Genomic DNA, 144,179 nt, shown 5'->3' with positions numbered 1-144,179 from the left:
GAGGTACAACAGAATGGCATTAAATGTACTGATCCCAAGGATATTGCCAATATCCTGGCAGATCAATTTAGTGCCAGCTTCACCCCCTTTCATCCCCTAAAGAGCCCATCTCAATAACAAAAGATTGCCAAATTCTGGTAATCACGGCCACACAGGTACAAACTGCACTCTCCAAAGCTAAGAATACAGCATCCATGGGACTAGATGACATCCTGGGCTGTGTACTACATGAACTACAAAATGAACTGGCACCTCACCTAAGTGTCATGTTTAATCATAGCCTCACCTCAGGCTTCATGCCCACTGAGTGGTGCACAGCTACAGTTATCCCACTCCACAAGGGGGGATCCACCTTGGATCCCGGGAACTACCGTCCCATCAGTCTGATGAGCCTGATCTGCAAGGACATGAAATGCATTATCATGGAAATTATAAACAAATACATTGGCAACCTTCAAACACTGTACCCCACCCAATTTGGGTTCGTGAAGGGCCGATTTTATCTTCTGTACCTGATTGACTTCTTCGAATCAGTCTCCAGAGCTGTGGACGAGGTTAAGGTGGTCCATACAGCCTATCTGGACCTCGCCAAGGCCTTTGACACCATCCCTCACTCTGGAATCATAGATAAACTTACTAGGCTGGGCATAAATCCCTACGTCACTCGATGGGTTGCCAACTGGATTACTGACAGAACCCAGAATGTAAAAGTAGCCAACTCCAAATCCAGCTCCAGAAAAGTGACAAGTGGAGTACCTCAAGATTCAGTCTGGGACCGCTCTTGTTTGGCATCTACTTCTCTGAAGTACAGGCCAACACTAAGGGACTCTGGCTAACAAAGTTAGCAGATGACTGCAAACTGGGAGCCATTATTGAATCCCCAAATGATGTGGATATTCTACAAAAGGACCTTACAGAAACAGATGTTTGGTGCCAGAGCCATGGGCTCAAGCTTAATGCCAAGAAATGTATAGTTATCCCCTTTGGGAAAAACCATGTACCCATGAATTACCACATAGGTGGCAGTACACTAAACACTGAAAGTGTAATGAGAGATTTAGGGACACAGGTGGACAGTGGTCTCACCGTCGATAACCACATCACCACAACAGTCAGGAAATCCTTCAATGTAGCACACCTCATCACTAAGGGCTTTTCATCCAGAAAAAAGGAGGTCGTTGTCCCACTGTACTCATCCCTCATTAGATCCATTATAGAGTACAAAGCCCCATTTGGTATGTACCTCACAAGACATCTGCAACAGCTGAAAAGGCCGCAGAAATACCTCACTAAAAGAATCACAGGCCTAAAGCAGATGCCCTATGCTGACCATCTAAAAAAAATCCAGTTCTACTCAGAGACGATCTCCGCTTAACATACAAGGCCATATCAAACCCTGAGCTGCTGGACATGCTCCACTTAAAGAAATCCCAATCCCTCAGAGCCACACGCACCAGGGATCTAAACCTTGTCATCACAATGAACAAAACATGCTGGAGGGACAGGTTCCTGACCCAGAGACTCCCCATACTCTGGAATACACTGCCCATACATGTCAAGCCTCCTTGACCCTCTTCAAAAGGAACCTTGACGATTGGATGGGAGATAGGAAATTCACCCTGGGGATCACGTCAGTCACCCTGCTAGACAGGGGTCCAGGGAAGTAAATATTGTGGGAAGAAATATCCGGGGAATTGTTCGGCTAGGTTTGTATAGGCCCTAGGGCCAATAGCCTAGTATCAACCTATGAACCTATGGCTAGTTTGAACTGGTTTGTAACAGGTCTACTTTTGATTGGATTGTTCTTGGTTTCTTAATTCTATATATCACTGTGTGTTTTAGCCAGTGTTAGCCATTGTGACCTCTCTGTTGTGGGAGCACTTTCTGGTCACATCTTTAAGCAAAATAATCTTGCCTGAGTATCTCTACACCAGATAAATGAATCTCTTGCTGCTTCTTGCTGTGGTTTTCCTAACCATCCCTCCCTTTTTTCTGTTAAAAAGCCAGTGTCTCTATTTCCACCCCTTATGGTAATCTGTCTGATAAAGCCTCCTGCCTTTTCACTGCTATTGTCAGTTGTGTAAGCTATTTAAATACTTCTTCCCTCCCATTTTTTTCCATATGTCCAAATACTGAGTGCCCACCCACCAAATCAGTATTTCTCTTGAGAAACCTCACTTATTATGAATTCTTTCTGGTGCACTTTAAACTGTTTGGCATTGCTGTAGACTTGAAGTCTCTTATTTCATCTTACCATTGGTTTACCTTGGCTTAAATTGCCTTATTAGCAGTAACTAGTTAGCTGTTTAAATTACTGGGATTGCAATCCATATAGTACATTTTTAGTGTGTTTTTACATTAAGAGAACTCAGTTTAATCACCTAGTGCCAGTAGGTGGTAGCTTGGTCTATCTGAGTTGGGAAACAAATGGGAAGGGCTCTGAGTGCAGTTGTTTATTGCTGAGCTCATTACTACAGAGTGTAGCAAAGCTTGGCAACCTCACCTGTGAATCCAATCTGTTTTTACTGCATCCTGAGCCATCCAGGTTGAGATAAGGAACTTCAGTATATTTATTTGTACATTCACTTACTGATTTAAAGGATTGCTGCTGATTTGTAGCATTTTCAAAGCATTTAAGTGACTGTTTTTCTAAAAAACAGGTGACCTTGCAGAACGGTGATCTTTCCAGGGACATAGCTGTTTGGTGCTTGCTTGCACTTTTGCTGGGCTTTTGTATTAAGAATTTCCAGAGTCATCCATATTATGGCAGAAAGTGTTTACTTGGTTGCTCTGATTTGGGAAGCACTCCAGTAAGCTCAAAGTGTAGTTGTTTATTGGCCAGAATGCATAGGAGTTAGTTTTCAGCTTATTTTTCCTTTGGCTATAAAGTAGGTGTCGACTCTGTGCTCATTCCCACAGCACTGGGCAATGCTTGACAACCTCATCTGTGAATCCAATGTGTTTTTACTGCATCCAGAGCCATGCAGACTGAGATAAGCAACTTTACAGTATTTTTGCACTTGCTAATTTAATGGATCATTACTGTTTTATGGTATTTTCAAATGACTGTATCTGAAAATTCACTCCTCTTGTCTGTTTGTTGGTTTACTGTTCTGGCTTGATATAAATCTCCTTGCAGAATGATGATCTAGCCAGGGATACAGTTTTTTGGTGTTTGTATGCATTTGAGATTTACTTTTGCTGTGCTTTTATGTTAAGAATTTCCAGGGTCATCCATGTTGTGGCAGAAGGTGTTTGCCTGGTTTCTCTGAATTGGAAGCACTCAATGGAGCTCAAAATGTCGTTGTTTATTGACCAGACAGCATGGGAGTTTGTTTTCAGGTTTTTCTTTGGCTGTAAAGTAGGTGCATTTGCATACAGCTGCTCTCTGTGCAGTGGGGATTATCAGTGCCCTGTAGAGTAACAAATGCTTAGACTGTAAAATATACCTAAAGCTAGTACTTAGGACTTTAACATGTAACACAGTAAGCTTTTGTGCAGAGCTAAACTTAGGGCAGCTAGTTAGTGCACTGAACAGCACTAATACCAGATTATAGCACTACCTAACAGATGGGCCTTAATCCCAGACACCACACAGGTGATCCCCTGTAAAACCAAGTCTTTAAACCATAATAGACCAACCCTAATACAGGTCATGATAAATATGGATGTGCATTTTCTTAATGTTTTTGAGGTCATCTTGATAGATATGGGCTTCCTGAGACAATGCAGCAATTGTTTTATGTACGCTGAAGACCTTTTAATCTTTAAAGTAACTAACATAGTATGCAAGAGATGTACATGCATAACTTCCTTGGAAGTTAAAATCTCACTTACTAACAAGGTTGTCAAGAACACAAACTCTACGTCCTACATATAATAGTGCTCACCACACACATAGAACCTTCTTACACTGAAGCACTTAAAATAAGCCTTCCTAAACCTAAAAGACCTCCTAAGACATTTAATGGCAACACCTATCTTCAGAAGTCACTAAAGCACATACAAATAACAACACCTACCACCACACATAAGCTTATATACAATGGTCCACAAAGAGCAAATCCCATAAGGCAAACAAACACTTTACCTAATACTTCTGTCATAGGGAATTCTATTGTATGACATACAGATGTACCTCTCAAAAGGTTGGACAAGGAGAAGATAACTGTTAGTTGCCTATCTGGAGTTAGGATCCGTAATATCACATATCTGTCATAGTCTATGTGGGTTTAAATGACCTGAAATGTACCTCACTGAACTATATGAAAAGAGACATTAGGGATCTCTCTGAATATGTGTAGCAGGCAGGTATGAGCCCTGCATTGAGCAGCATTCTGCCTTCACCTAGGGTGATGGCATAGTCCATCCATTCACAACCCCTTTTTCCTATTTTTGCACATGGGGTTGAGGTGTCACTTTAACAGTGACAATCATCTAGAGCCAAGGTTTACACCACCAGGTGGGTAGCCCTGCCACGGTAGTTCTTCCACAACACACACTAATACCTATGGCCAATCCACCTACTGCATGTCTTTGGTATGTGGGAGGAAACCAGAGCACCTGGAGGAAACCCATGCAAACACAGGGAGGACATGCAGACTCTGCACAGAAGGCATCCCAGCTGAGAATTGAACTGGGGAACCTCTTGCTGTGAGGCAATACTATCTGCTATGCCTGCACTGATGATTGCACAGTATGAACAGAAAGTGATTGATTTTAACAATTGGCTTAGTTTCTGGTGTCATTCCAGAGGAATCCAATATCTATCAGCATGGGAGGGCATGGTTAACAATCCTCATCGCTTTGCCAAGAATGGTCTGCACTTGCCTCTCCAGGTCTTTCAAATATTGGCTAAACTCCACTCCCTTAGAGCCTTTTTTAGGTAATGTCAAATGACAAAACTACCAACATAGCAAAAAAAAAAATTAAAGCAACCTTAAGGTGGTACTGCTCAGTGCTAGGAGTATAAACAAGAAACGCTACAACCTTCAAGCTCTCCTCACTCTGGAGAATGTAGACATTTGTGCTGTTACTGAGACTTGGTTTAAAGCCACAGAAAGTACTCAGGAAGTGTGCAAGGTTATAGTGCCTTCCACATATTTAGACCAACAGCAACACATACAGGGGCTAAACGTGGAGGTATCTTGATTTACATTAGCAACAAATACAACTTATTGTTAGTTAAACAGGATGATGCCCTAGAATTCATCCATGTATAGGTCTCCACAGACAAGATTCTGTACCATGTCCTAGCCAGCTATAGGTCAATCACTATAACCAACAAAACTTACAATTTGGAGCTTGACCTACTGGAGGCACTCAGCATTCAACCAAGCACCCTCTTCAGAACTTTAACTACCCCTCTATAGACTGGGAGATGGAATGTTTCCTGGACTTTGTCAAATACTCCAACCAGGGACTCAAACATACTTGACCTGGTACTCATCAACATGACAGAGCATTGCACTCCCCTACCCCATGTCACATTCTCATTGGTGAGGTCAGATCACAAAGCTGTCTCCCCCAAAATAAAAATCATCCTTGAAAACACAACTAATCTGGTAACAGTTAGGAACTATTCTAAAGCTAATTACATCCTGTTAATGACAGTTTGTCAAACGTCAAGGCTCTCGCAAACCCCAATAACTCTGCTGCCTATGCAGAATTTTTCACAGAAACCTTGTGCAAACATGTAAATTGCTGCACTGAGGCTGCCATACCTTCCAGAAGTAAACCCAGATCTAACACAAAATACAAACCCCATTAGTGGCATCCTGACCTTAATAGGGTATATAACAAAAAAAAAAAGTCCTGGCTAAAATCAGAAACAGCAACTCTAACAGAGATAAGAGCTCCTAATTCAACTAAATAAACTAAGAGGTCTAATAATGTCCAGTAAGGCTAGTTATGAGGTCAACATAACCTCTCAGGCTAAGGGCAATCACAAAACCATCTTCAGCTATGTCAGGAACCTTAAAGGTAACACACAGCAGTGTGCAGAACTGGTGCTAAATGGCACAGCCTTCACTGACCACAGTGACATACCAAATGTTCTAGCTGACAAATTTAGCTATAACTTCAACCCCCACTACCCTATATGAAATCCCTTCTAGCACATCCCCCCAATATCAACAGACAGCAGGTCCTGGCAGCGCTTGCTAGGGTCAAAAACACTGCTTCAGTGGCCCTGAACAATATCTCTGGTTACCTCCTAAATAGCCTCAAACATGACCTAGCAGGACCACTACAGCCTCAATATGGGTTACGTACCAAGTGAATGGAGGACCACAATGGTCATCCCTGTCAATAAGGGTAGACAATCAACCAGCTCTGAGAACTACAGACCCATCTGTCTGATAAGTCTAACATGAAAATCCATGGAATGAATTATCATGGAAATGATCACCAAGGATATTGGCAGCCTACAGACACTGGACCTGTCCCAGTTTGGCTTTGTCTACTCAGCCTGGTAAATTTATTCAGGAGGGTTGCTAAGACTATGGATGAGGGAAAAATGATGTACCCATCTACCTCAACCTGGCCAAGGTGTTCAGTGTAATCCCCCACTCAAGGACTGTGGACAAATTCTCAGAACTAGGCATAAATCCCTCCATAACTTGCTAGATGGCTGGCTAGCTCACAGATAGGATCTAAGAACTCAGGACTGGTGAGACTAATTCCACCAGGAGACCAGTCACCAGCAGAGTACCCCAGGTATCTGTGTTGGGCCTGCACCTGTTTGACATCTACTTCTCAGAAGTCAAGGCTAATGTTCACAGGTGACTGCAAATTGGGAGCTATTATAGATTCCCCCATGACACAAACATCCTACAAGAGGGTCTGACACAAACAAATGAATGGTGCCAGAGCCACAGTTTCAAACTCAACATGAAGAAATATATTATAGTGCCCTTTGGGAAGTTGCCCACCAAAGCTAATTACTCCATTGATAAACACCCTTAAGATCTGACCAGTAGTTAGGGATTTAGAAACACATGTTGATAGAATTTCACCTTTGACCAACATACAGCCAAGATAGTAAGAAAATCAATCTATGTCTCCCAGCTCATAAGCAAGAGTATAGCAAGAGTATAGCATGAACTGTATCTTACTGAAGAGTATAGCATGAACTGTATCTTACTGAAATTGGTACACCTTGTTTGCTGTAGCATAGACTAGATCCAGGCCTGCTGAATCTAGCTTTGTTTATATGCTTGTTGTTTGTTTGCTTGTTATTTCCCTGGAACGCTAATTCCACCTAATACGCGCTTCTCAGCTTCTGTGGATCACTAGTGATATCTGCATTGCTTACTGTACTTATTTCCTTGTTTCACTTGAAAGAAAGTTACTGTTTGTCATTTTTGCATTTAGTTACTTGTAACACATTGCACTCAAGTTACCTGGCACTTGCTCACTAAAGCAATTATATAAGCCAGCACTAAAAATTAAAAGCACTACACCCTCACTCCCCAATGGCCCTTGTTTTCAATTATTAAGGAATTCCCAATATTATTCTAGCATGTCCAAAGGTCAGTTGTCAATCTCCTCTCCGGTCCAGCTGGTGAATCTGGGAATCTTGAGGCAATGTTATAACTGCCTCATGTACACAGACAACCCTCTCCTCCTCCCACATAACACAAATACTTGCGAGAGATGCAGCTATTTAGCCAAACTGGAGGCTGAGCTCTCTCAACTCAGGACTGGCAAGACCAGACAGGAGGAGAAGGCAACTACACTCATCACAAAACCAGCCTCACATAATGCTACCACACCACTGAATCAAACACATGGACACACAAAGACATACTCGGAGGCTCTGAGTAAAAATTTATCTAAACAGCAGAGGCCTCCAAAGCAGACACCCAAACAACTGCTACCTCAAGACACCCCACAAGCAACACATAAACCACAAAATCAGTGTGCAAAGCAGTCACAGCCCTTAAGGCCAAATACAACACCAAACATACTTGTCATAGGTGACTCCATAGTCAGACACACTGACGTCCCACTCACCAGGCTGAACAAGGAGAGGGTCACAGTAAGCTGCCTATCGGGCGCTAGAATCCGCCACATAACACAAGCACTCGGGTCACTCCACGGCAAGTACAAATATGACACAGTCATTGTCCATGCTGGTGTGAACAACCTGAGACGTACCTCCCTGGACTACATGAAAAGAGACATAGAGGAACTCTCTGATTATGTAGCCCAGGCAGGTATGACTCTGACCCTAAGCAGTATCCTTCCTTCACCAAGAATGATGCCACAATATAGAGACAAGATGATCAGCTTTAACAATTGGCTTAATGTCTGGTGTCATTCAAAGGGGATCCAGTGTCTGTCTGCCTGGGATGACATGCTTGACAAGCCATGCTGCTTCGCAAGGGACGGCTTGCACCTGTCACCCCTGGGATTCCGGATATTGGCTAAGGCTCTTGCCACCCCCATAGTGCCTTTTTTAGGCAAGGCTGAAATTCTAAACCTACCACCCTAGAAAACAAAAATGGGAAGAAACTGAGGGTAATGCTGCTCAATGCCAGAAGTCTAAATCTCAAAATGCACGCACTCGAGGCCCTTCTCAGCATGGAGAACATCGATGTCTGTGCTGTAACTGAAACCTGGTTCAAGGCTCCTGAGAGCACCCCGGCACTATTAGGTTGTACCTCATATCATGAGGCCCCAAAACCCGGACCACACCACAAAAGGAGGGGGTGTATCCATATTCATAAAGGATACCCACACCTCCAGGTTGGTGGCAACGCACGAAGCTTCGGAAAACATCCAGGTGCAACTAACCATAAGCAAAACTGCTCTACAAATTGTAGCATGCTACAGGCCACCCTCTCAAACTCAGGAACCCCACACAGCCTTCCTGAAGACACTGGAGGGTATAAATGTATCTCCAAACACCATCATATTGGGTGACTTCAACTACACGAATATAGACTGGGAACATTACTCAAGCCCTAACTTTCTAGCCCAATGGTTCCTGGAGTTCATAAATTCAAATGCCATGGAACAGCTAGTCACTGTTCCCACAAGAGGAGAAAATATACTAGATCTCATTATCACAAACATGGGGACAAAATGCTCCACACCGGAAGTATATCCCTCATTGGTGAGATCTGATCATAAACTAATCTCACTGGAAATCCACATCCCGCCCCATCCCAAACAAAAAAGACCACAGTGAAGAACTTCTCTAAAGCAAACTTCACACTACTCAGGACTGGTGTGGTATCCTTCAAGGCCCCTGAGCCAGTGGAAACCACAACCCAAGCTGCGGAAGCCCTTACAAATGCCTTCTATGAACACCTCCAGGACTGCATGGATCAGGCAATCCCAAATAAAACCAAGACTCTTTCCACAAAGGGCAAACGTCCAGTCTGGTGGACCCCAGCCATTAACAAACTTTACAATAAGAGGAGAAAGCTATTACATGATAGAACAAAATCCATAAAAGGGAAGTCACCCTGATCATTATTAGTAAAAAATACGAGCACTCATAAAATCAACTAAGGCCAATTTTGAGAGAAAAATTGCCATGGATTCAAAGGACAATCATAAGGCCTTTTTCAGCTATGTTAGGAACCTGGGTGGAAACTCCCAGATATGCTCAGAATTAGTCCAAAATGATACAAAAATCACTGAACCCACAGACATTGCCAACATACTGGCAGACAGGTTCAGTGCAAACTTCACCCCCCTCTCCCCCCCTAAAGGAGAGTTAACTATCCCAGCGGAGTGTAGCCTCCCAGACATCTCAAATGCACAGGTGAAAGCTGCTCTCTCTAAAGCTAAAAACACAGCATCAATGGGACCGGATGGTGTCCCCAGCTGTGTGCTACATGAGCTAAATGAGGAATTAAACCCGCACATAAGGCAGCTGTTTAATCTCAGCCTTACCACAGGATACATGCCCAAGGAGTGGCGTACAGCAACTGTGGTCCCACTCCACAAAGGCGGTGCCTCTACGGACCCTGGTAATTACCGCCCCATAAGCTTAACAAGTCTAGTCTGCAAAGCTATGGAGAGGATCATAATGGAGCTCATAAACAAAGATATAGGGGACTTGCAGACATTGGACCCGACCCAGTTTGGCTTCGTCAAGGGCATATCATGCCTTTTGAACTTGGTCGACTTCTTCGAAACAGTCACCAAGGCCATTGATGAGGGAAAGGCAGTCCATACAGCCTACCTTGACCTTGCAAAGGCTTTCAACACAATACCCCACTCGGGTATTGTAGAAAAACTTACCAGCTTAAATGTAAACCCATATGTCACAAGATGGGTTGCAAACTGGCTTAAGGACAGAGCCCACAGGGTTAGAGTTGCTGGCGCTATGTCAGACTCCAAGCCGGTCACAAGTGGTGTCCCACAGGGCTCGGTCCTTGGGCCCTATTGTTTGGCATCTACTTCTCAGAAGTACAGGCCAACATGGGAGGACTTTGGCTGACAAAGTTTGCAGACGACTGCAAACTGGGCCATAGTGGAAACTGCATCGGACACGGATATCCTTTAGAAGGGACTCACGGAAACAGATAGCTGGTGCCAGAGCCATGGCCTGAAGTTAAACGCCAACAAATGTATAGTCATACCCTTCGGGAAAAACAAGGTAACCCCAAGCTACCATATAGGTGGCAATCCACTAAGCACAGAAGAGGTTATCAGGGACCTGGGGACCCAGGTTGACAGTGGCCTTTCTTTGACACTCATGTTGCTAAAGTGGTTAGAAAGACCTTCTACATTGCCCACCTGATCATGAAGGGATTCACATCCAGATCTAGTGAGGTCATTGTTACCCTGTACTCTTCACTTATCAGACCAATGATAGAGTACAATGCCCCATTCGGGATGTATCTCACCCGACATCTGCAGCAATTGGAGAGACCCCAAAAGTTCCTCACCAAAAGGATAAAGGGACTCCAAAATCTGTCATATGCTGCCAGATTGAAGAAACTCCAGCTCTATTCAGTCGCATACCGTCTGCTCAGAGGTGACATGTGCCTGACATACAAGGCCATGTCCAACCCGAATTAATGGACATGCTCCACCTCAAAAATCCAAATCCACCAAAACCACTAGAGCAAGCAACTTAAACCTTAGCATGGATATAAATAGGACGTGCTGGAGGGATAGATTTATCACTCAGAGACTCCCTATGCTGTGGAATAAAATCCCAGTCCATGTGAGGCAGAGCACCACGCTGGCTCTGTTCAAGAGAAATCTTGACCTGTGGATGGGAGATCGTAGGTTTACCCCGGGAATCATCTCTGTGTCACTGCTGGACAGAGGCACAACAAACTAATGGGTACAGTATTTTTTCATATAAGGGGTGGTGTAAGCCCCCCCAAAAATTTTCGGCTAGGCTTATAAATGCCTTAGGGCAGATAGCCTAGTATAAACCTATGAACCTATGAACCTAAGGATGTTATAGTGCCATTCTACTCAGCCCTTATCAGATCCATCATCGAATACAATGCCCCCTTTGGCATATACCTAACCAGGGTCATTTAACAGCTGGATTGCCCTCAACAGTTTTGCACCCTGAAAATCTGGAGTATGAGTTCACTGTCCTACACAGATCACTTTAAGACTATATCTCTTTACTCAGTCTCCTACAGGTAATTGACAGGTGATCTTTGGATCCAGTTCTGATGGACCTTTTACACATTTGCAAAACAAACAGCACCAAGAACACTAGATCCAAGGACCTGAACTTTGCCTGAAACATAAATAAAACATGCTGGAGTGGTTGATATGTGTCTCAAAGGATCCCAACACTATGGAATTCATGTGAAGCAGAGTTCATCCCTAATTCTTTTCAAGCAAAACCTTGATCATGGGATGGGAAATTGTAAATTCACCATCAGTCTGACCTGCATGTCTCTGATAGACAGAGGCCAAGAGTTAAGTTAACTGATCCCAAACTATCATACCCCTCATATATCCCTTAGCTACCTCCTTACTAACTTACCTCTGTCAGATAGGCATCCAATGTACTCAAGGATAAAACTGGGACCCTGGTGGTCGATAGTCTATAGTACAAACCTATGAACATTCTGGGGAACACCAGCCTACGTGCTTTTTTGTGCTTTCATATAATTAATAGTCTTTTCCTTCCAGTTTCTTTAGTACACTAGAAAAGCTCAAGTTTTCTCTGTGTGCTCTGTCTTCCAACTACCATTTTTTGAAACTTCTCATCTTAAGAAGCCTCATATTCAGCCAGTGTTTTCTTCATTTCAGTCTATGATTTTTGCAATTTTATCAGTTCATCTGAATAACTATTTGAAGTGTCTTCTAATTTCTCAGCCATTTCTTATTTGAATTCATATATTCCATCAATGTTTCATTCATTTTAACCATGCCTGAGTATATCTGGTTTATGTTTTCCTCTAAATTCAAGCTGAAGCTTGAACTGCTTTTTCTGAACAGCTGCAGAATCCCTCCCAGCCAATGTTTTCTCTTCAGCCTTTCTGGTTGATTTTCTTTCAGTTTATCCAAATGTATTATTTATTGTTATCAAGGCAGTATACTTACTAACCTGTAATTGAATTTTACCCAGAATAACCGTTTCACTGCTACTCTTCCTTCTCAGTTTCTGTTTTCACACTTGGAGAGCTGAAATTAAGTATGCAGTGATCAAGTCCTTTGGACATTTTTTAACTAATGTTGCATGGCTGAGCCTCCCAGTCAGCAAGTAGTCCCAGGTCCCTTTGTGGTGGATCCAGCCCTGGATGTTCCAGAAAAAGGGTAGTCTCTGAGACTCATACCTGTCCCTCCAGCATAACTTGTTTATGTTGCAGATGGGATTTAGGCCCCTTGATTTGATGTGTTTGATGCCATTTGTTTTGCTTATATGCAGCAGATCCATTAAGGTTGGAACAGTAGATTCTTTGTAAGCCAGGTATAGGCCACCTCCTAGCAGCTTGTTGCAGACCAAGTATAAGGATAATGATTTGAGGTAGTCCACATAGGACTTATGTATTATGATTGTGAATAGCCTCTGTGGATGGCCCAGTTGTTGCATATGTCTAGTCAGGTACATTGCAAATGGGGCATTGTACTCAAAGACTGGTCTAATAAGGGCTGAGTACAATAGAACAATAACATTTTTGGACATACATGCCATACCCTTGCTTATAAAGTGCTCACCCTAGAATGATTTCCTTTGTACACTAGACATATGATGCTCAAAGGCCAAGTCACTGTCTACGTGCATTCTCAAATCCCTGACCACTGGGATGGCTGTTTTATATAAAGATACTGTTATGTACTTCTTGGCAATGAGTTTCAGACTGTAACTTTGGCACCTCTTATTATGTGTCAGGCCTGCCTGGAGGGTATTTGTGTCATGGGGGGATTCAATGACTGCACCTAGTTTGCAATCATCTGTGAACTTGGTCACCCAGAGGTCTTTTACATTAGCCTTGATTTCAGAGAAGTAGAGGCCAAATAGGAGCAACCCTAGCACTGAGCTCTGAGGTACTCTGTTAGTAACTGGCATTTTTGTGGAGGTAGGATCTCCTATTGCAACTTCTTTGTCCTGTCTATGAGCCACTTAGCTATCTGTTTTGAGTCCATATACCCTCCCTGTGTTTGAGTGGGTTCCTTTCTAAGGTGCTGCAGTGCTTTGAAAACAAACCTTATGAGGAAAGTTCTTGATGAAGAATACTTACTAGTATGGGAGTCCTTTGCTTTGCAGAAGCATGGTAACAAATTGCAAGTTATGTATCTCATGTCATCCTTATGGAATTCCTGGAAAAAGTAACATGTTTTTTTCCATCTCAGCTTTTAAAGTTCACTGCCTCATACCCTCTTAGACTTGGTGACTATCTAACCATGCAAGTAAGGCATGATCAGGAAATAAAGTGCATTCATTCCCTCAGACTGAATATCTAACCATGCAAGTAAGTCATGATCAGGGAAAAAGTATGTATATTCTCTGAGACTTGGTCTGACATTTCCATTCAAGACTGTAGCTGCATTAAGCATGAGGTTCATACATGCACACATTTGAACAAACCAAGTAAATGCTATTTTTCTAAGACTACATCACACCACCCTAATCAAAACCACATATCAATTCACAAAGGAAAGTTTTCTTTATTTCAGGAACTGGGACTTATTGAGTAGGCAACTGTCAGTCTCTTTTGCCTGATATCTTGTTACAGAGCAACATGATTGTCATTCTAAATATTTCTTTCAATATTATAATACATCTGTCGTCTACATTCTGCATGGGTACAATATTTTTCAATATTTCAGAGACTGTCTCTGATAAACTGACAAAACCACTATCATCCAGGATAGCTACCGATACTGAGGATCCTGGCATAACAGTGACACTCTCACAGGTCTGGACTTAAATAGGAGTGGTGTGCTTCAGAGTAAAGCTGAAGAAAAGTATTTTTAAAAATTAAAATTAAACCTGTGCTTTGGAAACACATTGGCAAGACTGGTCTTTGTTTTTAACAGGAAACTGCCAAGAAAAGCTAAAGATGGATAATGGTCAACATATGACACAGAAGTGACAAATTAGCTGCTGTCATAATGTGCTGTTAGATGTTTCCACCCTTTCAGGGATTAGGAATGTTTCTATGATGTTAACTCACATGCAAGATGTTCTCTGCAACTAATTACATGACATTTCATTCAGAAATTCATTATACTTAGTGATATTCTTGAATCACCTAGTCAAAGTTCAGCAAGGCAACCTTATTTTGTTCCTAAGAAAAGTAACTATAAAAAAAGAGTAGACAGGCATACATTTAGAAGGCAAGGTCCCTCCCCCATGCTTATTAAGCTGTTACAAACATGGAATCAGTTTGAGCATGGCATACTCGTCCTGCTCATTATCTTTAAAATGGAATGAAGGAACTGAAGATGAGGAAAACCAAGAAAATAAAATATGGCTACCTAAGCATCAGTTGGTTCATCAAGTGTACACATCACCCTGACCCGGATCTACTTGCTTTTCCCTTAGTCCATTTTGCAAATGCTTCAGGCAGGGGAAATTAAAAATACTGCCACTGTAGTATATTGTACCTGTCAGAAAATGTGAAACTCATTCAGCTAAGGACTTAAGGTACTAACAAAGTCAAACTTTCTTTACAGAATGCAGGTTCCCAATCTGTTTTGACCACTAAACATGGATAAACCTTTGGTTTACAAATTATTTCATGTAAAACTTCTTTTGGAATAATTAAAATAAGTGCTAGTGCCTATTGTTTTAGGCATAATTGTGAAAATATTTAATTTATAATAAAGACAAGGTGCTCTAAAATAATGCTAAATTACATTTAGTTATCACTTAGGACAATGTTACGAGACATTATGTTCCCATTATCACTTAGGACAATGTCACGAGACATTATGTTCCCATTATCACTTAGGACAAAGTCACGAGACATTATGTTCCCATTATGACTTAGGACAATGTCACGAGACATTATGTTCCCATTTACTAATTAACTGATTAACTTAAATATTAACAAAACCTATGAGCAAACCTCACTGAATAAATAAACACATGCCATTTCATGGGTCATTGTTTGCTTGCTTCATTTAAAACTAGCTCACATTACATAGTTGCCTTTTTATAAGCAAATAAGTAACAGGGCTAACAAAATTACATCAAAGTTCCCTAATCTAACCTATCAAAATTAGGAAGTTTGTATAATTAGTGTGTACATTTTGAAAAGTGTAAAAAGCTAAATGAAATCAAGAATCTAAAATAAAAAAAAAACTCAACTTTAAAACATCATAAAAACAAGGACACTTGGACATGCTTTGGAAATACTGACTTATGTACTACCTCAGTTGCATTGCACAGTTCTGAAGATAATCTGTGACCTGCATTCTTAGAAATTGTAAACAGAGTAAATAACTGTAAATACTGTTCACACCTTAATACTTGCTTAGATTAGTCAATGATAGTCGAACTATATATCTATATTATGGTAAAAATCTTGCTCTGTACTAATCATTGTTAATCAAGCTGTATGTAATCAATCTATATCTACATAATTCTTTACATTCAGTTCTAGCTATTGTGTTTTAAATAAGCTCCCGGATTGTGACTGAAAAGGATCAGTCGACCAGCTCACCTACCTTGTAAACAAATGGTAAATAAAATAAATACTTTAAGAAAGATGTTACAGGGAGAGTGCATTAAAAACTTTGAAAGAAAGATGCAGGTTTAAATATCCAGTCAAAAAGCTAGTCCCTGAAACTTTATAAACTAACCTAATCTATTGTCAAAATATGTTTGCATCCAGAGCTTGTCACCAGTGCATTTGTCTCCGTCTCAACCACCTGTCATAAAAGGACCTACTATGTAAAAGAAAAAGCTTGACTTTGTAGATGTGAGATCACTGTATCTCAAGGAAGAATGATTATTCTGATACTCCACACTCAAACTTAGCTGACATCATCCACTTCTGCAAGTTGCACCCCTTTGCTTACAACAGTCGGAGCTGGCTAGGTACTACAGATGATCATTAATATTCCTAGGGATACGACTTTACAGTGATGTAGCTGAGAGAGCTTAAATATGTGCACCAGTGAAAGAAGGATGAAAGAAAATAAAAGGATTGTATTCCAGTGTTGTTCTTTAAAAACTTGAAAAAAATCACTTTCCACATGAAACAATTGAGGTGCTAGTGTAAGCCTGCAACCAAGAGTTGCCTTTTTTAGACAAGGTTCAAAGGACAAAACCACCACCGTAACAGATACAAGCATGCAACATTTGAAGGTAATGCTACTCAGTGCTAGAAGTCTAAACCTCAAAATGCAATCTCTCGGGGCACTCCTAAAAATGGAGAACATCAATATCTGTGCAATAACTGAGACCTGGTTCAAGCCTCCAGAGAGCACCCCTGCAATACCAGGCTACAACTCTTACCACACTTTTCGGCCACCAAACCAAGACCGAAACACTAAAGGTGGAGGAGTGTCCATATTCACCAAGGATATTCACACCTTCAGTTGCCCAACACAATGCATCTGAAATTCTTCAGGTGCAACTAACACTAGGTAAGACTACAATCCAAATTGTAGCTTGCTACATATCCCTCACCATGCCCCAAGATTCTCACTACACCTTTCTAAACATACTGGAAAATATTAAGATACAACCAAACACCCTAATACTGGGTGATTTCAACTACCCTGCCATTAGCTGGGAAAACTACTTGGGTACCAACACCTTTTCCCAATGGTTCTTGGAATTCATAAATTCCAATGCCCCGGATCAACTAATGCATTGTGCCACCAGGGGCTCCAATATCCTAGACCTGGTCATTAACAACAGGGGAGATAGATGCTCCACACCAGTGGTCATCCCCTCATTGGTCAAGTCTGACCATAAGCTTGTCACCCTTGACATCCACATCCCACCCCTCCCCCCAGTAAGGAAACCTCTGTAAAAAACTTCTCCAAAGCCAACTTCATGCTACTCAAGTCAGAAGTGACAAACTTCATGACACCCATGCAGAAGGGAGCTGAAAGTTCAACTGCTAAATCCTACACTAAGGCATTGTACGAGCACATCCACTCATGCATGAATCGTGCCATCCCAAATAGAACCAATAAGCTCTCCTCAAAGGAAGCCAATCTGGTGGTCCCCTGCCATAAACAAACTATAATATAGAAGGAAGAAACTGTTGCAGAAAAGAGGAGAATCCCAGGATGCAAATAACTCCCTCACCAGCCTCAGTAAGAAACTGAGATCCCTCATAAAATCCTCCAAAGCAAGTTATGAAAATAAAATTGCTAAAGATTCCAAAGACAACCACAAGGCATTCTATAGTTATGTCAAGAATCTAAATGGCAAAGCTCAGATCTGCTCTGAGCTACAACAGAATGGCATTAAATATACTGATCCCAAGGATATTGCCAATATCCTGGCAGATCGATTTAGTGCCAACTTCAACCCCCTCTCACCCCCTAAAGGGCTCATCTCAATACCAAAAGATTGCCAAATTCCAGTAATCACAGTCACACAGGTAAAAACTGCACTCTCCAAATTTAAGAATATAGCATCCTTGGGATCAGATGACATCCTGGGCTGTGTACAACATGAACTACAAAATGAACTGGCACCTCACCTAAGTGTCATGTTTAATCATAGCCTCACCTCAGGCTTTGTGCCCACTGAGTGGCGCACAGCTACAGTTATCCCACTCCACAAAGGGGGATCCACCTTGGATCCCAGGAACTAACGTCCCATCAGTCTGTCGAGCCTGATCTGCAAAGGCATGGAATGCATTATTATGGAACTTATAAACTAAGACATTGGCAACCTTCAAACACTGAACTCCACCCAGTTTGGGTTCGTGAAAGGTCGATCTTGTCTCCTGAACCTGATTGACTTCTTTGAATCAGTCTCCAGAATTGTGGACGAGGGTAAGGAGATCCACACAGCCTATCAGGACCTCACCAAGGCCTTTGACACCATCCCCCACTCTGGAATCATAGATAAACTTACTAAGCTGGGCATAAATCCCTACGTCACTTGATGGGTTGCCAACTGGCTTACTGACAGAACCCAGACTGTAAAAGTAACCGACTCCAAATCCAGCTCCAGAAAAGTGACAAGCGGAGTACCTCAAGATTCAGTCTGGGACCGCTCTTGTTTGGCATCTACTTCTCTGAAGAACAGGCCAACACTAAGGGACTCTGGCTAACAAAGTTCGCAGATGACTGCAAACTTGGAGGCATTATTGAATCCCCAAATTATGTGGATATTCTACAAAAGGGCCTTACAGAAATGGATGCTTGGTGTCAGAGCCATGGGCTCAAGCTTAATGCCAAGAAATGTATAGTTATCCCCTTTGGGATAAAACATGTACCCATGAATTACCACATAGGTGGCAGTACACTAAACACCGAAAGTGTGATGAGATACTTAGGGACACAGGTAGACAGTGGTCTCACCTTCGATAACCACATTGCCACAACAGTCAGGAATTCCTTCTATGTGGCACACCTCATCACTAAGGGCTTTTCATCCAGAAAAAAAGGAGGTCATTGTCCCACTGTACTCATCCCTCATTAGACCCATTATAGAGTACAACGGCCCATTTGGTATGTACCTCACAAGACATCTGCAACAGCTGGAAAGGCCACAGAAATACCTCACTAAAAGAATCACAGGCCTAAAGCAGATGCCCTATGCTGACCATCTAAAAAAACTCCAGCTATACTCTGTGACATATCGACTACTCAGAGGTGATCACTGCTTAACATACAAGGCCATGTCAAACCCTGAGCTGTTGGACATGCTCTACTTAAAGAAATCCCAATCCCTCAGAGCCACATGCTCCAGGGATCTAAACCTTGTCATCACAATGAACAAAACATGCTGGAGGGATAGGTTCCTGACCCAGAGACTCTCCATACTCTGGAATAGACAGCCCATACATGTCAAGCAAAGTGCCTCCTTGGCCTTCTTCAAAAGGAACCTTGACAATTGGATGGGAGATGGGAAATTCACCTCGAGGATCACATCAGTCGCCCAGCTAGACAGGGGTCCAGAGAAGTCAATATTGTGGGAAGAAATATCCAGGGAATTGTTATGGCTAGGCTAATAGCCTAGTACCAACCTATGAACCTATGAAGCAATTAAACATTGAAGATTGGAACACTAAACATAACCCCACCATTTCATCCCACCTCCCTCTCAGCCTCTCAGTTTCCTAGCTCTGTCACAGGCACCTTCATTTTGCCCTGCAAAGGTTCATTATCATTCAGGATGCTGTGATCTAGTGTAGTACCATAACAAGAAACAAATAAGTGATCAAAACTGTGTTAGCACTATTGTATGCTAAGGTGAGAAACAGCAGAATATTATTTACAGAAAAAAAATTGGAACTCAGACTGTGCTTTTTGTATTGATGCCAGGGCAACATATACTAAGGAGACAGTGTAAATTACAAGGCAGAGGTCTACACAACTAGGTAGGTTTAAGCTGTATATTCTCAGAGGAGTAAATTCTTATACAGATCCTCTGTATTTCATGATAGGTGATTTTTTGGAAACAGATCATTGGTGTTTCAGACAATTTATGACTGATCTGCATATATCCAAGCAGATTCCTGTGATCCACAATATTAAATAATGGCAGCAAAGTGATGAAAGCAATTTTGTCAGCCAGTCACAACACTGCTGACTTAGTCTACATATTAGCTTATAATTTATTAGTCAGAAATAGAGAACATGTTTCAGATTCATATCAAGATGCATTATGCAATTAAATTTACTTAATTACAAATGAATCACATTGAGTGTCACACTTGGATAAAACTAGTCTTCACTTGTGCTACTACGTGGGAAGGAACAAGCTACTTCAGTAGAAGAGATGCTTTCAAACAATATTGTCTGCAGAAAGCTTCAATACATTTCTGTATAAGTAAAGAATAAGAAAAGCATTTTCAATATGTAGTTCCATTTGAGTGCACAAATATAGGGGAAGAAAAGGACTGAAATATTTATTTTATTTATTTATCCTTTATTGACCAGGTTAGTACCAGTAAACTAGAAGCCACTTTTCAGGTGAGACCCAAAGTGGTATTTATACTACTAGGGGAAATTTGGCCAAGGTATCAGATAACTTCCTCTACTCGTCATTGTTGCAAGTGGGACTCATTTTGCAGGAGTACTTCCTGTTTTTATTCCACACAGAGGCAGCCTGGAGAAACAGGGAGGCAGATGGAGAGAGAAGGTGATAATGAGGTGGTGAGAAAAATGGAGGAAAATGCAAATACTGAGACCAGAAAATGGGTGCAGGACTATGAGGAGATGTTTCAAAGAAATCTGATGGAGATGAGTTAGTAAACGATGGATGTATAATTGCAACCTTCTAGTCAGAAGGGTTGTGGAATGCTTTACTTAAAGAAATGGTGATGTAGAGTGATCCAGAAAAGGAAGGAGATGTTTCCTAGGGGGACATTATGGAGAAAATACAAAAGGAAGAAGCAGAAACAATCCTGAAGAATTGTGGTGAAAACGAAAAGAAAACATATGCAAAGAAAGTAAAAGAAGGCAAAAGGGTAGCAGAAACAAAGGTAGAAGAAAATGAAAAATGGAAGACTTGGTAAGGACTCAAATTAAAGAAGACAAAGAAACGGACTGGTATGATGTATGAGACAATTTAATAGCTCCTTTGGGTGTAAAAGCACATGAGGTAAGACCATTTATTCTTATTAACAAAGAGACATTTTGTGACATTATATATGAGACTTTTCTTGGAGACTATAAAACCATTTAATGGGGAAACAAAAAAGAAAATTCATGTACTATTTCAACCAGAACTGGAAAGAAAGACTTTGAAAGGAGACTTTATGTAAAGAAGTTCGGGCCATTGCAAACGTTTATGGCAAAAAGGGTTTATGGATTGGTGGATATTGTGTTAAAAATAGAAAGAGAAAAAAATTATACCAAGCATGATAAATGTGGAGGTGAATAGGGGTATCATAAAATACTGGAGACAACCAAAAACATGTTTTTTTTGTGTGTGTGGAAAAGAAGGGAATTTGATAAGTAACTATGACAAAAGATAATTTTATATTTGTGAGGAAACAGGACATGATGTAAAAAATGAGAACTGAAATGTTATCAATGTAATAAAATCCGACATTTATGGATGGATTGCAATAATGAAGAATAAGGAAAAAGAAAAAGAAAGAGACTGATAAACGGGTACAAGCCAGAAACAGAAAACGTAAAGGGAGAACTACAAAAGAAAAAAGAAAGGACATGGATGAAAAAGAATGCACACACAGTGATTGGGGTTTGTATAATGATTATGGTGTTTAACTCATGTATACTAAGTACAGTGTTTGATTCTCACCTTTGGAAGGGAACTTGGCTGGGATTAGAATGGCTTAAGCTAGCCTAGTAATTAGCTATCAACTTTCATGAAACCATGAATCTAAGGAAATGATCATTTTTAGAGTGTTTTCTGTAAATGTGAAAGTATTAAGAATATAATAAGAAGAATAGGGATTTGGAGATGTAACTATATTAGAAGACATAAGATTTTAACAAATGAGGAAAGATTACAAATAGAGAAACTATGGGAAGGAAAGGTTACCTGGAATATAAGAAAATGGGAAGATTAACCATTGCAGATTTAAAATAGAAAGTCCACTAAATTATAACATTATATGCTTATACTAATTGAATGATAAGTATGAATATTAAAATAACAGGAGACTTTAATTGTGATTTAAGAGGCAAGCATAAAAAGAACAGAAATGAGATAAGAAAAATGTTAGAAGTTCTAAGATGTGGTAAGTTAAAACTATGGGACAAAACTTTGCAGACTTATAAAAGGGGTGTCTGTAAAACTGAAATAGATTATTTTATAGTACCAGAAGGTTTAGTTATAGGAGAAGGGGAGGTAGTTGAAATGGGATTTTTTGAGCATCTTGCAATATGGCTAGTGGAAACTAGACAAAAGAATAAAAAGGATAAATACAAAAGCATGGAATGAAAAAGGAAAGAGATCAGTAATAAAGTTATGGAAAGATCACATTACTGTGAGAGTTTTTTTATAAAAATTGGACCGAACAGTAGATGAAATTTAAGGAAAAATATAAAAGATGTTTTTTTACAGTGACAATATGATGTGAGAAATCACCATTCCTGACTTCCTGAGTCCTGTCTGTGAGCCAGCTGGCAATCCAGTGAGTTATATAGGGGTTTCTGTCCAGTTTGTCGAGTTTGTCAGCTATACCTGAGTGAAGCATTTTATTGAGCACCTTAGCTAGATCCAGGAAGGTGGTATGCACCATTTTACACTCATCCATTGCCTTGGTAACCTTCTCAAAGAAGTGCCTCAGGTTATTAGGCATGACCTTCCCTTGACAAATTCAAACTGGGTTGAGTCCAATGTCTGAAGTGTGCCTATGTCTTTGTTGACCATTTCCATGATAATTCATTCCACGGCTTTGCATATTAGACAAGTCCAACTAATAGGTCTGTAGTTTCTCGGGTTAGTTGATGGTCCTCTCTTGTGAAGTAGGATAACTGAGGCTATAGTTGTAAAGTGAATCAAGTGATTTTGATGGGGCATGTTTTGGTGGGATCCCAAGATATTGTCGGTGCCCACTGAGGCTGTGTTTTTGGCTTTAATGAGTGCCATCAGGACTTGCTCTGTGTTAATAGTTGGGAGAGTATATTAGTAGGTGTTTCATGGGGGGAGGCAGGAGGGACTGGGGATGAAATCTGAGCTGAACTTGTCAACCAGCAAATTTGCTATGTTGCTCTACTCAGTAAATGTGGCACCACTGACCACCAGTTTTGCAAACTAATGTGTGTGTGCTGCCTTTGAGGTTTTGGACATGGCTTGTAGAAGGACTTGTGGTTGTCTTAGGACTGTGAGGTGATCATGACCTTGTAATTGGGCTTTTTGGACTGAACTGGAAACCTGCTATCATTATATGGGTTGCTCTTCCTGATTTTAGTCATGCTTTTTTCCTTTTGCTTCATATCCTATTAATGTTAGGATTCCACCAGTGTGGCTTGTTATTAGAGTTTGTTTTGGGCTTACTTCTAGTAGGTACTGTAGCCTTTATACAGTCATTCACATGGTTGTACAGGGTCTCTATGAACAAATCCACATAGGTTGCTGTGAATCCAGGGATGAGAGGGGCATTGAATATTGGGAAACTATCGCTTGATAGGATGTACTTTGCTTTGAAATAGTATAGGGTTTGCTGGGATCATACCACTCAACTGTTCAGATTTCCGCAGAATGTCCAGATTTTTGCCTCATATTTTTGGTGTGTTTCTCATAAAATTGTGTTTTTCTGGCAAATCATTGACAAGTCCTTGAGGACTGAAGTCAGAAAATGACTGACATTTGAGTTTTAGACTTCATACCCTTCAGGAATTCCATGCTAATGCAAATACTGTTGTGCTATCAACTTTCTAAGTTTGTAAGAGTAATATTTAAAAAAAGTGTCCTTATTTTTGGGCCTTTGTCCCCCCATTATTTATGGCTTTGTCCATATTTCTTGCTCTAAGAAGCTGAGAGGTCTGGCTGGGATTACTGAGTTGATTTTTATTTCAAAGGAGACAGCTTTGTGGTACAACCTCACCAAGGAGGACATGACACGGGGGGGGGGGGGCTTTGCAGCACTCTCCCATATTGATGAGTACCAGACCCAGTATATTTCAACCTCTGGTGGCTGTGCACATTATCTGATCAAGGATATTTGTGTAAGTGAAGTCCAGGAATTGTTGTGCCTGCAAGTATGAGCACCACTTAGAGTCCTGAACAAAAGACCCTGAGTTGATGTATCTCATCTTAATATAGCAGACTTGCTAGAGATAATTCTCTCTACTTATACACCTGAATATAGATAATGTAGATGGCATAATTTATGCTTAAATTACTATTCATGCACCATTCTTTGAAATTCTTTTCTTTTGTACTACAGACAATTATCAGGAATACCAACATCAAGTATCGCTTGTATCAAGAATCTAACTTTGACATTGCATCAATCCTAAAAACCTCTTTAATGCATACTTCTTTTTTAGTTTCAACATTTTCAGAAGTTGTCTGATTTTCTCTTCATCAGTGTTTGGTCCCTCTGATATGAAAAAATATTCCACACATTTTATACCTGCCATTTGCTGTTATTAACTTGAAATCATTCTGTCTTAATCTACTTAAAACCTGTAGCAGTTTTGTTGTGTTGTTCTTATTTATATATCTGACCCTATACTAATGGACATTGAATTATCTTTGCTACATTTTCCAGGCCTTGAATTATGAGTAAACCTCTTTGGAGCACCTCTATTGCTGATGAGATCAAATATGGAAGTCTAAAGTACTCAAGCCTTGCTAAAACGATCACTGATTCAGACGTAACAAGTAGGTCAAGTTCTGTTGTAATCACTACATTTAGAGCTTATGCATCAATATAAATGCAAATGTTACCTTACTTTACAAGAGCAACCACAGTATCCAGTCATTTATTTGTAATTATTTACTTAATAATGACACATCGGTTCTTTATTTAGTTGAATTCCTGTTCAGTTCTACTCTTGAAAACTACTAGCTGCAGCATACATCACTGGCACAGCATCATGATTTAGATGTATGGCATAGTCTCCTGGAAGACGTACAGTAAGGCAGTTAGCACAGAGGATTATGGCTTTGAGCTGTTAACAAGCTGCTGCCTGTACTCAGAGGTACAGTGTTTGATTCCTTTCCTCTCTTTTTGCCTACTGTGTGACTGAGCAAATTACTAGGCCAGATAGTGCTCCTGGCTTACTCCTGAAAACAGACAATTGTGCCCAGTGGGCTTACCTAGTTTATACTTTTTTTAATATGAAAGTCCTAAGACTGTAAATAAATAACCAGAATCATGAAGAATATTGTTGCTGTCACTAATATCAGAAGTTTTTTTAATGAGGACACTGGACATTGAAATAGGCATACTAAAAGAAAACAAAGCACCTAGTAAAGTACAATGGCACTATACTGAATAGTCATAGGAAATGGCAGTAACAGAGACCAATAGAAGTAGGAGGTGGTAGTAACAGAGACCACAATGATATGACCCTGCCATATCCAGCTCTGCATGGGAGGCACTCCATGTGGTATGTGCACATTGGGCAGGACATGCCACACAAGACAAGATAGCTTTTGTATCAGGGTGAAGCATGGGAATGCAGATTATGGCAGGGGCATGGTGTGCAATACAGGGTTTAGCATGCTTATGGGCTAGGCTTATAAATGCCCTCGGGCACAAGAAGGGGTGTCATAATAACATGAATATTGCTGCAGCTTGTATAAGAAAGAAGGAATTGTCACATTAGTACATGGAACAGGTAAGTAGCTAGTATGTGGGGTTTGTAGACAGCATACAATCTTATGGGGCATCTACAGACAAATATGCATGCATACTGACTAACTTGTGTAGTTCACAAGTATACAGGTACATGGATCCATAAGAAAGACAACTGCTGGGACTTCCAGTATGGCACCTTACTGAGGAACAGCATGGTACTTTACCTCCACTAGCCCTGCGTGAAAGTTTTAAATTTACCAAAATGCTTCCAAATCAGTAGTTATGTATAAAAGAAAGTGAATGGTTAACTTCAAGTGGATGTTGAAAAATAAGAAAAATATTGCCAGAAAATTGTCAAGAAGGGGAAAAAAGCAGCAATGTGTAACACACTAGCTCGGGACAGTTGCACTGGAATGTCTGACACTGATCAGCCTTGAAAGAGCTTAAAAGATATGGATACCTTAGGTGACAACATAGAGAATCTTTACACTGAGATAGTGAAAATAGGAAACACTGTCGTGGGCTACATAGAAAATAATGACATGAAGATGGAAGAGATGGAATTAGCTTTAAATCAGTGCTCAGGTGCCATTTAACCTTACAATCAGAGGAGAAGGAACGACAGGAGACGGCAGCTGATTTAGCAGTGGGAAGAATTTGAATTGAAGCTGCAGGAACTGGAAGACAGGGGAAACATGAGGATCTCTACTTTGTGAGTATACTGGGGGGGTCAGAAGGGACTGTTTGCTTGCAGTTTCTGAAGGAGATGCTATTTCAATGGATACACATTCCTAAGATGACATTTTGTTAGACAGGGAACACTGGATGTTCACCCTTTTACGAGCATCACGGTGATTCTCCAGGTTGATTGTAATCAAAGTATGGTAGGAAGGAAAAATTTTAAGAGTTGGTACCCGAAGTGCATTTGTAGATCATGACTTTTCTCTAGGCACAAGGCTGAGATGGAGTCTTTTCACCCCATTTATCAAGCTGTTATGCACTAAAAGTTTAAGATGGCCTATCCAGTAATATTAAGATCATTTCCCCACAAGGGGTGAAATCATTCGTGGATCCAGAAATGGTGACGGAAGAACTGGAAAAGTACAGGCAGTTTTTGGAAGAGAAAAATACAGTGGGATTGCATCTCACAAGGAATCAATCCTTATCAGGGAAGAGCAAAGTTTCAGCAGACAATATGACCCGGAAAACCATTCCAAGTCATTAGGAGAAGGCTAGAAAAATGACACAGATGAGCCAAGCAGCTAACAAAAAAAATGAGACAATGTATCAGGGGTAGGGAAGAGAGTGAGATGAGGGAAGAAGCTGAAGAAATAGGCAAGTACAACTAGGGAGAAATTTAAATATCAAATGCAACCTAAAGGTGGAGTGACATCCAGAAGATTAGAAGATCAGATAGTTGCGGTCATAGAGATGGTACACAGGGGCAAAACACTGAACAGAAGTTCCTGTAAGTACAAAACTGAAAAACAATACTTCAAGAATCAACGATGAATATGCTGCACATGACTGAGCTCTGGAATGTTCAGGCGAGAGCACGTAAACATTTAGTCAATCCTATAGGTACTGTATGGAGATTGGCAAATAACTGTTCTTGGACATGTGAACATTGCTAAGTTAATAATTCCTTATAATTCCTTAGTGACTTGATATATATTTTATGTTGCTATCCATCTAACTATATATATATATATATATATATATATATATATATATATATATATATATATATATATATATATATAGTGGCAGGGCTAGCTACCCAGTGGTGTAAACCTTGGCTCTAGATGACTGTCATTGTTGAAGTGACACCCTAACCATATGTGCAAAAATGGGAAAAAGGGGCTGTGGATGTATTAGGGGGCGAATGTGTAAAAATATATTTATCAACTTGTGGCAATTGCACAGAGGGAGTTTTTTACCAGTGGGGAATGACTACAGAGTTAGAGAATAGAGTAAAGAAGGGGAAGATATAGTAAAGAATACAGAGGAGAAAACAGTGGGCCTGTTACAGTAAACCATTTGGTTACGCAGCTAGCATTTCCATATGCTAAGGCAGCAAGTAGTAGAGGTATGAGACATAGAAGCCAAATGGAATAGACTAGGGCTTGCACATGGAGAATTTTAATTGGGCTGTTTGACTGCCAAGAACCTTAGATGAGGGGGGTGGGGTTTTATGGATGGTAGAAATAGTTTACTAGGGTTTAAAAATTTAAGCCAATATTATACTATGTATAACTCCACAGTTTACTGTTAAAAATGCATCAGATGGGCTGCCCAGGAAATGGGCCAACTTCGAAGCAAACTAAGAGCAAACTAAGAAACAGGGGAGTGGGCAGGAAGCATGTAGGGAATATATATATATATATATATATATATATATATATATATATATATATATATAGTTGAAGTGCCCAAACAATTTTGAATGATTAAGGGGGAGTTTTATTCTTTAAATTTCAAATATCTAATACTGGCATTATATAGGATGCTTAGTGTGTGAAATAATATTTACTTTCATCTAGAGGATAAAGAAGTATAGGGGGGATATGTTCATAGGAACTGAAGACAAGGATGCTGAGGCAAGCTGAGGCCAGAGTGCAAGGAATGAGTAGTTATGTGTTAGGCGTAAGCATCATTCAGATTCCATGACTAAGCGTAAGAATATGAGAAAGGGGAGGGGGAGCTACCAAAAGAGGTCTGAAGATTAGGAGGGCAAGCTCTAGTAGAACGTTTGTATAGTTGGTGTATCCTATTCAGTGCTATATTAGCAGTAAAGAAGATTCCAGAATGACGGAGAACAGCTACAATATTTGTCCCTCTAAGGAGGGGAGACACCTCAGTATTACAAGTAGGTGATTTACACACATTGCACTGTTAAACCATGATTATAAAGTCTTCACAGCAATGATAGACTGCAGAATAGCAGGGGTGCTCCCAAGGATAATTGACTGCGATCAGTTAGGGTTCATTAAAGACAGGCAGACATTTGACAACATATTGTTGTTTAACATAATAAATCAGCAGGCAGAGATAAAGGGAAAGACACTACTGATGGTTGGATTGGATGCACAAAACGTTTTGACTAGGTTTATTGAGTTATTTATTGGCAGTGTTTCAAAGTTATGCATTTCCACAGCATTTCATTCTCTTACTTAAAAGAAACAAACAATGCAAGAATAAAAGTGAATGGGAGGATTATAGCCAGGATTTAAATAGGTTGGGGTGCAAAACAAGGCTGCACATTGTCGCCATTATAATTTAGCTTGTACTTGGAGCCTATGACCCAAAAATAAGGATAAGAGGGTGTTCATCCAGGAATAAAGATTATATATTAGTAGTGTTTGTGGATGATGTCATTTTTTTTTCTGAAGGAGTCAGACAATGACCTGGAACAGCTGGTTTAATTGTTGAGACAGTTCAGTACAATATCTGGTTAAAAGGTAAATGATCAAAAAACAAAAGCAATTTGTGTTAACTATGCACTAAAATTTCAATGGGTGCAAAAAATCCCTAGTTTATGGGGTCATAATAAAATGGAATATCTTGTGATCTGGATAGCAATGAAAAAGAAGGAATAATTCTCCAGAGGAGTCATGGAAGAAATGATGAAAAGATTAAGAAGCAGATAAAAAGATGGGCAGCAGTGCAAGTAGATTTTGATCAAAGAGTACACATGGTCAAAATGTTTGTGTCCTTTATTTGGGACAAGCATTTGTTTACAGACCCAATGATCTGAACTGGAAACAAGTTGCAAAAGTTATTTCAAGGTATGTTTGTGATAAGCAGAAACCCAGAGTGAAGCAGGAAGTTCTACCCATGCCACAGGATGAGGGATGAATAGCAATGCCAGATGTTCTGAAATACTGTAAGGCTGCACAATTCAAAATTGGGTACTACCTACAAGATGGATCTTATTATGTCAACTTGAAGGAACATTTGCTTGAAGAAAAAGCATTGGTTTGGGAGGTGTGGATATGGGAATTTTTTAGGCAAGGTTCAAATGACAAATTCACCACTGTAACAGGTACAATCAAGCAAAATCTGAGGGTAATGCTACTCAATGCTAGAAGTCTAAACCTCAAAATGCATTCACTCGAGGCACTCCTTAAAATGGAGAACACTGACATCTGTGCAGTGACAGAGACATGGTTCAAGGCTCCAGAGAGCACCCCTGAATTACCAGGCTATAATTCATACCACACCTTTTGGCCACCTAACCTGGACCGAAACACTAAAGGTAGAGGTGTGTAGAGACATGTCCATATTCATTAAGGATATCCACACCTCCAGGCTAGTTGCTCAGCATAATGCATCTGGCCAAGACCACAATCCAAATTGTAACTTGCTACAGATTCCCCACCATGCCCCAGGATTCCCACTCCTCATTTCTTGATACACGGGAAATATGAGGGTACAACCCAACACCCTAATAATGGGCGAGTTCAACTACCCCACCATTAACTGGAAAAACTACTCATGTACCAACTCTTTTGATCAATGTTTTCTGGAATTCGTAAATTACAATGCCTTGGATCAACTTATCCACACCCCCACCAGGAGCCGCAATATCCTTGGTGGTTGGTCATTACCAACATGGGCGACCGGTGTTCCACACCAGAGGTCAATTCCTCATTGGTCAGATCAGACCACAAGCTAATCAGCCTAGACATTCACATCCCGCCCCCACCCCCTATTAGGGAAACCACAGTAAAAAATGTCTCCAAAGCCAACTTCATGCTTCTTAAGACAGAAGTGGCAAACTTCACGACACCCATGCAGACGGACAATAGAGGTACGACTGCTGAATCCTACACAAATGCACTTTATAAGCACTTACACGAGTCCATGGATCCTGCTATTCCTAACAGAATCAAGATGCTATCCTCCAAAAAAAGGAAACCAATCTGGTGGTCCCCTGCCATAAACAAACTCTACAACAAAAGAAAGAAACTGTTGCAAAAAAGAGTAAAATCCCATGAATGGAAGTACTCCCTGGTCAGCCTCAGTAAGAAGCTGAGATCCCTCATAAAATCCTCCAAAGCTAGTTATGAAAACAAAATCGCCACGGATTCTAAAGACAACAACAAAGCATTTTATAGCTATGTCAAGAATCTCAATGGCAACACTCAGATCTGCTCTGAGTTACAGCACAATGGCACTAAATATACAGACCCAACTGATATTGCCAACATCCTGGCAGATAGCTTCAGTGCTAACTTTACCCCCACCCCTCACCCCCCTAAAGGGCCCATCTTTATACTGGAAGAATGCAACATTCACAGCTGCACAGGTAAAAACCACTCTCCAAAGCCAAGAACACAGCATCCATGCAACCTGACAACATCCCAGGCTGTGTTCTACATGAACTACAGAATGAACTGGCACCCCACCTAAGCACCATGTTCAATCATAGCCTCACCTCAGGATTTGTGCCCACTGAATGGCGCACAGTGACAGTTATCCTATTCCACAAAGGGGGAGCCACCATGGACCCCGGGAACTACCGCCCCATTAGCCTAATAAGCCTGGTCTGCAAGGCCATGGAACGTATCATCATGGAACTTATAAACAAAGACATTGGTAATCTCCAAACTCTGGACCCCACCCAGTTCGGGTTTGTAAAAGGCAGATCATGTCTACTACACCTAATTGACTTCTTTGAAGCAGTCACCAAAGTCATAGACAAGGGTAAGGTGGTTCACACAGCCTATCTAGAGCTCACCAAGGCTTTTGACACCACCCCCCACTCTGGAATTATAGATAAACTCACTAAACTAGGTATAAATCCCTATGTGACAAGATGGGTTACCAATTGGCTCAATGACAGAACCCACACTGTGAAAGTAGCAGACTCCAAATCCGACTTCAGATCAGTGACAAGTGGAATACCACAGGGTTCAGTCCTGGATCCCCTCCTGTTTGGTCTCTACTTTTCTGAAGTACAGGCTAACACAGAAGGTCTTCGGCTAACAAAGTTCACAGATGACTGCAAACTAGGAGCCATAATTGAAACTCCTAACGATGTAGTCATCCTACAAAAGGGCCTCACTGAGACAGATGCCTGGTGTCAAAGCCGTGGCCTCAAGCTCAATGCCAAAAAGTGCATTGTCATCCTCTTTGGTAAAAACTCTGTACCCATGCGCTACCACATAGGTGGTAGTCTACTTAACACCGAAAGTGTGATAAAAGACCTTGGGACACAGGTGGACAGTAGTCTCTCCTTTGATAATCACATCGCCACAGTAGTCAGGAAATCCTTCTTCGTGGCACACCTCATCACAAAAGGTTTGTCATCCAGGAAAAAAGATGTCATTGTTCCCCCCTACTCGTCACTCATTAGACCCATTATAGAGTACAACGCCCCTTTTGGTATGTACTTCACAAGACATCTACAACAACTGGAAAGGTTGCAGAAATACCTTACAAAGAGAATTACTGGCTTCACACAGAAGCCCTATACAGACCATCTCAAAAAACTCCAGCTTTACTCCGTCTCATATCGCCTACTCAGAGGCGATCTCTGCCTAACATACAAAGTTATGTCAAACCCAGAGCTGTTGGACATGCTCCACTTAAAGAAATCCCAACCCTCTGAGCTACATGCTCTAGGGACCTAAATCATGTCACCACAATAAACAGAGAATGCTGGAGGGATAGATTCCTGTCCCAGAGACTTCCCATACTCTGAACAAACTACTTATCTATATCAAACAAAGCTCCTCATTAGCACTTTTTAAGAAAAATCTTGATGACTGGATGGGAAATAGGAAATTCACTCCGGGGATCACCTCTGTGGCTCTGGTCGACAGGGGTACAGGAAAATAATTTTCTTGGGCGGCAAAAGCCAGGGTACCTTTTTGGCTAGGCTTGTATAGGCCCTAGGGCCAATAGTCTAGTACCTACCTATGAACCTATGAACAACTACAAGGCATGATTGAAAAGATTACTGCAGGAAGGTGTTAAAAAAGAAGGTAGAAAATTTGTGTAGCTTTGAACTACTACCTAAAGGACAAGAGAAACCTGACTTTAGGATGGATATTTCTTTCACAAGGAATTGGTTAAGTACAAAATGGAAGGATTTTTTAGAACAATTAAGGAATGGAAGTAAGAGAATGACATGGGAAGAAATCTGCGAAAGGTACAATTTACAGGCAAATGCATGGTTACAGTATTTAGACCTATTAGATATCATTTAAAATTATGACACTGAAACTTTATTATGGGGGAACAGAGACCATAACTGATCCAACTACTGCAGAAGGCAAGAAGTGAATCCAGGTTGAGAATAATGAGGGTGAGGAGAATGTTTAAAGCATCAGTGGACTCTGGGAGGGCTCAGATTAAAAGGGTTTTAGCTACAAGATGGGAAAAAACACTAAATACAACAGGACTGGAAGAACAATACCAGGGCATTTGTGAGATATACAAAATAGTAACAAAAGCTAGGATATTTCAAATATTTGGAAACATTTATACAATTATTTTTATATACCAACTAGATTAAATAACATATTCCAAAGAATCAGCCCATATTGTTGGAGAGGTTGTTGAGAGGAAGTGGGGGAAAACATATCTATTGGGGTTACAATAAATTAAGGCAATTTCATACTGATTTAAGACATCTGATAGAACAGATATTGGGAGAAACATGGGAAAAGAACAAAGGAGTATATTTATTAAATTGCATGAATGAGTGTAATAGTACAAGATCAATGAAGGGCTAGCGTTATTGTTGTGGTTGGTGTCTAAGAAATCAATAACCAAGAAATGGAAGTTGCTAGAGGGACCAGTGATAAAAGAAGTTATCAGGCTGATGAAGGAACTTAGACGACAATAGGAATAGGAACTGCTTCTTAAAAGCAACAAAAGCAGGAATAAGTTGTAAAAATGGGAGGAAATTGAGATCAAATTTAATATTAGGAATGGTATGGCATGGCACAAAGTATGTACGTTAGCCAAAGTAATCTAATATAATTAGTACAACTCTAGACCAGTAACTGGTTAAGATAAAAGATAATCAAGTAATCCTGGAGAATATGGGAAACGGGGAGTGAAGCTATACCTCTGTTTGAAAGGTTGTTGTAAGGACTGGTTCTGATCTGACTCTACAATAATGGAATGTAAGAGTAAAGATAGCTGAAGGGAATACATGGCATTGTTTTTATATTGTTCAGTAAAGAGCCAGCTGCTAGCTCTCTATTAGTACACCATGTATAAGGATTGCATTTATTTGTATAAATGTAGAATGGAACAAATAAAAGGCAGCACAAAAAATATTTAAAAAAATAAGAAAGACAACTGCTAGATACATTCACCAACTTGAAGTCTGAGGTGATACTGCAAGTCATTCTGGAGAAAAGTAATGCAGACAATGTTTTCTGAGACAAAATATGACAGGAAGTCTTACAGGATGTCTGTGCTGTGGGTGGCCATAATAGGAATTCACATCAGGCTCAGAGAAGGGTAAATGATACAATGCTTCATGCCAGACAAAGACACAAGATGTTGTCAAGAACATATTAACCACAAGAAATCAACCAACAAGAAAGAATCAGCTTACAGAGGTGGAGGAGCTACTGGTGCCCCTGTCTGGGGATGGGGAGCAGACCCTCCTACCTGGTGGTGGGTTGATAGGAGATTTAGGCTGGTGATTACTTTACGAGTGTCTGTAGGGAATATACCAAGCAACTATTACCTGTTACATTGCTATATTGCTAAGTGCATTGTACTGTGCTATCTATCAGTATGCATGTCATGGGGTGTTAGGCATTTATTTCAGTGCTAGCACAGTTATTTTGTTTTTTTGTATTCACAGGTTCTGCTGGTGGAGGGTACAACACAATGGGGCAGCACGTGTTTGATGTCAGCAGATCTTCTGTGGATGATGATGATGGTAATGGACACATGGCTCAGTCTGATGACACAGTGGTAATGTCGTCAACAAAACAATGGATGGCTGACATGTATGTCATGCATCTGAGGAATACTTCAAAATGCCAGCCTCACCAGTGCTTTCCAGATGTCTTGTAATTGTCACTGAGGTGCACATAGACCCTACATGGGAGATACCTAATAGTTTGATGTGCCATCATGAATCAGGGCCTGTCCCCGACCTGGGTGCAGCACTTGGCATTATTAAATGAATGTGAAGGTCTGTGGTCCAGACACAGGCAGCTGTTACCCACAGCATTGTGGAGATGATAAATGTGCTGTATACATAGCTCTCAACCTCTTAACACAAAATATCTGGATAAAGTCAAAAATAATGTGGGAGACAAGGCCCCCAAAATAGGGACAAATTTTAAGTATTGCTCTTATAAACTTAGAAAGGTGTTAGAATGAAAGGCCTTGTGTTACTATGCATTTTCCAAAGGATATGAAGTATGAAACTCAAATGTCTGCCATTATTTAGTGAATTCATTTATCACTGATTTGGCCCAAAATTCCAGAAAAATCATAAACTTTATGAGGAATGGACCAAAAATATGAGGCAAAAATCTGGACATTCTGCAAAAATCTGGACAGTTGAGAGGTATGGGTGGCCTCCAGGAAGATATCATATGCCTTCACAGTCTGAATGATGACATTCGCTAACTGAACAGTGACACGAAGTATAGGGACAGGCAGATGGGGCTGTTCAAGTTACTTGGGGCTAGCAGTGCATTCATTGGTGCATCCATATGCCTACCTCTGCAGGCCCTGCTGTCCATGGCCATGAACGGGTCCTGATGTGAGATGACTGATTACAGGCCAGGCACACCTAGATGATGCAGACCATCACTGAAAGCTATGGTCACAGAAGTCACCACACCTGAATATGGCTGATCTTACATACATGGCAACCAGTGCTCTTCAGGCTCCACTCCTAGATAGTTTACTATTAAAATATCGAAACTCAAAATAAAAACAGTACTTAACAGTGAACTAATTAGCCGAAAGTACACATTACCTAATGGTCCTAATGTCGAAAATCAGCTGTTAATGCCGAAAATGTTGAACACGACATTTTACGGCACTTACCAGCAATGCCAACCTTGCCGTAACTCCCTATCAACTACACCTAACATCCCATTTATGCAGGGGGAGCAAGCCCCCCTGCATCCCCCACACCCCCCTAACTATATATTCCAACTTTGAGATTGCACTACAGTGAGGAAAGTGATGTATTTCCCATACCGCACTGTACCTCGATCCCTGTACATCCCTTCAAACATTCATATTTGCGAATGCACAGTACATTCGCAAATATAACGTTCGATCATTTAGCTTGCACACATATGAACTATTTGAACATCTGTAGTTCAAATAATTCATAGGCGTACAATGCTACATCAACATTTTAATAGCAAACCCTCCTAGACACTATACTAGGCTACATGTAGTCCATCCCATAGTGCTATACCCTTGAGATATCAAGCATAAAGACTACAGGCCACCACAGTACCCATCATTAATATTTGTGACCTCACTGACTGCTACTAGATTACATCGCTTCCACATCCAACTTCCATGACCCTGTACGATATAACTGTGCTGCTGCCACCTATCACTACCCCCCCCCCCACCTGTGCAATGATGACTGTGCCTTGCTCTCTCCCTAACCAGTGTGGTTAAGGTAAAGTCTGATGTTCAGAGTGGCCAGTCCATGCACCTTTTTTTCATAGTCAGGTTTTGATAATGCATGCACGTTACTCTGTGTTGTCTGTATCATGTTCTAGAGTTGTAGAGAAAACATCACCTCTTTGCTACTGCCAGGGTGTATTGTACCCACTTATGCTTTGCATGTGATCAAATTGGTACCTGTTCCTTCTCTCACTCACTACCCTGCTCCTTATTCTCTGCTCCAACAGGTATACTGGATCCTGCTAGGATGATTTCCTGTTGCAATAGCTGTTCCCATACAATCATGGTATGCAACATGGTACACATTACAAATATCTGGCTGTAGGTCTGAAGCAAATACTGTTCTGCCCCACCAGATGCATCAAAGCAGTGGAACCATACCTTAAGTTGGCTGAAAACATAATTGACTATATTCCATGTCTCTGCATGTGTAGTATTATAAGCTATGCAACTCCTGCAACACAGAATGGCAGCACCATTATATGTACCCTGCTGCATGAATGCATGGTAACTCCATAACAGATGACCCCATGGGAAGTCACACTGGTATGGGAACATGGGCATCTGCTGGTGGCTTGATGATAAGGGTCAGGCAGCTACAGAACTCTACCAGCCATGAGGAGCTGCTCTTTTGTGCAAACATGGCCATATAGCCAGTGTTCCACCTCACTCCTTATCAGTCACCATACTTTATGCTGGGTTATGCCTCTACACTATTCTTCATTAAGAGGCCATTCTGCTTATCATTTAAATATCATCAGAGGCCACCAGCAGGCTCTCCAAGTCGCCTTCCATAGGTCCACAGGATGACCTTTATCACTATGAAGACATGCTCCTCAGGACTGCTGAGGCTTCAGAAACTAGCAAGGTGGCCAGTGCAGTGCACTGTGGCCATTGTCTTAACACTGCCCACTCCATAGCTGATTTTATAGAATTAAAAACATAATTAAAATTGGAATGAGAAATGGAACAGTAGAGGATACAGATGCAAAAATCAGAGAGTTGTGGCACACTTTTTATCAAGACAGATACAGGAAGGAAAAGTAACACTTATTACATCAAAGTGCAGCAGTGGCTAATGGAATACCTACTATGTGATAAGGACAACAGCAGGGAATATGACTAACATTGGAAATGTCAGCAGCACTCAGGACAGTATCATAGTAGATGGATGGAAAACAGTGTTTACAGCCAGTGATTAGTGAAGCAAAGGTGATGAAATTAAACAGAAAATTTAAACCTTCAATGTTGTGGCAAATAAGTTTAATATAGTTGTCATACAAACTCATGGCAAATGTGTGACTAAATGACACAGTTTAGGACAACTGTAGAAGTGATAAGGATAAAAACTATCAATCTACATAGGCAATGAACAACTAAGCAATGCTTATATAGCCAACCCAACTAAAAAAAAATCCTTGCTGCTGTGATAATCAAAGTAAGTTCAGCTAATGTATATGTGTCAAATGCAGGCAGACCTGGCACAGTTTAGGACATTACCAAAGTGAAAATGGATGAAAAATAACAATCTACAAAAGCTGTGAACAAACAGGCAATAGTGCAGTTGTTAAATGCAAAATAAATATAGTGACCATGTGAAATTACAAAACGTGTATCAGTGCAAAATCTTGAATGTAGACTTGCATAAGCTAAGTCTGAAATTGCTGTTTCTCTGATTTTCCTGATTTGTCTAAGGTAATGTGATCTTGGAGTTAGTGTATTTATATGTATTGCAATGCTGGGGGTGCAGGGGCTTGCTCACATGAGAAAAACAGTTTTAAAGGAGAAAAGAAATGTTAGACATTCACTGCTCTCCTGTATTTTCATATATATGTATATATATATATATATATATATATATATATATATATATATATATATAGAGAGAGAGAAAGACAGATGTGTGTGTGTGTGTGTGTGTGTGTGTGTGTGTGTGTGTGTGTGTGTGTGTGTGTGTGTGTTTAATTCATGGGTATGCATTTACAAGTCCTGGAATTACAACAGGGAGACTGCAAATGCATATAAATACTCAGTGCAGTGGTAATTTAGTTGAGCACAGATACCCTAATGGTAACAATACAAGACACTTACTCAAGTGCCTGCAGAGTCTGGCTTCTTTATTCTGGCAAGCTATCCTATCAACTGTTATTTCTTACGCTGCTACAAAACAGAAACAACATAGTACTGAATACAACAGATCCATCAAAAGGCAGAGCAGTATAGCAGGAGACCCATCTATGGCAGACAGATGCACTATGTGATGCCCGTGCACTGGCCCACTAATCAAGGAGCCTCAGTCCTCATCACTAACACCAGTGAGGGGCATCCACATTGGGAAGGATAACTAATACACATACAGTAAAGTACAATTTCCCTTAAGAGCACACAGAGATCACAGTCAGTCTGGGGCTGGTTTCTCCCCTTCTCTCCAGATCCCCACAGCTATAGGGTAGAGATCTCAGCCTAGCGGTCAAGCTAAAATCTCCAGCACCCTATCTGCCCAACCAGTGCTTTGTGCCCCTTCCCAAGTAGCTGACACACACACACACACACACACACACACACACACACACACACACACACACACACACACACACACACACACACACACACGCACACTCTTTAAGATATGAGTTATATACAAACACACAGACACTCCTGGGGAAGGCTGGCACAGGTTCTCCAGCTATACCCCTTCCTGCCAGGTTATAAGGTAGTAATCACTGCCACCAACCACTAATATCAGCTACTAATAAGGCCCTTACCAAGGGGTGTCCAATTATTACTGTGCAATATTATTATCCAAATGGTAAGTCTAACTGAGCAGCAAGGCTTATTTAGAGTGGCTTTGTACAGTATCACTATATACATGCAATGTATCCTAGAGCTTAAATTACCTCTACACAAAACAGCCACAGTTGAAAGGTTTCAAAAAGATTTAATAATAAATAAATATTTAATAATAAATAATAAAAACACAAGACAATACTTCTTACTATGCAGTGCTAGTCGTGAGTTCAGACACAGGAAAATGCTCAAAATAATATTGTAGAATAGTTCTGACATAAATACAGAAAACAACTAGTCTAATCTTCCTATTTCCTAGCTATTTCTATGAGAGACACTAAAGTTTAAGCTCCTACTTACATACAGAGCACAGGCAGAGTGCTACTGAGTTGGATGTCCTGAAAACAAATGCAAAATGCTCTGATTCTCTCTCTCTCTCTCTCTGTCCTTACATTGATAACCCAGTACCACTGACTCATTTCAGATTACATCATTATTCTCTGTTTCCCAGGCTAATAGAAACTCAGAGTGTAACAGCCCTTTTGATCTTGCAGCTGGTCAGGAAGCCAGATCAATAACTCTGGTCTCAATATAATAGGAGGAATTCCTTCATTCAGACACCTCGGCTCTCAGTTTTGAGATCAAACAATTATGCAATGTTTGACTTATCAGCTTTCCTCCAACAGAGTGCAATGTGGTTACATTTTTGAAGTTCAACATTTACCATAATTTCCTTACATTTAAGAGAACAAGCATGTGGCTTACATAAATATTTACAAATGACATAATTATCTACAAAATCCTATCTAGCTAGGCTGGCAGCCTTCACACACACACTAGGTCAGGAGTTCAGGGTTGCGTGACACAGGCATACACACCCTACATGATATATATGACCAAGCTCAGCTACAATGGACAACTGGGTACTGAAATGACCATTGCTATTAGGGTACTGCACATGTGTAATAGCTTGGCTGGGCTCCATTGCCTGACATATCTTGTGATTACAGTACTTGTGCATGGCTAAGACTATGCCCCATAGTATGGATTTGAGTTGATAACACATTGCTTCACTGGTGCTGTTCAGAGACAATCATGGTAAATCAAGTAATTATAAATCAACACAGAATGATACCCCAGTACAACAAAAAATGATTGACTTCAGCAATTCCTAAGTTTCTAGTGTCATTCTAAGGGGATCCAGTATCTGTCTGCTTGGGATAACATGATTGACAGACCTTGATGCTTTGCCAGAGATAGCCTGCATCTGTCACCCCTGCGTATCCGGGTACTGGCTAAGGCTCTTGCCACTCCTATAGTGCCTTTTTAGGTGGTGTTCCAAAGACTAAATTACCACTGTAACAGCTATAAATAAATGCAATATAAGGGTCATGCTGCTCAATGCTAGAAGTATAAATCTCAAGATGCACTCGCTCGAAGCACTTCTCAACATAGAGAACATCGACATTTGTGCTGTAACGGAGACATGGTTTAAAGCAGCAGAAAACACCCCTGTGCTACCAGGCTATAACTTATTCCACACCTTTTGGCCCCAGAACATGGACTGAAGCTCCAAAGGCATTGATGTCTCCATATTTATAAAGGATATGCACACCTCCAAACTAGTAGCCCAGCATAATGCATCTGAGATACTCCAGGTACAACTAACATTGGGAAAGATGGCGATTTATTTTGTAGCCTGCTATAGTTCCCCAACCATGTCCCAAGACTCTCACTCTACATTCCTAAGCACCCTGGAAACTATTAAGATCCAACCCAACACTCTCATACTGGGTGAATTCAACTACCCCTCCATCAGCTGGAAAGACTACTCATGCACTAACGCACTGGCCCAACGCTTTCTGGAATTCATCAGTTCTAATCTCTGGACCAGCTCAGTCTTATCCCCACTAGAGGAAGCAACATCCTTGACCTGGTTATTACTAACATGGGCAACAGTTTCTCTACACCAGTAGTCAATTCCTCCCTCGTTAGAGCCAACCACAAACTAATCACCATGGAAATCTACATCTCACCAGAGATGGCTAACTATACAGCACCTATGCCAATGGAAAATAGATGCATGACTGCCAAATCATGCACCAATGCACTGTACAAACACATACATAAATGCATGGAACTAGCCATACCCAACAGAACCAAGATACTCTCCTCCAAAAAAGGAAGAAAGCCTGGTGGTCCCCTGCCATTAATAAATTCTACAACAGAAGGAAGAAACTATTGTAGAAAAAGGTGAAGTCCCAAGACTGGAAAAAATCCCTTATTAGCCTCAACAAAAAGCTGAGATCCCTCATCAAAACCTCCAAAGCCAGCTATAAAGGCAGAATTGTGGCAGACACTAAAAACAACCACAAAGCCTTCTATAGTTATATCAAGACTCTCCGTGGCAATATCCAGATTTGCTCTGAGTTACTGCACAATGGTACCTCCTATACTGAGCCAACAGATATTGTGAACATACTGGCCGACAGATTGAGTGCCAACTTTACCCCCCTCTCTCCCCTCGTAAAGGACCAATCTCAATACCAGAAGAATGCCAGGCACCCAACATTACTGCAGCACAGGTTAAAGCTGCATTGTCTAAGGCCAAGAATATAGCTTCCATGGGACCTGAGAATATCCCCGGCTGTGTTCTACATGAATTATAAAGTGAACTGGCACCACATCTGTGTGCTCTGTTCACTCACAGCCTCACCTCAGGCTTTGTCCCTATTGAATGGTGCACTGCTACAGTCATCCCTCTCCATAAAGGAGGAGCGACTACAGACCATGGAAATTATTGCCCCATTAGCCTGACAAGTCTGATACGTAAGGCTATGGAGTGCATCATCATGGACCTAATTAACAAGGGTATAGGGAACCTCCAAACTCTAGATCCCATGCAACTTGGTTTTGTGAAAGGTAGATCATGCCTGCTCAACCTGGTTGACTTCTTTCAGTCAGTCATCAGAAGGGTGGATGAAGGTAAGGCAGTTCATACAGCCTACCTCGATCTGGCCAAGGCCTTTGATACCATTCCTCACTCAAGAATTATTGATAAACAAAGCAAACTAGACATCAACCCCTGTATCATTAGGTGGGTCACAAACTGGCTCATAAATAGAACTCACAGTGTGAAAGTAGTGGACTCCATGTCAGACTGCAGACCAGTCACGAGTGGAGTCCCACAGGGATCGGTCCTGTGTCCTCTCCTGTTCGGTATCTACTTCTCAGAAGTCCAGGCCAACACGGAGGGACTCTGGCTGACAAAATGTACAGACAACTGCAAGCTGGGAGACATTATTAACTCCCCAAGTAATACAGACATCCTACAGAAAGGCCTCACTGACACCAATGACTGGTGTCAAAACCATGGCCTTAAGCTTAATGCCAAAAAATGTGTCATCCCATTTGAGAAAAAACTCAGTTCCCACTAATTACCACAACGATGGGAGCTCACAGAACACTGAAGGCGTTATAAGAGATCTGGAGACACAGGTTGACAGCAACCTCTCCTTTGACCAGGGGCGGCTCGTGCTATAGGACTGTGGGAATGCAGCCCTCCCACCTGTAAAATGGGTCCCCCACCTGTAGAATGCATAAAATAAAGTCCCCAGTCCCCCCACCATAGAACATAGGTACATAGGTTCATAGGTTCATACTAGGCTATTTGCCCTAGGGCATTTATAAGCCTAGCCAGAGTGTGTTTGGCTTTCACCACCCATTTTAAATTAATTTTGCTATGTCCTTTTTCAAGGTTAGTATACTGTGCCTCTGTCTAACAGTGACACAGAAGTGATACCCGGGGTAAACCTACGATCTCCCATCCACTCATCAAGATTCCTCTTGAAGAGAGTCAATGAGGGACTCTGCCTAACCTGGACTGGGATTTTATTCCAGAGTGAAGGGAGCCTCTGGGTTATGAATATGTCCCTCCAGCATGTCCTATTTATTTCACTGCTGAGGTTCAAGTCTCTCGAGCGCATAGCTTGATGGGATTTGGATTTTCTGAGGTGCAGCATGTCCATTAATTCCAGGTTGGACATGGCTTTATATGTCAGGCACAGATCACCTCTGAGCAGGCGGTATGCCACTGAGTAGAGCTGGAGTTTCTTTAACCGGGCAGCATATGGCATCTGTTTGAGCCCTTTGATCCTCTTGGTGAGGTACTTTTGGGGTCTTTCCAGTTGCTGCAGGTGTCTGGTAAGGTACATCCCAAAGGGGCATTGTACTCAATTATGGGCCTGATGAGGGATGAGTAAAGAGGCACGATGACCTCCCCTGATCTAGATGTGAATCCCTTCACAATTAGGTGGGCTATATAAAATGTTTTTCTAACCACTTTGGCCACGTGGTTGTCAAATGAGAGATTGCTATCAACTTGGGTCCCCAGGTCCCTAATTACTTCTTCTGTACTTAATGGATTACCACCTATGTGGTAATTTGTGGACACTTTGTTTTTGCCAAAGGGGATGACTATACACTTTTTGGTGTTTAGCTTGAGGCCATGGCTCTGGCACCAATTGTCTGTTTCTATGAGGCCCTTTTGGAGGATGCTTGTGTCGGCTGGAGAGTCAATTATGGCGCCCAGTTTGCAGTCATCTGCGAACTTGGTCAGCCACAGTCCTTCTGTGTTGGCCTGTACCTCTGAGAAATATATACCGAACAAGAGAGGTCCCAGGACTGAGTCTTGTGGGACGCCACTTGTAACTGGTTTGGAGTCTGACATGGCTCCAGCAATTCTAACCATGTGGGTTCTGTCCTTGAGCCAGTTTGCAACCCATCTAGTGACATAGGGGTTTATATTTAAGCTGGTGAGCTTATCTATAATGCCCGAGTGGGGTATTGTATCGAAGGCTTTTGTGAGGTCCAGGTAGGCTGTGTGGACCACCTTCCCCTCGTCAGTGGCCTTGGTGACTGTTTCAAAGAAATTGACCAGGTTTAAGAGGCAGGATCTGCCCTTAACAAAGCCGAACTGGGTAGCATCCAGTGTCTGTAGGTCCCCAATATCTTTATTTATGAGGTCCGTGATGATCCTTTCCATAGCTTTGCAGACCAAGCTAGTCAGGCTTATGAGGTGATAGTTTCCAGGATCCGTTGAGGCACCACCTTTGTGGAGTGGGGCCACTGTTGCTGTACGCCACTCTTTGGGTACATATCCTGTAGTAAGGCTGAGACTGAACAGTAGTTTTATTTTTGGGTTTAGCTCTTCTTGGAGTTCATGTAGGACGCAGCCCGGGACACCTTCTGGTCCCATTGATGCTGTGTTTTTTGCTTTGGAGAGGGCGGCTCTTACCTGAGCATCTGAGATGTCAGGGGGGCAGCACTCTGCTGGGATAGATATTTGCCCTTTTGGTGGGGAGGGGGGGAGAAGTTTGCACTGAACCTGTCAGTTAGGATGTTGGCAATGTCTGTGGGTTTGGTGTATTTTTTGTCATTTTGGATTAATTCTGAGCATATCTGGGAATTCCCACCCAGGTTCCTAACATAACTAAAGAAAGCCTTGTTATTATCCTTAGTGTCCTATGCAATTTTTCTCTCTAAGCTGGCCTTAGATGATTTTATGAGTGCTCGTAGTTTTTTGCTAATACTGATCAGAGATACCTTCCCTTTTTGGGATTTTGCTCTATCATGTAGTAGCTTCCTCCTTCTATTGTATGTTTGTTTATGGCTGGGGTCCACCAGACAGGACATCTGGCTTTGGAGGATTGGGTCTTGGTTTTATTTGGGATTGCATGATCCATGCATTCCTGAAGGTGTTCATAGAATGTGTTTATAAAGGATTCTGTAGTCTGGGCCGTATTTTCCACAGACCCGGGGGCTTTGAAGGATTCCACCTCGGTTTTGAGGAGTGTGAAATTTGCTTTAGAGAAGTTTTTCACTGTGGTTTTCTGGGCAGGGGGTGGGGTTGGTATGTGAATATCCAGTGAGATTAGTTTATGGTCTGATTTTACCAGTGAGGGATACACTTCTGGTCTGGAGCATAGAGTCCCCATGTTGGTGATGATCAGGTCCAGTATGTTTCCCCTCTTGTGGGAATGGTAACAAGTTGTTCCATAGCATTTGAGTTTATAAATTCTTGGAACCTTTGGGCTAGGGTGTTGGAGCTAGAGTAATGCTCCAAGTCTATGTTTGGGTAGTTGAAGTCGCCCAATATAATGGTGTTTGGAGAGACCTTCATATTTTCCAGTGTTCTCAGGAAGGCCGAGTGGGGCTCCTGGGTTTGGGAGGGTGATCTGTAGCAGGCTATAAACTGGAAGACAGTTTTACCCACTGTTAGTTGCACATGGATAGTCTCTGATGCTTCGTGCTGTGCCACCAACCTGGAGGTGTGGGTATCTTTGACGAATATTGATACTCCCCCTCCTTTTGTGGTTCGGTCCAAGTTTTGGGGACGAAAAGCATGGTATGAGGTATAACCTGGTAGTGCTGGGGTGCTCTCGGTAGCCTTGAACCAGGTTTCTGTTACTGCACAGATATTGATGTTCTCCATGCTAAGGAGAGTTTTGCGTGCGTGTATCTTGAGGTTTAGACTTCTGGCGTTGAGTAGCATTACTCTTAGTTTCTTATCACTTGTGATGCCTATGGAGGTGGGTTTGTCTTTTGAGCCTTGCCTAAAAAAGGCACTATGGGAGTAGCAAGAGCCTTTGTCAATATCCGAAAGCCCAGGGGTGACAGGTGCAAGCCATCCCTAGTGAAGCATCGTGGCTTGTCGAGCATGTCATCTCAGGCTGACAGGCATTGGATCCCCTTTGAATGACACCAATACTTAAGCCAATTGTTGAAATTGATCATCTTGTCTTCATATTGTGGCATCATTCTTGGTGAGGGTAAGATGCTACTCAAGGTCAGGGTCATACCGGCCTGGGCTACATGCTCAGAGAGCTCCTCTATGTCTCTTTTCATGTAGTCCAGAGAGGTATGTCTCAGGTCATTCACACCAGCATGGACAATGACTGAGTCATATTTGTACTTCCTTGGAGTGACCTGAGTGCTTGTATTATGTGGCGGATCCTAGCACCTGACAGGCAGCTCACCGTGACCTTCTCCTTGTTCAGCCTGGTGAGCGGGACGTCAGTGTGCCTGACGATAGAGTCACCTATTACAAGTGTATCAGGTGTGTTGTTTAGCCTTAAGGGCTGTGACTGTTCGGCACACTATGTGTTGCACGTGTTTTGTTTTGGGGTAGCGGTTGCTTGAGTGTCTGCTTTGGAGGTCTCTGCTGCTTAGGCAGATTTTTATTTAGAGCCTTTGAGTATGTTTTTGTGCGTTTATATGTTTGGTTTGCTGTCGATGTAGGTCTATGTGAGACTGGAATTGTAGTGAGTGTGGTTTCCTTCTCCTCCTGACTGGTTGCACCAGTACTGAGTTGAGAGAGCTTAGCCTCCAGTTTGGCTATATGGTTGCATCTCCACATGTGTTGGAATTTGTTGGGAGGAGGAGAGGGTTGTCTGTGTACATGAGGCAGTTGTAACATTGCCTCAAGATTCCCAGATTCACCAGCTGGACAGGAGAAGAGATTGACAACTGACCTTTGGACATGCTAGAATAGTATTGGGAATTCCTTTATAATTGAAAAAAAGGGCCAATGGGGAACAAGGTACTCAAGGGGAGTTTGTGAGGGTGTAGTGCTTTTAATTTTTTAGAGCTGACTTAGTGAGCAAGTGCCAGGTAACTTAAATGCAATGTGTTACAGGTAACTTAAATGCAAAAATGACAAACAGTAACTTTCTTTCAAGTGAAACAAGGAAATAAGTACAGTAAGCAATGCAGATATCACTAGGGATCCACAGAAGCGCTGAAAAGCCACGTTTTAGGTGGAATTAGCGTTTCAGGGAAATAACAAGCAAACAAACAACAAGCATACAAACAAAGCTAGATTCAGCAGGCCTGGATCTAGTCTATGCTACAGCAAACAAGGTGTACCAATTTCAGTAAGAAACAGTTCAAATATGCAGGCACTATAAGCCTTTAACCAGAAATTCCCAGCTCAGAAGGGCAGAGTCCAGCCTCTACTCCCACAAGAGTGCAGACCAACGAACCTTCTTAATGTAAAATAACTGGCCTGAAGCTCAAGTGCTTAAACCAGAACTAATACACTTTTAGAATAAGAGACACTGAGCCCTCAATCAGCAGTTCCCAACTTAGAAGGATGTAAAGCTACCTGTCCTGCCACCACAGTGCAGGCCACAAACCTTCCTAATGTAAAAAAACTGGTCTGAAGCCCAAGTGCTTAAACTAAAAGGCTTAGAATGAGTTACACCAAGCAGTAATAAATACAATTGAGTACTCTTAAGATGACACAAAAGCAAAATAAAATGGGAAGAAACACAAATACAGTAAAAGCAGATACATTTTTTTTTTAAGTGGAAAGAGAGAAAGGAAAGAGAGAAAGGAGTAGCAGAAACTAAGCTCAAATGTTCTCCCTGTACTGGGTAGAATGAGGTAATGACACTAGACTGGGAGGAGGGTCCCAGATCAAATTTACACTAGGGGCGGGCAACTGCAAAGCCACCAACTATAAAAACAGTATACCAACAGGGAGGGAGGGAAGCAAACTGCAGAAATGTTTCTCACAGCTGAAAAGCAGCAGTGAGCCTTTAAATGAAAGTTTTAAACAGCTAAAGGAGCCTCTAGAAATAAGAAATTATGTTCTTACCATAACGTTCCATGTGAATTGTTCATCTCGCCTTTGTTCTTACACACGGGTTTGGAGCTGATCCTCGGCTCCGAGTTGGCCGCATCACTAGCTCCGCATCTTCGAGAAAGCTCGAGGCACAGTAACATCCCATAATCCTCATGTGCTAACCCTCAGATCTAGTTTGCTATACCAGAAGAATCCCTTTTAGAACTGTGTCTAGAACACTTATAAACAGATACTACACATTGTCTGGAACCCTACTCTCAAATAGAGAAGAAAAGATGCCATTACTAATGTACAATAATATGCTAATCATATCTAGAAAAGGCTGAAAAGGAATTCAGTTGAAACCGTTCTCCCAGACCGCAGGATGGGGGATGGTGGGGGGGAATGTAAGAACAAAGGCGAGATGAACAATTCACATGGAACGTTATGGTAAGAACATAACTTCTTAATGTGAAATTGTTCAATCTCGCCGTTTGTTCTTACACACGGGTAGCGTCCCTAGCTCCTTTTTCCTGGGTGGCTCAAGGGAGAACATTCCTGAGTACAGTGGAACCAAACGTCGCCCTGTCCCTGGAGCTTTTGTCTAGTTTATAGTGGGTGATAAAAGTATGTGGTTTTGCCCAAGTTGCCACTGCACAAATGGTATCTAAAGGCAAACGAGCGGTATGGGCTGAAGAGGCAGCGATCGCCCTTGTAGAATGAGCTCTGGGTTTGAAAGTGAGTTGCTATTTCAATTCACCATATACAAAATTTATGCAATCTGAGAGCCATTTGGATAAGGTAACCTTCGTTACTGCCTGTCCTTTCCTTTGGTCAGCATATGAGACAAATAGTTGGTCTGACTTTCTGTACTCTTTTGTCCTATGTAAGTAAAATCTTAGCTGCCTGTGAACGTCCAATTTGTGCAATGTGTATTCTAACTTATTGGAATGTTTTTTAAAGAAGGTAGGTTGTTCGATAGATTGATTGATGTTCTGAATCGAACAAACCTTCGGAAGGAAGGATGGATTGGTGCACAAGGTTACTCTATCTGGATGAAAAATCATGTACGGGGGTCGGATAGATAGAGCCTGTAGCTCTGAAACTCTCTTGGCGGAAGTGATGGCAACCAGAAAAAGTGTTTTCCACGAAAGGAATTTTAACGGAGTTGTGGCTGCTGGTTCAAATGGGGGCAACATGAGTTGTGACAGCATGAGATTAAGATTCCAAGGTGCTATTGGATTATGAAAGGGGGGACAGAGGTGAAAGGTACCTTTCATGAAGGCTTTACAAAGCCTGTGGGACATAACAGAACCATCTTCACGGCCAATATGAAAATTGGATATAGCCACCAGTTGAACCCTCATAGTGGATGTTGATGCTCCTTCTTGAAAAAGTGTGGTAAGAAAATCTAGTTTCTTGTGTACTGGAGCCCTGAATGGATCTATACCTTGTTTGGAGGCCCAATGCGCAAAACGGTTCCATTTGCTGTTGTACAATTTCCTTGTAGATGGTTTGTGAGAAGATACAATAATTTGTTGTACTGCAGGGGATAGTAACTCCGACCTGGCTAAGATGGGAAGTGGAGCAGCCAAGCTGTCAGTTTGAGGGACTTGAGGAAGGTGTGAAGAACTCCCGACGAATGTGTCAACAGGTCTGGCTCCGGGTCCAGCATCCATGGTTCCTCCACTTGATGAGATTGAAGGAAGGGAAACCAGATTTGTCGAGGCCAGAATGGGGCTATTAGTATTATGGTCCTGTCCAGACGTTTGGCTTTCTGTAAAAACCTGAGAATTAGTGGAACAGGAGGAAAAGCATAAAGGAGACCCGGGGGCCAATCGTATACCAGTGCGTCCCTGGGGACACCCCCTGGAGGGGGTAACAGGGCAAAGTAGCTTCTGCATTTGGCATTCAATGGGGATGCAAACAGGTTGCAGCAAGGCTGGCCCCATCTGCGGAAGATCTGTTCCGCCACTTGAGGTTTGATGGACCAATCGTGAGGTAACAGGATGGCTCTGCTCAACCTGTCCGCGATTATGTTGGAAGTCCCCGGGATGTGCATTGCTATCAGAAAGCGTCCAGTGGACTTTGCCTATTGCCAAATTCTGAGGGCCTCTCTGCATAATGGGTAAGATCTGGTTCCCCCTTGCTTGTTTATGTACCAGACCACTGACATGTTGTCTGTCTGAACTGTCACTGTCCCCTGAGGTAAGGACTTGTGAAAGTGTTGCACCACTAGAAACACTGCCCTCAGCTCTAAAACATTGATGTGCAGATTGTACTCCAAGTTGGACCATTGACCTTGGACTGTTTGTCCCTGAAAGAATCCCCCCCACCCTATCAGGGAAGCATCCGTGGTTAGAGTTGCTACCGGACTGGGTAATACAAACAGTCGTCCTAGTGTCAGCTCTTGACTGTGTATCCACCACAAGAGATCCTTCTTGCAAAAATTCATGATCAAGATTTTGTGAGACAGTGGAAGTTGTCGATACGACCACTGAGCGAATAGCATCCATTGAAGAATCCTCATGTGCATCCTGCCTAAAGGAACTACAATAAGGGAGGCTGCCATCAAGCCTAGCACTCTTAATATTTGTCGTGCAGGGACTATCTTGTTGTGTAGAAGGAGCGAAATTTGCTGCCTGAGGTCTGATACTCTTGGTGGGGGGAGAGTAACTTCAGCCAGGGAGGTGTCTAGCTGTGCTCCTATAAATAAGATACGCTGTGACGGCGATAAGATAGATTTTCCAAAACTCACCGTTATGCCTAGTGAAGAGCAAAGACTGATGGTGTAATCCCTGGCTTGTAGAAGACGATACTCGGTGGTGGCGGATAGGAGCCAGTCATCTAGATAAGGAAATACCAGGAATCCCCTTCGTCTCAAGTGAGACATTACTACTGCCATGCATTTGGTGAACACCCTGGGGGCTGAGGTGAGACCAAAGGGCAGAGTGCAAAACTGGAAATGACTGGCTCCCAGCTGGAAGCGCAGGTGATCTCTGGACGCCCTGGCCATCTTGATATGGTAGTATGCGTCCTTGAGATCTATAGAGCACATCCAGTCGCCCTTCTGCAGAAAAGGAAGGATTGACTGTAGCATGACCATCCGGAACTTTTCTTTTTTCACAAACATATTTAATTTGCTGAGGTCTAAAATTGGCCTCCAGTCCCCTGTTTTCTTTGGAACTAAAAAGAACCTTGAGTAAGTTCCGGATCCTATTTGGTCTGCCTGGACGGGTTGGATGACTCTGTTTTCAAGCAACCTTCCTATCTCTACGGTTGCCTGGTCTCGCAGACTGGGTGGAACGTCTGGGAGTTTTTTGGAGTTGGGTGGCATTTTGATGAAGGAAATGTTGTAGCCTCTGGTAACTATGCTTTTTACCCAGGAATCTGATGTAAGATTTAGCCAGGTGTCTGAGTATAAAGCCAAGCGACCCCCGACTGCCTCCAGAGTAGGACAGCCAGGCCTGCACTCAGGAGTGCTGGAAGGGCTTTCCAGAGAAAGTCTCTCTGTCGCCCTGATTTTGCGGACTCCCTCTGCCGGCTGGGTGGCGTCTTCCGTTTCTTCCCTCTCCTCTGCCTCTGGAGGGGGCGTCACTCTGGGTGTGTTGAAAAGATCGCTGAGTCTTTAGGAACCACATTTTTCCTCCTCGTTGCCCTTTAGGGTAGGGTCTAGATGGGACGGAAAAATGGACCCCTACGGCAGACAGGGTCTTCCCTTCTTGTTCACACCTCGTGAGAGTCTCCTTTACTTTGGGCCCAAACAAGGAGGCACCATCAAAGGGGGCGTTGGCAAAGGAAGACTTAAAGGCTTCCGCAAAGGAGCATAAGCGGAACCAGGATTGCCTTCTCAGGGCGAATGCTGAAGCTGCCGCTCTACTCGACCCTTCGGCTGCATATGAAATCAGCCTCATGGACGAGTTGACTATGGAGTTTAGGGTGTTAAGTTGCACTGTCACTTTCTCGGCGACAGCAGCATCTGTATGTCCCTGGAGAGTATCTCCCAGTTCCTTAATGAGATCTGTCTGTAAACGAGTGAAATGCATAAGGTAGTTGAGCGATCGGATGGAAAAAGTCACCGAACTAAATATGCGCTTCCCATATTTGTCCATCGTCCTAGAATCCTTAATAGGAGGATGGACAGAGAAAGATGATTCAGACATCTCTTTCTTAGTGGCTGCCGCCACCACCATAGTATCCACGGGAACCCCTTTTGTAAGATAAGATTTGTCCTGGGGGGGCCGTCATGTATTTATTTGGCTTACGAGGGACTGGTTCCACTGTATCAGGTGTTTCCCAAGCCCTCCGGGCAATTAGATCCATGAGATCATCAAATGGCGGAGTCACCCAGGAGATAGAAGGTTGAGTCCCAAATGCCTTCAGCAAGACCGATTCATCCACAGAAGGGGTAAGGGTTTGCCAGTCCCCCCTTTGTTTCAGGATTTCCAAAATGTCTGTAAATGAGACATCCTCAGAGGGGGACCGTGGGGACCCTTCTGTTTCATCTAAATCGGTATCAGATGTGAGAGATTCCTGGGTGGAATCTATGTGCCTCCTCTTGCACAGTCGTTTCCTCGGAACATCCTCAGCGGGAGCTTCTGGGGATGCATCTGAGGAACCAGAGTCGCCCTGTGGGGACTTCTGAGGCATTGGGTCTTGATGCTTGGTAGGAGCCGAAGGCACAGAAGCAGAATGCGGACCTTTTGGGGAAGGAGAAGAAGATACTGATGAAGTATGTGTCTGATCAGACAAGACCTTCCTCATGATGTCAAAGGCACCGGTGCCCCGACCCGAAGATCCGACCCGATCCGAAGAAGGAGGTCATTTCTCCGGAATAGGAATCACGGGCTCAGACACCGAGGACGGATCTGAACTGATCTGAGCCGAGGCACCGAGGGGAAGAGTCGGAACCGATATCTCGGTTCGACTATTCCCCCCCCCCGGAACCTAGGAAAGACCTTCTACTCCGAGACTCTCCGGCTGGTTCCGAAGGAGTCGAGGTCAATGGAGCCAATAGCACTACTGGAGGCTTTGGCACCGAGGGCTCTACAATCATCGGTTCTTCGATTCCTAGCTCCGATGACTCGATGGGTCTCGGAGGAGGAAGTGTTGAGGGAACAGGAATAGTCTCGAGTTTCGAAACCAGCTGGGATGAAACCTCGATTAATTTGGACAAAGCCGAGTTCTCCATAAGCTTCTGTACCACTCAGTCCACATCGGAGTCGGAAAGGGGCCTCGAAGAACGGGTCAAAGGGATCGAAGCCATCACCGAGCGAAGGATAGCAGACGGTGGTACCTCTGATACCAGCTCCAAGACCTGAGCCTTGTGCAGAGACAAACTCTCGACACCTGGCACCGAAGTCATAGGAGCCGGCGTCCGAATCTGAAAAGAGGTGCTTGGAGCCGATGACTTGGGCTCCGACACTCTTGAAGACTTCGACCCCTTCGAAGACTTGGATACCTGTTCAGCCTTGTCCAGGGCCTCCTGAAAATCGGGTTTAAGCAACCCTCTGTCAACCAACTTCCTGCGTCTTTCCAGCATGACCCTCACACTAAAGGAATGACAAATGGAACAGTCTTCTTGCAAGTGGAGAGGGGCAAGACAGTAGATGCAGGATGAGTGGTTGTCAGTAATGGACATCTTCTGTCCGCACTGACACCTTTTAAAACCAGATTTGGTCTTTTCTGACATTTTGAAGTAAAAAGGAAAAATCCAAAAAACACAGCACACTTAAGAAAAAATCCCTATATAATGTTAAGTGTAATAATAATAAACAATTTAAATGTAATATATATATATATAAAAATGTAAAACACACAGCACACTATGATATATATATATATATATATATATATATATATATATATATATATATATATATATATATAAAAAATAAGAAGTTAAAGGCAAAAACTTTTTAAAATACTGTCAATCCTGACGGAAAAAACCCGAAGGCCTTAACTAAAGAATTTTTAAACTAACTAAACTAGTCTAAATAACACCTATATTATAATACTTATTTAAATACTAAAATATGAGTATAAATCTGTAGAAAGAGGACTATATATTAAGAAAAGTAGAAAAAAATATACTGGCCTGAGCCTCTCAATGCGATCTGCTGCTAGCGGCAAACTAGATCTGAGGGTTAGCACCTGAGGATCATGGGATATTACTGTGCCTCGAGCTTTCTCGAAGATGCGGAGCTAGTGATGCGGCCAACTCGGAGCTGAGGATCGGCTCTGAACCCATGTGTAAGAACAAACGGCGAGATTAAATAATTTCACATAAAGAGTTTAACTGCAACAAGTTATCAGAAACAAACAACCCAACAGATGCTTAATAAAAGTGGACAATTTCCAGTTAATACCTCACACACAGTGAAACTAGCTAGAAAAATACACAGTACACAAAGTGCTATAAATAACAAAGAAATAAAGAACAAAATAAACAAAAAACAGGATACTTAACGTTATATATTATAGCTCCAAGTTTCCTCAGTGTCTTTCCTTCGATCAGCTCAGTGTGAAACATATAAAAGTAAAACAAAATATCTTGTACTACGGGCATGCATGCTTAGTTCCTGACTGCTGTGTTAGGTAGACCAGAACTCCAAGCACGCATGCTCAGGAATTCCTGAGCTCCAGACTACTCAGTTAGGCGGTCCCAGATAGGGAAGGGAGTTAACTCCACCCTTCCAAGCCAGAGATCTGTGCGGTGATGACAACAAGGTCACTGGACTGCATCGCTCGCAGGCTGGACCAATAGCTGAAGGCACCAACCTACTCACATCTCGCGGGAGACCGAGACCACAGCATGCGCGGGCTAGTATGGAGGATACATTTAGTGTGTTGCAGAGTACAGGATCGCATGCATGGCAGGCCATTCTGAAGACAGGTAGGTAGTGATCACTGCAATGGCAGGCTGTGTGTGTGGTGGTGATCACTGCTATGGCAGGCTGTGTGTGTGGTGATGATCACTGCAATGGCAGGCTGTGTGTGTGGTGGTGATCACTGCAATGGCAGGCTCTGTGTGTGTGTGTGTGTGTGTGTGTGTGTGTGTGTGTGTGTGTGTGGTGATCACTGCAATGGCAGGCTCTGTGTGTGTGTGTGTGTGTGTGTGTGTGTGTGTGTGTGTGTGGTGATCACTGCAATGGCAGGCTCTGTGTGTGTGTGGTGGTGATCACAGCAATGGCAGGCTCTGTGTGTGTGGTGGTGATCACTGCAATGGCAGGCTCTGTGTGTGTGTGTGTGTGTGTGTGTGTGTGGTGGTGATCACTGCAATGGCAGGCTCTGTGATCACTGTAATGGCAGGCTCTGTGTGTGTGGTGGTGATCACTGCAATGGCAGGCTCTGTGTATGTGTGTGGTGGTGATCACTGCAATGGCAGGCTCTGTGATCACTGCAATGGCAGGCTCTGTGTGTGTGGTGGTGATCACTGCAATGGCAGGCTCTGTGTGTGTGTGTGTGTGTGTGTGTGTGTGTGTGTGTGTGTGTGTGTGTGTGTGTGTGCTTGTGTGTGGTGGTGATCACTGCAATGGCAGGCTGTGTGTGTGTGTGTGTGTGTGTGTGTGTGTGTGTGTGTGTGTGTGTGTGTGTGTGTGAGTGGTGATCACTGCAATGGCAGGCTCTGTGTGTGTGTGTGGTGGTGATCACTGCAATGTCAGGCTCTGTGTGTATGTGTGTGTGGTGGTGATCACTGCAATGGCAGGCTGTGTGTGTGTGTGTGTGTGTGTGTGTGTGTGTGTGTGTGTGTGTGTGTGTGTGTGTGGTGATCACTGCAATGGCAGGCTGTGTGTGTGTGTGTGTGTGTGTGTGTGTGTGTGTGTGTGTGTGTGTGTGGTGATCAATGCAATGGCAGGCGTGTGTATGTGTGTGTAAAATGCCCCAGTTGCTTCATGGTGGTGGGTAGATAATTAGGCTTGAACCCTGTACCTTGGGCCCAAGCAACAAGAGCCTGAATTCCCTACCCACCACCATTTCTAAAACATTTGCAGATTTTTGCCTCATATTTGTCCTGTTCCTCATAAAATCTGTGGTTTCTGTATTTTTGTTACTTAAAACAGACAGTAGTGCAGTGGTGCAGTGGTAGCAGTGTTGCCTGACAGCTATGGGTTGTCTAGTTTGATTCTTGGCTGGGGTGCCTTCTGTGTGGAGTCTGCATGTCCACCCTGTGTTTGTGGGGGTTTGCTATGGTGTCCTCAGTGGATATTTGTCCCTATAGTTTGGACTGTATTCCCCCATTATTGGCTTCGTCCAGGTTTTTTGTGCCAATGTTGAGAGCTATGGTGATAACTGAACTCACTGGATATGTTTGGGGGCTGTATTTCCCCATTATTGGCTTTGTTCAGGTGTTTTGTGCTAAGATGTTGACAGCTATGGCAAGAACTGAATTCACTAAATGGCAGCCATTTAATTTTCAGTCTTCCTTTCTTTCCTAAAAATAGATGATTTGGCATAGTGGTATGTTGCTCTGGCTGTTTTGCACAGGGACCTGGGTTCAATACTTGGCAGTGAAATGTATGGTGGTAACACAGCATTTTATTCTAGCAACTTTCCAACATTATACAAGCAATGTTTAAAATGTGTCCCTGGTTTTTGGGCTTTTGCCCCCCCCCCAAATAAAATTTGGCTTTGTCCAGATTTCTTGTGCTGCAAAGTTCAGAGATACAGCTGAGTGTCGAATAGATTTTACAAGGAGCTGAGAGCTGCAGGGGAACAAAAGTTTAGTGCTGCTTATGCCATATCTGCTTGCATTGTAAATAGCATAACAGGTAGTGTACTTGCTTTTGATGCAGAAGACTGTGGGTTCTACTCCCACAGTACGTAGATCTATTACTGATACTGTACTCTGTTGTAAAGGGGATGGATGCTGCAGTCCTCTTTGGCGAAGATACTTAGTAACTATGAACCTGTTATCAGTTTGCCATCCATTCCCTATTGCAATATTACTAGCATTATAATTTTTTTAATGCAACATAAGCAATTTATTCCTTAAGGGCAACAGGCACTTTATTTGTAGATGAAACAATGACATATAAAGTTGTTTGCTAGCAGTAACCTCTTCATTAGTTAACTGATTTCTTTAATGTGGAATTATTTAGATGGCTTTTACTTCTTCAGAGATCGTGCATATTTACTGATACTGGTGGACTGTTGAAGTTTGAGTAGACTTTTATGATGGAAATGTTCTGAATTGGGCAGTTTTGTCATTATTGGTGTGTGCATTTTGTTTCATTGTTTACTGGAAAAATGTTCAAAACGATAAATTTAAAATACCCTCTAACAACTGTACTGTATTGTACAAGGAATATAATTTAATACAGTCAGGAAGGTGTATCAAAGAGCATGTGTATGTTTTGTGTTCAAGGGGCCTATGATTTGAAAACAGCCCATAATTAATCTTTATCTGCCACTGGAAAAAAGTATATTCTTTGAATGTGGGTTTCAATGAATGTGAGTTTCAAGGGCAGAGAAGTTTTAATGCCAAGTCTATTTTCATTGTGAGACTGCTTTGTTTAGCAGATATATATTAGGGTTCATGCTGTAAAATATAAAATAAAACTTTCAAATGAAATCCATATCATCGCAGAAGTAAAGCAGTATGCACATTACAGTGTTTATGGCAAATGGGGTGAAATAACCAAGGAATGGGACATTGGAATGGCTGCAAGGGGGATGCTCTATTCGACCATGATTTTGTGAGGAGGGGAAGGGCAGCAAACACAGACAGCCCCGGCTGAACTATACCTCTCAACTGTCTAAAATTTTGCAGAATGAATAGAGTTTTGCTTCTTATTTTTGGTTTGTTCCTCATAAAATTTGTGGTTTTCTGCCAAATCATTTAGGAATGAAGTTACTAAATAATGGCAGACATTGAGTTTCAGACGTCATAACCTTCAGAAAAATGCATGCTAAAGCAAGACCTGTTATTCTATCAGCTGTCTTAAGTTTATACAAGAGCAATTTTTAGTACTGTTTGCATGTTCCCCCAATATATTTGGCCTTGTCCAGATTTCCTGCATTAAGAGGTTGAGAGGTACATGCAAATAAATCGCTTTATAGAATTAGGAATATCCAAACCTCTCAATTGTCCCTAATTTTGGCTCAAAATGTTGCTCTCCCCCTAATAATCCCTCTGCAAAATGGCAATTTTGGAAGAAAACGTGGAAGGTTTACAATTATAAATAACTGTAATGATCAGAGTTATAGATTACTTTTATTTTAGAAATGCATGTAGATGATCTTATTTTGTCAGCTGCTCAAGTTAACAGTACTAATTTTAAAAAGGTGTCCCTTCTTTGACAGGTTCCCAGCTGTATTGTGTGGCAATTTTATATTTTTGCATAACATTTTTGGTCTGTTTTTCATAAAATTGTGGTTTTCTTGCAAATTAGTAGTAAATCATTAAAGACTGAAGTTAGAAAATAATGGCAGACATTTGAGTTTCAGATTTCATACCTTCAAAAATTCATACTAATGCAAGACCTGCTACTATTCTATTATCTTTCTAAGTTTATAAGAGCAATATTTATTTTTGGGCCTGTGTCCCACTTCTATGTATGGCTTTGTCCAGATTTCTTGCTCTGAGGTTGAGAGGTATGAGTGTCAGAGTCATCACTGTCAGCCAGAGACATTTCAAATTGTGACATACTTGTTGCACCCCACTCCCCATTGTAGTGGCTCTGGGTGTGTCCAAGCAAGGCAAGGAGCAGTTATGCAGTGTAAGTGTGCAGAGTATTCCCCCATCCAAGGTAGACCACAAGTATGACTGTGGCTTTTCATCTGTCCTTGATTTTGCAGAATGTTCTGGTTTTCTGTCATATTTTTATACTGTTAATTTATGCTTCTTATTATTCAGAAAATGCATGCTGTTGCAGTGCCCTGTTGCTCTGTATTAAAGTAGCAATGCTTTATTGACCATCAGGTAAGCTTGTTGGAGATTGTAAGATGCACGTAAGCTTTAATAAGCATACTGTTAAAGAATTACCAACATTGAAAGCCTTTTCATTGTTGCCATGCAGAGAATATTTACATAACTAGATAATGTATAAGCCTTGGGTACTGAAATGCATATGACAGTATTTGAAATAAAGGACAGGATTACAGTATTTTCAGAAGCTCATTACATTTGTTGGAGACTTGCAGTTATCTTTGCAGGCTTTACCCATAAACTAAACAGAATGCCAATCTATCATGTGTGGTCCATAACCTGTGCACTAATCCTTTAAGCAATTTATCTTGAGCTTGTTTCTTGTTCGCTGTTCATTTTTTACTTTGATCATGTGTTCCCCATGAAACAAGTAGATAGTTGTTGTCAGGCAGCAGGTCTTTTTTGGATAAGAAACATTTTTACAAGTGGGGGTATCACAGAGATTGCTACTTTCAGCATGTTACTTGGTAATTTTATAAAGCTGAATATAAATTATAATTAGAACTGCAGTGCAAGGAGAAGTGGTTTGAGCTGAGTGCTGCTTGTTTTATTTTATACTTGATTTTGACTGGCATTCCAGTAATGTATTTAAAAAGCAATTTATTTTTTCATGCCTCACAACCTTTATGTTTCCATCAAGATATTAAGTAAGCTGTCATGTAGCCAATGCACTGAAATATTTTTTTCTTCTACACTTCATTTTGTCTTGATTGGGCTCTCGTAATGACGGTTTGGCACCCAGGGCAGCGTCTTTAATTAAAGTTCCAGTTGTTGTGGTTTTGAGCATAGCTCCACCCCTTTCTAGTTGGTCACACCCCTTCCCATTGGCCCCACGCATTCAGCTGTCTTCTGCAGCCCCCCTTTAATTTGAAGTCACCAGCCACCACTGACTTTGACCACCACATTGCCACTGTGATCAGAAAGCCCTTCTATGTGGCACATCTCATTACCAAGGGTTTTGCATCCAGGAAGAAAGAGGTCATCATTTCTCACTACTCTTCCCTCATTAGACCAATCATAGAGTATAATTCCCCATTTGGCATGTACCTCACTAGACACCGGCTACAGTTGGAGAGGCCACAAAAGTACCTCACAAAGAGGATCATAGGCCTTAAACACATGTCCTACATGGACAGACTAAAAAAAAACTCCAGCTATTCTCGGTTTCATATTGTCTACTAACAGGCAATGTCTGCTTGACTTGCAATGCCATGTCTGACCCAGCTCTGTTACAAATGCTACATCTAAAGAAATCCCAGTCTCTCCGCACCACATGCTCCAGAAACCTCAACCTCAATACCACAATCAACAGAACATGCTGGAGGGACAGGTTCATAACTCAGAGACTACCCATGCTCTGGAACAGACTTCCCATACATGTCAAGCAGAGCACCTCACTAGCCTTCTTCAAGTGAAATCTTGATGAATGGATGGGAAATAGAAATTTCACCCTGGGGATCACTCCAGTGGCTCTACTTGATAGAGGCACTGGAAACTAATGACGGGCAGCACAATGCCAGGGCACCTCTATGGGCTAGGCTTGTAATGGCCTCAAGGCAATTAGCCTAGTAAACACCTATAAACCTAATAGTTGCACTAGAATCCTTGTTGTAGGATGAGAAAAAGAGTGGTTGCCATTTTGGGAGAGACCATGCAAGAGAAAATAACTTAAAAAACTATGAAAGAGGATATCTGATTACACAGACATATAGTGACCATGTCTTCAGAAAATTACTGGTAATGCATACCATATTGCAGTGACTGTTCCAGGGTGTGTGGCAGCTGCACATGTTTATCATACAATAGAGCACTGTGTTTTTACACTTCATTGGCCATGACAGAGTTTTGCCAGACTGTGTGTAAGGGCTTAAGCAAAATAGGTTGCAGTCCTATGGGGAGGGGTGCCATTGGCACAGTGACACAGTGAACTGGCATGACAGCCAGCAGACTTATCGGGAAGCATCTAGCAGGGCACAGGCAGCAGGCATACAAAACCATAATCCTGCTGTGTGAATCTGCACAATGTTGTATAACCACACAGACAGTACAGCAGTATTCAGATGCCCACAGATGTTACACTATGGCACCATGGCACAGTGTTGGAACTGGCAATTTATGGCAGACACAACAGTGTACCCACTCAGGGGTACTATGAGTGTGGAGGTGTCAGACATTAGCTCACATGGACAGTCCTTCATAAACACATTGATCTATGTGTGAACCCAAAGTGGTTGGGTTATGAATGCATTATGGCACCAAAACAATGTCAGCACCTGAAAAATTTTACCATAGAAGACACAAGCTCTGCTGCAACCCCTACACACAGAAAGCATGAGATCCTGGATAGGCCTAAAGTGGAGAAAGTCTTCTGGGAGCCAGGTGTGGTAGGAACTGGTGTGGGACATCAGTGCAGTGGGTATTCATAATTGTATATTAGTCTAGGTGCATCAGGAGGCCAATGGCATATGGATTAGGGTCTGGAGAAAAGAGTTAGGCTGAGATACAGAGAAGAACTGTGCTATGCCAAAATGAGGGGTAACTAGAATTACAACAGACAGAAGTTTGGTATAACTTGGAGCACACCCCCAACAACAGCAGGAGCAGTCAAACACTAAAGAGTTCCTACTATACCTCGGTGGTCACACTGAGAGAATCCTAACCACCAAGGTGAATTTGATGTGGGAACTAGATGGCCAGGACTGCACAGGTGCCCACTGAGGATGCCCCAGGTGAGTAGTGCCAAATTTCATTCTAGTAAGACATTGCCTAGCACATTATCCTGGTGTACTCCCAGATAATCTTTTGCATTAATATATTTCTGCAGACATGTAACCCAACTTGAAACACCTCAGATTTTTCTAATCAAGCAATCAAAGTGGAATCAAACTTCCTTTGTATGTTAAACAGTGTAAACCTTTGACCCCTTTCAGGTTAAGTCTTGGCAAATGAATGGGTTCATATACATTGAAAAACTGCAAAGCAAACAAGTAAAGCAACCAAATCCACAGAAGGGACCCCGAATCCAGAAGCCAGCAGGAATACAAATAAATATAATGTCACTGCGAGGTAGAAAAATTAAAGTAGTCCTTGGTGCCAACGTACACAATTTTATTAAAATAAAATAAAATAAAATAAATGGATACAAGTGCTTTCGTCTCTGTCAGTTCAGAGACTTTATGAAGATAACAGCACAAGACAAGAAACACCTCATATATAACCCTGACCCAATAACAAGCCATCGCACAATTAACTATCTATTCCCAATACCCTCAAGACAATTTTTAAGAACTTTTCCTAAAAAATGTATATATAAAAATATTACCCAAAACTTAATAGGGTCAAAAAATGAATAATACTAGCATAAAAAACTAGTCTAACACACACATAAATATTATATACATAAAAAAAATACTAAATGACAAGCAAAAAGACTTTTCAAAAATATGTACATATATATTCATAAAAATCTTATATAATAAAAATCAAGTAAAAATGCATATAAAAAGGGTCTTTATACCAAGAAAAACATTTGAGAAGGCCATTACCTTTCAAGTGCCTTTCATTTCAAAAAGCAAGCCAGAGAAAACATGTCATTTAGCCCTGGCCAAACAGTTGCATTCATTCTAAGTTGCCAGAATGCCTCCAACCTCTCTAACTGCAGAGGCCATGGACCACCCCCCCCCCCCTCGGATCCCTTTCCAGCATGTCAATAACAACAAACTTAAATGAATGAATGCCACTTGTATTCAATACAATGCCTGGTTAATGCATTTGCTTTATTTTTCAATCTAATGTCCCTTACATGTTCATGCACTCTCCTTTGGAAATGCCTGTGGTTACTGATTTACTGCCAAGTGACTCAGGGAATCCCTCAGCATTGTAAATTACCACAGTCAGCTGAAAAATTTAACTCAGCCAAAATTTGGCAATCAGCTATTGAAAGCAATGGAATAAGCTACAGTGCAGGTAAGTTCAGCAAAGTTTACTAGAGAGGCAGAGGTGGGAAGTGTAAATGTGTGACTGTGTGTATGTGTGTGTGTGTGTGTGGGGGGGGGGCAAGTGTTTTTGTTTCAGTCTGGATGGTTTCAGTGGGGGAGGGTTATGAAAGGTATCAAGAGTGTGGATGATTCTGTGTGTGTGTGTGTGTGTGTGTGTGTGTGTGTGTGTGTGTGTGTGTGTGTGTGTGTGTGTGTGTGAGAGAGAGAGAGAGAGAGAGAGAGAGAGAGAGAATGGGAGGAGTGCTTGTGCCAATGAAATACATGGGCCACCAGAGGATATTTTCCTCTGCAAAGTTCGGTTAGCATGAGTGGTAGAAAACTGCAGTCCAGAAATATGCAATTTAACCAATAATGAGGTCTTCCTCATTGTGGCAAAAGGTCATAGGTTAGTACTAGTCTAACTGCCCTTGTAAGCCTAGCCAATTATCCCTTGTAAGACTCAAACCCTGCACCTTGTGTTTGTAACACAAACACCTTAACCATTAGGCCACCCTCCCAACCCTTGTCTCTGGATCACTTTTTTTATGATTGCTTATATTGACCCACCTGCTGTAGGCACTCTACATGAACCCAGCCAGGTTTTTGTGAATCTCAGGGTTGGTACTTTCATAGTTGTCAGCAATCTGACTGCATAAGCATTTGAGGAACTGTGTACACATGAAACTAAATTCAGAAATGTTTGCATGCCCTCACAAAGAAAGCTTTTCATAGCTGCTCAAGAACAAGATAGCAGCTGTTAAAATTTGGATCAAAATATGAGCATAACTTTAAAGCAGGCAGATAAGGGTGGGGTAAAATGATTGTGCACAGTGGTGTACTGTATATGTGAATATTATAATGTCAGACTTTAATACAGCAAACTCTCAGTTAACCGTCACCCATGAGGATTAGTAGATGCCAGATAACTGCAGCTTCTGGTTGCTTGAGAGTTACTATTAGAAATAGGCCTGACTAATACTGAACTCTATACTGTTTGTTTGGTTTGACTTGTTGGGGAGAGAGAGCATTTATTCCTATCTTCCTTTTTAAAAACTCTAAGACTAAAAACATAACGTCTGTTATTACTGGGGGGGGGGGGGGTTGCAGAAAATGCAGTGCATGAAAATTGCACTGTATTTCTTTGATTTTTTTTTTTTGGTTGGTTGAGAGTGCCGGTTGCTTGAGTTCCAGTTAACTGAGAGTTTATTGTAATGGATCAGTTTGTCCTGGTGATGACTGCAATTGTAAGCAAGCAGACTGAACTTCTTTATCTACAGTAACACAACCCAACTCATCCTGCAGAACCTTAAGTATTCACAAGTTGAGGGGATGTAAGCTCTACAATAATTTTTGGCTTTGGTCCAAAGCCTCCTATTATTATGGAGGCATACACAGGAATCCTTTTCTGGGTGCCCCGTACCACCTTAGCACACCTCTTTCAACTATAAAGAGAAGTTAGTCTTCTCCATAATAATTCTGGAACATCTTTAGGTGTTGTACTGGACTGTGGTTGTTAACCATGAACTGACATATAAGACAAACCAGTTATCCTCAGCAAAGGTCATGAGCTTGGGTAATAAGAGAATGGATACAAATGACAGAAATGAAATTTCTTTGCAGAGATTCTGAGTGCTAAAAGAGGTTATCTATGAAGGTGAAAGCACATGTTTTTGCTGGTTTGGTTATTTTCTAGTTTAATAAAAGCTTCTTTGAGGTTTCTGGTGGACTGTTCCTTGTATAAATCATGTCCCTTAATTCACCCTAACATTTTTTCATTTAAAAGTGGGGAATTATGCAGATTGGTATAAACAACTATTATTGAGTATGATTATATAAAAACAGTACAACAGGGATGGGAGAGGATAAAAATGAAAGTAATAATTAAGGAAATGAAAGTGGTGAAAGTAAAAACACGTGCAGTTAAGCTGTGATAAAAATATGTACAGAAGGTTAAAAGAAAAAGACTGGAGAACTTATGAAGTGACATAAATGAATGTTATTTAGCAGTTCAACATTAGGGGGATAGACTGGAAGTATAGTATATACTGGATAATAAAGTAGTATTTTAGAAAAGATTTTCACAGTGGTAATTTTTTTCAAAATGCTCTGGATTAGCAAAAAGTTAAAGAATGCAAAGACTTATTGCAGCGGTCTGTTCCATGGTCATGATTCCAAAATCAGAGATCCAGTTGTGATTATGGCAGTGGTTTGGCATTACTGAGAGAGGCAATATACTGCAGGGACTAAGTGGGAGGAATAAGAAAAGGAAATTCAGGAATACCTATGGAATGCAAGGGTGGTAAAGGTAACAATAGAAAAGGCAAGTGAATTGATAGCATTTATGATTGGACAGGAAAACCATGAAATGGTAAAGGGACAAGCACAGAGTGAAACTCTAGGCAGCAATAATTTGCCAATAGAAAATAATGAGGCAAAATAAAGCAAAGGTGACTTATTATCTTGTGACTTTCAATGAAGTTCTTAAGCTGGAGTCAAATCTGAGCAGAAGAAACACCATACTAATGATTTTGCCAAAGGAATATAATTCCCTGCTGGATGAGGAAAGCAAACTATATTTTCTTGTCTGTGAGTGATAAAGCTGCTTTCTATTTTAACTGCTCCATCTTGTTTTCTGTCTTAAGAAATATGCTTGGCCCATTGTTTTTTATCTATGTGAGAGATATATGCTTAAATTAGCTAGGTTGCACATTTCACATGTTTTTTCATTGGTTAAATTTGTTTGAGTGATACTTAAATACACAGTGAATTTCTAGGCCTTTGTCTTTTTCTGAAAAGATTTCAAGCCTGCATAAAACAAAGCACTGCTGGTGATTCCCTGCTAGCTTTTCCCACCCACTGTTCCTTTTGTTGATGTGCTTTTTAAACCTGGTGATTTTAAGGTGCCCACCTCTACTGTAAATTAATCTTACTAAGCTCCTCCTTTTCTACACTGCTGCTGATATCTTGAATTATTTATTTGCCTTTCCTTGTGCTTATATTGAAAAAGTGCATTTTGCCTCTCATTGTCTGTTTTAATGATTTATTTGCACTGAATTCATTATCTATCTAGCTGTTGGATAAAGTAGTGTAGTTTTACAGTCTAGCAAGCACTTGTTTTACATCAAAAGGTCAGTGGATTTTCCACTTAGTGCACTGGGAGGTAGCCTGGTCTGTTTAGGTTGGAGAAGCACTTGAGATTTCTGCATGCAGTTTTATTGGCTGTAGGACTTATTAATTGGCTTATCTTGTTTTTAGTGGCTTTATACCTTCTGTACAATTGAGTGGCTCTTGGCTCATTTATAAAAAGCAATGATTTTTGTTGAACAATCATACTTTTATAAGCTGTTTAAAGTACACTGCTGTATCTTTAAGTTTGTTTGTGGTAGCATTTCTCTCCAGACACTCCTTCACTGTGCTTTTACATTAGGAAGACTGGGATTATTCATCTGGTGGCAGTAGTTGTTTACATGGTCTATCTGAACTGGGAGGAACACAAAAGAGCTAAAAGTCTCTTTTTGCACTTTTGTTATATACTGTGACTGTACTTTAGCAGTTTAAAAAAAAAACTGTAATATGAAACTAAAGAGATTGCTGAACAAAAAGACATTAAATCAGTTATGATATAAATAGTTGCTAAAGATATGATTTATTATACTTACTTAAATAGACACATTGTACATAGTTGTCTCTTTGAGAGTTTTGTTGTTTTTGTTGTCTGTTAATGACTGTTATCCTTTTGTACAAATGTAATTTATTTATATATATTAATGTAATATTTTTGATACTTATTTTAATTTAATAAAAATAACTAAGAAAAAACTGTATTGTCTGCTACTGCTTCAAGTAGTTAATTGCACTGTATGACATTGTATGTAAGGCTTTTGTAAGTAGTTCTTGTTACACTTGGGCTCCAAACCAAATATTCTGCATTAAGAAGGTGTTTTTCTGCACCCTTGTGGAAAAAGTATGCTGATCTAACCTGTCTGAATTGGGGATTGCTGGTGGAAGGCTTATTGTATGCTTTCCTAATTGGTAGTTAACTCAAAACGTGTTTCTCTTTGCTCATATTTAAGCCTCATGTTTATGTGGTGCTGCTGTTCATGCAGAGGTGGTTAGCAGTGCCCTTGTATATACACAAAAGCCTAAAAGCTCAGTTTTTCCCTAAACAGTTGTCAGTGAAACCTTTCCAAGTTTTACTGCTGCTCTATGAGCAACTCAGTTGCACACTGAGCAGCGTTGTCTTATTGATCAACCTTAGCCTATACAAAGTATAGGTCCCTCTTGTAGTCTCAGTGCTACCAGCACAGTCCTGTCAAATTAACCCATTCCATTCCCTAATAAAACATACAGTAAGAGTATCATGGACAGCAGTTTCCCATAATTTCTCATTGGCATCCTGAGGCAATGTAGCAATCATCTCATGTATACTAACAAACCCTTACTCCTTAAACAAACAAATACTTCATGTGGCAGATGTAGTTACACTATACACACACACACACACACACACACACACACACACACACACACACACACACACACACACACACACACACACACTTCTCAAACTAAATAAGAGCATGACACTTTAGATAAATAATGAATCAAACAATCAATGTTATGAGATGGAGTGAGGTTAGGAGATTAATTAACTGGGGAAGGTTTTCTGCAATGGCAGGAATCTGTGTCAATTAGAAACCCCCATATACGGAGGTACTCACTAGCAACTTACCAAAAGATCAGAGGCTTCCCAAATGGAAACCACTTACACACATAACAATGCAAAAAACAACCACAACACATAATAACACACACACACACACACACACACACACACACACACACACACACACACACACACACACACACACACACACACAAGTGTCTCAACAAATAAGCCCATAAGGCACAACATCACATAAAACCTAATGTATTGGTCATAGTTGACTCCACTGTGAGACATACCAGGCTGGATAAGGAGGAGTTACAGTTAGCTACCTGTCAGGTGCCAGGATCTGTCAAATCACTCAAGCACTCAAGTCGCTCAACCACAAGTACCGGTATGACTCCGTCATATTCCATGTGGGGGTGAATGACTTGAGACGTACCTCACTGGACTATATGAAGAGAGGTTTACCCCCCCTCTCATCCCCTAAAGGGCCCATATCTATACAGAAAGAATGCAGAGTCCATGTAATCACAACTACGTAGGTAAAAGCTGCACTCTCTAAAGCCAAAAACACAGCAACAATGGGACCGGACAACATCCCAGGTTGCATTTTACAGGAATTTCAGAACGAACTGGCTCCCGAACTAAGCACCATGTTCAATCATAGTCTCACATCAGGCTTTGTGCCCACTAAATGGCACACAGTAACAGTTATCTCACTCCACAAACGGGGAGCCACCACTGATCCTGGGAACTATCGCCCTATTAGCCTGATGAGCCTGTTTTTTAAGGCCATGGAATGTATCATCATGGAACTCATAAACAAAGACATTGGTAACCTCCAAACTCTGGACCCCACCCAGTTCAGGTTTGTGAAAGGCAGATCATGCCTCCTGAACCTGATCAACTTCTTTGAGGCAGTCACCAAAGCCATAGACGAGGGTAAGGTGGTTCACACAGCCTATCTTGACCTCGCCAAGGCTTTCGACACCATCCCCCACCATCCCCCATTCTAGAATTATAGCTAAACTCACTAAACTAGGTATAAATCCCTACATCACAAGATGGATTGCCAACTAACTCACTGACAGAACCCACACTGTAAAAGTTGCAGACTCCAAATCTGACTTCAAACCAGTGACAAGTGGAGTACCACAGGGTTCAGTCCTGGGACTTCTCCTGTTTGGTATCTACTTCTCTGAAGTACAGGCTAACACAGAAGGCCTTTGGCTAATGAAGTTTGCAGATGACTGCAAACAAGGAGCCATAGTTGAGTCCCCAAATGATGTGGGCATCCTTTAGAAGGGCCTCACTGAGACAGATGCCTGGTGTCAGAGCCATGGCCTCAAGCTCAATGCCAAAAAGTGCATTGTCATTCCCCTTTGGTAAAAACTCTGTACCCATGAACTACCACATAGGCTACAGTCTACTTAATGCCGAATGTGTGATAAGAGACCTTGGGACACAGTTGGACAGTAGTCTCTCCTTGGATAATCACATCGCCACAGTAGTCAGAAAATCCTTCTACGTGGCACACCTCATCACAAAAGGGTTCTTATCCAGGAAAAAAGAGGTCATTGTTCCCCTCTACTCAACACTCATTAGACCCATTATAGAGTACAATGCCCCTTTTGGAATGTACCTCACAAGACATCTGCAGCAGCTGGAAAGGCCACAGAATTACCTCACAAAGAGGATTACTGGCGTCAAACAGATGCCCTACACTGACCATCTCAAAAAACTCCAGCTTTACTCTGTAGCATATCACCTACTCCAAGGTGATCTCTGCCTAACATATAAAGCTATGTCAAACCCAGAGCTGTTGGACATGCTACATCTGAAGAAATCCCAATCCCTCTGAGCTACACGCTCTAGGGACCTAAACCTTGACACCACAATAAACAGGACATGCTGGAGGGATTGATGCCTGTCCCAGAGACTTCCTATACTCTGGAACAAGCTGCCCATCTATGTCAAGCAAAGTTCCTTATTAGCACTCTGCAAGAAAAATCTTGATGAGTGGATGGGTAATAGGAAATACACCCCGGAGATCACTTCTGTGGCTCTGCTCGACAGGGGTACAAAAAAATAACTTTCTTGGGTGGCATAAGCCAGGGAACCTTGTTGGCTAGGCTTACTTAGGCCCTTGGGCCAATAGCCTAGTACCTACCTATGAACCTACGACATGCCTGAGCTCTCAGATTATGTGTCACAGGCAGGTACAAGCCTAGCCTTAAGCAGCATTCTACCTTCTTCTAGGACGATGCCATAGTTCAAACAAAAGCTTCTGATCTCAGTCCAAAGGGATCTGATATCTGTCAGCCTGGGAAGACATGGTCGACAGGCCATGCTGCTTTGCCAGAGATGGTATGCGCCAGTCTCTTCTAGGCTTTTGGATACTGGCAAAGGCATTAGCCACCCCATATTGTGCCTTTTTAGGCCCTATAAAATAACCAACCTCCAAACATGACAAAATCCTTTCTAGAGAAACACAAGGTACTGCTTAATGCTAGGATTCTAAATGAGAAACTGCACTTCCTGGAAGCACTCCTCACTTTGGAAGATGCTGACATCTGTACAGTCATCAAGACATGCTTCAAAGGCATGGAACATACCTCAGCTGTCCAAGGCTACAATGCCTTCCATATATTCAGGCCGCAAACTGAGAGTGAAAGACCCAAAGGAGGAGAAGGTTTAAACATCTTCATTAAGTATAAGTACACCTTGAGACTGGTCAAACAGTATGACTCTCTTGAGCTACTCCATGCCCAATTTTCTATAGGCAAAGCCCCCTACCAAATCATTGCTAGCTATAGGTTTCCCCACCATGAAACAGGAAAAGCATACTGCATCCCCGAACTTACTGGAGTCACTTACCATACAGCCCAACACCTTACTCATGGGTGATTTTAATTAACCTGCCATCAACTGAGAAACATACATGACTACAAACATGCTGGCTTAGAGGTTCTTGGAATTTATCAATGCAAATGATCTGGAACAGCTAGTCAGCACATCCACAAGAGGCTTGGACATAGTACTCACTAACATGGAACAGCATTGCACTCCCCCCTGTGTGATGTCGGTCCTGGTAAGATTGGACCATAAATCAGTCTTGTTCGATGTAATTATAAGACCAGATACCCCATTAATCTCAAAAATGCTTAAGAATTTTTCTAAGACAAATTACCTCCTACTAAGTGATGGTATAAGAAATTTTAAAGCCCCCTTGAATGCAGATAACATGGACTCATGCAGAGGTATACATCAATGCCTTCCATAACCACTTAAGTAGTTGTATAGAATTGGCTGTTCCTGACCGGATTAAAACCAGGTCTTGCCAAAAAAAAAAAAAAAAAAAAACAAGCCACCCTCATGGACCCAGCAGAGTAAGAAATCCTCTCTATCTTAAACAAACAAATTAGAGATGTTGTCAAGTCCTTTAAAGCTAATTGTGAAGCAAAAATAGCCTCCCTAGCTAAGAATAATCACAAGGCATTCTTTAACTTTGTTTAAAATCTTAAAGGGAATACACAGCTATGCACTGAACTGGTTGAGGATGACACCACCCATACTCAACCGGAGGTAATAGCCAACCTGCTAGTTGACAGATTTGGAGAAAACCTCACCCCAATGTCCCCTTCACTCATCCCCCAAAGTATACCTGCCACCATTACTCAGCCCACTATCTCAAGAGACTAAATCATTTTCGTGGTGTCCAAGGCCAAAATTATGGCATCAGTGGGACCAGACAGCATCCCAGGCTGCTTTTTAAACAACTTAAAATATGATTTTGCAGACCCATTTGGATCCCTGTTTAACTACAGCTTGAGAACTGACTATGTTCTGGTGGAATGGAGGTCAGCAACAGTAATCCCTCTACGCAGAGGGGGACCATCCTCTGACCCTGGGAATTATAGGCCCATAAGCTTGACTAGCCTCATCTGCAAGGCCATGAAAAGAATCATTATGGACCTTATTAACAAGGACATAGGTAACCTCTAAACTCTGGACTCAACCCAGTTTGGATTTGTTAAAGGTAGATCATGCCTGTTAAACAGGGTTGACTTCTTTAAGAAAGTCACCAATTCCCTGGATGAAGGAAAGACAATGCATACCACCTTTCTTGACCTAACCAAGGCATTTTTCAGAATTCCTCACACAGGTATTATAGAGAAACTCTCACATATGGGAATTAACCCCTACATTACCAGATGGGTAGCCAACTAGCTCACTGACAGGACACATACTGTCAAAGTGGGTGACATCACCTCTAGCAAAAGACTGATCACCAGTTGCATACCACAGGGTTCTCTGCTGGGCCCCTTACTGTTCAGAATTTATTTCTCAGAACTGCGGCAAACTTGGATGGCCTGTGGCTGACCAAGTTTGCTGATGGTTGCAAATTGGGAGAAATCATTAACTCCCTCAGTGATGTTAATATACTGCAGACAGAGATAACGCAGACAAATGATTGCTGCCAAAGGCACAAATTAAAGCTAAATGCAAAGAAATGCATTATTATTCCTTTTGGGAAAGTTGATATCCTTGCTAATTACATTGTAGATAGCACCACCCTAAGTGTAGTCCCAGTGGTATGTGATCTAGATACTCACTTTGATAGCAATCTGAACTTTGACCACCATGTATCCACAGTAGTAAGGAAATCATTCAATGTGGCACATCTTATAAGTAAAGGCATTGCATCTAGATTTAAGGATGTCATAATTCCATTATACTTGGCCCTCATCAGACCAATTATTGAGAACAATGCTCTCTTTTGCATTTACCTCATGAGACACTTACAACTGCAGAGACCAGAGAGGTTTCTCAGCAAAAAATTACAGGTTACACAAAACATTCTTATGCAGAAAGACTGAAAGCCCTGTCACTGTATTCTGTCTCCTACAGGTTGCTAATAGGGGACCTGTGCCTGGCTTACAGGGCAGTCTCTGACCCGGTCATGATGGAAATGCTACACATTCATAAATCAAACTGCAAGAGGGTCACTCGCTCTAGGGATCTTAACCTAGCATCTAACATGAACAGGTCATGCTGGAAAGATAGATACATCTCCCAGAGACTGCCACTTCTCTGGAACAAGCTTCCAGTTCACGTGAGACAGAGCCCCTCCCTGACCCTTTTCAAATGCAGCCTAGATCAATGGATGGGTGACTGCAAATTCACTCCTTGGGTGGTGCCCATATCTCTACTGGACCGAGGAAGTCGGTATTAACTATCATAGACCCTTACCTCTGCAAAATTCACTCACCTGACCATTGACAATTGGGGCAACTCAGGATAAATACGGCTAGGCTTGTAAGGGCTCTAGGGCCATTAGGCTAGTAACCTCCTATGAACCTATGATACTATAAGAGCAGTATCTGGCATTATCTCTCAGACCAATATCTATACTTAACCGCAATTATAAACTATGTATGTATATTATAGGACGAGTGAAACTTATGCCAAAATTAATTAAAAATTATTATCAGGAGTTTGTGAATGTGGGAGCAGCAGACATTTGCCAATATCCTAAAGAAGGAATTACTGCTCATAGCTGCTCAGGAAAATAATGAGAAGCTGGTAAAAGTAGGCATGGATTCCGAGAAGGCACTCAATAGAGGATAATGCTATTATTTAACAAAAGTGGTGAACGCCTTTAGATTTTTAAATGAATTTCAAGTTTTGTGGCAATACATTCTGATTCAATGGTTCAGTTAAAGACTTATAGTGGACTTTCACTCCCTTTAAATTATCACAGTGGACCCAACATGAGTAATCTCTGTCATCACTTTTATTTTCTCTGTATCTAGAACCATTAAGTGCAATTACATGAAAAATTATTTTAAGAGTCTATAAGATGAGGAGACGTGAGATAAAATGTTCCCCTTTTATTGGTGATGTGCAAAGCCATCAATAATTTATTTTCAGACCCAGAGAACATTTTTACAATTGTGAGTAATATGATTAAAAAAAAAACAAGTCTAGAGCAGAGGCAATAGCTATGTACCAATGAAAGCCTGAGATTAGACTATGGGTTCCAGTGGGAAACTTCCCATATCAAATACATGGAATTTGGTTAGGGAATTTAGCACATGAATCAGTGACTTCACATTAGTAAATAAAGATGTTGACATCTGATATTAAGTGATGCAAAAAGACACAGCAGGAACCAGACCAGAATATACAACTGCTAAACGTGTCTGTGCTGCAGTTGGTACTTTAGACCTTCCAGTCATTCCCTGCTTGTACTCCTTGTCATTCTTTAAAGATGATTAAACATCTGATGCTGTAGTTTATTTAAGAAGGTGGGAAACCTAGAGAGTCTTCAGAAAAGTTGATGGTTGGAAAAATTAATGATGAACTGGGAATATCATAACCATATGCATATCAAAATGTTGTCTAAACAAAAATTGCATATTTATTGCAGATGAAACTTTATGAAGCTATATGGAAATACTTGACTGTCTAAAAGGGAAGCAAAAAGTATTATTTATGACAGGACAAGTAAGCTGTCCTATGTGCTGATGCAATCCATGAGGACATTCAAACTGCTATTAAATTATAACAAATTGAATCTACAAATTAATATTCTTTGCTTATTGCACATAGTAATATCAATGTCCCAGAAAAAGTGGGGGGAGTGATTGTCTGAAAAAAAAAGGGCTAGACCTGAGGTACCGTGATGAATTGAGCCAAGGCAAAATGAGGGGCCACTGGAATTACAACAGGCAGAATTTTATTATAAGTAGTTTCCTAAGTTTACAGTTTGAAAAGATGTAGAATACTACAAGAGCTCTTTGTTTAAATGAATTTATGAAGAAGGCACTAACATAGGTGCATAGGTTCATAGGTAGGTATTAGGCTATTGGCCCTAGGGCCTATATAAGCCGAGCCAAAAGGTACCCTGGCTTTCACCACCCAAGAAAATTATTTTCCTGTGCCACTGTCGAGCAGGGCCACAGAAGTGATCCCTGGGGTGAATTTCCTATCTCTCATCCAGTCATCAAGATTTTTCTTGAAGAGTGCCAATGAGGAGCTTTGTTTGATATAGATAGGTAGTTTGTTCCAGAGTATGGGAAGTCTCTGCGACAGGAATCTGGGTATATATTATAACATCGAAGTCTTAAAACTTTGAATGTTATAATATCGAACCATTTCAATCGAAAGACTATAGCATCGAACACTCAGAATAGCAAATTTTTTTCCCAGGGAAAAAAATTGCTGTTCCGACAAAGATACACACAACACAAGCACACCAAAATAAATAATCCATACACATACACTTCACAAAACCCTACACTAAACCATACATACACTACTAGCTATCCACTTACCTTAACCCATCCCTAACCCTAAGGTCCGTAACTACCGCACACTCACCTTACCCGCTCCCTAACCCTAAGGTCCCTAACTATCGCACACTCACCTTACCCACTCCCTAACCCTAAAGTCCCTATCACACACTCATCTTACCTACTCCCTAACCCTAAGGTCCCTATCGCACACTCACCTTACCCGCTCCCTAACCCTAAGGTCCCTAACTATCACACACTCACCTTAACCTGATCTGTTCGCACACTTACCTTAACCTTTGCTCCACAGTCGAGGAATAATGAAGCTGCAGAAATGGCCCACCAAATACTTTCCCTAGGAAAGTATTCGATATTCTGCAGCTTCGCTATTTTCATCCTTCGGTGCATAGGGTTCGATATTATAACATTCGAAGTTTTAAGACTTTGATGTTATAATATAGACCCCAGGAATCTATCCCTCCAGCATGTTCTGTTTATTGTGGTGACAAGGTTTAGGTCCCTAGAGCTTGTAGCTCAGAGGGATTGGGATTTCTTTAAGTGGAGCATGTCCAAAAGCTCTGGGTTTGACATAGCTTTGTGTGTTAGGCAGAGATTGCCTCTGAGTAGGCGATATGCGACGGAGTAAAACTGCAGTTTTTTGAGACGGCCTGCATAGGGCATCTGTTTGAGGCCGGTAATCCTCTTTGTGAGGTATTTCTGCGGCCTTTCCAGTTATTGTAGATGTCTTGTGAGGTACATACCAAAAGGGGCATTGTACTCTATAATGGGTCTAATGGGTGACAAGTAGAGGGGAACAATGACCTCTTTGTTCCTGGATGAGAAACCTTTTGTGATGAGGTGTGCCACATAGAAGGATTTTCTAACTACTGTGGCAATGTGATTATCAAAGGAGAGACTACGGTTCACCTGTGTCCCAAGGTCTCTTAGCACACTTCTGGTGTTAAGTAGACTACCACCTATGTGGTAGTTCATGGGTATAGAGTTTTTACCAAAAGGGATGACAATGCACTTTTTTGGCATTGAGCTTGAGGCCATGGCTTTGTCACCTGGCATCTGTCTCAGCGAGGCCCTTTTGTAGGATGTCCACATCTTTTGGAGATTTGATTATGGCTCCTAGTTTGCAGTCATCTGCGAACTTCATTAGCCAACGATCTTCTATGTTAGCCTGTACTTCAGAGAAGTAGATACCAAACAAGAGAGGACCTAGGACTGAACCCTGTGGTACTCCATTTGTCACTGGTCTGAAGTTGGATTTGGAGCCTGCTACTTTCACAGTGTGGGTTCTGTCAGTGAGCCAGTTGGCAACCCATCTTGTGACATAGGGATTTATACCTAGTTTAGTGAGTTTATCTATAATTCCAGGGTGGGGGGATGGTGTTGAAAGCCTTGGCGAGATCTAGATAGGCTGTGTGAACCACCTTACCCACATCTGCGGCTTTGGTGATCTCTTCAAAGAAGTCTATCAGGTTTAGGAGACATGATCTACTTTTTGCAAACTCAAACTGGGTGGGGTCCAGAGTTTGGAGATTACCGATGTCATTGTTTATAAGTTCCATGATGATACGTTCCATTGCCTTGCAGAACAGGCTCATCAGGCTAATGGGGCGGTAGTTTCTGGGGTCCATGGTGGCTCCCCATTTGTGGGGTGGGATAACCGTTGCTGTACACCATTCAATGGGCACATAGCCTGAGGTGAGGCTATGATTGAACATGGCACTTAGGTGGGGTGCCAGTTCGTTCTGTAGTTATTGTAGAATGCAGCCTGGGATGTTGTCAGGTCCCATGGATGCTGTGTTCTTGACTTTGGAGAGTGTGTTTTTTACCTGTGCAGCCGTGATTATAGGAACTTTGCATTCTTCTGGTATAGAGATCATCCCTTTAGGGGATGAGAGGGTGGTAAAGTTAGCACTGAACCTATCTGCCAGGATGTTGTCAATATTATTTGGTTCTGTATATTTATTGCCATTGTGCTGTAACTCAGAGCATATCTGAGTATTTGCATTGAGATTCTTGACATAGCTATAGAATGCTTTGTGGTTGTCTTTAGAGTCAGTGGTGATTTTGTTTTCGTAACTAGCTTTGGAGGATTTTATGAGGGATCTCAGCTTCTTACTGAGGCTGACCAGGGAGTTCCTCCAATTATGAGATTTTACTCTTTTTTGCAACAGTTTCTTTCTTCTGTTGTAGAGTTTGTTTAAGGCAGGGGACCACCAGATTGGCTTCCTTTTTTTGGAGGATAGCATCTTGGTTCTGTTAGGGATTGTATGATCCATGCACTCGTGTAAGTGCTTATAAAGTGCATTTGAGTAGGATTCAGCAGTCATACCTCTATTGTCCATCAGCATGGGTGTCGTGAAGTTTGCCACTTCTGTCTTAAGAAGTGCAAAGTTGGCTTTGGAGAAAGTTTTTACGGTGATTTCCCTAATGGGGGGTGGGGGAGGGATGTGGATGTCTAGGGTGATTAGCTTGTGGTCTGATCTGACCAACGAGGAATTGATCTTTGGTGTGGAGCACCAGTTGCCCATGTTGGTAATAACCAGGTCTAGGATACTGCTGCCCCTGGTGGGGGTGCGGATGAGTTGATCTAATGCATTGGAATTTATGAATTCCAGAAAACGTTGAGCACAAGAGTTGGTACATTAGTAGTTTTCCCAGTTAATGGTGGGGTAGTTGAAATCACCATTATTAGGGTGTTAGGTTGTACCCTAATATTTTCCAGTGTATCAAGAAATGAGGAGTGGGAATCTTGGGGCATGGTGGGGGATCTGTAGCAAGCTACAATTTGGATTGCGGTCTTGCCCAGAGTTAGTTGCATTTGGATAATCTTGGATGCATTATGCTGAGCAACTAGCCTGGAGGTGTGGATATCCTTAATGAATATGGACATGCCTCCACCTTTAGTGTTTCAGTCCAGGTTAGGTGGCCGAAAGGTGTGGTATGAATTATAGCCTGGTAATGCAGGGGTACTCTCTGGAGCCTTGAACCAGGTCTCTGTCACTGCACAGATGTCAATGTTCTCCATTTTAAGGAGTGCCTCGAGTGAGTGCATTTTGAGGTTTAGACTTCTAGCATTGAGTAGCAATACCCTCAGATTTTGCTTGCTTGTACCTGTTACGGTGGTGAATTTGTCATTTGAACCTTGCCTAAAAAATACACTATAGGGGTGGCTAGAGCCTTAGCCAGTACCCGGAATCCCAGGGGCAACAGGTGCAGGCCATCTCTGGCAAAGCATCATGGTTTGTCAATCATGTCATACCAGGCAGACAGATACTGGATCCCCTTAGAATGACACCAGAAGCTTAGCCAATTGTTGAAGTCAATAATTTTGTCCTTGTACTGTGGTATCATTCTGGGTGATGGCAGGATGCTACTCAGGGCTAGGGTCATACCTCCCTTGGCTACAAGATCAGACAGCTCCTCCATGTCCCTTTTTATATAGTCCAGGGAGGTACGTCTCAGGTCATTCACACCAACATGGACAATGACAGAGTCATATTTGTACTTGTTGTGGAGTGACGTGAGTGCATGCATGATGTGGCGGATCCTGGCACCTGACAGGCAGCTGACAGTAACTTTCTCCTTGTTTAGCCTGGTGAGTGGAACATCAGTGTGATTGACTATAGAGTCACCTATGACTAGAGTGTTGGGCACGTTGTTATGCCTTATGGGCTGTGGTTGAGTGGCACACTGAGTTTGTGGTCTATGTGTCATTTGGGTTGTGTTGGGGGGGGGTGGAGGTTGCTTGTGTTTCTGCTTTGGAGGGTCCCTGTTGCTTGAGCAGGTTTTTACTGAGAGCCTCTACAAATGTAGGTGTGTATTTTGTGTTTCTATGTGTGTGTTTTGGTGGTGTAGGTTTTGAGGGACTATGTGATGAGTGTGGTGTGGTGCAAGTGTTTACAATCTCCTCTTGACTGTCTAGTCCAGTCTTGGGTGAAGAGAGCTTTGCCTTCATTTTGGCTATATAAGTGCATCTCTCACAGGTTGTAGTGTTGGGTGGTAGGAGGAAAGGGTTGTCTGTGTACATGAGGCAATTGGTGCATTGCCCCAAGATGCCCAGATTCATCAGGTAGACAGGAGAAAACACCGGGAGTTGACCTTTAGGCATGCCTGGATAGGTGCTTATTTGTTAAGTACTAGAAGCTGTTTTCCTCTTGACAAGTGAGGAAAGTTGAGTGATGTAGTAATTTGTAGCTTATTTACTGCTTACAATGAGTTCTGAACAAGTGCTGAGCTCAAAGAAACAGTCTTGATTGCTGAAACTAAAAAACTGGCTAGTTCTAGGAAACAAAATTAAGCTAGAAGGCTTCCCTCCAACACAGAAAGGCTTGGGGGCTCAGAAGCCCACAAACAGTCCTGGACACAGCAAATCTGTATCCAGACTAGACTACCCACAGGAAAGGCAGGAAACAAGCTTAGACATTTTTTTTTAAGTGGAAAGAGAGAAAGAAGGCGCAGAAACTAAGTGGATTGGCCTTCTCAAATGTTCTCCCTGTAATAGGTAGAATGAGGTAATGACTCGACTGGGAGGAGTGTCCCAGATCAAATTTACAGTAGGGGCGGGCAACTGCAAAGCCACCAACTATAAGCAGAAATGTTTCTCACAGCAGAAAAGTGGCAGTGAGCCTTTAAATGAAAGTTTTAAACAGATAAAGGAGCCTCTAGAGAAAGATTTTAACTGCAAACAAGTTATATGACAGTCTCTTTGGCAGGAGATCAGAATCAAACAACCCAAACAGATGCTTAATAAAAGTGGACAATTTCCAGTTAATACCTCACACATAGTGAAACTGGCTAGAAAAGTATGTAGTAGACAAAGTGCTATAAATAACTCGAAAAAATAAGCAAAAAAACAGGATACTTAATGTTATATATTATAGATCCGAGTTTGCTCAGTGTCCTTCCTTCGATTAGCTCAGTGGGAAATGGCAGAAACACTCATAAACTGAGGTAACAGAAAGTTGAAACCTGAGACAACTTTTAAAAAAAGCTCAAAATAACATAATATAATTATTTATGGAGGCTCGGGGTGACCAGAAAATTGCTAACAGATTACTAAACAGAACATTTAGAATGCTGAGAGATCTGAAAAATAATGTAGTAGACAAAATGAAGTAAATTTTGGTCAGTGATACAGAAGACAAAATAGATAAAAAAAAAAAGTTAGGGATACGTTTTGACCATTGCCTAGATATACCGATAAATCCAAGAACTTTAGAATGTTTGTCTCAAAGTGTTTGTGCAAAATTTTACTGCAAGGTTTTAGAAGTGGTACCTGGTGGGATTTCTGATGTGTTGTAGATAAGATAAAAGAGCTTATGGGACATGGTAACGTATCTTTTGGATTTTTCAAGAGGCAAAGCTTATATAAACTAGAGTGCAAGAGCTACTGGAAAATACATAGAACGCAGTGATGACTACTTACTCACTAATGATTCTATGATATCACAAACTCATGCATTTAACAAAAAATGAACAGGTATTACTAGATCTGATAATGCCAACTGCTAGCTGAGCAAACAGTAGTTGGAAAGTGAAAATCAACAATTGCTGAAGTAATTAATAATGCTGATAAGATGGAGGAGAGAGAGTAGAACTACAAAGTAATATTTTTGACAAAAGGTTTGTATTAGTTGGCTAGAGTGCATATATAAGAAATCAAAGCAGTGAAATCTGGGAAAAGCATTTGATATATATTGCAATTTGCAGCTCTGTTATTATGTTGCTTCATTTTTGTTTGCTTGTTTGTTTGTGTCTTTGTCATGTGAAAACCTCTTGACTGATTTAAACATGTAAATCTTTTCTCAGCCTTGCTGTATTGTATGAAATACCTGAAAACCTCTTATTTTATTCAATAATGTAAAGATTTTGTTAACTTTGCTGTGGACACTCTAGAGACTTACTGGCCCTAGAATGGTTGCTCAAACTGGAAATTCATATAGAAGGGGCCAAAGAATATAAAGTGAACATTGCCTTTGAAAAGTTCAAGGGGATGTGCCTTCTATTCTATCTCTATGGATAATGTTTGCTAGATGCCAACTAAATATGGGATTTAATAGACAAGGATCAAATAATAAACTAGCATGTTTAATTTTGTAGGTTGTTTTAAAGTTCTGATTCACCTTTAAAGGATGTTATACATCTCAATTTTGGTTAAATTGCTGTTTTAGATCAAGGTTGTACTGTATTAAGTTTGATGATGGTGCACTTGTCATTATTTGTTTCCTTGGGATGGCTTAAATTGTGGGTTTTGTACAAACGGATTATTTATCTAAAGGATTTAAAGATTTAATAATAAGTGACATATTAAAAAAAGATTTATAAGGCCTCGTCTGAGGCCTGGCCAGTACACATCTCTAGCTCATCCAAGCAAAGAAGTAACTAAAATAAGAAGGTTGTTATACTCATCTTTGAAAGCAAAATTAACTTCACGAAATAAAAATAAATAAATAAATAAAAATAAACAAACTGTAGATAAAAGAACTTCTTTTTCTTTATTCAAAACATATCAGCAACACAAATCCATAACATTCTAGCCAGCAAAGGCACACAAGCTCAACACTGATAAAAATAATTATACTGTTAACAAATTACAACCGCTATATTCCAAGATAACAAAAATGTAATTAAACTTGGTGCTGAAGTGTCATGTTACTAAGTTATGCCAGTCTGGTGAGCAGCTATAGATATTTATCCTTCTCATTCTCTAGTCGTCGGTGCTAATATTGGTACTTAGCCTTCCCTGTAATCAAGCCATTGCTGCTAGTGTTGAATTCAGTCTTGTAGCTTATGTGCCTGTATTATAACTAGGGGCCAAAGGGGTAATCACTTGGTGGTTATTAGCCTATATACCTATGAACTTGAGACCTCATAAGGGCAGGATTACCAATGGTGTTTTCCACTAAAATATACAACCCAGATTAACAACATTTTCTTGTAGTATTTTGAGGAAATAAATCTGTCTTAACAAAGGTTATCCAATGCCATTGCTTTGTGCCCACTGAATGGTGCACAGTGACGGTTGTCCCACTCCACAAAGGGGGAGCCCACCATGGACCCTGGGAACTACCGCTCCATTAGCCTAATGAGCCTGGTCTGCAAGGCCATGGAATGTATCATCATGGATCTTATACACAAAGACATTGGTAATCTCCAAACTCTGGACCCTACCCAGTTTGGGTTTCTAAAAGGCAGATCATGTCTCCTAAACCTGATAGACTTCTTTGAAGCAGTCACCAAAGCTGTAGACGAGGGTAAGGTGGTTCACACAGCCTATCTAGATCTCGCCAAGGCTTTTGACACCAATCCCCACTCTGGAATTATAGATAAACTCACTAAACTAGGTGTAAATCCCCATGTCATAAGATGGGTTGTCAACTGGCTCACTGACAGAACTCACACTGTGAAAGTAGCAGACTCCAAATTTGACTTCAGACCAGTGACAAGTGGAGTACCACAGGGTTCAGTCCTGGGTCCTTTCCTGTTTGGTATCTACTTTTCTGAAGTACAGGTTAACACAGAAGGTCTTTGGCTAACGAAGTTCGCAGATGACTGCAAATTAGGAGCCATAATCGAAACTCCTAATGATGTGAACATCCTACAAAAGGGCCTCATGGAGACAGATGCCTGGTGTCAAAGCCATGGCTTCAAGCTCAATGCCAAAAAGTGCATTGTCATCCCCTTTGGTAAAAACTCTGTACCCTTGAGCAATCACATAGGTTGTAGTCTACTTAACACCAAAAGTGTGATAAGAGACCTTGGGACACAGGTGGACAGTAGTCTCTCCTTTGATAATCACAATCACCACAGTAGTCAGGAAATCCTTCTACATGGCACACCTCATCACAAAAGCTTTCTCATCCAGGAAAAAAGAGGTCATTGTTCCCCTCTACTCGTCATTCAATCAACCCATTATAGAGTACAACTCCCCTTTTGGTATGTACTTCACAAGACATCTGCAGCAATTGGAAAGGCAGCAGAAATACCTCACAAAGAGGATTACCAGCCTCAGATGCCCTATGCAGACCATCTCAAAAAACTCCAGCTTTACTCCATCGCATATCACCTACTCAAAGGCGATCACTGCCTAACATACAAAGCTATGTCAAACCCAGAGCTGTTGGACATACTCAACTTAAAAGAAATCCCAATCCTACAGAGCTACATGCTCTAGGGACCTATACCTTGTCACTAAAATAAACAGAATGTGCTGGAGGGATAGAGTCCTGTCCTAGAGACTTCCCATACTCTAGAACAAACTACCTATCTATATCAAACAAAGCTCCTCATTAGCACTCTTCAAGAAAAATCTTGATGATTGGATGGGAAATAGAAAATTCACCCCAGGGATCACCTCTGTGGCTCTGCTCAACAGGGGCACAGGAAAATAATTTTCTTGGGTGGCGAAAGCCAGGATACCTTTTTGGCTAGGCTTATATAGGACCTAGGGCCAATAGCCTAGTACCTACCTATGAACTATGAACATATGAACCTTATGGTGGTCAGATCAATGACTCCCAATGCTTTCAGTGTACATTTTTGCAGTGTAACTCAATACTGGCTTAACACAAGGTGGAAATTCAGAATTTGTGTATAACATCTTAGTTTTCCCCTACTTGCACCCCTCACGGGCCACGTGCCATATAAGTCCCTGTTCCTTACTTCTTATGAGAATCTGCTATTCATTTGATAAGGATTTTAGCTGATGCTCAAATAGGAGTAGTGATGGAGAGATTTTTAGCACCCATAACTGTGCTTATTTAACTTGTATGTTATTTGTGCCACCTAAACATATTGTCAAATAAAAAAAAAAGATGAGACTCTGCCTTTGGTAATGAGAAAAGTCATAAATGTTTGTACCCTTGATTTTTGACAACTCACCTTTGGTGGCTGCACCATTCAGGAGGAAGTCCTCCAGTAGAGGAAGATCTCATTTGACCACAAATCTAAGGCTGGAATAGAGAACTGCTTGTTATACCTGAAAGATTCTCAGTCTGTCTATTAATGGCAGATTGAATGTATCTTCTAAGTGATAAAAGGAAGCAAAGGTTAGATTTTAATCTTTGCATAAGTTATAATAAGAAGTGAACTGCAAACACACACACATACAGAGAAAATCCTCTGTTTGGGCATTGTTTCAATCACAGAAGTGAAAGGATAATATAAAGAGCAATTTCCTCTTTGAATTCACTCATCAGACAAAATAAACTTACCCTCTATTTTCAGCACAGAATGTTCCTACATTGGGGTATCTACAGGTCCTAACTATGGGCTTACACTAGACTTCTTATTGCTATGTGGGTTAACTCAGCGCAGTGCCACATCTTCAGCTGCTGGCTTAGAAGGTTGTTCTCTTGCCAAAATACTTCTTGTGAAGAAGAACCATTCAGTATCCAGCACTTCACTCTTGCCCACAGGGGAAAATCAGCCTCACTGACTCTGAAGAATTTGCGCAAAGTCTAATACCTCTGCCCCACCCCCCCAACCCTCAACATGCCTGTTTGTAATAGCCTTGACATTTTATTTCACTTTCCCTTTCATATGTAGTTAAGCGTCAGTTTGGATATTTTACCTAAATAACAACAGCTGCTGAGGCAAAAAGGTGTATTTAAACACAACACTGCTTTAGATAGAATATAATTGTTCAAAGCATTAATTCTAGTTAATACAGACATATATATAGCCTTCCCTTTGTGCACTGTAGCAAAATATTACTCCCACAGATTATTCTGGTTACATCTGATTAAAGCATTCACAGAGGCATCCAATTGGATACCTAAGTACCTAGGGGATAGTATGCTCCATTTAAACATTGATGGAGGAGCATCAGCTTGTTCCAATACTCTCTGGCTAACAGGAACATTTTCTAATTTACAGCTGCTAGCTCTCAGGCCTGATAGTTTCTGAAAAGCCACCAGATGTTTAGCAATCACCTGTATAAACTGAAAATTCCTACCTCATCTTTCTAAAGTTTCCACCCGTTTAGGGAGGGAGACGTGATCAATTGTATAAGGAATTCAGTGGGAAGGAGAAACAGAAAAGAGGATGGGACACCCCAGTCTAGTGCTTTTTTGAAATATAAACAGGGCTGACAGAACATTACCTGCCAGTACCCTTTTGCACAGATGGAGATACTGGGCTTTCAGTGTTGTGATGCACTTTATAGGTATATAGGCTCATAACCACAAGAGCCCTTACAAGCCTAGACAAGCTTCCCATATGTGTACAGCAAGTTTTTTTTGGTGCCTTAGATGTTATTATTGTAAGGGGTATATTTAATGGTTATATATAAGTTAGAGCATGGTTGGTCAAGCATTTATAGGCTGCCTCTGTCCATAACAGGCATAGGTGTCAGGCCAGGGTGAATTTCTGATTTTCCATCCATTGGTCCAGTTTATGCTTGAATATGGTTATGAAAGAGCTTGGCTTCACCTAGGTGGGAAACCTGTTTCAGAGAATGGGGTATTCTCTGACATACTTACCTTTCCCTCAAACAAGTCCTACTTATGTCACAGGCAAGGTTTAGTTTCCGGATTGGGTAGTCCTGATGCTATTTGTTTTTTGAATAAGCAAAATGTCCATTGCAGTGGGATCCAAGGATGCTTTGTATGCCAGGGACAGATCGCCCTTCAACAATCTGTAGGAAACAGAGTACAGAGATAGGGCTTTCAGGTCATCCTCATAGGGTATTACAGCAAAATATAACATGTAAAAGGAGCTATGAACAGTAAAAGTTTTGAAATGCTCAAGAAACTAGCTACATATGTACCAGCATTAAAATACTGAAATGCAAATAAACCACTTATGTTTAAAGAAGATGTCAGTCAGATAAGTTTATGAGTTGTGATCCCACCAGTGGACAGACCCATTTCATATGGATCAAGAACATTTACAAATGCAGAAAAAATATATACTCATAATCTGGTCTTGTGATGAAGAGTAATGAAGCCCTATCAATGACCCAGACAATGCATACAAAATTAATGGCATAGATGTTGTTGGGGCTGGAAAGAGTTGGATGGACTTGAGAGGGGAGTGTTATACATGGGTTACATAATTTCAATATAAATAATATAGCTACTATGATTTGCAAGTCATGTGATACAAGTTCTAGAGATATCATTTTAAATATACACCTCAGGAATCTAGATCACATCACCATTGTTTCTGTGTTGCATAAGCATCCTGATATAACAGGAGCTCAGCATAACAGCTTATGTACTTCGCAATCTAGCAGGGCATACAGAAAATTATACAGGTGGTCATTGATAGTTTTTAGTGCACATGCAGTACTTTAGTCTGTATACCCTAGACTCTATTAGGGCCTTCAATACCTATATAAAACATCGAAATCCAGACAATCAGATATACCAACTCTGAGACCACATTCTTACCTTAGGGTAAGGGGTACATTTCTCATACCCCACTGACTGCAATCTTGCTCAAAAAAGCCAGTACAGCATGATCAGCTGATTTTCTATTAGCAGTACTGGCTTTGTAACTATTCAATGTAAAAAAACATAGATGAAATAGATGGCATCCATATATACACACACATTTATATATATATATATATATATATATATATATATATATAAATATAAATATGTATGTGTGTGTGTGTGTGTACACGCACACATATATATTATACATATGTATGCATATGGCACACACACACACACACACACACACACACACACACACACACACACACACACACACACACACACACACACACACACACACACACACACACACACACACATATATATATATATATATATATATATATATATATATATATATATATGGATCCCTATCAGATGATGACTGAAACTCATTTGACTGACGCCATAAGACTGAAATTTCAACATACTGAAAAAAAATCAGTTGACTGAAACCCATAATACTGAAATATTACAATGCTAAATTTCAACATACTGAATTGTAAAGTGGACGATATAAAACCAGAATAGGTGGTGGGGCTTCACTCCCCACAGTCCCCCTAACTATATATACTAACTCCAGGATTGCACTACATTGGGGAAAAGGGCATATACTGGAGTTAATATATATAGTTGGGGGGTGCTATTCTGGTTTTATATTGTCCACTTTACAATTCAGTATGTTGAAATTTAGCATTGTAAGATATCAGTATTATGGATTTCAGTCAAGTGACTTTTCAGTATTTTGAAATTTCAGTCTTATGGTCTCAAGTCAAATGGGATTCAGTCAAATGAAGTTTCTATCATCCGATAGAGATCCATATATATATATATATATATATATATATATATATACATATATATATATATATATATATATATATATATATATATACAATTATACATAACTGTGTATATGTGTGTGTGCATGGATGTCTATTTGTAATGATAGGGGGTGGCTTTGCATAAGATGATGCAGGTGAAATATTTCTAACTTTAGTAAGTGTGCTGTATAGATAGTGAATTCACATCTAGTTGGTCAGATAACTGCTTTGACTAAATGTTTATGTATCTCTGAAATATCTTACATCTTCTGTGTAGTCTGAATTGCTCAGCTGGATATGTATATAAGTAGTAGAGTTAGGGGAGGCATTTATAAGAGAAACATTTGCCTTTGTGAAATGTATAAAAACAATGGCCGTAGAAGCAAAAGATTGTCTGGTGACTATGGACATTAATTCCTTGTATACCGTGATACCAAATACCATAGGGGCAGATTATATAAGAATGGAGCTGGTAGAATCCAAATACTATAATAGCGGTGAAATTTCACTTATTTTAGAGATTTTAGATGTAATATCTTATAATTTTTTTTGAGTTTAATGGTTTGTTTTATCAGCACACTATGGCTATGGGTGCCGCTATGGCCCCTAGCTACGCTAATTTATGACAGCATGAGAAAAATTGTTTATTAAAAAGAATAAGTATTACGACCATGTTCTATACTATGGTCAATTTATTGATGACCTTTTTTTTACATGGAGGGGTGATCTAAAAGATCTTTTTATGTTTCTTGAATGAGTTAAATAATGTCTGTGAATACCTAAGCTTTACTTGGAATTATAGTTATGATAATATTTGTTTCTTGGATGTTGAGGTGTACAAAGAAGGCAACAAGCTTTGCACCAAGATATACAAGAAAAGTATTCAGAACAACACTTATTTAAAAAATGATAGTATGCATCCCAGATATGTTAAACACAGCATTGTTAAGGGGCAGCTAAAAAGAGTGAGCAATTTAACAGAGTGTGATAAAAGATTTTCTGAAGAAAGTGAGCTACTGTATAATAAGTTTATAGCTAGGGGCTACCCACTAGGAATAGTAAAGCACAAATTAAGTGAAGCAAAAGATGTTAGGGAAGCTTGCAATGCTTACAATTCATTAGAGAATGTAGATGACTCCATTGTAATCGAAAGCCTAAAGAATATTGGCTAGGAATGGTTGTTACATACTCAGTGGATGGAGGGAAGATACAAAGTTTGTTTAGGAAAAATTGGAGTATTATGGGTGTTTTTCCTGAGATAAAGAAAATTGTGGGAGATGAGCATATATTTGTAAATAAAAAAGGTAAAAATCTTTAAAGCATATTCCAAGATAAGGTTAAATATATTAATAAAGGGAAAGAGAATATATGGAAATGCTTAAATTGTGAATTTTGCAAGTTTATCTATAAAGGTTCAACTGAAATATATGTTAACAATGTTAAAATACAAATATACAATGAGAATATTTGTAAGTCTAGATTTGCAGTTTGTTTGTCTGTTTGCTCACAATGTGCCTCTTACTATGTGGGTAGGACAAGCAGAGAATTTTATAAAAGAATGACAGAACATATGTATGCAATCCAGAAAAAAGATTTTACTAATGCATGGGGAAAGCATTATAAGAATACTGAGTGTAAATGGACACCAACATTTATGATAATAGATAAAGTTTTAAATTTTGAAAATAAGCTTGGGGCAGAAGATGAACTAGACTGGAAAGAGTATTGTTGGGTTTTAAAGTTAAATGCAAGTCACCTCCCCAGGACTTAATGACAAAGAAAATGTAAAAGTATATTTAAAGAGAAAAAGGTTAAAACATTGAACTTGGTATTAATATATATATATATATATATATATATATATATATATATATATATATATATATATAGCATTTTTTCCATGAAGTCTTGTTTATTAGGGATATTATTATATATGAATTTTAAAGAATATTGTTATTTTAAAGTGACATTTTCTTTGAAAGTTATTTAATTGTATACAAGTGGTTGATGTATTTGTAATTGAATAATTAACTAAATAGTGGTATGATGAAGTGTATAAAAGCACTTAGTTTTTTTCTTATTCAGTCAGAAGAAGTGTTTTGCAAGAAGAAAGCGCTCACTGAATGAGTGGGTCTACTTCACGTTGTCGTAAGCTGACAATGTCGAGTCTGATATTGTCGGCACGACAATATCGAAAATCAAGAACGTCGTGCAAGTAAACGGAAATCTCTGTAAGGGGAGATTTCCATTTACCTCAATGTAGTGCGGTCTCGGAGTTGGTATATTTAAGTAGGGGGTGAGGGGTGCAGACCCCCATGTGGGGGGTGCAGGGGGGTCTTGCTCCCCTACCTACGCCGTTTAGTTTTTTTTTTACTTTGTTTTTTTTTTTACATTATTTGATGTTTTACTTAATTGATCAATAAAGTTCGACCTTTATTGATTCAATTAAGTAAACTTTCGATAACGTGATATAGATGCAAATGAGTTTGGTGTTACTCTGGTTCATTAAAGGCTGCTTTTTAGAGATTTCATTTGGATTTGTTGCTGTGGTGTTGATTTGCTGAATTTCCGTTTTTTCCACATCTGGATATGTATGACACACCAACAGCAGACTTGGTGGTCTGTAACTTATCTCTGCTGCAGCCATCACACACAATTAGCTAGTGAAGTATGTGTAGGCATTTTGCATGCTTTTTCTTGTGTGCTGGCCTTGTGGACAGTGTACCATGTCTGTGTTGAAAGGTTAGCTTGCTGTCTATGATTTTCCCAGAGGAAGGGGTTGGTTGTCACAGGAAAAAAAATTTGTATATTGCTCTGAGACTATTTCAAAGAAGATATTTCAAAGGAGCATGCTAAAGCTTTGGCAGCAGTAGCACCATCGGTGATGGGATGATTATCTTTACTAAGCTACTACCTGTTAGCTTTTATTATTTAAAGTATGGTCTGCCACAAATTTTTAGGGGTTGGAAAGAGATGGCTTTAGTTTGCTCTCCTGAAAGTGATATTGGTGGATCTTGTTTTGTCTGGATGGTTAGCAAATAAGAGGAAACATTGAGGATGTGGCCATACCTGATCTACACAAACTCTATAGAAAGCTAGTATGTCATATAACATGCAAGATCTTATAACTAGCTGATTAATATTTACAATTATGTATCCCATAAAAATTATTTTAATGCATACTATTAGTTAAGATCTGCACATTCCTACAAATAAAAGCTGTGACAATTGCAAAGGTTTTGGGTCTTCATCACTAAGAAATCTACTGAATTGTTCATAAAGCAGCACATCTTTCATTTAATAAACTAGGTAAGATCATGCAGAAAAGACACATCAAAAGGGTTTAATATACAGAACCACCTCTGCCCCCGAAAAACAGGAGGCCAAACTGTTACCCTCTGAGATGCTGTAGCATGAAATGCAGGAGGAAGTGGGCACAATGCTGTTTTTTAAAGACTAGTAAGCCTAGATAAACAAGTGGCTGACCATGAAGCTCATGACCAGAAAATGGAGTTCTAGCAAGAAGCGTTTGCTAAGCAACTTTCATCTTTATTTGTAAAGCTGGATAACATTAAAAGTAGGGGAAGGCAACTGAATTTGAGGATCTTTGATATAACTGGGAATGTGAAACATAGTAATTTAGTCATATTCCGGCTGTCTTGGACTTAAATAGTTTAAAATGAGACTTTACAACTCTACACCTTAATGGATGCATACAGCCCATTCACCAACAATTTGGTCGAACAAAGGCAAGCCCATGTTCATAATGGTGAAATATTTGTATTACAAGCAGAATGACTTGATTTTTAAAGCAGCCTGCTCTGAAGGTTTCATCCATGCAGTGAAGTACCTGAAAGTTCTTTGATAATGATTATTCTTGGCTAGTGATGTCAGAAGAAAGAAACTGAAGCCATGTTTTCAGGCTGTTGCCATGGGTGGCTTTTGAAACTCTTTTGGGTCTATACCCTAAAGGTAGACAGAGGTAAAGGAATGGGATGTTTAAGGTGAGAGGTTGGTATAATGGTTCAGGTTTTTGCCTCATAGACACATGGTTCAAGGTTTCATTCTCATGTTTGGAAGGGAAATTGGCTAGGCCTAAAATGACCCACAAGGTCAGCTAGTGTAGTACTTGCCTATTAACCCCTGACTATGTTTCTTGGTTCACTTACAGAGAACTCTGCAATGCTTCTCCAGTGTTTCAACTGCATCCATAGCCATTCAAGCTAAGACAAGAATGACTTCTTGATTAACTGGCACTTGTACTTGCATTATACAGAGATCACTACTTTTTTTTGCATTTTGTAAAGCATTTATTTAATTTGGTGGCAAAAATAGTAATTTCACTCTTTATTGTCTTTTCTAATCTGTGTGCCTCCAATTCTTTTTGCAGAAGGATGAATTAACCAGGGAATGGGTTGTTTGTTCTTTAATTCACATTTGAGAGCTGCTTTGCTTTTTGCTGGGCTTTTACATTTAGAAATTCCAGGATCAGACATCTTGTGACAGAAGGTGTTTAATTGGTCTCTATGAGTTGGGAAGCACTGTAAGAATCTTAAAGTGTGGTTATTTATTGGCTAGAGGGCATGGGAGTGAGTTTTCAAGCTTTTTTTTTCTGTGCAGACCTTCCCACCAGGCAGCAGTGGTTAGTAGTATCCTGTATAGTAGCAAATGCCTAGACAGTAAAATGTATATATAAAGTTAGGATTAAATCCAAATCTGTTAAGCGGTGTAGTATTGTGTGGAAATAAGCTTAGACCAGCTAGCTTGTGTATCACTAGCACTGCTGTTTACTAAAATTATATAACATCTTGCCCTTAACCCCAGAAACTACCTTAGGAGATCCCTGTTAAAACCTATGAACTCTTCCAAGGCAAATTATCTGTTATTAAACAACCACCCCTATTACAAGACCAGACAACAATGGATATGCAATTTCCAAATGTCTATATGGCAATCTTGATAGATTTGTGCATCCTAAGGCAATGTGGCAATTGCTTCATGTTCTCAGGTAACCGATTAATCATTAAAGAAAATAACACTGAATGCTAGAGATGTAAATACACAATATCCTTGGAGACAAAAATCTTGCATACAAACGAGGCTGTCAGAAGTGCTTACACTACATTCCTCACATATACCGTTCACCACACACAGAGATTGTCTTATCCTGAGGCACTTAAAAGAAACCTTCCCAAATCTCAAAGACCTTCAAAGTCACCTAATAGCAACACTGCACCTCAGCAATCAGTAATGGACCGAAATCAGCACCAAAATTTCACATAATAAGTCTAGACTCACCTGAGGGTCCACCAAGTGCAAATGCCAGAAAGCAAGCATACACTTTACCTAATACTCTTGTCATTGGAGACTCCATTGTGTGACACACAGATGCCCACTCACCAGGTTAGGCAAAGAGAAGATAATGGTTACCTTCCTATCTGGAGTTGAATCTGTACTATTACATATGCACTTGTTACTGCACCCACGGTAACAATATAATTCTATCATAGTCCATGTGGGTGTAAATGAACTGAAGCATACCTCACTGGACAATAAGACAAGAAACATAATGGATCTCTCAGAATATGTGTCACAGATAGTTATGAGCCTTGCATTGAGCACCATTCTACCTTCACCACTGCATGAATATAAAATGATTGATTTTAATAATTGGCTTAGCTTTTGGTGTCACTCCAGGGAGATCCATTATTTGGCAGCATGGAAGAATGTAGCAAAAAGACCATGCTGATTTGCCAAGGATGGGTTACACCTGTCCCCCTAGGTTTTCAGATGTTGGCTAAAACTTTATCCAACCACTTGAAGCCTTTTTATAGGCAAAGCCAAAAGGACAAAGCTATAAAAATAGTGACAAAGTCTACAAACAATCTTAAGGTGTTACTGCTCAAACCTTGGAGCCTAAAAAAAAAAAAAACTGCACACCATTCAAACCATCATCACTCTGGAGAATGTATACATCTATGCCATGACTGTAACTTGATTTGAAACCATAGAAAGTACTTCAGAAGTGCAAGGCTACAGTGCCTTCCACACATTTAGACCAACAACATCACAAACTGGGGCTAAAGTTGAAGGTGTCTCAAGCTACTTTATCAACAAACATACCTCCAGGTTGTTTAAACAGAATGAAACCATGGAGCTCATCCATGTGCAAGTCACCATAGGTAAGGTCCCCTCATGATAAAAGGCTACCTAAAGGTCACCATCTATGCCCCTAGTGTTCTCGGGGTTTGGAGGGCACTGAATTTTGACAATCCATCACTTAATAACAGATAATTTGCCTTGGAAGAGTTTCTAACTGTTACTGGTATTAATGGGATTTTAGAGTTGATTTTGATTTCAAAGGAGACAGATTCTTGGTTGGACCATACCAGGGAGGATGAGACAGATGAGACATGGGGAGGTGGTGGTGGTGGTGGGGTGCAGCATTCTCCCATATTTGTTAGCACAAGGTCTAGTATGTTGGAGCCTCTAGTGAGTCTATGCAATGTTTGGTCAAGGATGTTTGCATTTATGAAATCCAGGAATCTCTGTGCCTGTAGACTTGAGGTTGTGTAGGATTCCCAGCCTATAGAGGGGTAACTAAAGTCTTTCATGAGTAGGGTGTTAGGTTGTATGGTAAGTGTCTCCAGTAGGTCCAAGTATGCATTCTGAGCTTCCTGGGACATGGGGGGTGAATAGGATATGGTATAGGATTTTGTCTATGGGGATCTGCACCTGGAAGAACTCCAGCACGTCATTCAGTTTGACCACCCTATAGGTGTGATTGTTATTGATGTGTACTGAAACACCTCCATCTTTAGCCCTTGTCTGTGTGGCTACTGGTATAAAAATGAGGAAGGCACTGAAACTTTGCACTGCTGGAGTACACTCTGCTGCTTTAAACTATGTCTCAGTAACTGCACAGATGTCCACATTCTCAAATGTGAGGAGGGCTTGGAGGGAGTGCAGTTTTTATTTAGGTTCCTGGCACTGAACAGTTCATTTGAGTTGATTTTGCTATGTCAGTAGGTTTGTGAATTTGGCATTGTCTAAAAAAAGGCACTATGGGAGTGGATATGGTTTTAGCTAATATTCAAAAGCCTAGAGGGGAAAGGTATAGACCACCCTTGGGAAAGCAACATGGTCTGTTGACCATGTCTTCCCAAGCTGTCAAATATTGAATCCCCTTAGAATGACACCAGAAAGACAGCCAGTTGTTGAAATCAATCATGTTTTGCTCATATTGTGGCATATTCCTCTGTGATGGTAATATGCTGCCCAACACTAGGCTCATACCAGCCTGAGAGACATAGTCTGAAAGCTCCATAATGTCTCTCTTCATATAGTCGAGGGAGGTACATCACATTTTCTAAGAAAATTAAGGATATTGTCTCTCATAATTGCAGCATTTTGAAAGTAAATGAGGTGTCTGAAAGACTGGGGGAAGAGACCCAATTTTGTTTATAAAACAGCTAGGAACACCTCACTGTCACTAAAACCCTTACTATTGGGGTACTCGGAAATGTGGATAATATAATCAATGTTCCCACATATTAGACCACGATGCCTTTATTTCTGATGTATTCCCACATAAGCTTTTTTTAACATCAAGTAACTGTGCCACTAAGAGTGTGCTCTATATCGCAATCTGTAAAGTTTGCACAACAGTCTATGTGAGAAAGACAGAGAGACAATTTTGGAAAAGAATTTATGAGCATTTATATGCTATATCAAAAAATAATGCTAACAGCACACTTTCTAAACATACCATGGAATGTAAAACTTCTAAGTTTTTATTTAGGTTATTAGAATTTGTTCCCCATGATGTAAGAGGTGGTTCCTGGAAAACAAAACTGGAATATAGGGAACTGATCTGGCAATTACGGTTGGGTGTATCATGGTCTTGGTCTTAATGACCAAGTGTCCATTTTTCCATAGGTTCATAGGTAGGTACTAGGCTATCAGCCCAAGAACCTAAGTAACCTAGCCAAAAAGGTTCCCTGGCTTATGCCACCCAAGAAAGTTAGTTTCCTGTGCACCTGTCTCAGTGCCAAAGAAGTGATCTCCAGGGTGTATTTCTTATTTCCCATCCACTCATCAAGATTTTTCTTGAAGAGTGCTAATGAGGAACTTTGCTTGACATAGATGGGTAGCTTGTTCCAGAGTATAGGAAGTCTCTGGGACAGGAATCTATCCCTCCAGCATGTCCTGTTTATTGTGGTGACAAGGTTTAGGTCCCTAGAGCGTGTAGCTTGGAGGGATTGGGATTTCTTTAGGTGTAGCATGTCCAACAGCTCTGGGTTTAACATAGCTTTATATGTTAGGCAGAGATCTCCTCAGAGTAGGTGATATGCTACAGAGTAAAGCTGGAGTTTTTTGAGATGGTCAGTGTAGGGCATCTGTTTGAGGCCAGTAATCCTCTTTGTGAGGTACTTCTGTGGCCTTTCCAGCTGCTGCAGATGTCTTGTGAGGTACATTCCAAAAGGGGCATTGCACTCTATAATGGGTCTAATGAGTGTCGAGTAGAGGGGAACAATGACCTCTTTTTTCCTGGATGAGAACCCTTTTGTGATGAGGTGTGCCACATAAGAAGGATTTCCTGACTACTGTGTCAATGTGATTATCAAAGGAGAGACTACTGTCCACCTGGGTCCCAAGGTCTCTTATCACACATTTGGCGTTAAGTAGACTGCTGTTTATGTGGTAGTTCATGGGTACAGAGTTTTTACCAAAGGGGATGACAATGCACTTTTTGGCATTGAGCTTGAGGCCATGCCTCTGACACCAGGTATCTGTCTCAGTGAGGCCCTTCTGTAGGATGTCCACATGATTTGGGGACTCAACTATGGCTCCTAGTTTGCAGTCATCTGCGAACTTCATTAGCCAGAGGCCTTCTGTGTTAGCCTGTACTTCAGAAAAGTAGATAGTAAGTAGGAGAGGTCCCAGAACTGAACACTGGTACTCCACTTGTCACTGGTTTGAAGTCAGATTTGGAGTCTGAAACTTTTATAGTGTGGGTTCTGTCAGTGAGCCAGTTGGCAACCCATCTTGTGACATAGGGATTTATCACAAACTGCAAACACTGAACCAAATAAATTGTACCAGCAAGAGAAAGAACCACCTAAACCGCAAATGATTCAAAAGTTTATTTCACAAACGTTAAGCGCTTTCTTCCCCAGTAAAGGGACTTCCTCAGAACAAATTGATGCAAAAATCCAACCTCTTTTATACTTCATCCCAATTACATAATTATATAATTAAATAATTTCATGAATTAAAGTTCAAAACATCTGATTCACATTAAGAATAGTACACTAAAGTGAAATGAAATGAAATAAAGAAACAGTTCAAAAAGATTAAAAATACAATGAAATATGAATGTAAAATACAATAAATAATAAAATGTGAAAAAGAAGATTGTTTATAAAATATAAAATTGAACATTTAAATTATGCAGTTATACATTTATCATATATAAACCATTCAAAATGTCAGCCTAAAAAATGACTCAACTTTTAAACACAGGCAATGGATACCATTTCATTAATGCCAGGATACTGGGAAGCATGTAGACATAGTTGCCATTTTAATTCCATAATGTCAAGGTGTATATCCAAGATTCTTCCCTGTAAATCCTTTTGTATATGTTGGACCACCATGAACTTGAACTTATGTCTATTATTTGACTGAATATGTCTAAATAAAGGACTGGTGATTCTATTATTTCTAATATCACCTAAATGTTCACCTATTCTTATTTTTAATTTACTACTAGTCTTCCCTATATAAAATACCAGGCAGTCCTGACATTTAGCCATATATACAACATTAGTTGAACTACAGTTGTCATGTCCATTAATATGTATTGTTTTCCCGCTCATCTTAAACTCTTTACCTGTCTCGAGAATTGAAGAACAATAAGTGCAAGTATTGCATCTAAAATTGCCCATGGGCCTATTGCATACAACATTATCACATCTAAATTCTAAAATATTCTTCAGGGATCTGTCCTTACTATAAATAATCCTGGGACTTTTACCAACTCTCTGAGCAATGTTGTCATCATATTTTAAAATTTCCCAATTATTATGAACAATTTCGGAAATGATACTGGCCTCACTATTATAACTTAATATAAAACACATGCCACATTTATTTTATTACTAATATTTACTGAAAATGACTGGACATCATTACAATAGTCAACAATAGGCTTATAACCCCCTATTTCACACTTATTTTTAACTTCTGCGAAAATAACTGCCAACATGTTACTGGGATAACCCCTTTGAGTGAACATTTGCATTAAAAAATCTACTTCTTTAAAAAATCATCATTCTGGTTAACCATTCTGGCTGCACGCACCAACTGACCTTTGACTATGGATTTCTTTTGATGGTGCGGGTGCCCATGTAGGGATTTATACCTAGTTTAGTGAGTTTAGCTACAATTCCAGAATGGAGGATGGTGTCGAAAGCCTTGGTGAGGTCAAGATAGGCTGTGTGAACCACCTTACCCTCGTCTACGGCTTTGGTGACTGCCTTAAAGAAGTTGATCAGGTTCAGAAGGCATGATCTGCCTTTCACAAACCTGAACTGAGTGGGGTCCAGAGTTTGGAGGTTACCAATGTCTTTGTTTATGAGCTCCATAATAAGTTCCATTGCCTTGCAGACCAGACTCATCAGGCTAATAGGGCAATAGTTTCCAGGATAGTTTCCAGGATCAGTGGTGGCTTCCCATTTGTGGAGTGGGATAACTGTTGCTGTGTGCCATTCAGTGGGCACAAAGCCTGATGTGAGACTATGATTGAACATGGTGCTTAGGTGGGTAGCCAGTTCATTCTGAAGTTCATGTAAAACGCAGCCTGGGATGTTGTCCGGTCCCAAGGATGCTGTGTTTTTGGTTTTAGAAAGTGCAGCTTTTACCTTCATAGATGTGATTACAGGGAATCTGCATTCTTCCTGTATAGATATGGGCCCTTTAGGGTGTGAGAGGGGGATAAAGTTAGCACTGAACCTATCAGCCAGGATGCTGGCAATATCAGTTGGTTTTGTAATTTTCGTGCCGTTGTGCTGTAACTCAGAGCAGATCTGGGTGTTGCCATTGAAATTCTTGACATAGCTATAGAATGCTTTGTGGTTGCCCATAGAATCAGTGGTGATTTTGTTTTCATAGCTAGCTTTGGACGATCTTATAAGGGATCTCAGCTTCTTATTGAGGCTGACCAGAGAGCTCTTCCACTCATGGGATTTTACTCTCTTTTGCAACAGTTTCTTCCTTCTGTTGTAGAGTTTGTTTATGGAAAGGGGACTACCAAACTGGCTTCCTTTTTTTGGAGGATAGTGTCTTGGTTCTGTTTGGGATTGCACAATCCATGCACTTGTGTAAGTGCTTATGGAGTGCATTTGTGTAGGATTCAGCAGTCGTAACTGTATTGTTCATCTGCATGGGTGTCATGAAGTTCGCCACTTTTGTCTTAAGAAGCATGAAGTTGGCTTTGGAGAAATATTTTACTGTGGTTTCTTTAATGGGGGGTGGGGGCAGGATGCGGATATCTAGGGTGATTAGCTTATGATCAGATCTGACCAACGAGGAGTTGACTTCAGGTGTGGAACACAGGTCACTCATGTTGGTAATGACTAGGTCTAGGATATTGTTGCCCCTGGTGGGGTGTGGATAAGTTGATCCAGGGCACTGGAATTTATGAATTCCAGAAAGCCTTGAGCGAAGGAGTTGGTACATGAGTAGTTTTCCCAGTTAATGGTGGGGTAGTTGAAATCACCCTTTATTAGGGTGTTTGATTGAACACTAATATTTTCCAGTATATCAAGAAAAGAGGAGTGGGAATTCTGGGGCATAGTGAGAGATCTGTAGCAAGCTACAATTTGGATTGCCATTTTGCCCAGAGTTAGTTGCACTTGGATAACCTCAGATGTGTTATGCTGCACAACTAGCCTGGAGGTGTGGATATCCATAATGAATATGGACACACCTCCGCCTTTGGCATTCTGATGCAGGTTAGATGGCTGAAAAGTGTGGTAGGAGTTATAGCCTGGCAATGTAGGGTGATCTCTTGAACCAGGTCTCAGTCACTGCATCTTCAACTACAGCCTTGGAACAGGCTACATTTCAAATGCATGGAGGACCACAAACAGTCATTGCTCTTCACAAGGCTGGCACTTGACTAGGCACTCACAGCAGCTGGAGTGATCACAGATGTTCATCACAAAGAAAATGCAGGGTGTAATCAACATGTCCTATATGACCCATGGAACTACAGACCCATCAGTCTATCAAGCCTAATATGCAAAGCCATGGAGGAAATTATCATGGCTGTTTCCTATAGTCAAGGGTAGAGGGTTTAATTCTCTCTACCTCTATATGCATACTGTGTGACTTCAAGAAAGTCACTTAACTAGACAGTGCTTCTTGATTGCCCATTTATCTGGTTTAAAAAAATAGAAAAAGAAAAAGATAGGGCATACTTATGAGGCTACATACTCATTTGCTGTTTCTGAAACAAAGAGCAGAGCCAATTCATGGTCAAAAGGGGTCACTGGCAGAGTAAGGGTTCGGAACCCCCAGCAGCCATAACAATATCCCATTACTTGATTGTCTTGCTAGAGTTGCCATAACATACAGTTATTAGGTTCATAGGTTCGTGGATTACTAGGCTAATGACCTAAGAGCCCTTATAAGCCTAACCAATATAACTCAATTTTACTCAATACATGGCCCATAGGGCTAAGAGGATGGTGTGGATTTGTGCCGATGCATTGAGAATCTTACAGATTCACTGTGTCCATAAAGGGTATAGGCACTACTCCAGGTGTCAATTTACAATTCCCCATCCATTGATCCAAACTGCATTTGAACAAGACCAGAGAAGTGCTATGTTTAATGTGAATAGGAAGCATGTTCCAAAAAAGGGACAATCTCTGAGATACATATCTGCCTCTCTAGCATGTTTAGTTTGAATCGCTGTCTAAGGTTAGATTCCTAGATCAGGTGACCCTTGTGCTGTTTGACTTGCAGATGTGTAGAAGCTCCATCAGGGCTGGATTTATGAATGCCTTGTAGGTCAGGCATAGGTCACCCCTTAACAGTTGGTAGGAGACAGAGTAAAGGGTTAGGGCTTTTAGTCTATCCATATAGGACATGTTGATTACACCCTGCATTTTCTTTGTGAGAAACATCTGTGATCACTCCAGCTGCTGTGAGTGCCTAGTCAAGTGCATGCCAAATGGCACATTGTACTCAATTGTTGATCTAATGTGGGCTGAGTACAGCGGGACTATAATTTCCTTGGATCTGGATGCCGTACCTTTACTTAAAAGTCGTGCCACATAGAAGGACCTCTTCACCACTGTGGACACATGGTGGTCAAAGTTCAGGCTACTATCTATATGTGTACCTAGATCTCTCACCTCTGAGTCTAGGGATGTGCTATTGATGTTGTAATTTTCAGGGATATTTGACTTCCCAAAGAGTATGATAATACATTTTTTTTTGCATTTAATTTTAGGCCATGGTACTGGCAGTAGTCATTTGTCTGATACAGACCCTCCTGAAAGATACCTACATCACTGGGAGATTTAGTGATCGCCCCCAGCTTGTGGTCATCAGCAAACCTTGTCATCCAGAGGCCTTCCACATTAGCCTAGACTTCAGAGAAGTATATTCCAAACAGGAGTGGTCCCAGCACTGAGCCCTATGGCACACCACTGGTATCTGGCCTCCTGCTGGATCGGGATTCATGCACTTTAATCACATATGTCCTGTCTGTCAGCCAATTGGCTATCCATCTAGTGATGTAGGGATTTATGCCCAGTTTTGTGAGTTTATTTATAACACCTGAGTAGGGAATTTTGTCAAATGCCTTGGTCAAGTCAAGGTAGGCAATAAGTACAAATATGACAAGTACAAATACGACTCTGTCATTGTACATGTGGGTGTGAATGACCTGAGACATACCTCCCTGGACTACATGAAATGAGACATGGAGGAGCTCTCAGATTATGTAGCCCAGGTGTGTATGACCCTAGCCCTGAGCAGCCTCTTACCATCACCCAGAATGATACCATAGTACAATCAGAAAATTATTGATTTTAACAATTGTCTAAGTTTCTGGTGTCATTCTAAGAGGATCCAGTATCTGTCTGCCTGGGATGACATGATTGACAGACCTCGATGCTTTGCCAGAGATGGCCTTCATCTGTCACCCCTGGGCTTCCAGATACTGGCCAAGGATCTTGCTACCCCTATAGTGCCTCTTTTAGGCAGTGTTCCAAAGACCAAATTACCACCACAACAGCTACAAACAAATGCAATCTGAGGATCATGCTGCTCAACGCTAGAAGTCTAAATCTCAAAATGCACTCGCTTGAAGCACTCCTTAAAATGGAGAACATCGACATTTGTGCTGTAACAGAGACCTGGTCCAAGGCAGCAGAAAGCACCCCTGCACTGCCAGACTATAACTCATTCCACACCTGCCAGCCCAAGAACTTGGACCGAAGCTCCAAAGGTGGTGGTGTTTCCATATTCATAAAGGATGTGCACACCTCTAGACTGGCAGCCCAACATAACACATCAGAGATACTTCAGGTGCAGCTAACATTGGATAAGACAGAGATTCAGGTCGTAGCCTGCTATAGGTTACCAACCATGTCCGAAGACTCACACTTCACATTCCTAAGCACCCTGGAGAATATTAGGGTCCAACCTAACACTCTCATACTAGGCGACTTCAACTACCCCGCCATTAACTGGGAAAACTGCTCATGTACCAATACACTTGCCCAACGTTTCCTGGAATCCATTAACTCCAATGCCCTGGACCAGCTTGTTCTTACCCCCACTAGAGGTAGAAACATCCTTGACTTGGTCATTACTAACATGAGTGACTGTTGCTTTACACCAATAGTCAACTCCTCCCTCGTTAGATCCGACCACAAACTAATCACCTTGGAAATCCACATCCCTCCCACCCCCCCACCCCATCCCCCACAAAGGTAACCACCATGAAAAACTTCTCCAAAGCTAACTTTGGGCTCCTAAAAACAGAGGTGGCTAACTTCACGGCACCCATGCAAATGGAGAACAGTTGCATGACCACCAAATCATACACTAATGAGCTGTACAAACACGTACACAAATACATGGATCTCGCCATACCCACTAGAACCAAGACGCTCTCCTCCAAAAAAAGAAAGCTAATCTGGTAGTCCCCTGCCATAAACAAACTCTACAACAGAAGGAAGAAACTGATGTGGAATAAGGTGAAGCCCCAAGAATGGAAAAACTCACTTATCAGCCTCATCAAAAAGTTGAGATCTCTCATCAAATCCTCTAAAGCTAGCTATGAAAACAGAATTGCAGCAGATAGTAATGACAACCACAAGGCCTTCTATAGTTATGTAAAGAATCTCCAAGGCAATATCTATATTTGCTCTGAGCTACTGCACAATGATGCCTCCTATACCGATCCAACAGATGTTGCCAACATACTGGCCGACAGATTCAGTGCCAACTTTACCCCCCCCCCCCAAAGGACCAGTCATGATACCAGCAGATTGCCAGGCACCCAGTATTACTGCTGCACATGTTAAAACAGCACTGTCCAAGGCCAAGAATACAGCTTCTATGGGACCTGACAATATCCCTGGCTGTGTTCTACATGAATTACAGAGTGAACTAGCACCTCACCTGTGTGCCCTGTTCAATCACAGCCTCACCTCAGCCTTTGCCCATATTGAATGGCGCACTGCTACAGTCATCCCTCTCCACAAAGAAGGAGTGATTACAGACCGTGGGAACTAACGCCCCATTACAGCATCCATGGGACCAGATGACATCCCGGGCTGTGTACTACATGAACTACAATATGAACTGGCACCTCACCTAAGTGTCATGTTTAATCATAGCCTCACCTCAGGTTTCGTGCCCACTGAGTGGCGCAGAGCTATAGTTATCCCAATCCACAAGGGGGGATCCACCTTGGATCCCAGAAACTACCGTCCCATCAGTCTGACAAGCCTTATCTGCAAGGCCATGGAGCATATTATCATGGAACTTATAAACAAAGACATTGGCAACCTTCAAACACTGGACCCCACCCAGTTTGGGTTTGTGAAGGGCCGATCTTGTCTCCTGAACCTGATTGACTTCTTTGAATCAGTCTCCAGAGCCATGGACAAGGGTAAGGTGGTCCACACAGCCTATCTACACCTTGCCAAGGCCTTTGACACCATCCCCTACTCCGGAATCATAGATAAACTTACTAAGTTGGGCATTAATCCCTATGTCACCCAATGGGTTGCTAAATGGCTTACTGATAGAACCCACACTGTAAAAGTAGCCGACTCCAAATCCAGCTCCAGACAAGTGACAAGTGGAGTACCTCAGGGTTCAGTCCTGGGGCCGCTCTTGTTTGGCATCTACTTCTCTGAAGTACAGGTCAACACTAAGGGACTCTGGCTAACAAAGTTTGCAGATGACTGCAAACTGGGAGCCATTATTGAATCCCCAAATGATGTGGATACTCTACAAAAGGGCCTTACAGAAACAGATGCTTGGTGCCAGAGCCATGGGCTCAAGCTCAATGCCAAGAAATGTATTGTTATCCCTTTGGGAAAAAACATGTATCCATGAATTACCATATAGGTGGTAGTACACTAAACACAGAAAGTGTGATAAGAGACTTAGGGACACAGGTGGACAGTGGTCTCACCTTCGATAACCACATCACCACAACAGTCAGGAAATCCTTCTATGTGGCACACCTCATCACGAAGGGCTTTTCATCCAGAAAAAAGGAGGTCATTGTCCCACTGTACTCATCCCTCATTAGACCCATTATAGAATACAACGCCCCATTTGGTATGTACCTCTCAAGACATCTGCAACAACTGGAAAGGCCTCAGAAATATCTCACTAAAAGAATCACAGGCCTAAAGCAGATGCCCTACTCTGACCGCCTTAAAAAACTCCAGCTATACTCTGTCGCATATCGTCTACTCAGAGGCGATCTCTGCTTAATATACAAGGCCATGTCAAACCCAGAGCTGTTGGATATGCTACACTTAAAGAAATCCCAATCCCTCAGAGCTACACGCTCCAGGGATCTAAACCTTGTCATCACAATAAACAAAACATGCTGGAGGGATAGGTTCCTGACCCAGACTCCCCAGACTCTGGAATAGATTGCCCATACATGTCAAGCAGAGTGCCTCTTTGGACCTCTTCAAGAGGAACCTTGCCGACTGGATGGGAGAAAGGAAATTCACCCCAGGGATCACGTCAGTCACCCTGCTAGACAGGGGTCCAGGAAAGTAAATAATGTGGGAAGAAATAGCCAGGGAATTGTTATGGCTAGGCTTGTATAGGCCCTAGGGCTGATAGCCTAGTACCAACCTATGAACCTATGAACCTATTAGCCTGACGAGTCTGATATGCAAAGCTATGGGGTGCATAATTATGGACCTAATAAACAAGAATATAGGGAATCTCCAAACTCTGGATCCTACACAGTTTGGTTTTGTGAAGGGTAGATCATGCCTGCTCAACCTGGTCAACTTCTTTGAGTCAGTCACCAGGGCTGTGGATGAAGGCAAGGTGGTTCATACAGCCTAACTTGATCTGGCCAAGGCCTTTGATACCATTCCCCACTCAGGAATCCTAGAAAAACTCACTAAGCTAGACATCAACCCTATATCAGTAGGTGGGTTGCAAACTGGCTCACAGATAGAACCCACAGTGTGAAAGTAGCTGACTCCAAGTTAGACTAATGACCAGTCATGAGCGGAGTCCCACAGGGTTCAGTCCAGGGTCCTCTCCTGTTTGGTATCTACTTCTCTGAAGTCCAGGCCAACACGAAGGAACTCTAGCTGACAAAGTTCCCAGATGATTGCAAGTTGGGAGCTATTATTAACTCCCCAAGTGATGTTGACATCCTACAGAAAGACCTCACTGTGACCAAAGACTGGTGTCAGAACCATGGCCTTAAGCTCAATGCCAACAAATGTGTCATCATCCCCTCTGGGAAAAACCTGGTTCCCGTGAATTACCACATCAATGGTAGTCCACTGAACACAGAAGGCGTTATAAGAGATCTGGGAATATAGGTTGACAACAACCTCTCTTTTGACCACCACATTGCCACTGTGGTCAGAAAGTCCTTCTATGTGGCACATCTCATTATTAAGGGTTTTGCATCCAGGAAGAAAGAGGTCATTGTCTCCCTCCACTCTTCCCTCATTTGGCCAATCATCAAGTACAATGTCCCATTTGGCATGTAACTCACTAGACACCTGCAACAACTGGAGAGGCTGCAAAAGTACCTCACACAGAGGATCTTAGGCCTTAAACACGTGTCCTATATGGACAGACTCAACAAAAAGCTCCAATTATTTTCTGTCTGATATCACCTACTTAGAGGCGATCTCTGCTTGACTTACAAAGCCATGTCTGAGCCAGCTCTGTTAGAAATGCTACATCTAAAGAAATCCCAATCACTCCACACCACACGTTCCAGAGACCCGAACCTCATGATCACAATCAACAGAACAAGCTGGAGGGACAGGTTCATATATCCCAGAGACTGCCCATACTATGGAATAGACTTCCCATACATGTCAAACAGAGCACTTCACTGGCCCTCTTCAAGAGAAATCTTGATGAGTGGATTGGAAATAGAAAATTCACCCCAGGGATCACTCCAGTGGCTCTACTCGACAGAGGCACTGGGAACTAAGGTTGGGTGGCACAATGCCAGGCTAATCCTATGGGCTAGGCTTGTAAAGGCTCCAGGGCCATTAGCCTAGTAGACACCTATGAACCTAAATACTGTTTAACCCTAATTCAATTCAACATTCTGTCAGTGTGCATAATGTTCTCTTCTTTACTTTTACAATGATCATAGAGATGTGGATTTAATTTAAAACTTTTATTAACAATTTTATAGCAAAAATAGTCTGACCATTTGATAAACAAAACAAAACACTTCTTACATTGAAAACAGACAGCATAAGAAACAATAAACTTCTCTTCCTTTGAAACTCACATTTATTGAAAATGCATCTGACAAACCATTAATCTACAATAGACGAGCAGGGATTCATAGTTAAATAGCATATAGTGAAGCATGAATTAGGGGCTATCTGAAGAGTGAAAGAATACTAAAGGCAAAAGTGTAATAAATTTGGAAAAAGTTTGCAACAGCATTCTGGACATGTGTCTCTTTTCTGGGGAATCCAGGAAAACTGGTTAAACGACTTGGTCAGGCTCACAATAAGCATTTATTAATGTGTCCCATTTTAGGGGTGACCCAACAGTACTGTCTGAATGACTTCTCATAGTTGTTAAACAGAGGTGGGGGTATTCAAACCCTGTACTTTTTATTGCAGGAAACAATTCATTTACAACTCAGAGCCTTAAGGGCCAGGCAACTCTAATTCATTTAAAAGGTTAACAGAACTACAACAGCAGTTACATGGACATATATTTTGCAAACAATGAGGACTATGAAACTATAATAATCAATCAACAGAAAAGAAGAAACTAAGGAAGGTCTGACAGTTGGTGTGGAGGATTAAGGCGCCATAATCTGAGCTGCCTCAAGGATACAGGGTTTGATTATCTGTACCTCTAACTGTGTGACTGAGTGAAATTCACTTTAGCAGCAACCCCTATCTAAGTAGGGAATTACACACACACACACACACACACACACACACACACACACACACACACACACACTGCACACACACGCACACACACACACACACACACACACACACACACACACACACACACACACACACACACACGCGCGCGTGCTTTCCTAAAGCCTTCTCACACTTACTTTCTCCCAAGTGCTGCGTACGAATGTAGTAAATGACATCTCCTGACAGCTGCTGCTCAGAGTACTTCACCTGATTGCTTAAAAGTGCAGTAAAAGACATGTTAGAGGCCTTTCAAAAGGCCCCTACTCTCACGAGGTAAGAACATGCTTGAAGAAAGAGTTAACTGTGCTTGCATGTGCCCAGCCAGGCGTGAGACTTTTGATATTCCAGGGACAGGGGCTCTTAGGGAGGCACACACTTCTAAAGGAGGTGCATGTGCCCTATGTGCCCTCCTCTAGCTCCACATATGCAACAGGGTATGTTCACATACAAATGTACAAGCATTAATTATTATAGATCTATATCACATACATATACATAAGCTCACTGTGTATCTGCTCATATATTGGGGCAATCGCATTTCTTTTGATGTAAATAAAGACCTAGCATTTGCAGCTGAATGGAGAATATAAACTGTGTTACAAATGAAGGCCTGATGCAACAAGCAATACAGAAGGAACTGACAATGTGACAGCAGACACAAAGTGCCAGTGCATTAGCTGATTTGCTGATACTGATAATAATTGTTGAGGTCTTTCACAGTTCCAGTGATCCCATATCCATTATGGGCACACTGTAACAAACTACTCCGGCTGTGTACAGTACCCTCATGATTCTTAGACAAATCTAATATGTGCATCAGACTTGCTGTCTTGAGTCTGTTAAGCTTTCAAGTTATATTCTACCTGAAGCCAAAATAGTAAAGTTACAGTACTAAACAGCAGCACTATGGCTGCTTATCCTCAAAATGAAAAGCAATTTTTAATCTAGTCTGGATTGTCACTGTTAACAAAATATACAACTTTATGATACAGTGTAAGTTTGAGGCCTAAGCTATTTCTTTAATTCTGTTCAAAATATAACAGAAGGAGGGACAGTCTTGCTTCTGCAGAAGCAAACACACACAAAAAGATACAATATCCAGAAAAAATGCCATGTTGTAGATGATTTATTCTTTACAACTTGTTTTAATTTTTAGTATGTGTTGTCACTATGGAGCATGGTGAGGTCAGCTAGATATAAGTAATGGTTCCATAAGTACTATATGATAACTCAGAAGGAACATATTCATATTCATCCAACCATCAGCTTGTATTGTTAGAAGTAAGTCACAGTTCTCTTTCTCTGGATCACTCACATTTTAGACTGCTTGGACCGACCCAACAACTAAGGCCTGAAGTGAGCCATCATTCCAGCAAGCATTCAGAGTGAGATGAGCCTTAACTCCAAATGTTTCAGTTTGGAAGGAGAAGAGCTGACCTTAAAGACTTCTGCACTGAGACAAGATAAGCAAATTAATCATAAAGGTAAATATCTGTAAATCTGTTTTGTTCATTTCTTATGTTATCCTATTCACTTGGGATATGCCTGTAAATGGTCCAGTGAGATAATTGCACTACTTCAGTAAACAAATACAAATAAATAAATACAGTTTGTAGTTCTGGTTTTGAATTTTGCGAGTTGCTCTAATTCTTAGAATATAAGATTTATTTGTCTGTGGATTTGAATACAAAGAATATAGAATACATGACATCATGACATAGCAAATATTTTTACAGTGGATACACAGAAGAGTATTACATTGTGACTTTAAAATGAATTATTGAAAAGACAGAGTGAAATTTCATTTGTTAGCAAAACTTAACTGCACATCACACAGTATAACTCCAGTACCTGCTGTGTGCAGTCAAAGATTGCACCAGTGTGCTAGATGTAAAACGAAGCAATACAAAAGTACAGCTTACACAGCTAAAATAATGTGCCCACATTACTACCATGCAAAGCAGAGAAATTTACATGAACATAAATGTCAGGTAACAGAGAGCTGTAGTATGCTTTTCCCATAAACTCACAGGAGGTATTTGAAGTTTCATATTCATTGAGTATGCTGTGTTGCTTTACGCCTCATCTCATCTATGAAAACAGTACACCAAGATCATTTATTATCAGCCATTCATTTCCTGATTGTTTTTTTTTTTTAAGAACATAAAATGATCTGCAAGATAAAGAAAAACAAGTAAAAGAAATACATCACAGTCAGTAACTTGTTCTTTTGAAGAATGCTGAGTGGTAGCAGTTACTTGGTTATGTTTATTTTGGGGGTGGCTTTCACTTGCTTTTTATTATCATACCCATTTAAGAAGGATTTCTAAACATGCATCCCATTTGCTGAATTCCTTATTGCTAACTCTGTCTTTCTAATTCATTAACAAGTGTACTATGTTCACAGCTGTGTGTGTGTATTGCAAGTCAGGCATACAAGAAACTGCCTGAATTTTTTTTTTTCAAAAGTTTGAACTGAATGTCACAGGACAGGGGTCTGAATAAAGCATGAACAGGATACTCTAACAGCAGAGGTTATATGAGTCAGCTGTCATTCTTCCTACTTGATGACTTTCACCTACTAAAGAAAGATCGCTTAGAACACATGTTGGCAAAGCTATGCCTCAGCAAGCTCAAAGGCACTCAGAAAAAAACACCACCTAACACCACAAATACAGTCACACTCAGCATCTTAAGCAAGCAAACACACTTCCCAGGACTCAAATCATAGGGGTCTCCATTGTAAGACATACTGATGCCTCTAACCAAGATGAATAAGGAGATAGTAATGATTAGTTGCTTATCTGGGGCCAGGATTCACTAAATCATGCACCCACTCAAGTCATTATATCACAGATTCCAGTGTGATTCCATCATAGTCCATGTAAATGTAAATGACCTGAGACATATCTCTCTGGACTATATGAAGAGAGGCATTATGGAGCTCTCAGACTACGTGTCTCAGGCTATTATGAGCTTAGCATTTAGCAGCATAATACCATCACCGAGGATGATGCCACAATATGAGCAAATAATTATTGTTTTCAACAACTGGCTGTCTTTCTGGTGTCATTCTAATGGGACCCAATATATGTCAGCTTGAGAGGACTTGGTTAACAGACTACATGGCTTTGCAAAGGATGGTCTGCACCTGTCCCACTTAGACTTCTGAATACTGGCTAAAGCTTTATCCACCCCCATGTTGCCTTTTTTAGACAATCCCAAATTGACAAACCTACCGACATAGCAAAATCAACTCAACTGAATGTCAAGGTGTTTCTGCTCAATGCCGGGAGCCTGGACAAAAAAAATACACTCCCTCCAAGCCCTCCTCACACTCAAGAATACAGACATCTGTGCAGTTACTGAGACATGGTTTAATTTCATTCAACCTAATACTCTACTCATGGGAGACTTTAATTACCCCTATATAGACTAGGAATCCTTACAGCCTCAAATCAGGCAGAGAGATTCCTGGACTTCGTAAATACAAACACCCTTGACCAGATAGTGAATACATCTATTAGAGGCCCTAACATACTCAACTTTGCATTTACAAATATGTGAGAAAGCTGCACAAACCCTACTCCCCGTGTTTCGTCCTTCCTGATAAAATCTGATCATAAAGGTGTCACCTTCAAAATCAAAATCAACTCTGTAACCCAGTAAAACCAGTAGCAGGAACTATTCCAAGGCAAACAACTTTTTATTAAGTGGTGATTTTTCAAAATTCAATGTTCCTCCAGACTCAGAGAACACAGCACTTACACTGAATTGCTCTCAGAAACTCTGTACAACCATGCTGATGGCTGCATACAGGCTGCTGTACCTACCAGAAATAAGACCAGAACTAGCCTCAGAAACAAATATCCCAAAGTAAACAGGATAAACAACAAAAGGAAAAAAAATGCCAAAAATCATGAAGGGTAATTCCCATAAAGATAGAAACTCTCTCATCAAACTAAATAGGCAACTAGGAGGATTAATTAGGTCAAATAAAGCCACGTTTGCAGTTACAATAGTCTTCCAGGGAAAAAGATAACCATAAGCCCTTCTTCAGCTATGTCAGACACTTCAAGGGCAGCAAATAGCAATGTGCTAAACTGGTGCACAATGGTGCCACATTCACCGAGCCTGGTGAAATAGTGAACCTGTTAGCAGAAAAATTAAATTCCAAATTTAACGCCCTTTTACCCTCAACCATTCCCCAAGAAATACCGTCAAACATAACCTCTCCAACAAGGGAACATGTACTGGCTGTCCTCACTAAAGCCAAGATCACAGCCTCATTAGACCCTGATAACGTCCCAGGATGCCTCCTGAGTAGTCTGAATAATGAATTATCTGGAGCCCTGTGGTGACTATTTAACTATAGTCTTAAAACAGGCTTTGTGTCATGAGACTATAGGGCTGTGATGGTCACCCCCTTCATAAATGAGGACCTTCAACAGATTAGTCTGACCAGTCTTATTTGCAAGGACATGAAAAGAATTATGGTAATTATCAACAAGGACATAGGAGACCTCTAGACACTGGATACATCCCAGTTTGGCTTTGTTGAAGGAAGGTCATGCTTACTTAAAGTGGTGGACTTCTTTGAAGAGATCTCTAAGGCAATGGATGAGGGGAAAGCAGAGCATACTGCCTACCTAGATCTGGCTAAAGCATTTTATACAATACTCCACTCAGGTATTGTCAACAAACTTACAGAACAAGGCATAAACTTGCTTATAACACGCTGGATAGTTACCTGGCTCATGGATAGGACACAAGAGGTTAGGATCTGTGAGGTCACTTCCACAAAGAGGCCAGTCACCAGTGAAGACCCTCAGGGCTCTGTACTGGGCCCACTCCTCCTTGGTATCTACAACTAGGTCAAATCCAATATCAGATGGTTCTGGCTGACCAGGTTTGCAGGTGATTGCAAACTAGGAGGAGTCAATGAACTACTTATGAACCACAATGTAACATGTACTTTTTCTGACTACATTTAGATTTTACATTTGATCACAATGATCTCATATTTTCATGACAGACTGTAAGGAAAAAAGATCATATTACATTTTTGGTAGCCTTCTCTTGAAAGTAAACAGATGGACAAAACCAGAACTGTAGCAGCAAAAGGTAAAACATGGCTGGCTGGCCCAACTTATGGCTACATGCAAAGCATACTTGTTACAATATAGGCATATTAGCATTATGTAGTTTTGTTTTGGGCACTGTAGGAAGTCTGTATGTCTATAGGTCAACAGACATAAATACAAACATGAAATATACACAAAGTGCAATGTATTTATGCAGCTGCATGGAAATGCATTAATTTACAGACATGGCATTGTATATACACTATCGTGATATGCCCTGATTTCTCCTTTTTCAGTGAATGTGTAAGACACATTTGGAATTTAGACTGCTTGAATAGTGGAGTGTGATATTTTAGGTCAGACCATTTATTCAAACAAGTTGTATTTTTCTTTACATTTGCTATTTATAAAGCTGATCACTTATTCACCAGAAATTATTTCTTCTCATGTTGCCTACTTATGGAAATTCAGGCAATGAAAATATAATTTAATTTTTTAAATACCCATAAATCAGTGTTTCTTGCTAACAGTTGTAGATATATGGTACAGGCAGCTGCAATGACACTTGTCACAGATTTCTAATATATCATCATACATGTCATGAGGTGATACAATGTTTATTTGGTTGCAGTGTTTAAAATATTGCTCAGACTGCATATTGTGATGTTTTCATATATAACACTACAGGATATTTTTTGACACTGCTGGGTGCTGCCTTGCTGATGTACATCCCCTTGTTTCTGTATCTCACATCCTATATATATTGTATGAATTACTGTGACAACAATTAGGAATAAATACTCCTGTTTACTGGTACCATTGGCTTTATGACTTAGTAATGTGTTCAAAGTACCAACTTGGTTCATTGTGATGTATAGACAGCATTCTCCCCATTTCATTTTGCGATGTATTCTGTCTGCATTCATTTATCGTGTAGAGTATCTTTATTATCATTTTATAGCAATTAAATATCGAATGCAGTGCAGTAACCTCTAGCTAGCTGTTTCATGATAAGTAATATTAATGTTCTTCTATTGCTATAACATGAAATAAAAAAACAAGCATTTTAAATAATTTATCAGCTTTAATAAATAATCAAACTCCAAGAGAAGAGCAGTAACAGCTGAAGTGGTGGCCAGATTTCAAGAGATTGTGGAACTTACTCACATATAGCAAAGACTACAGAGAGATTAAGAGTGTTACATATCTAGCAGTCTAGTATTTACCTTAACAGGTACATTGTCCATAACCTCTAACATTTGTATTTGTTCAGTAAATGCCTGGCTGCATAGCACAGAGGGATGGAGCTCTGACTATGACACAGATGACTAGGGTGCTAGAGAAAGTATGCAGGTGGGGTGAAAGTGTGTGGCACACTCGCTTCTTCAGGTGGGGTAGGGGTGGAATTTGCATGCATTCAGAGGCACACATCTGCTTGTTGGAGACCAGAGAGACTACTGCTCTTGCTGCAGGAGCGGGTCAGGTATGTTTATAGGGAACTCCCCTTGTTTTTCCCAGTTCTGTACCCATCTGTAAACTTAATTTTCACTGTAAAGGAAATCACCGATTTGTGATATATACATTGTGAAGGCACAATCAGATGAACACTTATTAAATTTGGATTCCAGAAATTATGACTAAATCTTCCTTGTCCAGCAGCCATCACTGCTCAACACATAAAACCACAATTTTTTCTACTTCCATCAGGCATTCTGTGTTAAAGCATAACTTCCTTACAATGCAATGACAATTCAGGGGGCAAGATTATTTCTCCATTAGGTGAATGATCAACAAATATGTCAACAGATTCTAGCAGAGCTTTAATTTTTAAATGATAATTTCTTTACTTTTCCCCATGTCTGCTGCATGTTTGCATAACAAATGATGCAAAGTATTTAGTAATACTATTAGATTTGGTAAGAATTTCCTGTAGCTTAGTAAACCCAGCAACATTCCACAGTAAGTTCTATCTTAGTATCTACAGAAAATATGCATCTATTGTTCATCTACAGCTTGGCACCAACTGAGTTTGATTGGAATAAGAAATGTACATCAGGTCTGGCAACCATGTCCCTTACAGACAGATATAATATAAATGCTTGGCCCTCAGTCTCCTGTTTGGATACAGGACATCACTATTCTTTCAGAAAAATTTGGCTAGGCTTAGAAAGGCCTCATGGATCATTAGCCTAGTAACAATCTATGAATCTAAGAACATTTACGTCATGCTTTGTAATTGTTTGCTCCTATCATCTTGGAAAATGTTTTTGTTCTCCAAAGCCTATACCAGGGATCTATCAAACTCTTTGAACCCTGATTGTTAAGTTTTTAAGACTTTATGTTGTTATGAGAATTTTTACCAATGTAAAGAAAAAGGGGGATTCTTATGTGATCGCAAGGTCTGGTTATACTCGAGTTTAGCCAATGGTACTATAAAGAAAAGGAAGGAATATGTGTGAGTCAGCAAGTTATTCTGTTAAAACAATGAACCAGCTTCATTTAAATATTCAAGCATCCTTGTTCTAAGATGGAATTCTTGGAACCATCTGTTTGATAACCTAGAGTCAGCCATTGCATTCATACAAAAACATCTCCAGTAGGGCAGAGTAGATGACCTAGCTTTTAATTCTAATCACAAGGAACTAAAGAGATCTCCAGCTACCCAAAAGTAACAAAATTCAGCACAGGCCAGGGAAAGAGTGCTGTGGTTGTGACAACCATACCACTGTTGTATTCACTTCCTTTAAAAGGTCATCCTTTTGCTCCTTCTGGCACTAGGAAATCTAGGGTCATATCAAGGACTCTTACATCTGCCAATATCAATCAGATTTTCTGTATTTGAGAAGATGGGTGGTCCAAGATCAACTGGGGACCACCAGTCAGACACAGAAGGTACTTCTTCACTACCTGATCTCTTTTCCCAGAAAACTGCACGTCAGACAGATACTGACACATTTATAAGACTTACAGACTTTTGTATGCAAACACAGCAAAAATACTCCATTTTAAACTTAACAAAGTTCCTAATGACTGAATCATTATTTCACTAACGGATACCTTTGAATTATAGTTTTAGTAAAGTATACAGTGTATACTATGGGCTGCCAGAAAAACAAGTCAAATCAACATTTGAGGAGTCAGAAAACATAAGTAAATGCTTAAAAACAGATGCTAAAACTTTGATTTCATACTTTAGACATATCATGTGAAGAGAAAGCTCATTAGAAAGAGACATGATACTTGGCAAGATTGAAGGTCGATGTAAAATAGGAAGCCTTATAAAGCGATGGATTGATGCAACAACTTCAGTGGTGGATGTCCCTCTGTTAGTGATTGTCATCTGACTGACTTATAACAAGATGGATTGATGTAACAACTACAGCGATGGATGTCCCTCTGTTAGCGATGTCATCTGACTGGAGTTATGATGCAATGGATTGATGTAACAACTTCAGTGATGGATGTCCCTCTGTTAGTGATTGTCATCTGACTGGACTTATAACGTGATGGATTGATGTAACAACTACAGTGATGGCTGTCCCTCTGTTAGTGATTGTCATCTGACTGGAGTTAGAACATGATGGATTGATATAACAACTTCAGTGATGGATGTTGTGAAGACTGGTAGAGAAAGGTGAAGGCTGCCAGCCTAGTCAAACAGAATTTGATACATAATTCTGGCATTTGTAAATATAAATATAAAATACAGGCTTGTTTCCTAAATGAAGGAAAACACTGTAAAATGTGAACTTCAAGATTGTAGCAACATTGCCATCTGCCGTAAGAAAAACTAAGCCAAGCATTTCAAATGTTCTTTGAAATTAAAATTATGTTTTGTATGTCCTTTGAAGTCAGACTTTGGAGTTGATGAGTCTGGTGTAAGCATCTTGCCTATTGTTTTAAGGCTAAAGTTAATGGCCAGAATTTACATGTGGAATGTCCTTTATGGCTCTAAGTGTAAAAGAATGTAAATGCAGTTTCTGTGGCCTGGGAACCAGGAAAGTGTAAACAAATGATGTAATGTTTTATCAGAACTGCAGTTTCAATTTAAACAGTGAGAGCCAGAGATTATTAAGCATTTTTGTCTTGATATCCAACCTCAGCACTGCCTGTTGTCTTAAGTAAGTTATCTTAGAAGTGTGTTATCTTGTAGAAATAGCCAGAAATTAGAAAGTTTAGAACTAAGTGCTTTTTCTGTTATGTCAGAACTGTACTACTGATTTATTTTAAGTTTCTGTGTGATATCTGAACTCTTGAATAGCACTGTGGTGTAGTAGTATTGTCTTGTGTTTTTAGTATTTATTATTAAATATTTTAAAAACCTTTTACCTGTGGCTGGTTTATGTAGAGATAAATTAATCTCTAGAGTACATTGCATGCTTATAAGTGATCCTGTAATAGGCCCTTCCAAAGCCTTAAGATTGGTTAAGTTACACGACTATTTGATAATAATATTGCACAGTAATAATTGGACACCCTTTTAAGGGCCTTTGGGTAGCTGATAATTATTAGCTGATGGTGACAGTAATTACTACCGTATAGTCTGGGTAAAGGGGCACAGCTGGAGAATCTGTGTCAGGCTTTCCCAGGAAAGTTGTATAAATACTTATCTCAAAGTGTGTGTGTGTGTGTGTGTGTGTGTGTGTGTGTGTGTGTGTGTGTGTGTGTGTGTGTGTGTGTGTGTGTGTCAGCTACTTGAGCAGGGACACAAAGCACTGGTTGGACAGAGAGGGTACTGGAGGTTAGTTTGTCAGCTAGGCAGAGATCTGGACCCTATAGCTGTGCCAGTGGGGAGTCTTATTGGGGACCTGAAAGAGCAAGGGAGCAACCAGCCCCAGACTGACTGTGATCTCTGTGTGCACTTAAGGGAAATTGTATTTTATTGTGTGTATTTGTTATCCTTTCCTCTTATATGAGACACCCTCTCTGGTTTTAGTGGTGAGGATTGAGGCTCCTTGATTGGTGGGCCAGGCCATGGGCATCACAGATGTCCCTCTGTTAGTGAGTGTCATTTGACTGGAGTTATAACGCGATGGATTGATGTAACAACTTCAGTGATGGATGTCCCTCTGTTAGCGATTGTCATCTGACCAGAGATATAATGCGATGGATTGATCTAACAACTTCAGTGATAGATGTTCCTCTGTTAATGATTTTCATCTGACTGGACTTATAACGCGATGGATTGATGTAACAACTTCAGTGATGGATGTCCCCCTGTTAGTGATTGTCATCTGAGTGGAGTTAGAACACAATGGATTGATGTAACAACTACAGTGATGGATGTCCCTCTGTTAGTGATTGTCATCTGACTGGAGTTAGAATACAGTTCAGGAGAACTACCTATAGAGTCACCACGAGGAGTCTTCGATTTAGTGGCATGTAACAATGACAGGACGTTTCCCCAGGAGACAGGTTTTAACCAAGTGAATATCTGATCACACCCAGCACTCCTTAGTTCTAAGCCATTGCTTCTTTGTGAGAATTATTTTCCTCCTTAGATCCCTCTGTGGTCTATAGCCTTTGCATTCTTATCTGCTCATTCAGTACTGCATGTAGAGAGATTGCATTTTTGCTCATCTTGTGGACTGGTTACTGTTAATTATTTCATATATTTGCCATTTATTTTTCATACACTGTAGTGCAGTTCACTATTTGTTGTCTGTAGTGCTAATTTACAAAGTAGTAATAGAAGCCTTAAATCGTTAACGAAGTACCATGAACAGTTAAATTATTTTATGATGTGCAGAGCACATCTGTTGTTTTACATTATTTTATCACTGCATGCAAGCACCAAAAGATATGCTTTTTCTTGAGTTAGAAGAGTATCAGATTATACAGTCTAGCAATCATTTCAAAGAGGCGTCTTATGATAGAAGTCCATTAGCTGGTATGTTCATTCAGTGAAAAAAGTAGATGATGGTGGGAGCGTAGATGGCTACTTGCTGCTGATGTCCTAGAATCTAGATTTGTCTAAACTTAAAAGTGAAAAGAAGAGCAGTTGAGTGTTGGTGTAATGGCTAAGGCGTTTACCTCCCAGACAGAAGGCACAGAGTTTGATTCTCACCTTCAAGAGGGAAATCGACTAGGCTTAAAATGGCCTAGAGAGGTAAGTAGCCTACTAATAAGCTATGAACAAAGACAGCACATCTGATAGTGGCCTTAAGGGCATATAAAAAGGGCCTGAAGCAGAGAACTAGGGTTCACATTTATTTCTCTGAATTTACGCACTAATGGTATGTACAAAATCCAAATATATTGCTCAGATGGAAAGGTTTCCATAATTCTTACTCAAAGAAATGAAAGGCCTTAATTCCTTCCACTATCCTGATAGATTGTCACAAATACCCTTATACTCAGCAGTATACCAGGTGGGCTGAACTAAATGTGCATAGGGCAAGGCCTCTTATAGTCCCTGTGACCACTTGACTAGTATTAATTCTAATAAATTTAAGAATAATGAGGACTTGAAAAAATATAACCAATGTAACTTAGCATCTACGAAATAAAATAGAGATGAGGTCTATTTGGAATGGGCATCTCTGCAATCTTTGGCACTAAAAAATAGGGCTATTTCTTGCACAATTAACTAAGTGAAGGAAATATAAGCAGGCTATCTTGGTAGTTTTGAATAATAAGGGCAGACCTCTCTCACCACAAGAAATCAAGAGGTGAAGTTCTTTTTGACCTCTGTATGGCTTGTTCCCTCACTTAGGCACTATTAATAATGAAAGTGTTGCTTTTTAATAGTTAATGATGCTCAAGCTCTTCATTTCAGAGACTGAGGTCCTTCAAGCTCAGATTAGTCTCAGAGATCAATGAAATTATGGAGTCTATGACCATCAGTAAAACCCTTAGCCTAGACGTCTGCCAGTAGAGGTGTAGAGATTTCTATTATTAATACTGAGCTTCTGCTTAACTAGATTATGCAACTCAGTGGTTGTTGCAGTATCACTGTCGGGCTCCACCACCTTAAACACAATTACCGTACTTTTTAAGTCTCGTAGCATACATGATTTTCCCATGGTCAGAGTCTTCATCTGTTTTGAGAAGGCATTCAGCATGATCTCTTGAAATTATTTATAGCTGTATTAAATGAGATTGATTTCCCCTTTCTGCATTACTGCTATTTAAACTTTATATAACAATCCAGCTGGTTGCATTCCCATCAGCTCAGATCTTTTTAAATATTTTTTCTTAGAAAGGAACGCAAGGCAGGGTTTCCCTATTTTTCTTCCCTTTTCCTGTTAATGGTAGAACCTTGGGACGAAGACTTACTTATGAATAGTAACCTTCATGGCTGGAATCTACCGGGATCCAAAGTCCTTACACTGATACTTGCAGATGACTGTATGCTTAAGTGTGAAGACTATATAAAGGTGTTAACCATTATGGCATGTGAGTTACAGAGTTTTGCTTATCATTCATCACTACATGCTGACATATGTGAAACAGCCATACTTCCCATTAATATTGAAGGCATCAGTTTAGATTCTTCTATCTGTCTGTCTCTTTTTCCCTCATCTTTTTCCATGGTGCACAAGAACTAAATACCTAGGTGCATATGTACACTCACCACTTGAGCAGTTTGTTAGACAACTTAAAACCTGTATGGAGTAAGCTGTCTCTAGGGGTTCAAGCCTGGAGATGATTAAACCTTATAACCCTTATCAGGAGTTCTGATGTTTGCTCCAACCTGATTAGGTATGGGCAGGCATATCCCTTTGTCACTACTTGTTCTTGGCTGATAAAAATAAAAAAATGGCCTCTAGATTTCTTTGGATGGTGTGGGAAACGATACCTATTGGCTAGAAGAGGTACTCAGGTATTCAGCAATCTTTGAGAAGCTGGAACATCTGCAGTAGTTGAGAAACTATGCTATTGAAACAGTAAGCAAGTCTGTTATTCCCTTTTGTCTCTGTTTGTCAAAGGATGGGTCATTTCTGAATATTGTAAAAAGACAATAACGCTATTTGAAGTATGGATTTCATATATACTTAAGTGTGTGTATATATATATATATATATATATATATATATATATATATATATATATATACTGCAAGAAAAACCTAGCCAATCTAGAGTTTTCATTGTGTGATACCTTAAAACTCCTGTAATGGAGGCCCATGGGATATATGCAAAGACCCCTTAAGGACATCAAGTGTTTCACTTCCAAGGCTTCTGAATGTCCATGACCTTTTCACATTTGAAACACAAACAAATTGGAACCAGGTACAATAAACTGATAAAAACACAATCCTTTTTGGTAGCAATAACGCAACTCCAATAATACAGTTACAAAAATTTCGTTGAAGAAAGTGTTCTCGTGGTGTATCCTGTTGTTACTTTTGTTAATACAGTTACAAATATCCAAGATGGAAAAATTCACTTAAAATAATTTATTTGACAGTTCAACATTTAGAGTTTCAGTGATTCTTTTAAAGAAATCAGCTAGGAGTAGTAGATATAACCTATCTATTACATGTCCATATTAGTTTGGGGTTCAGGATTTTCTGGTCACCTATATCATTGTTTATCATCTTGGCAATTGGGCACACCTTATTTTTTATTAGTGGTCCATGGTGTCCATAGCAATGTGTTTAAATGATGTCTATACAATAGTCACTGACATTAAGAGATTTTTATATCCAGGATGGGAGCAATTTTTCTGCCATTCTTGATAAGAATCACAGAAGTTGCTTTAATTATTTCTGGCCATTAAATCTGGCTACTACAACTGCCTTATTTGGGTCCATCCAAAGGTGATCTTGCATCACTTGACTATGGACTGACTTCATTACTAGTGTCCTGTAAGTTATTGGCACAAACAACTGATACAGACTCTCTTCTCTTTCTTTACTTACTATAGTTGAGATGCCATCTTGTATCACTGAATAGGAACTGAAAGTAATGGGAACATCTTGTTCACTGTCTTTTCCTACAGCCATAGTTATGCTCTCTCTTATCCTACTTAAAGTCACATCTTCCCATTGTGTTTTTTAATACTTATGTGACTTATGTGTAAATCCACTAACTGAAGGCTACTTTATTCACCACTTGCCCCAGGATGGAAAGCATAGCTTCTTTTCCTCCTAAAACAATATCACCTGCAGCCTCTTCAATGCCTTTCTCTGCAAAGGGAAGTTCTAAGTGAAAATCACCTTCTGCTCTACTGTGTCAATCAGTAAAGGTCTCTTGAATGCTCTGTTTTATTTTCTGTTGCTCTCCTTTTACCTTAGTATGAGTGGAGACGAGTCTCTCAATTTTAGTAATTGTTACTGTTGTCATCCCATTGCAACCGGCATCTCAGAACAAAAATTACCATCAGTTTTTAATTTCCCTTGGTTTACATATGTTTGTTGTGTACAGTTTGCTTTTATTTGAATTTTCTGCTTAACTCTGGCAGAAACAGGCTCATATAATCCATTTGCCATAAGTTACATCTTTTATTTTAGCTGCTATTTTCTTTCTATTTGCTAACGGCTGCTATGTGTGTGTGTGTGTGTGTGTGTGTGTGTGTGTGTGTGTGTGTGTGTGTGTGTGTGTCTGTGTGTCTGTGTGTGCGTGTGTGTGTGTGTGTGTGTCTGCATATATAAGTGACACCCTGTCTCCATGTGCAAAAAATTTGATAAAGTTGTTGTGGATACTTGTGTGGGGTCTATATTATAAAATCGAAGTTCAAAAACTTCAAATGTTATAATATCGAACCCTTTAGAGCGAAAGCTGACAATAGCAAAGCCTCGGAACATCGAAATATTACCTAGGGTAAGATTTCTGTGGTCCGTGGCTTCGCTATTTACAGCAGTGTGGTGCAATGATTACAGATCGGGTTAATGTAAGTGAGCGAATGGACTGGGATAAGGTGAGTGTGCGGTAGTTAGGGACATTAGGGTTAGCGCGCGGGTGAGGTGAGTGTGCGGTAGTGACAGACTTTAGGGTTAGGGGCGGGTTAAGTGAGTTAGGGTTAGGGAGCGGATCAGGTAAATGTGCGATTGTGTGGACGTGAGGGTTAGGGTGGGGTAGTTGAGTTAGGGTTAGGGAGCGGTTAAGGTGAGTGTGCGATAGTTAGGGACCTTAGGGTTAGGGTTGGGTTAAGGTAAGTGGGTAGCTAGTGGTGTATGTCTGGTTTAGTGTAGGGATTCGTGAAGTGTATGTGTGTGGATTATTTATTTTGGTGTGCTTGAGTTGTGTGTATGTTTGTCAGAACAGCGAATGTTTTCCCTGGGAAAAAATTTGCTATTCTGACTGTTCAGTTTTCTGGTGTTTCAATTGAATGGGGTCGATATTATAACATTCGATGTTTTTAGACTTCGATGTTATAATATAGACCCCATGTGGGTAAATATACTTTAAAGTAAAACACAAAAACACTGAACAGTCTAAAAACCTGCAAAAAAAAGAAAAAAGGTAATGCATTATTGTATTGCACCACCACATATGAGGTACAAGCCCCCACACCCCATACTTAGGCATACCAACTCCACAGCTGCACTAACTTGAAAAAGGGAGAAAACTCATTGACAGTGGAAATCACTGCTGGACCACACAGAGTACTGTACTGCCAATCATACTGCAAACAAAAACAAAAAGTATATAACACCAACATCAAAACTCACTAAAAACACCTAATAACAAAACATGAACAACCCCCTCTCACACTTAACTACAAAAAGTATTCATCTTCAGCATTACTGATGTTTACACATACCACTATTCACTAAAATATTCCTTATCCCAAATTTTGACAAGGAACAATCCATTCCACTTTCTGTGCAGTCACACAAACTAATTACAACCACACACATACACACATATATATAAAATATATTTCTGCATGTTGTTGGTGTGTACATATGTAACATTACTAAATACTTAACACAACTTATATTTTAGATGCAAAATACTCCAAGTACATATTGTACTCCAACTTTAAACCATTAAGTAGAAGAACTATTTATATCAAAAGTATAAAAACTATATTAATAATAAAAGAAAACAAAACACATAGTGTCCCATTTTCTAAGCACAATAATGCCCTTCTTTGTGGCCATTGCAAGGAAATAATAGGTCTTCCATGGGTGATGAGGCCTTCCATATGCAATGGCAGGCCTTTCTGCACCCTTAGGTGTTCCAATATTTTCCTGTAATATACATCCTTTCTGCATTATTGTTGCATATTTCTCCAGCTGGAAAGTTTCTAATGGGTCTAATAATTTTTGTACAGACGTATCTAAAAATAGATATCAATGGCTGTTAAAACATGCTTATAATTCCATGCCTGGAAAAGCATTTGCAGCACAGGATTAATCTGAGATTAAAATTAAGACTTATGGCTGGAGAGCTAGCTGATATGATGGAGAGAAGGAAGCTTGGCATATTGTGCATGCAAGACGGAAGGGGAGTAAGGCCAGGTGCATCGAAAGTGGGCTTAAATTGTTCTACCATAGTGTGGATGGGAAGAGAAATGGGGTAGGAGTTATCCTGAAGGAACAGTATGTCAAGAATGTTTTGGACGTGAAAAGAGTGCCAGACAGAGTGATGTTTATGAAGCTGGGAATTGATGGTATGATGATGTGTTGTTGTTAGCACATATGCTCTGCAAGTTGGGTGTGTGATAGATGAGAAAGAAAAATTTTGATGCAAATTGAAGAAGTGGTGGAAAGTGTACCCAAGGATGAGAGAGTGGTGATTGGTGCGGATATCAATGGGCATGTTGGTGAAGGGAACAGAGGGGATGAGGAGGTGATGGGTAGGTATGGTGTTAAGGAGAGGAATGCAGAAGGTCATATGGTAGTGGAATTTGCAAAAAGGATGGACATAGCTGTGGTGAATATGTATTTTAAGAAGAGGGAGGAGCACAGGGTGATGTACAAGAGTGGAGGAAGATGCACACAGAGGTGGATTATATCCTATGCAGGAGGGCGAGTCTGAAGGAGATTGGAGACTGTAAAGTGGTGCCAGGGGAAAGTGTAGTCAGGCAGCATAGGATGGTGGTTTGTAGGATGATATTGCTGATGAAGAAGAAGAAGAGAGTGAGGGCAGTGCCAAGGATCAGATGGTGGAAGTTGAAAAAGGGTGATTGTGAGGTGGAGTTCGGGGAAGAATTGAGACAGGCAGTGGGTGGCAGTGAAGAGTTACCAGATAGCTGGTCAGACACAGCAGAGGTGGTAAGGGAGGCAGCTAGAAAGGTACTTGGTGTGACATCTGGACAGACGAAGGAGGACAAGAAGACTTGGTGGTGGAACGAGGAAGTACAGGAGAGTATACAGAGGAAGAGGTTGGCAAAGGAGTGGGATTGTCAAAGAGATGAAGAAAGTAGACAGGAGTACAAGGAGATGAGGCGTATGATGAAGAGAGAGGTGGTGAAGTCTAAGGATAAGGTGTATGGTGAGTTCTATGAAAGGTTGGACACTAAGGAGGGAGAAAAGGACCTGTACTGATTGACTAGACAGAGGGACCGAGCTGGGAAACATGGGGAGCAGGTTAGATTGATAAAGGATAATGAGGGAAACGGGTCTATATTAGATCACCGAATGCTTAAAAAAGCGAACAGTGATTAATCAACCCTATGTAAGCGAAAGCTTACAATTTTGAACTGTCAGAACAGCGATTTTTTTCCTAGGGAAAAAAATCACTGTTCCAACAAAAAAAATAAGTAAATAAAACATTTTAAACATTAGATTAAGTGGAGGGCTGTGTCCCCCACACCCCCCTACTTAAATATACCAACTCCGAGACCACACTACAGTGCCGAAAATGGCAAAGTAATGAAGCAGCAAAGCAAATTCTTTCCCAGGGAAAGAATTTGCTTAAAAGCTGCTTCAATATTTTGCTGTTTCAGGCTTTTGAGTTCGACCAAGATACATTCAAAAGAATGCGTCATTGGTCTTCTAATAGGGAACCTAGGGAAACTTACTCACAAGTGATGAGTGTGTGTTGCGCAGATGGAAGGAGTACTTTGAGGGGCTGATGAATGAAGAAAATGAAATAGAGAGAAGGTTGGATGATGTGGGGATAGTGAATCAGGTAGTGCAATGGATTAGCAAGGAGGAAGTAAGGACAGCTATGAAGAGGATGAATAATGGAAAGGCTGTTGATCCAGATAACATACCTGTGGAAGCATGGAAGTGTTTAGGAGAGATGGCAGTGGGGTTTGAGTTTTTAACCAGATTAACAAAATTTTGGAATGTGAGAGGATGCCTGAGGAGTACAGAAGAAGTGTATGGATACCAATTTTTAAGAATAAGGGTGATGTGCAGAGCTTTAGCAACTACAGAGGGATAAAACTGATCAGCCACAGCATGAAGTTATGGGAAAAAGTAGTGGAAGCTATGTTAAGAAGGCAGGTGATGGGTAGTGAGCAGCAGTATGGTTCCATGCAAGGAAAGCGCACTGCAGATGCGATGTTTGTTCGGAGGGTATTGATGGAGAAGTACAGAGAAGGTCAGAAGGAGTTGCATTGTGTCTCTTGAAGGCGAAAAGTGGAGGTACCAGGAGACTAAAGTGGTACATTGGCTTCTGTGCTGTTTGTTTATTATTTTTTTTTGGAGTTGCATTGTGTCTTTGTAGACTTAGAGAAAGCATATGACAGGGTGCCTAGGGAGGAGTTGTGGTATTGTACGAGGAAGTCAGAAGTGGAAGAGAAGTATGTAAGAGTGGTACAGAATATGTACGAGGGCAGTGTGATAGTGGTGAGATCTGCGTTAGGAGTGACAGATGCATTCAAGGTGGAGGTGGGATTGCATCAAGGATCAGTTATGAGCCCTTTCTTATTTGCAATGGTGATGAACAGGTTGACAGATGAGATCAGACAGGAGTCCCCATGGACTATGATGTTTGCGGATGACATTGCAATTCGTAGTGAGAGTAGGAAACAGGTTGAGGAGACCCTGGAGAAGTGGAGATATGCTTTAGAGAGGAGAGGAATGAAGGTCAGCAGGACTAAGACAGAACATATATGTGTAAATGACAGGAAGGACAGAGGAATGGTGAGAATGCAGGGAATAGAGTTAGCGAAGGTAGATTAGTTTAATTACTTGTGATCAACAGTTCAGAGTAATCATGAGTGTGGAAGAGAGTTAAAGAAAAGAGTGCAGGCAGTGTGGAGTGGGTGGAGAAGAGTGTCAGGAGTGATTTGTGACAGACTGGTACCAGTAAGAGTGAAAGGGAAGGTCTACAAGATGGTAGTGAGTCCAGCTATGTTATATGGGTTGGAGATGGTGGCACTGATGAAAAGGCAGGAGTCAGAACTGGAGTTGGCAGTGTTAAAGATGTTAAGAGTTGCACTGGGTGTGATGAGGATGGACAGGATTAGAAATGAGTATATTAGAGGGTTAGCTCAGGTTGGACAGTTTGGAGACAAAGCCAGAGAGGCGAGATTGGGTTGGTTTGGACATGTGCTGAGGAGGGATTCTGGGTATATTAAGAGTAGGATGCTAAGGATGGAGCAACCAGGAAAGAGGAAAAGAAAAAAAGCCTAAGATAAGGTATATGGATGTGGTGAGAGAGGACATACAGGTGGTTGGTGTGACAGACCCAGATGCTTAGGACAGTTAGAAATGGAAAAAGATGATTTGCTGTGATAACCCGTAATGGGAGCAGCTGAAAGAAAAAGAGGAAGAAGGAGGCTGGAGAAGCATTTTGGAATGTGATTCTGCTATACTACTAACAGATTCAAGTTTCAGCATAGAATTAGCTAGTACCAGCAGCAAAGAAGGATGAGGTTCTTACTAAGGCCAGTATGGAACCAGAGTTTGATTAATAGTTTGGGCTCATGAAGGACCTGCTAAGAAGAATGGGCATGTTCATGTCCATCCCGGGGATTCCTAGTGTGTTAACATGGATAGATCTTTCACTGAGCCCTGATGGAGACCAGCAGTCTGACCAGCTGCAGGGCTGGAACATGCATTTTTTGTTAACCGGCTGGTTCTAGCTGGATTTTCAGTAGAGGCATTTCCAGAGAGGCCCGGAGGAAAAAAAAAACAAAAAATTTAAGCACTAAGAATATACATTTAGCAATAAAAAACAACACAAAAAAAAAAAAAAACCTAACAGGCACTTAGGTTAGTTTTAGGTAAGTAGAAGCAAAAATGTGTACTGTACTAGGTCATTATGAACAAAGCTCAAAAAAAGCAAGATAAGTTTTAGAAAATTGTCAAAGAGAGAGAGATGTAAGCAGAGAGAGATGGAATTAATGTAGAAATACAAGAGAGGGAAAGAGTGAGAAAACAGTAGTCATTTAACAACTATAAAGACGAAAGGTTAATAATGGGAGTTCAAGACAGCAGACTGCATACACATTGGTTTTTGACGTCTATACCAAATGTGTGAAATAGAAACACATTTAGGCTCTGTAGTACAGAAATAGAAATAGTTGCACATCATTGCTGTTTGTGATATACTCATGGCTAAAGGTCTGTATACTGAAAGAGACAATAATGTGGAAGTACTGTTGTACCAGGGACTGGGCAAACACTACAGCATGCAGGTAGTTGAGAAGGACTGGAAACATGAACTGCAAAGAATTACTGAAAATGAGTAAGTTCTTATCACATGGGATCACCCAATACAAACAGACAACAAAATATAATTAAGAAAACCAGATATTGGGGTTAAATAAAAAAGGACAAAAGAAAAAATGATTAATGAAATAGCTAAGTATTTTAAGTGTCGTGTGCAAAAAACTAGAGCAATATGAAATCAACACATGCAGATAGTTGCAATGGTAGTAGCTGTAGGGCTAATAAAAAAAGAATTTGCAAGTGTACTGAAATAAGCTACCAGTACATGTCACTCCATACCACCTGCAGAAGGATGCAATTCTGGGTACGTCGCAGGTGCTGAGAAGAGAACTCTTGGCAAATATCAAAGACTGAAACAATATAGATCTCATGAACTTTAATAGTACCCTGACTTAAGGATGGGGTCCATTCCTGTCACAGAAGTAGAAACCCTAAACATTTAGAGAAAGTGAGAAACAAACAAAAAAAGAAAAATAACTGGATGGAATTTTCATTTGCATTACATACAATATACAGAAAGGAGTATCGTGTGGTCCTAACCACTGAGCATAACAAATTAATTAGGAGGGTGTGCTCCTGGACAATGAGAACTGCATTACATAATATTGGGGAGGGGAAGGGAGGCCATTAAGCATAATTATGTGAAATATAAACTGCTCATGCAAGACATCTGGCAGTGGCAGGCCTCATTTTCCATTCAGTGGGTCTAGTTGAAACAAGTAGCTGAGGTAGCCAGTGTTCCACCAAGGAGAACTAATATCATATGTACTGCATGTGCAGCAATGGTCCCTGGTAGCTGTTAAGTCCATTAGTGCAACTTTAGCAATGAATCTCAATAAATATTCACGTACAAATGGCAAAGTAAATAAATAAGCAAACAAATGAATAGATAAATTTATTCTACAGACTTTCAGTTCCAGTATAACTGCATGCATATAAAAATAAGCCTTATCTCTTACAGTACTGCTTCATTTGTTGAAATATTGCCTGCACCAGAGAACATTTTATACAGACTGATGGGAAAGAAAACATTAAGCATAGTATATGGGAGGTGCCTACAGAGAAAAATCATCAGCGAGACAAAACTGTGATTCTTATTCACATCTCCACCTACTCCCCCAGGTAGCAACATTATTTTGCTGCACTTTAGTCACATTTATGAGCAATAGTTTAATTTAGTCCTGGTGTATTCCAGATTTTGACATTTCATAGACAGTCACTGACGCACGTAAGTTTTCCCCATTAACTGTCATTGTATTCCTGCTACTTGTTTTATCTGAACTATGATGTAGAGTGATGTGATGTGTTCTTTGCAGACTAAATGTTGAGCTCTAGTTGATGGTTTTCAGGCAGTACTTTAGTAACAAATATAAAAAGTAAATTTGTTTAGGTTTGATTATTTTTGTAATATCAGGTCAGCTAATATACAACCTATCTTTGTTACACAGAATGTAGTGTTCCTGTAAGTTATCTCACCAGATTTAACTTTTGCAATAATGCAGTAAAAATTGAACCAGTTAAAACAATGTAGGCACACCAATTCAGTTGACAGAATTCCATTTTGCAAAACAGGTCATAGGTTCCTGATAAATTAGTTACTGGGCACAGATATGATTATATGTGAAATGAATGACAGAATCAAAAATGTATTTAAAGTTAAGATAACATTGGCAGAGCTTATGAATGTCACACTGGGAAATTTTCAGCAGAACCAAATAAAGATCATTATAAGAGAAAACAATATGAGAGATGTTTTCTTGCTTTTTCTGTGTTGCAAGGCATCCAGTTCTGATATTATCACTAAACTTCCACAGTATGACTGTACTTATGCAAGAGGGAACCAGCTGTAAGTACAAACCCATTTATCAAAAGAAGAAAAGGAAATATGCCTCACTTAGTAGGTAATATGATCAAAGAGTAACTAACCATTTAAAAATGTACTGAGAAAGCCAGGTGGGTACATAACCACTTGATATTATTAAAGCAACAGGGAATCATACAATTGCATTCATAATGAGAACCAACTCTTCTTTTATTCTTATTATTTCCAGTCTAATTTACTGTACCTTTAATTGCAAATGAGTATAGCACCGAGAATGGTTGTATCACTGTAATGCAGATATAACTGTAATTTCATGTAAGCATATGTGTGTCACAGTTCTTACCATGGGAGGGTGTAAACTCAGTAATTAACAGCCCACACTATAAGTCATTAACTTAGGAACCTTTATAGAGTCAAGACCTCTAGAACCATTTGTTTGCTTAAATACAGTACAAAGATGATAGTGTAAGCTTCTTGTTAAGTATGCTTGATAATACATGAACAAAATAAATCTTTCATAGTCACATAATGCTGAGTAACAATCTTTGCTTTTTGTTTATGAACATTAAGCCTGACAGAATTGAATAGTTCCAGTGCTGTTTATAATGAGTTGCTATTTATCCACAGGATTCATGCAGTATCATACAGTGGGTACTGCCTGCTTGTGTAGTTTTATGGCTTCCCTACACATGGACAAAATAATTCAGTAGTTTACAATTCCCTATTAGTGTTTTCTATTATTTTAGTGGGAGAGTGGGAGGACTACTGTGCCCTTAAGTGTTATCTTTTGTGGGTGTGTTTCTTTACCCCATGGATGCATACTGTAAAGTTAGAATATATATGTGTGTGTGTGTGTGTGGGGGGGGGGGGTAAACTTGCATATATGGGAGTTGAAAGGGTGAATGCCTTCCTGCAAAACAACGTACAATGTGTATTTTTCTGACTGGGTAACTAGCCAACCAGTTTTAATCAACTACTAATTTTTTGAGTCCAGCACTGAAACTTTGTAGGAAAACTTATTTTTATTTAATGGTAATCTTCAAACTCTGGACCCTACCTAGTTCGGGTTTGTAAAAGGCAGATCATGTCCACTAAACCTGATAGACTTCTTTGAGGCTGTCACCAAAGCCGTAGATGAGGGTGAGGTGGTTCACACACCCTATCTAGATCTCACCAAGGCTTTCAACACCATCCCCCACTCTGGAATTATAGATAAACTCACTAAACTAGGCATAAATCCCTATGTCACAAGATGGGTTGCCAACTGGTTCACTGACAGAACCCACACTGTGAAAGTAGCAGACTCTAAATCCAACTTCAGACCAGTGACAAGTGGAGTACCACAGGGTTCAGTCCTGGGTCCTCTCCTGTTTGGCATCTACTTCTCTGAAGTACAGGCTAACACAGAAGGTCTTTGGCTAACAAAGTTCGCAAATGACTGCAAAACTAGGAGCCATAATCAAAACTCCTAACGATGTGGACATCCTACAAAAGGGCATCACTGAGACAGATGCCTGGTGTCAAAGCCATGGCCTCAAGCTCAATGCCAAAAAGTACATTGTCATCCCCTTTGGTAAAAACTCTGTACCCATGAACTACCACATAGGCGATAGTCTACTTAACATTGAAAGTGTGATAAGAGACCTTGGGACACATGTGGACAGTAGTCTCTCCTTTGATAACCACAACACCACAGTAGTCAGGAAATTATTCTACGTGGCACACCTCATCACAAAAGGTTTCTCATCCAGGAAAAAAGACGTCATTGTACCCCTCTACTCATCACTCATTAGACCCATTATAGAGTACGGCACTCCTTTTGGTATGTACCTCACAAGACATCTACAACAACTGGAAAGGCTGCAGAAATACCTCACAAAGAGGATTACTGGCCTCAAACAGATGCCCTACGTAGACCATCTCAAAAAAATCCAGCTTTACTCTGTCGCATATCCCCTACTCAGAGGCGATCTCTGCCTAACATACAAAGCTATGTCAAATCCAGAGCTGTTGGACGTGCTCCACTTAAAGAAATCCCAACCCCTCCGAGCTACATGCTCCTGGGACCTAAACCTTGTCACCACAATAAACAGAACATGCTGGAGGGATAGATTCCTGTCCCAGAGACTTCCCATACTCTGGAACAAACTACCTATCTATATCAAACAAAGCTCCTCATTAGCACTCTTCAAGAAAAATCTTGATGATTGGATGAGAGATAGGAAATTCACTCTGGGGATCACCTCTGTGGCTTTGCTCGACAGGGGCACAGGAAAATAATTTTCTTGGGTGGCAAAAGCCAGGGTACCATTTGGCTAGACTTATATAGGCCCTAGCGTCAATAGCCTAGTACCTACCTATGAACCTATGAACCTATGTATGTATTTGTTTTTAACAGGGTAAATTAATTGATACTTCATGGATCTTTTTCAGTCATAACCTGAGCTACAACAGGAAGGCTAAATGCAAGATACACCCATGTGTGTGTGTGTGTGTGTGTGTGTGTGTGTGTGTGTGTGTGTGTGTGTGTGTGTGTGTGTGCGCGCGCGCGCGCGCACATGCCCATGTGTCTATCCTATTAATACATGCAGGTAAAGGTTGTGATAAAAATGTGTTTGGTCTACTGTGTAACTACTAGCTAACCATCTACATTCTTGGCATATTATTAAAAGTTTTTGTCTTGCTTCTAATTGCATCATCAACAGTTATCTACATTAACATGTTATTGCGGCTACTAAAATGTCCCTAACCCTGTAATAGTTAACAGTACTCAGTAAAAACTGAAGTAAAAGTTTGCACACACTGCTGCACACATAATACATAAACACACAGACACAAAATACCCTAGTCTGCCTGAAACACCCCCCAGACCTAGTTATGGTTAATGGAAGAAAGTAGAACAAAATGAAAAAGATAAAGCATGGACTGCATCATCCATTCATTTCAATGTAAAAAGTAACTTGACACACCACATATTTACAATTCATAAAAACCCTCAAAAAATAACAATGCCCACTTAAATCAACCCCCCAAAATGACATTTGCTCTTGTTTGTTTTTTACATATTTACATAATTCTACTGTATTTACATATTTACATATTACTCCATTAACTATTGAGCAGCTATTTTTTCAGCTGTCCTTTTTCATACTCATAATCTGTTTTTGTAAACCAGATACTCTGCAATCAAACCTTATTTTTCTCTCACTCACTAGCAGTTTTATCTACTTGTGATAGTAAAATATGCAATCTTAAGGTGTTACTGCTCAGAGCCTAAACAAAAAATTCTACACCCTTCAAACCCTCCTCACTCTGGAGAATGTAGACATTTGTCCTGTGACCGAGACTTGCTTTAAATCTGTAGAAAATTCTGCACAACTGCAAAAGCTACAGTGCCTTCCACACATTTAGACAAACAACAGCACAGACTGAAACCAAAGATGGAGGTGTTTTGATCTATGTTAGCAACGATCATACCTCCATGTTGGTTAAACAAGATGATACCATAGAGTTTATCCACATGCAAGTCACCATAGGTAAGGTCCCTCACCAGATCATGGCTAGCTACAGGTCACCTTCTATGTCCCTAGAGTATGATAAATCTAACCTAAACCTCTGAGGGGTGCTCAGCATCCAACCAAACACCCTATTCATGGGTAACTTTAACTACCCCTTTATATACTAGGAAATGTACACTGCCTCAAACTCACAGGCACTTTGCTTCCTGGACATTATTTATTTAACATTTGTTTACCAGGAAAGTCCAACTTGGAATGAAGCCAATTTTCAGAGGAGGCCCCGGAAGAAACACTCCAGACACATGTCTTTGTAATGTGGGAGGAAACCGGAGCACCCAGAGGAAACCCACAAGAATGCAGGGAGGACATGTAGACTCCGCACAGAAAGCACCCCAGCCAAGAATCAAACTAGAGAACCTCTTGCTGTGAGGTGACAACGCTACTACTGCACCACTGTGTTGTCCAAACACAAACCCGGAATAGATAGTTTACATTCAAACCAGAGGACCAAACATACTGGATCTGGTACTTACGAACATGGGAGTGCATTGCTCCCCTTCTGTATCATATCCTCTCTAGTGGGGCCAGATCACAAGGTTGTCTCATTTGAAGTAAAAATCAACCCAGAACATCCAGCTAAACCAGTGAGAGTTCAGAACTATTCAAAGGCAAACTACAACCTATTAAGTGACAGTTTGCTAAAATTCAAGGCTCCCACCAACTCTGAGACCACAGCTACCTATGCAGAATTATTCACAGAGTCACTATACTAGTGGCTGCATAGCGGCTGCCATACATACCAGAAATAAACCCAAAACAAACACTAAAAACAAACTCCACTGGTGAAATTCTCACCTAATCAGGGTATATAATAAAAGAAGAAAACTCATGGCCAAAATCAGGACAAGCAACTCGCTTAAAGACAAGTGCTCTTTTATACAACTATGCAAGAAACTTAGAGGTTTAATTACGTCCAACAAGGCCAGCTATCAGGTCAAGATATCCTCATATGCTAAGGACAATGAAAAGGCCTTCTTCAGCTATGTCTGAAACCTTAGAGGTAACAAACAACAGTGTGCTGAACTGGTGGTGAATGGTACCACCTACACTGATCAGGATGACATAGCAAATCTACTGGTGATATATTCAGCTCAAAAATCACTCCCCACTGCCTCCAGCTCCACCAGGTAAAATCCCCTTCAACATACTCAGCCAGCTATCAGCAGGGATCAGGTGCTGGCATCACTCTATAAAGCCGAGAACACTGCCTCCATGGGTCCCTCAACATCCTTGGTTGTCTGCTGAGCAATCTAAAACATGACCTATCAGGAACACTTGAGGCACTCCTCAACTACAGCTTTGAAACAGACTGCATTCCAAGTGAATGAAAGACCACAACAGTCATTCCCCTTCAAAAGGGCAGACCATCAAGTGACCCAGGGAACTACAGACCCATCCGTCTAACAAGCCTAATATGCAAAGCCATGGAACGAATCATCATGGGAATGTTAAACAAGAACATTGGCAATCTACAGACACTGGACCCATCCCAATTTGGCTTTGTTAAGGGAAGATTATGCCTACTTAACCTGGTAGAGTTCTTTGAGAGGGTCACCAAGGCAATGGATGAGGGTAAAACAATGCGTACTGCACATCTTGACCTGGCTAGGGCATTTAATACAATGCCCCACTATCACACAGGACCCCTTAAGAAGTCAGGATCAGTGAAATCACCTCCACCAAGAGAATGGTCATCAATAGAGTACTAAGAGCTCCATGCTGGGCCCGCTCATGATTGGCATCTACTTCTTGGAAGTCAAGGCTAACATTAAAGGCCTCTGGCTCACCGAGTTTGCAGATGACTGTACATTGGGAGCTGTTATAGACTCCCTGAAGACACAAACCTCTTGCAAGTGGGTTTAACACAGATAAATGACCGGTGCCAAAGCAAAGGCTTAAACTCAATGGCAAAAAATGCACAACAATTCCATTTGGAAAACTGTCAATACAAGTTAATTACTCTGTTGATAAAACACCCATAACAGTTGACCCAGTAGTAAAGGAGCTGGGAACATATGTAGACAACAATGTGGCCTTTGACCAACATGTAGCTAAGATAATAAGAAAATCATTCTATGTCATCCAGCTTATAGGTAAGAGTATAGCATCCAGGTCCAAGGAAGTTTTAATTCCACTCTTCCCGGCCCTTATCAGACCTATTATTGAATACAATGTCCCCATTGGCATGTATCTAGTCAGACACTTGCAACAGATGGAATACCCACAAAAGTTTTTCATCAGGAGAATTCAGGGCATACATACCTTGACCTAGACTGATTGCCTAATGGCTCTTCCTCTGTATTTAGTCTCCTACAGGTTGATGAGAGGAGATCTTTGCCTAGCTTACAGGGCTTCCTCAAATCCAGTCCTGATGAATCTATTCCACACGCACAAAACAAACAGCACCAGAAACACTAGATCCAGGGATCTAAACTTCACTTGTGACATAAACAAAATGTGCTGGGGAGACAGACATGCATTCCAAAGCATCCCTGCACTTTGGAACAGGTTTCACATCCATTTAAAACAGAGTTCATCCCTGATTCTATTCAAACAAATCCTTCAGAATTGGATGAGAAATCATAAATTTATACCCATTCTGGCCCCCATGTCCGTTATGAACAGAGACCATCAATAAGAAGAGTATTCGCCTAACACCCCCTACAAATCCTTAGCTACCTTCCTACAAACATGGGTATGTGGCTAGGCTTGCAAGGGCCCTAGTGGTTGTTAGCCTAGTGACAACCTATGAACCTATGATTCTATGCACTGCTAAATGTGTTGACTGTATTAATATAGACTGTTTATGTACTTTAAATACTGTAGCTGATGGGTCTACCTGAAAACGTTGAAATTTCTAAACGCTGACAACGAGAACGCTAACACTGGAAGATCGACAACGGAGAAGACCGACAGTTGAGAATCCCGACGCTGAGAACACTGACATGTTAAGGTAAGTATGTGACAGGGATGGACGTTAGGATCAGGGTGTGGGTAAGGCAAGTGTGTGATAGTGACGGACGTTAGGGTAGGGTGCAGGTCAGGTAAGTGTGCAATAGTGATGGACTTTAGGTTTAGGGGTGGGTTAGAGTTAGGGTAAGAGTGCGGGTAAGGTAAGTGTGCGATAGTGACAGAGTTAAGGGTTAGGGGTGGATTAAGTGAATTAGAGTTAGGGTGCGGGTAAGGTAAGTGTGCAATAGTGACAGAGTTAAGGGTTAGGGACGGATTAAGTGAGTTAGGGTTAGGGTGCGGGTAAGGTAAGTGTGCGATAGTGACAGACCTTAGGGTTAGGGTTTGGGTTAAGGTTAGTGCATAGATAGTTGTGTATGTAAGTTTAGTGTAGGTTTGTAAGGTTTTTGGTGTGCTTGTGTTGTGTGTGTGTTTTTGTTTTGTTGATTGTCGGGATTGTATTTTGTCGGGCATGTGAAGTTTCGTGTTTTTGAACTTTCTTTTTATTTGGTTTTGTCATGTCGGTTATTTCGTTGTCGGTGTTTTGGCATGTCGGTGTTATCAGGTAGACCCTAGCTGATACATATTTTACATTATGGAATAATTGCTGTTTTTGTATCTTACTGTTTTCTGTTACCATTGTATTATCCTGGGTTTCTTCTGAAAATGGGCCCTGTCATGGTCAACAAAATGTAGATAAATAAGTAAATACATATTTGAATGATAAATTCTAAAATAAAAGAATTAAAAATAATATGAAATTAAATAATGATTTCTACTAGCCAGTTGAAAACGTCATTACCAGTATAACAGACTTGATTCTAACTATCTACACTAATTCAGATAACCAAATTTAAAGCTAACAAAATCTAACTTTACCCTTGCTACATTTTCAAAATACTTAAAAAATGAACTAACATTTTAAAAACAGCTATTAAAAATTAATTCAAAACTGGAGTGCAAAACGAACTATAAGGCATTCAGTTAATAAAAACCTTTGCAAACTACCTAGAGCCCTCTTCAGTAGAAACTTAGACACTGATATGGCACATCAATGTCAGTAGGAAATACTGCACTAACATTAAAAAATGTTAAATAGAATATGTAGGGCTCTAGTGTGTGTAATATCTGAAATATCTTAATTAATTAAACTTGTTCCCAAAAGTTATATTACTGTAGTACAAGATATTTCCTGTATCACACACCATAGCCCATGTATTACACATATACACACACACACACACACACACACACACACACACACACACACACACACACACACACACACACACACATATACACAAAATCTGAGCTCAGAAAAAAAAATGTAATATATACACATATATTACGCGTTTTTTGAAGATGTGAGAGGAAGCTACTTTTCTTTCACTCTGCAGACATTTATGATAGGAGTACAAGAGATTTCTTCTATCAAATATGCATCTTTAGGCAATGATAGTAAATCCCAATTGATTTTCTTTCAGTCACACAGCCAGTGGGGCAAGCATTACCATCAATTAATTGTTTCAACAATCGACTATTAATCAGTCTGCTTTGTTACATTACCTTGAGTAATAATCTTAACATTTTATAATACAAAAGATTAGTAATAAGAATAACTGCTCAGAATGTTGGATCCTGGGCACATCTAACTTAGCAATAACGTCCTCTTTCCAGAGGAAAAAACAATAAATTTAAGGGTTTAAGCAGACATTTATTCAATGATGGGTGAGCATTATTGTCTGATAAGTGTGATAAGTAGTACTGTATGGTCAGTAGCGTTGCTACAGCTAGGCGAGAGGGGCAAGTGCCCTGGGCACAAAGTGCTCAGGGCATGATCAGCTGATCTCAATCTCTCTTTAATGTAGTAGTGTCATTTGTGGTCAACCTTGAGCATTATTGTAGTGCTCTTTGTATGGCTTAAACTGTAGCAACTGTATGCTACATTGTAGCAATCACTTTGCTGCATTTTTCTTTCATTTTTTTTTTAACTAAAACCTGAACGCCATGAGGGCAGGGTATAAACTGCAACAACTGTTTGCTACATTTTAAAAAGAAGACTTTTATTTATTAAAGCATGAGGAAGTACCGTAGTGCTCCATGTAGGCATGGTATAAACTGTAGAAATTGTTTGCTACAGTTTAAAAAGAAGACTTTTTAAAATAAAATAAAGTTGAAGGAGAGTTAGGGATAGGGCACAGTAATGGGACCTGAATGGCTGGGGCTGGGGGGGGGCATGTCATGCAGCTGGCCATCTGGTTGGTGTGCCAGTAAAAAGAATGTCTGTTTTTTTCCCCTACACTTTAATAGAAGTAGTAAATCCCAATTAGGGGTAGGGGTCAGAGGTCTAACTGTAATTACAGTGAAGTGGAAGTGCTTTTTTTTTGACTCTTCACTTGAAGAGCTAAGTGGGTCGGGCATTGAGCCATAGTACATTTCTGTGAATGATACAGAAATATGAGCAGACTACTGTATGCTACAGAAACCCAGGCAGTGAAGGCGGAGCTGGTAAGGAAGCTAGAGGTGATGGAGATGAAGTGCCTGGAGATCATTAACCTTCCATAAAACAGACTTTATAGCATGGAGTACTTAGGGCCAGTTAGCTCACCTAACATAGAAATCATCATACAAACAAATATAAATACAACTGCTTTAGGGATGCATGACAATTCTACACAGTTAAAAACAGTCCACGTTCTGTACCTAGAGAATTCTGTCAGTAATGGACAACTAATAATACATTATAATATTTGATTAATCCATTTAAATTTATGTGTTTAAATATTCCTCATTCTTATACTACTGAGAATAATGTGTTATTGTAGTTTCAGGTGAATATGGGCTAAATGCTGCACCTGTTTTATAATCTTGTAATAGATATGCTACTGAATGCAGACTATTGATTTGCTATTGTGAATATATTATTACTGAACGGTAATGTGATTTGAAGTTTGTGTTTGTAATGTAACTTATCTTAGAACTTGGCTTAAGTCAAGGCTGAAAATGGTCTTTGTACCAGCTCATTTATCAGGTTAAGAAAGATAGAAAGATAGACAGATAGATAGATAGATAGATAGATAGATAGATAGATAGATAGATAGATAGATAGATAGACAGATAGAGAGACAGATAATAGATAGATAGACGTTGGGGCCCTCCTGTTGAAGAGATGTATCTCCTGGAAATACCGCTAAAAATACAATCTCTAAACTAGCACTATACTTCCCCCCTCCCAATGAGCAGAAAATGATGTAAGTAATCCAGTGCTATCCTATCCAAGTCCCTAGATTCTCAGTACCAATGTGAAGCCCTGCTAAACTTCTAAACTTCTCAAACATGGCACAAACAATTGTAGAGCCAACAGGAATGGCTTTATCATAAAATTATTTCCCTGATAACCTCATATCCAATAAATGGCATTCCTGCCAATGAATGGGAAGTAAGCAAAAAGCAGTCTCAGTGTCTAATTTAGCAAGCCACAGATTCTCTATGACCTGTATAATCTTGACAGTATCAGTCAACAAAGCATACTGCCCCCTAGTAGTCTCCTTGTGAATATCACAATTCAATGATCCTCCACCTACAAAGACAAACTGTGAATTAAGCAGTACTCTCAGGATAGTTTAATGAAACAATACCCACTAGAATGAGAGACCTTAATTTGGGAAAGAATAAGATTCAAATGTCCCTAGTACCCCAACTGTCTGTACATGTTTGTCCTATGGTTATCGCACTGCTTTCACTTTTCCTTCAAGTGACTTTAGGTTTTTACTCTTCTCTCCTGCTATCTGTGGGTCAACATGCAAAAGAAATGCTATCTTAAAATCCTGAAGCAAAAATGCCACATCTTATATATTAAGGTACTGCTCTGGAGATTGCTTAAATACCTCCCACTTAAATGGGGTATAAATTTCTTAATTTCTGCATTCAGTTTAGTCAGCCCTCCTCATTTCTCCAGGAAAGGTCATTGTCTCTACGCCACACAGGTCCCATGTAAAATTTCTTCTGTCTCCGTCTGATGGGAAGCTTAGCTGTGGGTGATAACCTCCAACACCTTACTTCACAAAGCACTTGAGAGCTGGATGTTACCTGAACAGCCATGTATAAAGTGGCAAGCCATGTAATTACAAAGAATGGTGATAGATGCCCAACAAGGTATTGTTGACACTTTCTGTTTTTCCCCACCCTTAGCTAGCTGGGTTTTATTAGACATAATCCTCAGCCAAATGTTGGAATGTTTAAGATTCCACCGAAGGAATTTATCTAGAGCCATCTGCTTTCTGAACGTTGGGTTGTACATTAACCAGGTTTGCTTCCATGTTATTCTTTATGTCTCTTTTATGGTCAGAAAATTAGAAAGCTTTGAGAGGTCCTGGTCCATCTTCCTCATAAACATAATTGCCATTAAGTAAACAAACCCAATAAACATAATGTGCCACCAGTAACCAAGGGCTGTGAGCACTGCTGTAAGGTCATTATCCCTGGGGTTGACTCATGTCTACTGTCCTTTACATCCAATCTGCATCCAGCAAGTCAAACATTTCAATATACTCTCCTTAAAATATATTTTCCTTAACAGAATATGGATGTGCACTTAGTATAGTCTATCTTCCAGGCTACTCTCACACCTTCTACTTAATTGAATTCTTATCAGATCAGCTCCTTGATTTGCTCCCCCTCCCCAAGCAGGTAATGCTCTGACTAGAAAACAATGGTTCCTACTCTTCTGAGTACTGCCATCCATTCACTGGCAAAGGGAGCTATCAGGATCACATGAAAAACTACCTGCCACATCACATACCCCTCAGACTCAACTTAGCACTTAACCTACCAACTCTCTCTTACCTTAGAAATGCAAGACAATCCACAATGTGCTCCTATAGGATCATAGGAGGTTACTATGCTATTGACCTGGAGGTCATTTTAAGCCTAGCTGTTTCATCCCAATATAGTGCCATTGATACATTAGTCAATACCCAGGAATGTATTTATTAATGACTGCCCATGTCCAGGAGAGCTGTGGGTGCTATCCCGGTAAGAATTTACGATGCCCCCATCCACTTGTCTGAGTTCCTTTTGAACAGTGTCATAGAGGTGCTCTGCTTCACATGAATTGGTAGCCTATTCCAGAGAAGTGGCAGTTGCTGGGAGACAAATCTGTCCCTTCAGCATGTCCTATTCAAGTCACAGGCCATATTTAGGTCCCTGGAATGGGTAGCTCTAGTCCCATTTGATTTACGGATGTGACAGGGACTTTAGTTGGTCTGTGTGTAAGACATGTGCTGGAGTCCCTTGATCTTAGTCAGAAACCTCTGAGGTCTCTCCAATTGCTGCAGGTGCTTTGTATGGTACATGCCAAAAAGGGGCGTTATACTCAAGTATGGGCCTGATTAGTGACGAGTACAGAGGGGTTATATAAATATATATATATATAAATAAAATATAGATATGTGTGTTTATATATATATATATATATATATATATATATATATATATATATATATACTTATGCCTTTACTAATCAAATGTGCTGTGTAGAAAGGCTTCCTTACTACAGTGGACATATGGTGCTCAAAGTTAAGGTCGCAGTCAACTTGTGATCCCAGATCTCTTACCACTTCATAGTGGTAATAATACATAGGTTATAAACCTTGTACTTCACTTTCTAAATGCAAAAGATGATTAGTCTTGGGGAAAGGACATTGCATGAATGATTTGTACTAGCTGATTGCCTCTTTCAACTCTGTAGTCTGCTGAACTTGACTAACTCCTCTGCTCTCCTGCTCCAGTCTGCTGCTCTGGTTCTACTTCCATATTAAAGCTAAAAACTTAAATTTTGCTTGCAATATAAATAGGATTTGTTGGAGAGACAGATATGTGTCTTAGAGAATTCTCTTTCTCTGGAACATCCATGGGAATCAAAGTTCTGCCCTAACCTCATTTAAGCGTAACTTGGATCATTGGATGAAAAATCAAAAATTTGTCCCTGTTCTGGTGTCCACATCTCTGTTAGACAGAGGCAGTCAGGAAATCATGTTGTAACCATCAATCACCTCCTTTATAAACTTCTAAAACGTATAACTTGTGGGACACATTTGAGTTGCTTGTGGGACACATTTGAGTTGCACAGTTAAGCTTATAAAGGCAATAGTGGTCAGTTGCCTAGTATAAACCTATGAACCTATAAATCTAGTCTGTATGATGGGTGTTTCCTCATCTTAGCATATTGTTACCTCTGTCTCAAGCTCTGTTATTCTACTCCTTTCACATCCATCCCTCCTGCACTTTGCTGCTTTCCCGCTAATTGTCCTAATGCCTGTGCTGTAATGTCTATCCATTTTTTTGGAAATTCACTGGTTCAGCTATAGTTGCTATGGGCAATTAATTAAAGTTAGGTTAGAAGCTAAAATCAACTTTTAACAACCTATTCTCCGTCACCTATACACCATGGATATGACAACATCATCAGTCCTACCTAGAGCACTTATTTAATTATGCATGTTCGGTATGCATCAACCTTTCTATGCTATAACTGAGATACTGTAATTTATTGGGAGTGGGTGGGGTGAAGAGGAGTATTGTACTTCAGATGCACTCCCACCACCCCACACAACATTTTGCATTTCTATTCATCTCTCTCTCTCTCTCTCTCTCTCTCTGCCTGTCTTTCTTTTTTCCATAACAAACAGTTTTATTACTACAGATAACAAAAACATGACACATGAAACCAAATATAATCAAACATAATCATTGTAGCTCATTAAGTCATATCCTTTCAGCCTATGACTTGCAACAGCAATCCACTAGTTACTGATGTTGCTTTAAGCTCAAAACATGTTTTTGTTACTAATGTCATCCCTTCCCCTTTTTTTCAAAATGTCATTTTTCATTCAGTTTTTCATGCGTCCACATTTTCCCAGCCAAACTTACCAGTGATTCAAGCTCTTTCTAGATTGAGGCCATAAGTGGTGCATACATCTGCCCTGCCTCTGTGCCATTGAGTTCACTGCTCAGTAACAGAAATTTTGGGTAACACAATTGCTTCAATAAATGATGCCAATGCTCTCTAAGGTGATTTAAAGTAAAAAATGCCCACGTGATGCAGTGATTTTGACCTCACCTTTAGTTTTAGCATGCAGTATAGCAGTGTGCCATGTATTTATGTCATTTATTTGTTATCCGGGTAGAGCACTGATATTATATGCAGTATTAGATTAAAAGAACAGAAACATCAACAGCAAAATAAACATTGCAGTAATACTATCACATTTCACTATATTCAGCATTAAATAATGTGTGTCATTTGATAGTGCAGATTGTATGGATATAGCAGCAGGAAGCTAACAGAAGTCCATATGGAAGTGGAAAAGGGAGGTACAGAGTGTTACCCTAAAGAACAGTAGGTAGGGGAAAGTGAACATTAAAGTTTGCTGATTTTCCAGCTAAGATTAACAGTAAATTCTGACTGTGATTACTGAGGGAGAGAGAGGGAGATTAACAATAGGCTCTAAGGATATGGAGGTGAATTCCAGTTGGTATGTGACTGTCCTGTTTAGGTATCATTTAAACTGTGCCTACTTGAAATAGTTTCTTAATTCCAGTTAAAATGTTTTGAAGGAAAGTATGGATGTTATTTGTTCTGGGATAGCTGTCTAGACTTTAGGAACAAGTACTAAGAATGAGTGTTTGGTGCAAATTAAATTAGTCGAGTCTGCAGTATACTTCTCAACTGTCCAGATTTTCTCAGAATGTAAAGATTTTTGCCTCATAGTTTTGGTCTGTTCCTCATAACATTTGTGGTTTCTGACAAAGCACTGAGAGGACCTGAGCACTGACGTCACTAAATAATGGCATACATTTGAATTTCAGACTTCAAATCCTTCAGAAAATGTAAGTTAAAAGAAACCATATTACTCTAGCAACTCTCAAGTTTATAACAGCAGTATTTAAAATATGTCCCTATTTTGGGGCCTTTGTCTCCCCCATTTTGTTGGGCTTTGTCCAGATTTCTAGCACTAAGAGGTTGAGAGGTATGGACTCTGCAGGTATAGAGTAGATGCAGGTAGACACATTACATTGTAAGACAGAAGGGATCTTTCAGGAAGCCTTCTCAAACAGAAACATTTATAGATTAATGAGCTTAAAGATAATGTACCTAGAAGGTGGATTTTTGTAGAGCAGTACTGTTCTCTACTTGGTAAGGGGGTTATGATGTTAGGTGTTTTTTGAAGTCAGATATATATATATATTTTTTTTGAGGTAGAGGCAAAAGTTGAGATTCCATATACCAGTTGTGCTAGTAGGATTCACTTACCAATGGTGAATTTGCTTAAGGGAGATAGAAATGGGTGAACTTCCTTGCCCAAAAAAGGAGTTTTGTTGACTGTGGATTTCATATGATGAGTATAGAAATGAAAATTAAGTGTTAGATCTAATGAAATTCCTAGATATCTGTAGCAATTTAC

The sequence above is a fragment of the Protopterus annectens genome, chromosome 2.part1 (assembly GCF_019279795.1).
Source record: "Protopterus annectens isolate FY-2018-M chromosome 2.part1, PAN1.0, whole genome shotgun sequence".
NCBI classification, from domain to species: Eukaryota; Metazoa; Chordata; order Ceratodontiformes; family Protopteridae; genus Protopterus; species Protopterus annectens.
Note: the sequence above shows the minus strand (reverse complement) of the source record.